Genomic DNA, 141,410 nt, shown 5'->3' with positions numbered 1-141,410 from the left:
CATTTTGCTAGGTGAAATAAGCCAGACAAAGAAGGATAAATACTCTATGATTCCACTTATATGAGGTCTCTAGAATAGTCAAATCCATGCAGGCTGAAAGTAGAATGGTGGTTGCCAGGGGCCAGGGGGTGGGGGTAGAGGGAGATGGGGAATCATTATTTAGTGGGTACAATTTTGGTTTGAGAAGATGAAGAAGTTCTGGAGAAGGATGGGGGTATAGCACTGTGAGTGTTCTTAATGCCATTGAACAGTATGCTTAAAAATGGTTAAAACGCAAATAAGTGAAACCATATGATAATAGACTCTCTCTGCTTGACTTATTTCACTCAGAAATAACACAGAGGACGTGGGGAGCTGGAGAGGAGAAGAGAGTTGGGGGAAATTGAAGGGGGAGATGAACCATGAGAGACTATGGACTCTGAAAAACAATCTGAGGGTTTTGAAGGGGCGGGGGGTGGGAGGTTGGGTGAGCTTGGTGGTGGTTGTTATGGAGGGTACGGATTGCATGTAACGCTGGGTGTGATACATAAACAATGAATTCTGGTACACCCAAAAGAAATAAAAAATAAAATAAATAAACTGTATGCAAGGGAAAAATGGTTAAAACAATAAATTTTGTGTTATGTATAACTTTACCACAACACATGCACACACACACACACGTACATGCTCATACCCACACACACTGGATACACAGCTGCAGGGGTGGAGCCCAAGTAGGAACTTGGCAGGAGAGTGAAAAGCACAGGTTCACCCTGAGGTGTCCCAGGTCAAGAGTTGCGGCTGCCTCATTAATGTTCCCTCCCTTGCATGTGGAACTGAGCTGACATCTAGGAGGTGTTCAAGGTTTGTCCAGTGAATGGGCTGCATTTGACAGGGTGAGCCCCAGCACAGGGGTCACAGGGAGACTTTGGGGCCCTTTACTACATTGCTGTCTGTCAACAAACCCTCAAACCCTTCTGCACTCAGCTGTGTAATGTGGGGGCTCTGCAAACATGCTTGGAGCTCCCTCTGAGGTTCTGCTAGCTGGAGGGGTGGGGCTCAAGAGGGAAGCTGGGGACGGTGTGGCCCTTCACCTTAGTGTAACCCATCACCCTTCCCTGCTTTGTTTCTCCACGTCACCATGGATGTACACACCTGTTTTGTCTTTCCCCACCTCCTCCCACACTGTGGACTCCACGAGGATGGGGATCAGTGCGTCTTCTTTGATGTCACATCTCTGGTACTAGGAACCTTCTATGCCACTTGCGCTCATGTCAGGTTGGCTTGGACCTTCTGGAGCATCTCCTCAGAAGCCCTGGGCTTCTACAGAGCATAGGTTAAAAAACACCAGATTCAAGCCCCTTCTGTGGTCTGTGTCTATACAACATGGCCACATCAAGTTATGAACATGAACTTGACCTACTTGACCTACTCAGGCAAAAACAAGTCATGATGCTCTATAGTGTGAGAATACTCACCCCAATTTCTACCCATGTCAGCAGGAAACGCTGGGCTCCCCATCTATCGGAGGTGTCTACGTCTTTCTAAACCAACATGGGACTTGACATCTACTTTAAAAAAAAGTTTTCTTATGGGAAACTTCAAATATAGACAAACACTGAGAAAACAGTATTGTGGATTCCCATGATGTCAGTGCTTACCTGCCACAGTTGTCGACATTCCGCAGCTCATCTTCCTTTACCCCGGCCCATTTCAGGGTCCTCGTTTGTACTTACTGCTGTGAAGTGTGTTGAAGCAAATCCCCGTATTGTGTCCCTCATTGACACTTCAATCTCTGAAGGTCATTCTTGATCCAAGAAGGGATCTTCTCTGTTTGAGAAGGTCATGCCCTTCAGTCAAGTAAATATCTTTGTAGGTAAGCATGTGGACAAGGAGGAGAAAAGGACACCATTGGGTCAGCCATTCTGGAAGCCCACTGGTGACTTTGTAGTATAGTGAGGGCTCCTCCAGCCAGGTGGCCCGGACAGCTAAGTCTGGGGTTCAAGGACACCATCACTTGGTGGGGGTGAGTAGCTGCTTTACTTGCTAATGTAGATCATACACATCTCTTGTTGCTCCTGATCCCACTACATCAAATACGAGCAAACTCAACAACACCCACAGCATCTCAGTGGCTCACTGGTTAGGAATGAGGAGAGGCTATGTGGCCAGACCATGAAGATGCATCCAGACCAATATCTCCAGACCGGACAGCACTAGAAGTGACGGCCACTTGACTATCAGATGTGGTTTTCCAAGCATTGTTACAAGAAATAGAGATCTCCACTTATAAAATGTATTCAACAGCAATAGGAAATGCACCAAATCTTTGAGGCTTAAAATTGGAAAAAAAGGGACTTTTTTTTTTCAAAAGAGTCTTTCATGAACTCAAAAGACTGCACACAAAGGAAAAATATATTTCTATAAGTGACTTGGAATTAGTGCCCTGTGGCTCTACCGTGCAGCCCACAGCTTGACCTGATGCTAAAGATCCCACTTTCGCAGATGATGGAAGGGAGATGCTCTGTTCCTCAGCTCCTCCCCCAACCCCCAACAGTGTCATCAGAACATTTTATAGAATCTGTGACAGCTCATCAGAGCTCAAGTGTGATCTACTTGTGTTGTGTCTCTTTTTCCTCCTAGGGCTTACCTGGAAGACAACTCACTACCAGGGCTGCAGATCTCTTGGGAAGTTCCATGTAGTTGTTGGCTAGCATCACGCTGACATTGGCAGGGTTGGGGGTATTATGTCTGTTCATGCTATGTTGGCTGCAATGGGCCACCAAGAAACCTTCTGCTAAATGACCAACAATTGCAATCTTCCTACCTTCCCTTCTAGACAGGCTCTGGGTCAGGTGGAGCACCTCCAGGCTGCAGGATGGAGCAGGGACAGATCGAGCGAAGGCTATAGGAGCTCAGTGGGCACCAAGAAGGCAAGTGATCCAACAGAGGAGGTGAAGGTAGGGGCTCAGGGAGGGTCGGAATCCAGGAGTTTGGAAGTAAGAGAGGAGCCCCAGAACTGAAGAGGGTTGTGGGACTAGTAGTGGAGAATGGGAGGAAGGAGGAGTGGGAGGATGGGTCCCTGAGCTCTTTGGTCCATTACCCGGGGGACACTTCAGTGATCTGAGAAAACATGACAATGAGACACCTGCAGCCTGGACCTTTTGCCCGAGTCTGTGTTCTGGCTATACTAGCACACCAGCTAGTTACTCCAAAGAAGTGTCTCACCCCCGTAACTCAGTTTCCTTACCTGTACAGCGGGGATGGTCATAATCGTGTTCACCCCATATGTGGTTGTGAGGATCATGTACTATTCTGTGGAAAACACTAAGACTGTGTTCACAGCAAGCCCTGCACAGGACCCATCGTTATGACATCTAAGCCCTCGGGGCCTCAGCTGAGGGCAAGAAGTGGTTATGGATGTTGAACTGGCTCAGACCAGCACTCATGCATTTATTAAACACCTTGGACATGCTCTCACCCATACACCATTTCACTTGCTCCCCATGGTGGGGTTGCCGGCAGCAGTCAGTACTTCAGCTCTAGACAGGAGAAGCAGAGACTCACAGAGGTTGCTCAGCTCTGAGCCAGACAGAAGGCTTGGCATTGCCCTTACTCTCTGTCCTCTGTCGGCTCCCTCTGTCCTCTTCTGCCCCCTTGGCCTTTGCGGAATCGGGACCATCCCTAAGAGCATGCCTGCTGACATAAAAAGGGGAAAGCAATGCAGGAAGCAAATGCCAGAAGCTAATTTCCGAAGCCCTGACCAGCAATATGCTATTTAGTACTTGTATGGGCCTTCTTCCATGATGCAGCTGCTCCAAGGGCACCAGAGCCACTGTGGGGCCAATGAGCAGCTGTGTTCTGACCTCAGGAAGCCGCTTACACACCTACTGGTGCCCTTGGAATCTCCCGGAGCTCTAGGAATACAGTGGAGCCCGAAAGAAATCACATGACAGAGGAAGGAAACATGCCAGAGACTCTGAACCATGTTACAGCCCCTGAGCCCCCCAGATGGGGTCCCGCCACCTACTCGTTCACTGGTGGGGAAAGCAGAGTGGGTGATTCAATAAGCTCAAAGCTTTCTTCCAAGGAGAGAGCCTCCATTTCCCCCTCTATAGAAGACCCCAAAGAGTTTATACATGTAAGGAAAAAAGAGGGCGGGGAGGGAATAGAAGCCAAACACTGTATTCTTTTTCTCTTTCTTTGACAGGTTCGTGTTTTCTATTCTGTTGTTCTTGATTGTGGGAGTGATTCGAAGTCCCAAGTATGCACAAACTGGTTGGAAATGTTTTCGAAGGGCAGCCAAATGGGCATTTCTCTTCCAAATAGCAAGTTTGATTCCGTGGTTGGATTTTTCAAACTTATGGTTATCTTCACTAATTATTTCACTTTGATTTTAAAGCTTGCTTTCTGAATACATATTCCTAAATAGGTTAACCACATAGTGAAATAAGATCATCCAGAAACATTAGTCATACAATTTGCTCTAGTGATAAGTGTGCTGGATTAAGGATGGGGAAATAGTTTTTCTTCTGGCTCTGTGTAGAGTGGTGACTTGGGAAGCCATTCACCTCTCTGGGCCTCTTTCTTCCTTTGTCAAATTAAATGGGTTGGACTCTCAGGTGGGAAAGCATTATTTTTAAGATGTTCACTTTATGCCTTCTTTTTCTTCTAGTCATGGGACCCTCGTTTTTTGTTTGTTTGTTTTTTAGGGAACCACTGTTTTTCTACCATTGTGTATTTCAGATGCGGTCTAGCACAAGTTTGGATTTCAGGGTCCCCTCTATGGCAGTGGGAGGAGGGGGAGATGCCTCTCCGAGCATGAAGGGAAATGAAATTTTTGTATTTTAAAGTTTAAGTGGCTAAAGCACAGAAGTGTATCTTACTCTGGGTATTAGGTAGCTATTGGTGCATCACAAATCATCACAAACAGCAGCTTTAAACAACTCCCATTTATAATCTCAGAGTCTCTGGGGGTTAAGAGTCTGGTCATGGCTTAGCTGGGTTTTTGGGTACAGTATCTCACCAGACTAGTGTTAGGGTGTTGGCCAAGGCTGTAGGATCATCAGAGGCTCTGTTGGAGAAGTGTCAGCCCCCACACTCCCTTAGTTGTTGGCAGAATTGATTTATTTCTTGTTACAGAGCTAAGCCTTCAGTTTCTTGTTGGAGGCTGCTCTCAGCAAATAGAAGTTACTCATGCTTCTCTGCCGCATGGGCTTGTCCACCATGGCCACTTGCTTCATGGTGCCTTCTTCAAGACCAGTGAGGAAGAGTCCAGCATGTCTGCTAGCAAGACAGAGTCTTATACATGCATATAGTAACCTAACCATGCAGTGATAGCCCATCCCCTCTGCCATATTCTCTTGGTTAAAGCAAATTACAGGTCTTGTTCCCACCTACATGCATGTGAACCCCAGGAGGAGGGTTTTCCATGGGGTTCACCAAGGGTCAGGATTAACCTGACCTGTGAGTGAATATTTAATGCTTTCCCCAACTCATTTAGAAGTACCTCAAAGTCTTGGACTAAAACTGCCCTTTTACGCACTAAGCAATCATCTCATCTTTAGCTCCTTGTGATTTTTATTGGTAATAAGTCTCTGGGATAAGGTCTAAGATAGACTTGACATTGATGGAATTCCATTTGGTAGTAAGCATTGTTGTGTTGTTTCCAGGGCTTTTGTTTTCAGTTTGACACCTATGTTTACCAGATGGCCTCCTTCCTGGGCAAAGCTGTACTCAGGTGTTAGTGGGTGACAGATCCCTGTGTTTTTGTCTTTATCCATATGTGGGATTATCCCATTAGTGGGATACTCTTCAGTGAAATGCTTTTGTCTATAGGAGACTCTGATTTCCTTGGAATGGATGTTCATATGTCCTCCATTTTTATTACACCAGTACAGTAGTGATACATGACAACAGCCTGAAGTTCTCGTCTTTGAATTCTCACACTTTCATACCTTCCACAAGTGCAGAGCATCTCTGGACTCTACTTTAAGGAGACTTTCAATATCTGTTCTTCTTATCTCTGATTAAACCAGGAAAAATGATGCAATCTGGGTTGGAAAGAAAAGGAACAGATGGAAGGCTGTTTGTACCCAGAAGGGCTGGGGAGAAACCAAAACACTCTCACGGTGTTTCATGGGGCATCTAAAGACCATTTTAGAGCTTGAAGAAATAAATAAATACCCAATCAAATAGAAGCATCTGGAAGGTTGAAGGTTAATGGTCATTTTTCAGTTGGGAAGATAATAAACAAAAAGGATGATTACTTTTTAGAACTGCAGTGTTATTTTAAGCAGTCTTAGTAAACCTTTCCTTTCTCTAACTTTTCTTTCATATGGCTACTCTGGGTTTTTAAAAATAACATTTTAATTTTAGAATAGCTTTATATTTACAATTTGTGAAGATAATACAGAGAGATTCCATACACACTATTTCCCTAACTTTTTGTTCAAACCCCCCAGTGCTTTGTTGCCAGGCTCCCATATTTATCAATACCATGCCCCTAGTGTGTAAGGGAGAGAAATCTTTTTTTCTACCCCTTTTTAGTGCTTAACTAGGTCAAAATTTTCAAAGCAGAGAGATTAGGAGTGATGGTGGAAGAGAAAAGGGGAGAGAAGGGGGTAGATACAATAAATTCTTTAGTCTCAAATTTTATTTTAATGATTAACTTCAGTTTCCCTACCTGCAAATCTACAGAAATGGCTAGCAAGTGTCCAGTTGGGTAACGCAGTGCTAGGAACAGCAACAGTCCTTGTTCCTACGGGAGAACACTTATCCCTCTCTTAGAGGTAAATTTTCTGCAGAGATTCCACCATTTATAGTGTCCACATTAGCCCAGAATATTCTCGGCTGCAACATGTGGGGTGGCTCTTCTAAGACCATTTAAGCAAAAGGTAGACTATGCTGAGCTGTGGGAAGAGAATGCAGGTTTCCACCATGTCCTGGGAAAGAAAGAGGGAGGTGCAACTCTCTAGGATGGAGTGGATCTTGGAGCCATTTTTAAAGCTTCTCATCACACCTTAAATTCTACTATTGCAATCAAAATAGTGTAGCATTGGCATAAAGATAGACAAATAGATCAGAAGAATAGAGTCCAGAAATAAGCTCACCCATATACTGACAACTGATTTTTGACAAATGTGCAAAGGTGGGTGCAAAGGCAATGCAATGGAGAAAGAAATGTCTTTTCTTTTCTTCCTTCCTTCCTTTCTTTCTTTCTTCCTTTCTTAGTGGGGGGAGGGTGACAAGGGCCAAAGGAAGAGGGAGAGAGAATCTTAAGCAAGCTCCATGCTCAGCATGGAGTCTGATATGGGACTCTTATCTCAGAACTCTAAGATCATGACTTGAGCAGAAATCAAGAGTCAGATGTTTAACTGACTGAACTACCCAGGCACCCCCAAAATTGTCTTTTCAACAAAAAATGTTGGGAAAATTATATATTCACATGAAAAAGAATGAATTTAGACCCATAACTTGAACTGTATACTGAAATTAGCTCAAATTAGATTGCTCATCTAAATGTATAAAATTTCTAGATAAAAGTATAGAAGATCTGTTGCCTTGGGTTAGGTAAAGATTTCTTGCATAGAACACCAAATTCACGAGCTATAACATAACAAATTGAAAATTATATTTCTCCAAAATTAAGAGTTCTGCTTTTCAAAAGATTCTGTTAAGATAATGAAAAGATATACATAACCAGTGAGGAAATCTATACAAAGCGTATATGTGAAAGGACTTGTATCAAGAATATACAAAGAACTCTCAAAGCTCAGCAATAAACAAACAACCAATTTAAAAATGGGCAAAAGGTTTGAATAGACACTTTGCCCACTATAAGGTTGGCCAATAAACATATGAAAAGATATTCAGCATCATTAGATATTAGGGAAATGGAAATTAAAACCGGAGTGAGATAAAAACTACATGCCTATTAAAATGGCTAAAATGGAAAGGACTAACCACACCAAGTGCTGGCGAGGATATGGAAAGAGTGGAACTCTCAGATACTGCTGGTAGAAATGTAGAATGGTGCAACTGTTTTTTGAACATAGTTTAGTAGCATTTTTAAAAGTTAGACATATACTTACCATATAATCCATCTACTCCATTCCTAAGTATTTACCCAGGAAAAAAGAAGACATACGTCCAAAGATATGTATATAATGTTCATAGCAGACAGCCCAAATGTCCATTAATAGATGAATGGATAAGCAAGCAATGTTTACAGCACAATATTACTCAGCAATAAACAGAAATGAGTTATTGATACACTGACAAACATTGATGAATCTCAAAATAATTATTCTGAGTGAAAGATTGCAGACCAAAAAGAGTACTGCTGTATAATTCCATTTATATGGAAGTCTACAAAACGCAAACTAACCTATAGTGACCCAAAACAGATCATTGGTTGCTTTGGGGGAAGAGGGAGAAAGGGGGATTACAAAGAAGAGGCACAAGGAAACTTTTGGTAAGGATGGATGTTTTCAGTCTCCAGTGTGGTGATGGTTTCACAGATGGATACATCCATGGAAACTTCTCAAGCTGCCTGCTTTAAATGGACAGTTTATGGTATCTCAGTATGTAATTTATTGTATGCCAGTGGTATCTCAATAAAGCTATTTAGATTTTAAAAATTCTTCTACTGCACAACTTCCAAGAGGTTTTCAGCAAAGCTCTCTTTATCAAAATCTGAGATAAGGCAGTGCCAGAAGCTGCACACTGAGAGGAGTCACTTGTACGGAATGAGAAGACATTCTAGAGCCTAGTCTTCTGTGGGGCCGTCAGTCAGAGGCGCTGGCAAAGGGGATGAGCAACAACCAACAGCCTGGACTTGCTCTCTGCACTGAGTGCCCTCATCTGTAAGATGGCGGCCTTGGGCAGCTTGACCTCTAACACCCAGTGCTTTGTGGCTCAGTGGAAGTACCCCGTGATTTTTCACTAAATGAATCTCGGTTTGGCTTCTGGCTCCACCTGTACTGACCTTTGCTTTTGTAGCCCTTGACCTCTGCTCCTGGCTGTGCCCCATTAACATGGAGGGGGAATTGCTAACCCTCAATGCTGTGGGAGGATCAGTGTGCCTGGGATAGAGCAGGAGGGTTTGTTTTCTTCCTTTCCCTCTGTCTACTGAGTGGGAGATGTAAGGAATGATTTTTTTTTCTTTCCTGGCACTGAGTTTAATTTCTACTTTGAGTCACAGAGAGTAGAAAGTAACCCATTTGGTTGGTTCCTCTCCTCAGAGTAACCTAAGTTTATGTCAGGCGCGGATGGGGTGAAGGTCTGGGTCTCACCCTTGCCAGGGTTACTCAGATGTCTTGATTGACATTTGGGGGATGATCCATAAAACTCACAGTTGAGTCACATGTCATGTGACCTCAGCTCCCTACAGACTCCGCCCTCCTTCACTTCCTCCCATCCTGTTCTGGGAGGCAGTGGGCACTAAAGTTGAGGCATGAGCCTGAAGACTGCTTGGACCTGAAGCCCAGCCCCACCATTCCCTAGCCAGGGCAAAAGCTTTGTTTTCACACGTGAAAATAAGGGGGATTAAAATAATTTCACTCACAGAATTCAGTGAGTCAGCACTTAAACCAGTGCCTCGACTTTGGTGACATTTGTTGTCATGCCAGAGAGTGGGGGGACCCTGTCTGTCCTTCTGCTGGGGCCCTCGGTCCCTCCAGGCTCTTCCAAGAAAGACAGCTCTTGGCCACTCTGATCTCAGCTCCTGCAACTGATCTGACATTCTGAGGGATGGAGAGGGCAGAGCTTCCAGTGTAATCTATCAGGGCTTCCCTCTCTGGAGAGGCCCCGGGGAGACCTGGCCATGGGAAATAGGGTAAGGGCAGAATGCCTTGCTACCCTTCAGCATGCATTCTCCCCCACCACCTCTCCAAAAGATCCCAAACACCATCGCCAGTCTCGAATGTCAAAGTCAAGGATTTACTCCTTTGCTGTTTGCATCCTACTTGGTACAGAGCGTTAGTGAGGAGCCTCACATGTGGGCACCCTGGATGACTGGGTGGAGGATGCTTAGAAATACAGGGGCATACAGGGGGTACTGTATCACATCATCAAATGTCAGCTTCTTTTGGTCCTCTGGGGTCCATGGAGGTGCCTGGTGCAGAAGGGAAGTTGCCAGTAGAAGCTTCCTTGGCCCCCTGACCCCCACAAGAATTGATGCTGGGATGGATGCATTAGACATGTTGGTGCAGGAGACCAGACCCTCTGAGTCAGAATCGCATGTGCTCGGGAGATGGTTACTCCTGTTATCTAATGCCTTTTGCAAAGGTCAGAGCTCAGCACGACTGGAAGTGCTCCTAGCGCACTCTCTTCTGGGAACATGTGCCATGTTCTGAGGTAGCTTAAGTGGTAGGTTAATAATGTTTTCAAAGAGAATTCAAGCTGAAAAAAAAAACCCCATATATTGAAGAGCAATGTCGTTCTGCCACCTTGTGGTAGTATCTTCCTGTGAGTTCGTCTTGTTGCTATAGCCTGTAACCCAGCAACTGCTAGGGAGCCCTGGCTTTTCCTAAAAAGGATGAGCGTTTAAGTCTGAACAATGTCTTATCAACTACCATTACCGTCTCAAAAATGGAAAACACACACACACACAAAAACAACAACAAAAAAACCCCTTGATTATTTAGATGTAAGCTATATTATTAGGATCAATTTTTGAGGCATAGGATACTTAAGATATTCATTCAATTAACATTCATTTTCCATATGCAAGGAGAAGTGCTAAGATCTGGGGGAAAATATAAATAGAGTCTCTATCCTCAATGAGCTTAAGTTGTTACAATTTCTATATTATAAGTAAAAAATATATATATGTGTTAGGAGTTCTGGATACACAGGGAAAGAAGGGGATGACAGCATGGGAAATTGAGAAAGATCTAACAAGGGAGATCATTTGAGCCTAGGGAGTCACCAAACATCTTTGAGTCAGGGATGCACACTAGAGGATTGGGAGGGCAAGAAGATCACCCTGGAGTAGGAGTGGAGAGCCATGGTCTATAAGCTTTTCATGCATCACTAAGAATCAAACAAAAACAGTGAATAAGCATTCCACTAAAGGTATTGATAAATTATAAGCATTTATGGGCATAACGTATACATTAAAAGCTGCAGGTTCAAAGCAACAGAAGAAAATAAAAAAAGAGAAAAGCCCTAGTACTCCTTGCTTTCCATTGGATTGACAGGCAGACCCCACTTGGGAGGTTAATGGTGTAGATCATGGGGGCAGGGAGACAAGCAAAGAGAATCAGACTCAGAGCCATCAGGATGGTCTGGTAAGAGGTGATAGCGACCTACGTTAAGGTGGGGGCTAGATGTGAGTACAGAGACAGAGCTTCAGAGACAAGCAGAGAACTGGCAGGAGTTTAGGGTGAATGAGCTGTTAAAGGCAGTTCTAGGTTGATATTGTTTTGTTTTAAAATCATGTGTTGTTGGAAAGGTGGTGAATCATGTACTGAGATAGAGGGTACAGAAGAAAAGACGGTTGGTGGGGAAGGTAATGAGATTATTTGGGGTACAGTAAGTGCTAAGCACCAGTGAATCCTGTCTGGCTTACATAGGGATCTGGAAGTTTATTTTTTCTGAGTCCATAGTAGAATATTGTCATTGGATCCAGAGGTGATGGCCCTGTGTGGGAGAGCATGAGGTTGCCCAGGGAAAGACTACAGAGTAAGAGGAGAACAGGACCAGGATGGACTCCCATAGTGGCCAAGTCCTAGAGATGATGGTAGCCCAGGTCTCCTGGAAAATACCTTCGGTGATGAAGAATCGCCAGCAGGTATGCTGGGGAATGTCTCGGAACCAGCACAGGTGAGGGAATGGAGACTTGGGATTGGGTAGATGAACAAGTTGAATGTAATGTGGTTTCGCCTGGTCTCAGCCCATCCAATGGCAGCTCTAAAACCCAGATGGGCCCTCTGAGTGACGAGCAGTGGTGCACCGGACTGGTTTCTACCGGCTTGTGTGAGCAACTGTGTGCCTCCCCTCCAGATCCTTGCTTGATGATGTCAGCTTAATCTCGAAATTGGCCACAATGGGAGTATTTACACCATGGAAACCACCCAACATGACAAGCCAGGGCTTTTTTCCTAGAGAACCGGTTGTGAAATATTTACTAGGATACACATGTGTGTCCCTAATGAGGTAAGAGGATGGAACCTTTATATCTTTGCCTCAACTAATCCTTGGAAGCAGGCTGCCGCTGGGGAGAGGATGTTACCTTGGGTGGGATAGCTTTCTTCAGCAGAGGACTGCACCTGGTTGTGAGACTTGAGCAGAAAATATTCCCTCCATCTGGAGATATCTTAGTGCCTCCACTGTGAGCAGGGAATGTGGAGAGCATACCATTATCCACCGCAGCCCACATTCTGGGCAACTGCTTCATTTAGTGACTTGACTTCATCTGGAAACTACTCTAAGAGTCTCATTAGTCTCTTCCTGGGGAAACTTGGAAGAGTAAGATTGGTCTTCTTTGCTGTAGGTAGGCTTGAGGCCACATGTTATCCATCATTTTCTTCCTTTTCTATCCATTCTAGTTTCCCCTCCCTCTCAGCCAGCAACTTTCCTGGTCTGGGTAGCTTATCTGGGAGCCTGACCCAGATGTTCATCCCCAGGGGTTGGAAATCCTGATCACCACACCCTGTTGAGACTGTTGTTGGTGCGTGATGCCTCCTTACCATCAGAGCTGTGCAGGGGAATGCCAAGAGATAGCCTTGTGGACTGCGAGTGTGCAAATATACTCTCCCATGACCCATTGCAGAAGGGGAGACCCTCCTGGTGATCAGGATAGGTTACCCTACTGGTAGGATGACTCCTTTTCTTGCCAGCTTATCTCTTTGCATCAGAAGGCTTGTTGACCCCTGCAGCCCTGGTGGGGGGTATGCCTCCTCTGGGAACTAGGGCTTCTCACCTCACAGATCCAGGATCCTTTTGGGGTCTATTCAACTTTCACCAAGCATTCCAGGTGCAATATTCTTCAGGCTGTAAGAGAACGAGTCTGGCTGGCTTCCTGTTTGGTGGAATTTGAACAATTAGCCTACCGTTTGGATGCAGAGCAGGGACACAGCTGGGCTTCCTCTCAAGTGTACCCAGTCAGTGTTGCCCGTGGGGAGTGGAGATTCTCTTCTCTTGGTAACAAGAAGAGGAGCAGAAAGAAATGTGATGCTTTTGCCCCAACAAGCCTGGTAAGGAGTAACTTGGCCAATTCCAGGACTAACATCATTTGCTTGTCAACATTAGGGATGTGGCTTTTTATCTTGTCTTTGTATAATACTTCTTTTCCATTAGTAAGTAAAGCATATTCTATTAAGTAAATTAAGTCTCCGATACTATAGCGTTCTCATCACAGACCTTATCTGTTCATCCTACACTGCTATCCAGTTTTGAGTTTCCAGCCCCAATTTTTAAGGTATCTCTATCTCAGGGGTATAAAATTCTCAAAGTGAAATTAATTTTAATTCCCTTAAAATGCCACACCACCTGAGAAGTGTAGAGAGGAAAGAGGAATTATTTGATTTTTTGGTTATTTGAATAAACAGGAGAAAGATGCCAATATTTTGGGAATGATAATAATATGTTGGGTTTGTTTAATTGTCTAGGGGGTGTTACTTTTTGTCTGACTAAGCTATTGATTTTTTGATGCTTTTGACTTTCCATGGTGATTACCATAGCTGAGAAAACATAGAGGATTGGAGATAATAAATGGTGGCTTGAATCTCCCAATTCTTGCCAGAGAAAAGCTCACTAACAACTTGCTGGATAGACTTCAATTTTGTAATGAATAGGCCATAACAGATCATTCTTCTGTTTGGTCCCACACTTGATGTTAGGCCATTTTACCAAACACCTAATCTAAAAGCTTCCTTCTGGCATTTATCCCTCTTTTGTCACTCTGTGCTCAGGAACAATAATCCTCAGTCACTGAAATGTTATTTTCCTGTTCATTTATTTATCAACTGTTTTATTGAATTCTTCTTAATCGGTACAGCATTGCATTAGTCTCCTAGAGGCTGCAATGATGCATGTGTTTCTGGCTTAAAGGGGCTATGACTCCAACTGGCACAATACAAGGGTCCCTTGCCTTATCCAGAACAGATATGTTAGAAAGCCTTTCTAACTCTATTCTGTAAGTGCCTGGTCTTTTTCATTATATTATTGAAGCAAGTTTATTGAGATATAATTTACGTGCCATATAATTTGCCTATTTAAAGTGTCCAATTCAATGTTTTTAAAGTGTGTTTGCAGATATACATAACCATCCCTGCAGTCAATTTTAGAACATTTCCATCACCTCAAAAAGAAACCCTTTAGCTACCAACCCCCTAAACCCCACACCATTCTCCTCTCCAGCCCTAAGCACCACTGATCTACTTTCTGTATAGATTTCCCTTTTTTGGACATTTCATAAAAATGGAGTTATATGATAGGTGGTCTTTTGTGTCTAGTTTCTTTGACTCAGTCTAATGTTTTTGAAGTTTATCCAAATTGTAGCATATATCAGTACTTCATTTGTTTTTAATGGTTAAATAATATTTTTTTGTACAGATATACCACATTTTATTTTCCCATTTGTTAGTTGGTGGACATTTGGATTGTTTCCATCATTTGGATATTATGAGTAATACTGCTATAAACACAAGTTTTGTGTGAAGAAATGTTTTCATTTCTTTTGGGTATATACCATGAGTGAAATTTCTGGGTTGTACGGTAATCATTTGCAAAACTGCCAGCCTGTTTTCCAAAGTGGTTGCACCATTAAACATTTCCACCAGGAAATGTTCTTCACATCCTTGTCAACACTTGTTGTTATCTCACTTTTGAATTTTAGCCATCCTAGTAAGTATGAAGTGATATCTGGTTGTGGTTTCGATTTGTAACTCCCTGATGACTCATGAGGTTGAGCATCATTTCATGTGCTCATTGACCATCTGTATATCTTTCTTTGAGAAATGTCTCTTCAGATCCTTTGCCCATTTTTAAATTGGGTTATTTATCATTTTATGATTGAATTGTAAGTAGGTGCCTTGTCATTGAGGGTAGCTGGTATTTAAAGCCACAGATCCCAGTTGGGGGGGTCACATGATTCTTAAGTGACTCACAGATACACATTTAAAAACATATTTCCAAAAATGTGTGCATATATCCATCATGAAGGCTCACAGGGCATTTCTCTCAGATTTCTTTCCTTCATTCAAGGACTGAGATTCCAGAGTGGTCAATGAGTTATGTCATGCTCATCTGGAGCTGATGGCCCAGGGCTTTTTGAGTGAGATTGATGGTACCAACACAGTGGACAGAGCCATGTCTCAGGCAGCCATAGTTCCTGAACTGGACATGTCCAGCATGCACCCAGCCTCAGATAAGAGTATAAAGTGACATGCCTAATCTTAGTCCTTATTTCCTGTTCCTAGTCCTACCCTCTAGCATCCTGCCTATACCTGAATCCCTTCCCTCCTCCAAACCATAGATGCTACTTGCTTTCCTAATATAGAAGAATGTGTTAAGGCCTGTAGTTAAGTGTTGTCCTCTCTTGATTTTTGTTTTTTAATGTCTTACCCACTCTCATCTCTTGACCATGGTGTTGTTTTTCTTGCCCATACTGCCATGATATGCTCCTTCCATGAAGCCTTCTCTAAATCCACTGAGCAAAATCAGTCATTTCTAGCTTTGGACTTATAGTGTACTCTCTGGAGTCCTTTCTTATGCTGCTTGGTTAATTTGATTGCTTATTTATCCACTTACTTAACAAATATTTGACAGGTGCCTACTAAATTCAGGTGGTATGCTAGGACTAGAGGTATCACCATAATCACGATAGATGAGATCCCCACCCTCACAGAGCTTGGAGTCTAGTGAAGGCAACAGATGATAAATGAATAGTGGCTCTAAAGCGTGAAGTGCTAGGAATTGAAGAAGAGAAGCGTGCTGAGATAGAGAATAAGATGTACAGAGAACAACTATTTAGATCAGTTGCAGCTGGCCTCACCAAATTTGAGAAGGTGCCAGTTTCCTCTGCTGGTGTGAGAAAGAGTGTTCCTGGCAGAAGAAACTATATACACATAAGCCTTGAGTCAGGAAAGAACTTGGCGAGTGTGCTGTTCACAAAGGAGACCAGTGGGACAAAAGTTTAGTTGGGGGTGGGGTGGAAATAGAGGAGGAAGAACAGATTCATACTCTTGTAGGCCAGAGGCCAGAGTCTGGATTAATTTACAAGTGCAACGGGAAACTATTATAGTATTTTAGCAGGAGATTGCCTGACCCCATAAAAGGCATAAGTTTCTTCATTCACAAACATGGGCATGCAGAAATGTGATTTCTCTAAAACCGAATTCAACTTTGCTGACAAGTTTTCATTTCTTCTGAAGGAGAATTTCATCTTGCCACAAGTCAGTTGCCTCTAGTTTGCAACAGTCTCCTTCGGGAAACTCTTAGGTTAACTGGGGAATCTTTCCAACCTCTCTGCTTTCCTCTTTCTCCCCAGGTGGTGTCTGGGTTCAGGGGAGGCTCCCATACTATACTGCTGTGGGGAGGTGCTTTATGGTCCTTGGTCATCTTGTTCTTGCTGGTTTCCAAGAGGGTACACTATTTTTCAAGGCCACTTACATTGGGCCCACTTGGTTGATCTCTGTCCCAATCAAGAGAGTCCTTTCAAGACCCCTAGCTCTTTTGGCCATTTCCTTGCTGCTCTGCCCCCTTGTGAAGTACAGGGGAGGAAAAATTTTCCTTCTACCCTTTTAAGTTCTTTGGCTGACCTAAAAATTAAATTGACATAAGACAGCTTACTAGGAGAAAAACTAATTTAATTTTGTATGTCTAGCAACCCCATAAAAATTGGAGCCCCAAAGGCAAGGCTAGCAGTTGAGGTTTATATGTCATGCTGAGCTAAGGAATGGATAGAGCTTGGGGCTTCAGAGGGTGGGAAGGTAATTCACACGACAGAGGAAGAGTGGATGTTGGAAATTAGATGTTTGCTTTGGCATACAGATAAGTCATTTAGATAAAAATTGTCTCTGGTAATAGCTCTGAGCAGGGCACTCTATCTAAATTCTTTTAGGTAGATAAGGGAGAAGTAAAAGTTTTTCTTGAATCTGCTGGGCCTTGATTGCCTTCACCTCAAAATAATATGCATGCTAAACTGGAATATTTTGGGGTCATGCATTCTGTTCCCTTTCAGAAGCTTCTTTTAAACCCATCAGCCTGAGCACCTTGGCATTGCTACCCAACACTCAGGTATCCTGTGAGCACATGAATTGTCTTTGAGACTGAGATCCAGGCATTCCTCAGTTTACCTGGGATTCCTCACTTTCTTACCCTTATATTCCAGTGCTGGCCCAGGAGTAGGGTGCTGGGCCCTTCCCAGGGATCCCCAGAATCTAAACTATTAATGATTCTCAATTTCCTTCTCACCAGCAGGCTCATCTCTGCCTTTTGGGTGGGAAATGGCTCTTCTGCCCTTCTGTGTGTTTTCCACTGTGAAGACAGAGTTACCCCAGTCCTGGAAAGTGGAACAGGTCAGTATATTCCACCTGGGGGGCTTGAAAACTGGTTTCTCCAAGCTCATCTTGGTTAAAAGTGAAATTTCCCTTCATCTGGACCACTCCCTGCCCTCAGGATGCTCACCTCCAAAAACACCTCTGTCCTTTATTCTAGAAGTTCTGGAGGTTGTAAGAGTGTCCTAGGCCCTCAAACAATAAATTGGGAAGTCTTGAGTACAGGCACGAGTCAAGTAAATCCAGCTAATTGGAAAGCAGTAGATTGGTGATTGTCAGCAATGCACAGCTGGAGGCTGGTGTCTCCACCTCTTTGGAATTCAAGGCTGCCGAAAGCCCTTCCCAGGCTTTGTCCAAGGGACCCTCCCTTTCTTCTCTGCTTCTGAAGCTCTTGCATATTTTCTCTCAGATCTAGGAGCTGAAAAACCAGCTCTGTAAATCTGCATTTGAATCTTCATCTGGTCCAGAGGCCAGTGGCTCTGGGGCTATGTAGCCAACTATTTACAAACTGTTCCTGGTCTCAAGTGGGTGACTCAGGACCAAGGGTAGGGAGGAGAGGCCTCGGAGTTACAGAGTCACGAGGGAAGGAAATTCAGGTGGGGATGGGGTTGGAGAGCTGAAAGGGAAATTCACTGGCTAGGGCTTTGAAATTTGATTCTAGAGTGTTCTAAACATTCTAAAATTTCCCCCTGGCTGCCTCCTAACGAGCCGAGGACAGAGAAAGGCCAGTCAGGAGGCTGGAGCGGATAGTAACCGGGCCTGGGGTGGCTGATTTGTTTTGCATCTGTAGACCCTGTGTGCACTTCTAAGTCAGGGACCTTATTTCATTATCTCATGGACCCTTGGAGAGGAGTCTTACCCATTTGTGGAATTTATAAATTCTATGTCAGTCTGGTAACCTTCTCAACCTTTCAACCTTGATTATATTATTGTTCTGCCAAGGACTATAAATTCCATATAAATTTTGATTTAATGGTAACAACTAGCCAAAGAAAGCAGATGTCTCTTGTAAACACATTCAGGATCTATTTTGTCTCCTGAATAGGCATCTCCTGAGCGGATACCTCCAGGAAGGCCCTGTTTGTAAGAGATTATACAGTTAACGAAGCCTGTGTGATTAAGGGGGAATGTGCATTTGCTGTTAGTTCTTAAGAGGCGTCTAATTTCTCCCTTAAGCCTAAAGTCAGCGAGTTCCAGAGCTCGGGAAAACCAGAGTCCGACTAGCCTTGGCAGAGCCTACGCAAGCTGTCTCCCTCATTTACCAAAAAGGAAAGATTTGCTGGAGGGATGCCAAGGTCAATGAGAGACACACCCGTGGAGGTTGTATGCCTCCCGCCAAGCTTTCCTGTCTTTTTGGTGGCAGATCTGCCCCTGCTGTGTGGACAATCATACCATCTGCATTGAGTCTGTGGGACAGGAAAACGTGAAGCAATAATCCATATATAATTAGCTCACCCCACCCAGCCTTTTCTAACTTCTGTAACCACAACCCTTATAAGCATACTCTTGGGAAACAGAAAATCATTGTAAGAACTGCTCAATGGGGCTGTTTCACAAACTCTGGAATATAATTGTTTAAAAGCAAAGCACAGCGTTCAAGGTGGAAAAGCAAATGAGAAGCAACAGGACAGTTAGGAACAGCTGGGGTGCAGGGACCATTTTCTCGGGCAGCAGCCTGTCACCCTGGACATTTTTCTTAAAATAAAAGGAGGATTGTCTCTTCCATGAGTGTCTGTAGGCCTGTAACTGCCACTGTAATGTTCAACAGAAATGCTGGCAAGATTAACTTAAACAGACCCATCAGAAAAATGTATCCTCAAATCCAAAGGCATCCTTATCACTGCTCACATGGCTTTACAACAAAGATGAAGACAGTGAATGACAGAAGAATGACAGTGTGTGAGATGACATTACCCAGAAAGGTAGCTCAGAATCATCTAGATCTGGGGTTCCTAAACTTTTGGCATTGGGTGGGATTCGCTCCTGAAGATTACCCATGGCCCCCAAATTGTTTTTTATTAAATGTGGATTATATCTATTGATACGTACCATATTCAAAATTTTAAAGATTTATTTTATTTATTTTAGAGAGAGAGAGTGAGAGAGCAGGAGCAGGTAGGGCAGAGGGAGAGGAAGAAAGAATCTCCAGCAGACTCCCCACTGAGCATGAAGCCCAATGTGGGACTCCATCTCACAACCCTGAGATCACAACTTGAGCCAAACCAAAAATTAGGTGCTTAACCTGAGCCACCCATGTGCCCCAGATATTTATCATATACAGAATCAACATGGAGAAATTTTAAAAACACAGAAATCCCAAGAGAGGCAAGATGGCGGAGGAGTATCAGAATGAAATGACATTAGGTCGCAGGAGCTCAGCTAGATAGTTATCAAACCATTTTGAACACCTACAAACTCAACAGGAGATTGAAGAGAAGAAGAGCAGCAATTCTAGGAACAGAAAATCGAGCACTTTCTGAAAGGTAGGGTGTGTGGAGAAGTGAATCTGAAGCCATGGGAAGATAGACCCTGGTGAGAGGGGCCAGCTCCTGGAAATTAGCAGAGCAACAGAGCACAAAATCTGAACTTTTAGAAGTCTGCTCCACTAAGGGACATCGCTCCAGAGGCTAAGAAGGGGATGGAGCCCTCGCAGTGACAGTGTGGTCTCAGGACCTGTGAGATCACAGAAGGATTGGGGGTGTCTGAGTGTAGCAGAGCTCGCAAGTATCAGTGTGGGGAAGCTGACTACAGAAACAGAGCTGAGGAGTGAGCTCTCAGCTCAGGGTTACCTTAAGCTGTGATCTGCAGCACAGTCAGACCACTGTTCTTTGAGCAGGGACCCCACAAGTGGCAGATCCAGGGAGATTCACCTTCCTCCTCTGGAGGCAGGAATCTGCTGGGTTTGGAGACTCCAAAAAGGACCATACATCAGAGATAGAAATACTTGGTCACAGGGTGTGTGAGCCCAGAGTGTGGCCAGAGATCAAGGAGACCCCTTTTCTCTGAGGGCGCTCTGAGGTGTGGGGCCCCGAGCTCTCAGCTCCTCCGGGTTGGAGATTGGGAGGCTGCCATTTTCATTCCCGTCCTCCAGAGTTTGACAGAAAGCATTCAGGGAACAAAATCTCCTGAGAGTGAACCTGAGCAGATTACTTAGACCGGCCCCTGGCAAGGGCGGTGCAATTCCGCTTTGGGTAAAGACATTTGAGAATCACTGTAGTAGGCCCCTCCCTAAGAAGATCAGCAAAAGCATCCAGCCAAGACCAAGCTCACGGATCAAGGAGAACAGCAGAACTCCAGAGATAGAGGAAAGCAATGCATGGAATTCATGGCTTTCTCCCCATGATCCTTTAGTCTTGCAAATTTAAATTAACTTTTTTAAATTTTATTTTTTTCTTATTCTAATTTTTTAACTTTTCCTCTTTCCTCTTGTAATGTTTTTAAACTAGTTTATCTTGACAGTACCTTTCTTAAAAAAAAACAAAACTTTTTAAACCTTCATTATTATAGTCATTTTATCCTTCATTGTATTTAACCTTATTTTTTGTATACATATATGGTTTTCCCCCTAAAATGTTTTGGGATACAATTTCTTCTAATAGATCAAAATATACCCTAAATCTAGCACAGGGCTTTGTTCTAGTCTCCAGCCTGAGCACATTTTCTCTATCCCATTTTTTTCTTCTTTCTTTTTCCAACCAATGTATCCTATCAATTCTTCTTTTAGAATTTCTAAAAATTTTTCTTCTTTACATTCATATTCTGTCCCTTCATCATGTTTGCCCTTATTTGTGTGTGTGTGTGTGTGTATATATATATATATATTTTTTTTTTTCTTTCTTTAAACTTTCTTTAAAATTTTGGAAGGTAGTTTCTTCTAAGAGACCAAAATACACCAAAAATCAAGTGGGTCGCTCTGTTCTATTAATCAGTCATATATATACATACATGTATATATGTAAAAAGAAATTTAAAAAAATTTTATATATATATATATATGGTTTCTTTTTACCCCCTTTTCCTCCCCCCAGTTTGGGGTCTCTTTTGATTTGATTAGTGTACAATTTTCTTGGGTCTTTGCCACCCTTTTAGTATTTTATTCTCTCATTCATATATTCTTATCTGGATAAAATGACAAGGCGGAAGAACTTACCTCAATAAAAAGAACAAGAGGCAGTACTGGCAGCTAGGGACCTAATCAATACAGACATTGGTAATATGTCAGATCTAGAGTTCAGAATGACGATTCTTAAGGTGCTAGCTGTGCTTGATAAAGGCACGAAGGATATTAGAGAAACCCTGTCTGGATAAATAAAATCCATTTCTGGAGAGGTAAAAGAACTAAAAATCTAACCAAGGTGAAATAAAAAAAAAGTATTAATGAGGTGCAATCAAGAATGGAGGCTCTTACTGCTAGGATAAATGAGGCAGAAGAGAGAATTAGTGATATAGAAGACCAAATGACAGGGAATAAAGAAGCTGAGCAAAAGAGAGACAAATAAATACTGGACCACGAGGGGAGAGTCCAAGAGATAAGTGATATCATAAGATGAAACAATATTAGAATAATTGGGATTCCAGAAGAAGAAGAGAGAAAGGGGAAGAAGGTATATTGGAGCAAATTATAATAGAGAATTTCCCTAATATGGCAAAGGGAACAAGCATCAATATTCAGGAGGCACAGAGATCTCCCCTCAAAAATCAATAAAAATAGGTCCACACCCCATCATCTAATAGTAAAACTTACTAGTCTAAGTGACAAAGATAAAATCCTGAAAGCAGCTCAGAACAAGAAGGCTGTAACATACAATAGTAGAAATATTAGATTGGCAGCAGACTTATCCACAGAGACCTGGCAGGTCAGAAAGAACTGGCATGATATATTCAGAGCAATAAATGAGAAAAATATGCAGCCAAGAATACTATATTCAGCTAGGCTATCATTGAAAATAGAAGGAGAGATTAAAAAAAAACAACAACTCTGTAACAAACAAAAACAAAAAGAATTTGCAAACAAACACCAAAGCAGCCCTACAGGAAGTATTGAAAGGGGTCCTCTAAGCAAAAAGAGAGCCTAAAAGTAGTAGACCAGAAAGGAACAGAGGCAATATACAGTAATAGGCACCTTACAGGCAATACAATGACACTAAATTAATATCTTTCAGTCATTACCCTGAATGTAAATGGGCTCAATGCCCCAATAAAAAGACACAGGATATCAGAATGGTTAAAAAAACAAAACCAATCAGTATGCTGTCTACAAGAAACTCATTTTAGACCCAAAGACACCTCCAGATTTAAAGTGAGGGGTGGAAAACAATTTATCATGCTAATGGACATCAGAAGAAAGCTGGAGTGGCAATCCTTATATCCGATCAATTAGATTTTAAGCCAAAGATTATAATAAAAGATGATGAAGGACACTATATCATACTCAAAGTGTCTGTCCAACAAGAAGATCTAACAATTTTAAATATCTATGCCCCCAACATGGGAGCAGCCAACTATATAAACCAATTAATAACAAAATCAAAGAAACACATCAACAATAATATAATAATAGTAGGGGACTTTAACACCCCCTCACTGAAATGGACAGATCATTCAAGCAAAAGATCAACAAGGAAATAAAGGCCTTAAATGATACACTGAAGACAGATGGACATCACAGATATATTCAGAACATTCCATCCCAAAGCAGCAGAATACACATTCTTCTCTAGCGCACATGGAACATTCTTCAGAATAGATCACATCCTGGGTCACAAATCAGGTCTCAACTGGTACCAAAAGATTGGGATCATTCCCTGTATATTTTCAGAACACAATGCGCTGAAGCTAAAACTCAATCACAAGAGAAAAGTTGGAAAGAACTCAAATACATGGATGCTAAAGAGCATCCTTCTAAAGAATGAATGGGTCAACCAGGAATTAAAGAAGAATTTAAAAAATCATGAAAACAAATGATAATGAAAACACAACTGTTCAAAATCTGTGGGACACAACAAAGGCAGTCCTGAGGGGAAAGTATATAGCCATACAAGCTTTTTCAAGAAACAAGAAAGGTCTCAAGTACACAACCTAACCCTACACCTAAAGGAGCTGGAGAAAGAACAGCAAAGAAAGCCTAAACCCAGCAGGAGAAGAGAAATCATAAAGATCAGAGCAGAAATCAATGAAATAGATACCAAAAGAACAGTAGAACAAATCAATGAAACTAGGAGCTAAATGTTATTTGAATGAATTAATAAGATTGATAACCTCCTGGTCAGACTTATCCAAAAGAAAAGAGAAAGGACCCAAATTAATAAAATCATGAATGAAAGAGGAGAGATCACAACCAACACCAAAGAAATACAAACAACTATAAGAACATATTATGAGCAACTATACGCCAACAAATTTGACAATCTGGAAGAAATGGATGCATTCCTAGAGACATATAAGCTACCAAAACTGAACCGGGAAGAAACAGAAACCATAACCCATAACCTATAACTGAACAGACCCATAACCAGTAAGGAGATTGAAGCAATCATCAAAAATCTCCCAACAAACAAAAGCCCAGGGCCCGATGGCTTCCCAGGGGGAATTCTACCAAATATTTAAAGAAGAATAATTACCTAATCCTTGAAGCTCTTCCGAAAAATAGAAATGGAAGAATAACTTCCAAACTCATTTTATGAGGCCAGCATTACCTTGATCCCAAAACCAGACAAAGACCCCATCAAAAAAGAGAATTTCAGACCAGTATCCTTGATGAACACAGATGTGAAAATTTCTACCAAAATACTAGCCAATAGGATCCAGCAGTACATTAAAAGGATTATTCACCACAATCAAGTGGTATTTATTCCAGGGCTGCAAGGTTGGTTCAACATCCACAAATCAATCAATGTGATACAATACGTTAATAAAAGAAAGAACAAGAACCATATGATCCTCTCAATAGATGCTGAAAAAGCATTTGACAAAGTACAGCACCTTTCTTGGTCAAAACTCTTCAAAGTGGGGCACCTGGGTGGCTCAGTGGGTTAAGCCCCTGCCTTTGCTTGGGTCATGATCCCAGGGTCCTGGGATTGAGCCCCGCATCAGGTTCCCTGCTTGGCAGGGGGCCTGCTTCGCCGTCCCCCACCCCCCGCCTCTCTGCCTACTTGTGGTCTCTGTGTGTCAACTAAATAAATAAAAACTTTAAAAACAAAACAAAACAAAACAAAAAACCTCTTCAAAGTGTAGGGATAGAGGGTACATTTCTCAATATCACCAAAGCCACCTATGAAAAACCCACAGCGAATATCATTCTCAGTGGGAAAAAACTGAGAGCTTTTCTGCTAAGGTCAGGAATACAGCAGGGATGTCCACTATCACCACTGCTATGCAACACAGTAGTAGAAGTCCTATCCTCAGCAATCAGACAACAAAAAGAAATTAAAGGCATCCAAATAGGCAAAGAGGAAGTCAAACTCTAATTCTTTACAGATGATATGATACTTTATGTGGAAAACCCAAAAGACTCCACTCCAAAACTGCTAGAACTTGTATAGGAATTCAGTAAAGTGTCAGGATATTAAATCAATGCACAGAAATCAGTTGCATTTCTATACACCAACAGCAAGAGAGAAGAAAGAGAAATTAAGGAGTCAATCCCATTTACAATTGCACCAAAAACAATAAGCTATCTAGGAATAAAGCTAATCAAAGAGGCAAAGAATCTGTACTCAGAAAACCATAAAGTACTCATGAAAGAAATTGAGGAAGACACAAATGGAAAAACATTCCATTCTTATGGATTGGAAAAACAAATATTGTGAAAATGCCCATGCTGTCTAAAGCAATCTACACATTTAATGCAATACCTATCAAAATACCATCCATTTTTTTTCAAAGAAATGTAACAAATAATCCTAAAATTTATATGGAGCCAGAAAAGACCCCGAATGGCCAAAGGAATATTGAAAAAGAAAGTCAAAGTTGGTGGCATCACAATTCCAGATTCAAACTCTATTACAAAACTGTAATCATCAAGACATTATGGTACTGGCACAAAAACAGAGACATAGATCAATGGAATGGAATAGAGAGCCCAGAAATAGACCCTCAACTCTATGGTCAACTAATCTTCGACAAAGCAGGAAAGAATGTCCAATGGAAAAAATATAGTTTCTTCAACAAATGGTGTTGGGAAAATTGGACAGCTATATGCAGAAAAATAAAACTGGACAATTTCCTTACACCACACAGAAAGATAGACTGAAAATGAATGAAAGACTTCAATGTGAAACAGGAATCCATCAAAATCCTTGAGGAGAACACAGGCAGCAACCTCTTCGACCTCAGCTGCAGCACATTCTTCCTAGGAACATCGCCAAAGGCAAGGGAAGCAAGGGCAAAAAGAAACTATTGGGACTTCATCAAGATCAAAAGCTTTTGCACAGCAAAGGAAACAGTCAAGAAAACCAAAAGACAACTGACAGAATGGGAGAAGATATTTGCAAATGACATATCAGAGAAAGAGCTAGTATCCAAAATCTATAAAGAATTTACCAAACTCAACACCCAAAGAACAAATAATCCAATCAAGAAATGGGCAGAAGACATGAACAGACATTTCTGCAAAGAAGACATCCAGATGGCCAACAGACACATGAAAAAATGCTCAACATCACTTGGCATCAGGGAAATACAAATCAAAACCAGATGAGATAACACCTCACACCAGTCAGAATGACTAAAATTAACAAGTCTGGAAATGACAGACATTGGCAAGGATGCAGAGAAAGGGGAACCCTCCTACACTGTTGGTGAGAATGCAAGCTGGGGCAACCTCTCTGGAAAATAGCATGGAGGTTACTCAAAAAGTTGAAAATAGAGCTACCCTATGACCCAGCAATCTCACTACTGGGTATATACCCTAAAGATACAAATGTAGTGATCCGAAGGGGCACGTGCACCTGAATGTTTATAGCAGCAATGTCCACATAGCCAACTATGGAAAGAACTTAGATGTCTATCAACATTTGAATGGATAAAGAAGATGTGGTGTATATATATACAATGGAATACTATGCAGCCATCAAGAGAAATGAAATCTTGTCATTGGCAAGGATGTGGATGGAACTAGAGGGTATTATGCTGAGTGAAAGAAGTCAATCAGAGAAAGACAATTATCGTATGCTCTCCCAAATATGAGGAATTTGAGAGGCAGAGTGGAGAGTTTGGGTGGTAGGGAAGGAAAAAAATGAAACAAGATGGGACTGGGAGGGAGACAAACCATAAGAGACTCTTACTCTCACAAAACAGAGGGTTGCTTGGGGGAGGGGGGTATGGAGAGAGTGACTGGGTTATGGACATTGGGAAGTATGTGCTATGGTGAGTGCTGTGAAGTGTGTAAGCCTGACGATTCACAGACCTGTACCCCTGGGACAAATAATGCATTATATGTTAATAAAAATAATAAATTTAAAAAAGTTTTAAAAAAGGTAAAAAAAAAAAAAAAGAAACAAGAAAAAACCCATAGACATTCCAAAACCCTCCTGCCATCAACTGCAAGAGATACAACATCATCTCATCACATGTCAGAATCACTACTCTTCACGTGTCAGAAAGCAAAAAAGCAAAGTGCATCTCATTTTCATAAAAATAGCATTGAGCTCAGGGATACCTCAAAAGGTTTCCTGGCCCACACTTTGAGAACCACTGACATAGAGAAGTGCAAACGGCTCCTGTGTTCCTGCTGGACACCACTGAAGAACTGGTTCTGCGTCCAGGGGGATACCCAATTAGTGCTGTTGAGTTTTAATCTATAGCCCGAAGAAGGGGGTGTAGCACAAGGTGGGAAAGATGATCCCCATTTTTTAGGGATTAAACATGTGTTCTGCAGAGCAGGTTTACAGCAGCTCAGCAGCAAAGCTGAATGCCAAGTTTGTTTCTACTAATTCTTAGTCTACTTTTTTATGTGTATTCAATAAGTCTTCCTGTCACTTGTCATTAAAAACTGTTGCTACACACTCAGAAAAACTCTCTGAAGTTTTGTCCAAACCAAAAGCCTGTTTTATGGCCACAATGCATGCATTGTACGTCTGCTCTGTGAGTGAGTAGTGTGAAGGAAAATCATCTAGGGATGCCTGGGTGGCTCAGTCAGTTAAGCATCTGCCTTCAGCTCAGGTCATAGGTCCTGGGATCAAGTCCCACACTGGGCTCCTTACACAGCGGGGGGTCTGCTTCTCCCTCTGCCTGCTGCTCCCTCTGCTTGTGTTCTCTGTCTTTGACAAATAAATAAATAAAATCTTTAAAAAAATAAAGGAAAACCATCTTGTCCTTGACGTAGAGATCCTGCGTCCCTGCATTCCTGTATAGTAAAGCTTGTGATTCCTGCCTGTATGCTAATCTATTATCTCTCAAGGTTTTGCAAGACGTAAAAAGTACACAACTCTGTAAAAACTGTCCCTTCTCCAGAGCACCTGCTTCCCTGTGAGGAGTGTGTTTCCTGGGCAGCTGTCCTAACCTGGGCTTGAATAAACTCTCTTTCTTTACTTTTAGAGATGCTAAAAGCTGTGTTCCATTGGCATTGACAGCCTATAGCATTTATTGAGCGCTTACTGTGTCTGGAGTGCATGGGTGCTTGTGACCAAGGGCTGTCTGTGTGTTGAGGATGGTGGTGGGCACTTGGCCGCCATTTATTATTATTCATGTTCTACAGATGAGGAAATGGAGGTTGGAGAAGTAAATCACCCAGATAGCCCAGCTAGAATGTAGAAGAGCAGGATTTCAAACCCAGGCTGCCTTTTTGAAAGTTCAGGCGTTTACCCACAGAACTGTATTGTATCTCATAAGCAGTCTGTGCACACAAGGGCCTCTGGGAAAAGGCTGGCATGTGTAAGCCCATGTCCCCAGTCCATCTCTATAGCTACGTCAGCCCAACATCGGGTGAGTGTGGTTGTGTGCTTGGCATTGTATTAGATCCTGTGAAGGGCACAAAAAATATTATGTAGTGTTAAAAAGAAGGAAAGGAAGGAAGGAAAGAAGGAAGGAAGGAAAAGAAAGAGAGAAGGAGAAAGAAAGAAAGAAAGAAAGAAAGAAAGAAAGAAAGGGAGGGAGGGAGGGAGGAAGGAAAAGAAAGAGAGAAAGAGGAAGAAAAAGAAAGAAAGAAAGGAAGGAAGAGAGAAAGAGAGAAAGAAAGGAGATAGTAGGTCCAAGGCAGAGTCTCTTGTTCCAGGACAGAAAACCAAGACCCTTGGTGGGGCATGGAAGGTTGGAGGAGCCAGGTGTTGGGTATTATGGAGGGCACATATGGCATGGAGCACTGGGTGTGGTGCATAAACAGTGAATTCCGTTACACTGAAAAGAAATTAATTAAAAAAAAAAGAAAACCAAGACTTAATTGCAGTTTCAACCAATAGATCTGGAATTTCCTGGTCAGCATTAGGGAGATAATCTGCCAGATAAGACCACCTGCCCTTCCCCCTAAGGGAAGGTGAACTTGCCTCAAATAATCCTTTCTTCTGCTGATAACCTCCTCGTCCCATACCCCCTTCCTACCTATAAAAATCCCGGGATGAGATGCTCCCTGATTCCTGAATGTTGAATAAAGCCAATGAGATCTTTAAATTTACTCAGTTGAGTTTTGTTTTCTAGCAGTGGACACACACACACACACACACACACAATCATAAGATATAGCCCCTGCCTTTGAGTTTTGCCAAAATAAGTGCACAAAAATGGAAAGTTGGCTAAAGACACAAGTTAATTAGTATATGGCAAATGCCAAAGGAGAGGGTCATCCTTGGCATTCTGAGTGGGGATTCTGCAGGGCCCAGAGGGGTTGACCAAGGCACTGTGGAGAAAAGAGGGTTCTGTACTGGGCTTAAAGGGAAGGTTTTTTTGTTGCTGTTGTTGTTTTGTTTTGAGGTTTTTATTTTGGTGGAGTTTGTTTTTTGTTTTGTTTTGTTTTGTTTTTAGCAGGAAAAAGCAGTGGGACAGGAGTCAGAAACTAGACCTTAGCTGGTGTTCTGGGTCTGCTGTGTGTGAACTTGAGCCTGCTGTTCTTGGGTTTGAGGGCCGTGGCACAGCAGGGACGGCTCCAGCCCACCAAGGCCCCCGCTGGGCAGCTTGCCTCTTTCCTCACTCGTACCCAACATTCTGGTCTCCAGAGTCCCACCACCCAAGGTGGCACGCCCACCCTTGCTGGGGTCTCTCAACCAGCAGCCATATATAACACCGCTTCTGGCAGACTCACAATTTTCATGCTTTCAGAGCTGAGCTGTTCTCCCTACACATCTCTCTGAACCAGCAGATGTGTATCCATCTCGGGGCCCCCCACTTCCTTGTTCTGCAGCTTTGGGCAATTTCTTTGCCCTCTTGGGAACCTCCATCTCCTCACATGTAAGATGCAAATAATACTGTTGTAAGGTGAATGATTCATGCTTCAGACGTCCTGGGTACTTGACAGATAAGAGCAGCTCTTTATTGTCTGCCTGTGGTATACAGTACCTGTACAGTTATGAAATGTTAGATTGGATTTATTTATTTCTTTGTTTCAAATTCTCAGATGATCACAGAACTGGGTCATCACAGAAAGATAAAAAAGAAGTAGAAGAAACATACTGCTGGTTGTGTTAAATCTCTTCAGATTGAGGGAGAGAGAATAAGACTGTGTTTTCAGGCTGTAAGGCACTCAACAATTTTTTATTTTAATAAATAACCACAATGCCTAGTTATCCATTTCTGATATGAGAAAATATTCTTTATGGGGACTAGTAACATTTTGTATGTAGCAATCTACTCAGGGATGAAGCTGGATAATCAAAGAAGGCCAATTGTTGACTCCAGTCCACATCCCTTAAACTCAAGTTTCTGCCTTGCTACTTTCCAGAAAATGAAGGGAGGGAGAGTGGTGGAGGGAGGGAGAGGGAAGGAGGGACAGAAAGAAAGACTGCTTTGTAAGCACCTTCACCAGTCTGTATGGTTGTCGTCACGATGCCGCTACTTTATCTCTTTGACAAGCTAATGATTATTGTTGGTTTCTTGCCACTAAGTTTTTTCTTATGTGGGTTGGGAATCTCAATCTAAGAGAAGTGATAGTTTGCAGGGGTTTTGGTTTTTTTGTTTTTTTGTTTTTTTTTTGTTTTTTATCACTGAAGAGACATGAGGGGTTTTTCAATGGACTATGGATGCCAAAGTTGTGTTTGTATAGTCAACATGATTGAGGCCCAGTGATGATCAGGGTGTGTGTGGGGGGAATCTTTGTGATTATTTCAATATCACCAGGATTCACATCTGTAGAGCTTTAAATTTCCATGCCACAGTTACACCCATCTGTCCCATTTAGATTTCATAAGCATCTTTGATGAGATTTCCACTTAGGATGACTTTACCTGAAATAACAGATGATCCAATCAAGATTAATAAAGAGAAGATGGAAATTTCTTTAGCTCACATAAGAAGAAGTCCAGAGAAAGGCTTTTCTCTGCCATCCACATTGTACAATTGTTCTTAAGTCTGGTAGGATGGCCACTTGTAGCAGTTTGGCATGTAGTTTCTTGTCCATTATTGGGGTACTGAGAGGCAAGCTTTGTGCAGCAGAACTTTTCTGAGAGCAAGGATGCTGATTTCCCTGAAACTTCCAGTAATCTCCTCATGTCTCACTGGCACTATAATGGCTGGGCATGCCCATTTCTGAACTAACATGGCCCAAGGGATCAACTTCTTAGATCGACTTAGACTAACCAGCTGGGGTATAATAGATATTGAGCATTCAACTATAGTGTTTTTATATGTGTTCATTTTCTAGATTGGGAATTGGCAGACTATAGTCCTTGGAATAAACCTGGCTACCTGTTTTGTAAATGAAGTTTTATTGGAACGCAACCATGCTCCAAAAGTAGAGTTGAATAGTTGTGACAGAGATCGTGTGGTCCACAAAACCTAAAATATTTACTATCTGGCCCTCAATAGGATATTTGTTGACCCTTGTTCTGGGTGAAGAAAGTGGAATTGAGGTTAAATGACCCCTCTGAAGTCAAGGAGCTAATAAGAGGCAGAAGCTAGATCCTAACCCATACACCCAAGCTCTCACTACCAACAGCAACAGGGGAGAATTTCTAGGGAAAGGCTTGCATTTTTTTGTGATGTGTGCAAATGCAGCCTTTTATACACAACAACACTGACATAGGCCTGATGAAATAAATACATTTATAATGATGAATTCGATTCTTACAGACAACAAATTCATTCACAAGTTACCGTAGATAGAGGAATAGTGTGGGGCATGAGAAAATTGAAGGGATATCTTATAATCCATCATAATAAGCTTGACAATCCACTTAAAAATACAGAAACACCAACTAGAATAGGATTAAAAATTTTCAATGACCATTGGTTAAATGAAAGATTTTCCAAAAATAACTTTCCATAGATAAAATGTTGATTCATGTTATTTTGATGAGTTTTATTTAGAGAAAGTTTTAAAATGAAGGGAAAACAGTGAAATGACTGAACATAGTATTCATAAAAAAGGCACACATATGACATCTATTTTTCCTTTATTATGCCTTCAATATCCCCTCCTCACCTTTCTCTCTCACTTTCTGTGGTAGCCAATTTCCAAGATGGCCCCTAGTCACCTTCCCCTTCTGGCATGTATGCTTTTGTGTGGTGTACTTCCATGTTATATAAGGGTTGGTTTGTATGACCAACAGAGTATGGCCGGAGTGATGGTCGGCAGCTCTAAGTCTTTGTCACCTGGGTCATTGTAACCTCTACCTTGGTTTCCTGCATTGCTCGCTCTGGGGGGGGACCTAGTCATTGCGTAGGGAGGCTGTTCAAGCAGCCCTGTGGAGAGGCCCCTGTGGAGGGTAACTGGAGCTTCCCACCAAGAGCCACGCCAACTTGCAAGCCATGTGAGTGCACATCCTGGAGGCAGACATACCTGAGCTGAATCTTCAGATGATGACAACCTCTGGAGATACCTGAGCCAGCACTGCCTTACCCACCCACAGAAAGTGTGGGAGATCACAAATGCTTATTGCTATTTTTGAGTTGTGACATTTGGGGATGAGTCGTTAAGTTGTAGGAGATAACTAATAAATGTTTCTTCCATATTAGGTCAGAAAAGTGGTGGTAGATTGGGTACGCAGGTCAGAAGGAAGGATTAGCCATGAAATAAAGGACAAAGAAGAAGGCAGTTAAGAAATCAAATGAAGTGAAAAGAGGGAAAAAAAGAGAAGATCTGTCCAGATTTACCAGAGAAGTCCAAGTTTGCTATTTGGATAAGAACAACAATAAGTAGCTTTTATGGATCACTTACTTGTGTCAAGCAACATGGCAGAATCTGTGAGCATGCCTTCTTTAGGGAACCATGGGCTCCAATTTCTTTGGTTAGAAAATTTGCACCTTAGCATAAAAGGAAAAGGGAAAGGGAGGGAATGGTAGATAGGAGGGCTAAAAAAGCTGGACAATAGAGAACAATGAAAAGAAGGCTGCACACAAAATGATTTGTATGAAACTTTAAAAACTTGGTGGGGAAATGTTGAAAATGACTGTATGTGTGTGTGTGTGTGTGTGTGTGTGTGTGTTTGTGGTACAGATATAAAACACATACCCTTTCCCTTTCCCCTATTTCATTTGGCTCCCCACTCCTTCAGTAACTATTTGTTCTAGGTACTAAGTTGTCACTCTTCTGGGCACTAGGAGTCACACTGAACAAAATACAGCCACAGAGCTTGCGTTCTGGGAGGATTTCCTCTTTTTCAGTGGGGGGCACCACCAAATACCCAGTCACCCTGTCCTAAGGAGCTGTCCTAACTCCTCTCTTCCAACCTCGCTAGGAGCTCCCAGATCTGAAGAGCACTTCCTGTCGCTCTCTGTTCTCACTGTAGCTGCTTGACCTGAACACTCTTTATCTTTTCCAGGTGGATCTGTTTCCCCAGACCACGCAATAAACTACCACAAAGAACAGGGTGGCTTAGAGCAACAGATTTTTTTCCTGAATTTCCAGAACTGAATTGACTTTCCAGAAACTAGAGTTTCTTTCCAGAAACTAGAGTTTCTGGAAGCCAGAACCAAAGTATTGGCAGGGCCATGTTCTCTCTGAAGGCTCAAGGTCTTTCTCTCAGCTCCTGGTGGTTCCTTGACCCATGGCAACAGAACTCCAACCTGCATGTGGCATTCTCCCTGTGTGCGGGTCTGCCTCCCCCTGATTTCTCCAGGTTGCGTGAGATGTTGAGGAAACTCTCTCCTTTGGTTTCCTGCAGTTAAGTACCTCCTAACTTATCACTCTGAGTAGGAAATGGTTTACTTGTCTCTCTTCTTGTATCTTCAAGTCCTTTGAGGCTGTGCCTTCTTTGCTCCCCAGAGCTGAGTATAGTTATCAATAGAAAAATATCAATATTCAGTATGTGTTTGTTGAATTAACTTTCAACTTCGTTGAATTAACTTTACAGTCTTCTCTCGGGATTATGCCTTTTGTGGAAGGTGAGAAGAGCAAAGTTGGTGGTCCAAAGAGTCATCTCGTTCCTGCTCTAGTTTTGTGAGAGATTGCAATCATATGGAGTCTTGCTAATATGAATCTAATGGTTTGTATTTATTCATAAGCTCCCAACTCTGGTTGTCTTGCTTCCTAGCAGGAGAAGCTAAAGACTGGATGTGTCTAATCTGAGGATTTGCCTTTTCCACCACCAACCTGAAAGTGATATTTTTGCCGCAGTTGCCTATGACACAGCTGCCACCATCCATTTTCATATGTGCTCCTCATAACTGAACTCCACAGCACTCTCAAGTGAACGTCACAGGAACTTTCTCTTCACTCTTGGCCCCTGTGAATCCCCTCTGTTCTCTTCCTATACCTCTGCTCCTTTTTTTTTGGTATATTCTCTCTTCCCCATGAATATAGTGGTTCTCAAGGGTGGCAATTTGCCCTTCCCACAAATGCCTGTTCCTTAATATTTCTCTCACTTGACTTGCTCCTCTTATGGTGTGACCGACACTCTCCTCCTGAGAGCTGGGGTCTAGGATTTCTCCCTTTGAAACTGGACGGGATCTGGTGACTGCCCTGATCAATTGCGCATGCCCAAACTGGGTTTATGTGACTTCCAAATTGAATCCACCTCTCTCCCTCTTCTCTCTCTCTGCTTGACTTGGAACCCAGCCACCATATTTGAAGGAGCTCGGGCCTCATGGGGAGGCCACACACAGGCATTCCAGCTAAAGTCTCAGTTGACAGCTGTGCTGACCATCGGACATGGGGGTGAATGAATGTTCACATGACTCCAGCCTGAACCCTGGAATCTTCCAACTGAGGGCCAGAAGTCATGGAGTAGAAAGGAGCCATCCTTGCTGGGCTCTGTCTGAATTCCTGACCCACAGTAACTTGTGAGAATTAATAAATAAAGATTGTTATTTTAACTCACCATATTTGAGAGTAATTTATTATATTTTCATAGGCCTCTAATATGCCAAGAATCTCTTTTTTGTTTTTTCCCTGGGTGGTTTCGTTCACTGTGTTGATGTCCAGTTCTCTCTCCCATCACCAGTTCTCCTTTGCAAGTGTGTCCCCCATAATTTCTTCCAGTTCCAGGTTGTTGTCCATGTTCAACATTGTACTGTCAGCTGCCTACTGGGCACCTTTCTCTGGGTGTTCCCCACACTCACTCTTGCACAGAAAGACACTTATTCTCTTTCTCCTCAAGTTTATGTCTCTTCTCCAGTTCCTTCCCTTTTTCTGTTCTTGGCACCACCAGCTTTCCCATCTAGAAACTTTCATCATCATTGATGCCTTCTTCTTTGCTGTCCTATCTAACCAGGTGCTAAAATGTGGGTCACTGGGTATGTTTTTAGCTACAAGTAATACAAAAGCCAGCTAAACATGGTATAGCAGTCTGGGTCCAATCAGAAGATAGAAACAGGGATGTTTGATATAGAAAATGATTAACAATGGCAAAAAAGTTATTCTAAGATATGAAGAAACTCTATGGTACAGTAGGGCTAAGGGAGAGAACCCAAGGAAAGACAGTCTTGGAAGGGGTTCAGATCTCATTGGAGAAGGTGGAGTTCATGCCATTGAATGATAGAGAAGTTCTCTGGGTTGACCAGGCTGGACTTGGTCTGCAATTGCAAAAGGTCCTCTTTTGGAAGTGTGAGGTGGGGGAAGGGGGAGAGTAGCAGATAATTAGCAACCTGTGGCACCGATGTTCTGGGAAGTACTGGAGAACCTCGTCTCCCACAGTGCCCCTCCAGAGTGCCTTCTACTCAGAAAGCTTAAGAGCATGCTCAATTTATTTTATTTTCATTTATTTATTTATTTAAAGATTTTATTTATTCATTTGTCAGAAAAAGAGAGAGTGAGAACAAGAGCGAGAGCACACAAGCAGGGGGAGAAGCTGGCTCCCCGCTGAGCAGGGAGCTGGACGTGGGACTCTAGCCCAGGACCCTGGGATCACGACCTGATCTGAAGGCGGATGCTTAACTGACTGAGCCACCCGGGTGTCCCAGAATGCTCACTTTAAAGGAGAACTACTGTAAAAAAAAAATTCATTAACACAGAACATATATTAGAGGGTGCATGTGGAGTTGAGACACAATAAGTGATTAACTAACACACATGGCTTAAGCAAATTTATTTATTGTGTCACAAAACAGATGATCAGACACTGGCCAGTTCTAAGGTTATCTTGAAGTGGTCAGCAATATCATCAAAGATCCTGATGTTTTCCATCTTTCTCCCACTGTGTGGGCCATATCTTCCCTCACAGTTGCAAGGGGCTGAATCACCTACAGGTATTTTACGTAGAGAGCACTCTGTCCACCCCGCCCCTAAAAAAAAAAGTGTGGTGAATTTCCTGTTTTGTGTCACTTTTTTTCCTTGTTTATTTATTTTATTTAAACTCAATTACTTAACATACTGTGTATCATTAGTTTTAGATATAGAGTTCAGTAATTCTCCAGTGCTCATTGTATCACGTGCTCTCCTTATACCCATCACCCTCTTATCCCATCCCCCCACCCCCCTCCAGCAACCCTCAGTTTGTTTCCTACAGTTAAGAGTCTCTTGTGGTTTGTCTCCCTCTCTGATTTCATCTTATTTTACTTGCCTCTTTGCCTCACTTTTTATGGAAGAGGAAAACATTTTGCAAAAGTCCCAGGAGACGTCCCATCCGTCTGGTTGTTAAGACCGTCTGGGATGCCGCGTGTCCAGGTTCTTCAGTGAAAGGTGGGCTTTGCCCAGAAGAGAATGTCTGCAGGAATGCAGCACCTTACCTGCCTCACATCTCTCTCCCCATTCCTCTCCCTCTGGGTAGTCACAACGAACCTCGGTGCCCCGGATAGTGACAAGCCCTGAGTTCTACTCTTGGCCAGGGTGTTAACCTGTTCTTGGGGAAGGACAAAAGGCTTTCCATGGTCTCTTTTGTCACCTGGACTTTGATACCTTTACAGAAGCCATTTCCAGTGCATCCTGCAATCAGATGGGTTTTCCTCAAGAGGTAACTGTGAGCATCTCTTTCTCACTGAGGAGGAAGTTTCTGAGTTAAAATCATGGACTTTCGTACCAGATCATACAACTCATGTCGAAGTTCTGCCTCTCACTAATTGCACGACCCTGGGCAAGGTATTTAATTTCTTTATGCCTGAATTTCTCATCTTTTAAATGAAGGTAATAAAAGTATTTATCTCCTAGGTATGCTATGAAGAATAAATTATATAATACGAAACAGTTTTTGGCCCAGAGTGAGTCTTCAATACGTATTGCTTTTTGTCAGCTATTATTATTCCTCACTTAATATCCAATTGAGTCTACATTTCTTAAGCGACAATTTAAAATCCTGTAGGAGCTGACGCCAATAATGTTTTTCCAAACTTACATTAAAATGGATGATCTTCCCTACTATGCCCTGGACTACTGGAGAGAAAGATTCTATTTTATAAGGCTAGGATTTAGCACAATCATTGGCCAAAGTAGTTTCTCTCTGTTCCTAGGTGCTTCCACTCAAGCGAAAGGCCTAGCTCATTATACAGCTTCTGTCTTTTTCTACCTGTGACTTACTTTTGCTGTTCTCCTGTCTGCAGTGTCTTTTCGCTGTATCTCCTCCCTCCCATCCTCCTTCCTTCCAGGCTCATCTCAGAAGCAATCTCTTCTCTGATAGGATCTCTTTTCCATCTCATGTTTGAAAAGTGTCAAGCTTCCAGGAAAACCAAAATAATAGTGTAGAGCACTGATATACTCTTCACCTACATGTAGCAACTGTTAATATTTTTGACATCTGCTTTTTTTGAGAGAGAGAGAGAGAGAGAGAGATGGGGAAGGGGCAGAGGGAGAGGGATAGAAAGAATCTCAAGCAGGCTCCGCATCCAGCTCAGAGTCCGACACAAGGTTTAATCTCACAGCCCTGAGATCAGGGTGTGAGCTGAAACCAAGAGTCAGGTGCTCAGCTGACTGAGCCATCTAGGGACCCTGACATCTGTTTTCTCTCTTTACATGAATCCTTTCTTTTTGGAACCACTTGAAAGTTGCTGACATCATGATACTTTATGTTCAGCAAGTATCACAGAAGAACAAGGACGTTCACCTCCAAAATAACAATATCATTATCTCCACCCCCTGAAATTTAACATTGGTTTGATAATACTATTTACTATTCACTTTTTACCCTTGGGAAAACACTACTTTGCTTATTGTTGTAGGGATCAAGAAATACCCAATAGAAATGACAGTGTGACTTGAGGGTCTTTTAGTAGAATTTTTCTCTTCCTTGGATATTCAGAAAAGTTTCTGGAATTTTGCTGCACACAGCTGCCTGAGTTTCAGAGAGATATCTGAGCACGATCAGTTTGATAGCTTCTGGTTTGTGTCCCAAAAGGGCACCCACCCATTTACCTGCAGCTACTATTATTTTAGACGCCAAGCAGGGAAATCCGCAGCAGCAACATATGTATGTCTGTGGCCTGTCACTTGAACTTGTGTTTCCAGAGCCAGATCAAGTGTCAGACGCAAGAAGATTGAGCCTTTACGTGGGTGTAGTGGTTGGAACGCCTGGATTCCAGGCTTGAATCTGTCCTATAAGCTGCGAGGTGTATTTGAGCTGTAGGACTGTGGTGACAATTTTTTAAAAAAGCAAAACTCAACTGATGAATTTTGAAAGACACCATTAGCTTTATTCAATGATTCATGAATTGGGAAGCCTCTAGTCTAGTGATAAAAAGGAGCTCTGAGTTGCTGTACAAAATGGAAGACTTACAGACAGAAGGTGGGGGGAGATGTTATAGTAGCACAGGGGGAGTTAACTAGAAGCAAGTCACACTAGAAAAACGTAGATGGGTTGTGGCAAGGTCACTTTACTTCCGGAGATGTCGGGGGGTCGGTCAAGCAGATGACCTCACTAAGGTTGACCGGCTGATTCCTGACTGACTGGTTTAAGATTCCCTTTCTGGGAGAGGTTGAAATTATAATTAAGTTATGTCTCAGTCCCATGTCATGGAGCTTAGCATAAGTGATTCCATTTTGGGCCTGCTGTCTTGTTTCTAACACACAGTACCACAAACTGAATCAACAGGAGTGTGCTGTTTCACAGTTCTGCCAGCCAGAAGTCCAAAATCAAGGTGTCAGCAGGGCCTGCTCTCTCCGAAGGTTCTAGGGGATGACTCTTTCCTTGCCTTTCTCCCAGGGTCTGATGTTGCCTCCCATTCCTGGTGTCTTTCACTTGCAGATGCTTCACTCCTCCATTCTTCTATGTCTGTCTTCCCCCGTGTGTCTCTGTGTCTCTACTCCACTTCTTATGAGGACACCAGTCTGATAAGATTGGATTGAGCCCACCCAGCTATCTATATCTACAAGGATTATATACATATTTTTAAGATTTTTATTTATTTATTCGACAGAGGCCACAAATAGGCAGAGAGGCAGACAGAGAGAGAGGGGGAAGCAGGCTCCCAGCTGAGCAAGGAGCCTGATGCGGGGCTCGATCCCAGGACCCTGAGATCACGACATGAGCCGAAGGCAGAGGCTTAACCCACTGAGCCACCCGGGCGCCCCAAGGTTATATTTTTAAATAAGGTCACATTCTGGAGTGATGGCAGTTAAGACCTCAACATATCCTTTCAGGCACATAATTCAACCCATAACATGGGGTCTTGAGCTACCATCTTGGAGTTTGTATTTTCTAAAACGTTTCTTGCAAAATTTAAGCGAAATACAGGAGTTATGCTCTATGCCATTTGACGTTAGAGTTTCCGATATACAGTTTATATTCAAGTTTTTCCAATTACCCCAAATGTCCCTCATGTCTTCCTTTTTTGGGGTCCAGTCTCCAACTAAGGGTCACACATTGCATTTTGTTGTCTTGCCTTTTTAGTCTCCTTTAATTCAGGACAGTGGTCCTCAAAACTTTGTGTATGTGAAAATCTGCTGGAGAGCTTATTAAAACAATTTTCTGGGGCCCATCACTGAAGATTTTGAGTCAGTGGGTCAGAGTGGGACCCATGGATTGGCATTTCTAACAAAGGAAAGCTGTGTCAAAGCTGCTGGCCCAAGGACCACACTTTTGTGAACCACTGATCTAGAACTGGGATTGGAAAACTTTTTCTGTAGAAGGCCAGGTGGTAGAATAGGTTTTGTGGGCTCTGTCGCACTCACTCACTGCAATTATAGGAAGAACAGCCATAGACAATACATAAACAAATGGGTATGGCTATATTCCAATAAAACTTTATTTACAATGGAGCTCTCTAGCCAGATTCGGTCCTCAGTGTGTTGTTCACATCCCCGACTTGGGAGAGTACTTCTGCTTTTTTGGAGGGGGGTGCCTTACAGACCTTTGACATCTTTTAAAAAAAAGTTTTATTTATTCATTTATTTGTTTGTTTATAGCATGAGCAGAGGGAAGGGCAGAGGGAGAGGAAGAGGGAGAATCTCAAGCACATTCCACAGGGAGAACAGAGCCCAGCTCGGCTCGATCCCATGACCTTGAGATCATGACCTGAACTGAAACCAAAAATCGGATGCTCAACTGCCTGAGGACCCAGGTGCCCTGAGCATTGACATTTTTTAAAATTGTGTATTCAGTTTTCTTGTAGAATGCTTCACAATATGGATTCAATTGTTTTATTCTGATTAGATTTAAATTAAACATCTTGATAAGAATATCATGTAAGTGATATTGTGTACTGTAGGGGAAAATTATGGGAGACTTTCAAATGGACCAAAATAATATCGAGCAACCTCAGTGGAAGGCTAGGCACCATCGAACGGCCCCTGCTGTGGTATGTGATTCTATGGGGTTTTGTGCCTTTCATTGCCTTCGAGCTATTTTAAAACTTGAGAGATTGTTGAATACTGTTGATAATATCTATGATTCCTGTCTTTAGAAATGCAAATTGTGTTCATTGAATATGCAATTGATTTTTGACTTATGGATATTGACCAATCCTTCATCTATTGGGCAACTTCGGCATTCCTGACTGCTTATAAGTGTGTTGGACTCTCTCTCTGGATTCCCCTTTGAGCCAGTTGTAACACGCTACTGGTTCTCATGTTAATTAATGAGTTAAATAATATCTTTAACACATGTTCATTTTACATCTGCATCTGAGTCATAATCATGCTCTTTTCAACATTAACTTTAGCAGTACTTTTCATTGCATCACTTTAGGAGGCAGAAAACATTATTTTTTTTCCAAATATTGGTGATAGTAATCCTAATCACTTGATTAAGGTGTTTCTAGCAGATCTTTCCCTTGTGAAGATATATTTCTCCTTTACTAGGGAAATACACTTTGAGGGTGATACTTTGAGACAAAGTGAAAATTCTCTGGCTGTAACAGCTTTTCACCTGATGGTTTTGGTATCCCTTGAAGATCTTTGCCTGTATCAATTATAATAGAGGAGTTGCAAAATATGAACCCTTTCTAGATGCCCACAGTTGGACATCTGAGCTCTTCTCCTGAGCCACTACAGTGCTTTCTCTTCTTGGGTTATATTACTCTTTCAATAGCATGGTGACTAAGCCAGAGTCTGGCACTGTCTGACTTGGCTCAAACCCACGCTTCTTACTAGCTGCATGACTGGCAAGTTATTTAATCTCTCTCGCCTCAGTTTCCTTATCTGTAAAATAGGTGCAATAAAGGTACTTTTTCTTTTTACAGGGTTGTGTTAGGATTAAATGAGCTAAATGAAAGCACCAGAATGCTACTTCGCACACCATTACCCGCTCAAGAAATGTTAGCCTCTACTGGGTCATGATTATGTGTACGTATTTGCATCCCAGCTTTGCCACATCTTAAAGTGCTTTTGGATCAGTCACTTAACGTCTCTGAGTGTGTTCCTCATTCATAACAAGGGTCCAATCTCGTGGTTTCCAGATTCATGCTTAAGTGCTAGCCAGTAGGGTTTGGCACGGAAAAACATTAAAGAAAAGATGAGCTGTCACCGCTGGGGTTAGTCTGTATCTTTTTATTTGCTCTCAGAGAAGGTAAATTTTTTTGAACTCAACACTTCAGATTTCTTTTTACTTTCACACAGTGCGTAGCTCAGAGCCGTTCACAAAGTGTGGGCTCAACGGAGTATTCGAATAGAGGACTTAACGAAGCCCTGCTGGGTGGCACTCACTTCGCAGTCACGCCTTTGCCTCCTCCATCCTCCCCGGCCCCGCATCCGTCCCGCCTCCCTAACGTGGGAAGCCCAGACTTGGGAAGGTTGTGAGAGGCTGTGCCGGGCGAACGCGGGACCCCCGTGCGGGGCTCCAGGGCTGACTCCGCAGAGCAGGGAAAGTGCGTTCCCACTACTCAAAGCTCCGAGGCGACGCGGCCGTGTGATGGCACTCACGGCTCGGCGCCAAGTCTGACCCCCTTATTTTCCCTCCCCGGCCGTGGGTCTGGGTTGAGGTACGGTAACTCGAGGTTGGGACGCTCCCACACCGCGACCCAAAGCGTGCGCAGGGAGAAAGAGAGGCCGGGGTCGGTCCCCGCCGAGGGCAGCCGCGGGGACTCAGGCCCGGGCCACGCACCTGCGCCCCGCTCCCCGCTCCCCGCTGCGCCGCTTCCTGCCCCGCGCGTGCCGCGCTCACGTGACCGGGCCTGGGCGGAGCCTGGGCGGGCGGGGATCACCTGAACAAGGGAGTCATGTGAGCGGGGCGGGGGAGGGGGCGGGGCCAAGCGCGGTCACGTGACGCTGTTCCGGGGCCGCTGCTGCTGCTGCTGCTGCCGCTGCCGCCGCCGCCGCCGCCGCCGAGCCCAGCCGAGCCGCGCGCCCCTCGGGCTCCTGCACCGCTCCCGCTCCTCTCGTGCCCCTCTCCGCTTCTCCGCCTCCAGCTCAGCCTCCGCCCTGGCTGCACGACCATGTCCCGGCCGCGGCCCCCGGCAGCCGCGCGCCGCTAGCCCCGCGCTCGCCGCGCAGTCCGGGCCGGGCGCGATGGGGGCCGCCGTCGGCCCGGGCGCCCACCTGGGGCCCGCGCCCGCCGGCCGCCCGCTGCGCTCCCTCCTGCTGCTGCAGCTCCTGCTGCTCGTCTGGGCCCCGGGAGCCGCGCTGGCCCAGGGCGCCGAGTTCCCCGAGCTGTGCAGGTGGGTGGCCCGCCGGGGCGCAGGCTTCGCTCGCGGTGCCCGGGGCGCGCAGCTGGGCTGGGTTGGGGGCGGGGGCGCTCTGGGGAGAGGCTGGGCTCCCCGAGTCGCCTTTCTTCTGGGTTTGGGTTCCCCCGGCCCCGAGGGAAAGTTGCCCGCGTAGTGGCGAGGGATGAGAGAGCGAGGGGTCGTGCGCGCGCGGGCGGGGGGCGCGGGGTACTCGCCGTCCTAGCGCTGGCCCGGGGGGCCGCTGCCTAGCCACTTGTGGCTGTCACTAAGTCCGGGGCGTCTTTGTGTGCGAGCAGCCGGCCGCCCGGACCCAGCCGGGTGTCACACTGCGGGCGCCCTCCGCCCAGCGCTTGCCCTCTCACAGCGGAGCGCCTGCGAAAGTTGGAGGACGCAGGAACTACAGCTTCGCTTTGTTCCCACTCCACGTTTTCCTCAAAGTTCACCAGCTGGTCTTTGGAGAGGGCCCTTAGTGTGGAAGGATCCCGCACGAGTGGCCTTAGAGTTGGGGGGGGGTGGTTTCATTTGCTAATTGATTTCCTCCATGTAGGTTTTTCCTTTTCTCATTAAAGTAGCTTTTCTGCAGAAGGTGACTGACCTTTTTTTTTTGATCAAGGGACTGGAGGGTGGTCATCCTGTATTGGCTTTCAAGACTTTACCCTTCACATCTCCGAGCCTAACTTCCTGTCTAGTTGCTCACATGATGTCATTGTCTCCAGGGTGGATTATTCTAGTGGAGCCTTTTGCTCTGGGAATCATGATTGTATAATCGCCAGTCCCATCGAGGGCTGTTAGTATCCTACGCGGGCGAGGATGGGAGTCCCGGGGCTGGGGAACTGCCAGTTAGGAGAATTTTCTGACCAACCTTTCGTGGACTGTTTAGGATGATGGAGAAACCAACTTTTATTTATTTATTTATTTTTAAACTTTGGTAGAAGGAAGCAGGGCGAAGAGTTTTGGAAAGACCAGTGAACTGGTGCTTCCAGGTTATATTTCAGAATGAAGTTGAGCCCGCTTTGAGCTGAACTTTGAGTTTGTGGGGGGGTTTACGGGATTCTTAGTTTTCCCTTGTATCAGACATGGTCTAATTTGTACCCCTGAGTTTAGAACTCGCAGAGAACACTATTCTAAGGAGAGTGAGACTGAGCTCACAAAAGAAATTCTTTGCAAGGTCCGTGTTCTTTATTTCTTTTCCCTTTTTGGGGAGGGGGGAGGAAGGCAGACTGGAGTGTTTACTGCACATTCGTTAATAGGTTAGGTGGCTGCTCTAAGATGCATATTACACAGTAATGAGCATGGTACACGGAAAAGGGGGTCGACTTCTGCCAGGTCAAGCTGCGGTTAACATTTAAAGGAGGAGGTTTTGGAATAATGGCTGCTGCGACCAGTCCTGTTGGGAAGAAAGTAACTGGGCTAGTGGTTTTGAAGTCTTGGCCCTGTTAACAAATTGGAATTTATTTTTTAATATTTAAGGTTAAAGTTGGTTTTGATCGCAGAAACATGTAAGTAGCTGATAGGGGGTTGGTGGGGGGGGGCTTAGTTTCACCGAAAGTGAGTCCTCCAAGCGACTTGAATTTGAATCTGCATTTGTTAACCTCCTTTTCGAGTGGAACATGGCTTCTGGGTCCAGTAGGAAATGGCCTTTGTATCTTCAACTTCGCAAATGCTAGAGAGTGCTCTAGGGTGATATGCATTGTTAGTGGGACCAATGTGTGCTCTGCAGTCTTAGGATATCTTTAAAGTTGGCGTGTTTGCTTTTTCTTCCAGATTTCCTTAGGACAGCAAATCTCCCCGTCCATTCAGGGGTGGGCTTGGACACATTTCTTTTCCGTGTCTGTTACTGCTCTGCGGTTTTGTGTTGAGACTTCTCCAGAGCTGTGCATAATCTCAACTTTAAACTTAATATTCCGCCAAATGAAATTCTTCCTATTTGTTCTTGTTTTAAGTGAATACCTTGGCTTAAATGCTTGTTAAGACATTTTTGGGGGGGGGAGTGTCAAAAATCTGTGTGTACTTTTATGAGATAACGCTGGCTGAAATTCCTAACTCTAGCTTATACTTGGAGAACAGGAATGCAAGCTGATAATTTTTTAAATCCAGTATGAAAAGTTCTACTTAGTATCACCAAAGCGGGTTGTGTTAAGCTGTCTTTCTATTCTGTCTCTGGGAGTCCATTTGTCTGAAATGTGAACGACCCACCCAGATCCTCCCCAGAAGTATGAAAAGCAGACTGTACAAGTGTTATTTCTGTGTAGCTTCATCAAATGGCAGCAGGCCCCAGGTAGACATCGCAGTAGACACAAGGATCACATCCCAAATATTTGTAAATTGCTTGTTTGTAACACAGAACATACTTTTTTCCACCGAAAATTCTCTTGTTCGTTGTGGTTTGGCATCTAGGGCAGTCACCAGAAACCCGTCATCTATGCCACAGTTTGTGGTGCCCAGACACTGTACATCTTTAACTAGCGCCCTGCTAGTAAATTGTCATTGTCTCTCAATAAAAGAGTTGGGTCCCAGGAAGCAACTTCTCTCTTACCCAGTTCTCTAGAACCAAAAAGGATACTTTTCATCTGTGATCCCTTAGAATCTCAGGGAGGGAAGAGGAGGGAAGTTGAGTAGGCTTCAGGGCTGCCAGCAAGTCACCTGGTGAGGCCCGTGGGTGAGGGCAAAGCTGAGGGCCAGTTGTGGGCCTGCTGTCTTCTGGGGTAAGGAGGTGGCAGGGGTGTGGTTCCTGCAGTTCGTTACTGGCAGGGGTGACGGAAGCAGTGGAGAACTATTGGAGCAGGACTTGTGCTCATGGAGGAGAGAACAGGTCTCTGTGGGTTGTGCACTGAAAAGCAGGGGCAGGAAAGGCTATTTTCCCAAAGGCATGGGCCTCTACCGAGTGCTTCACGTGTCACTTCTTAGAGCGCCTTAGTCGAATGTTTTCTAAGACTCGAGATGATTGCTGTGCCCGGTGAGCCCTGAGCTGGAGAAGAAGTTGGTGGATTCTTCGTCACTCAGCTGTTTTGGGAGGTGGTGTGCTAGTGGAAAGAACGCGTTTCCTGAGGCCAGCGTGACTGGCTGTGGGTCTGGCATGGACACAGGGCCCGGGGAGGGAGGAGTGTTCGTGCTGCTGAGGAATGTCTGGAGGTCAGTGGGGCTGGAACAGTGAAAGCAAGTGGTAGGAGGGCAGAAGCCAGGCCATGCAAAGTCATCAAAAGTCACCAAAAGTGACCAACATGCTCTCTGCTCGTCTTTAGCCTTACTCATCACTGTGTGACTTACACTTTGGAAACTACCATTTTACATCATATGTGGTAGATGGGTTTCCATTTTGTTTAGGTGTTAACATCCTAAGGGGTCCTAACAGTTTACACTAGTTATAAAATAATGCATTGGGCTGCTTGATTTAAGTAAAGTACTTTATAATTTATTCAGAACAAGTTTTCCCCCAATTGTTTGGGTACAAATGCTGGAAAGTTTTTATTATATTGAGAACAAGAGAATAATGAAGCCAGCTGGGAGTTGAGGTTGGTTTGGTTGCTGTCTCTAAGGAGATTTTTTTTTTTTCTGCAATTTTTCTGAAGGAACAATGCTTATATGCTTAATTTGGGCCACATGTTGAACCTGGACCACATCCATTTGTGTGTGCAATTTCTTGCAACAATAAGTGTGTGTAGAAGCCCAAGGTTGTTAATTATGGGTACATTAGATCTCATGCATTAATTCTTAGAACAGCACCCTGACGAATTCCTAGGAAACGAATTCTTGGAGGGATTTCACATCTTTTATCAGTGTTTCGTAGAAGGATTTTTGAAAGATGGAGTTGAGAAAAATAATTCATATGTTCATATTTTGATCTCAGCATGTAAAACTGGATCGTGCTGGTCAGAGGATTCATTAGGGTCTCAGAACGGGGACTTAGTGGCAGAAAGTAGCTCATTACTTTGGAGGTAACATTCTTTTTCTTTTTTTCTTGACCCCTCCCCCCCACCCCAGTTGTGGGGATCTGTCTCATGGTAGTGCCCCCATTGGTCATTGACAGTGTATGAGAAGGTGGAAGTGGCTGAGATTGGGTATACCTATGGGTCCTTTGTGTCTTCCTCATAGCTGACTCGTGACCATTGAGGGATAGAAGCCTGAAATTACACCGATAGTGTCTCCTCATCTTTAATCCTTGCAAGGTGACGTAGGATTCATTTATTCCTCAATAATTTCTTAAGCAGAGGGACAGTTGGGTGGGCCAGAACCGAAATTGGAGCCACCACGAATGGAATGGCGTGGTGGTGAAATCCCAGAGGACTGTGCTGGCCACGATTGCCCTCCCTAGGGAGGCAGCAACCATGCACACCATTCTCCAGTTATTTTTGTTAGTTTTAAATAATGTCATTTTAGTTTTGATTTTCTCTTTGATCTAAAAATAATCTAGGTGTTAAACTAGCTTTTGGCAATTATAAATAAAAAGCTGTTGAGTATTTGCACACAAGATTTTGCATAGACTTTCCTTTTTTTCTTAAGTAGATATGTGGGAGTGTCCGACTATTCGTTTTGTATTGTCCATTGTCCATTTTGCCTTCCCACCAGCGTTATATGAGAGTTTCAGTTCTCTGTCCTTGTCAACACTTGCTCTTATCAGTCTTTTTAATTTTGGCCATTCTAGTGGGTTCGTAGTGGTATCTCAGTGTGGTCTTAATTTCCATATCCCTGACTCATGATGTTGACTATCTTTTCATGTGTTTATTTGGACAGCCTTCACTAATGCCTATTAAAACCAGTCTTTTGTCACCCTCCTCCCCAATTCTTTTGGGGAGGGGTCATCTTAACAAGTTTTAAGAGCTCTGTATGTGTTCTGAGTACAAGTCCTTTCTTCTGTCTGTGTAATGTGTACTGTGAATATTTTTTCCTGGTCTTTGGCTTGCCTTTTCATTTTAAAAATATGTACTTTGATCAACAGATACTTTTAAATTTTGATAAAATTTAGTTTATCCTTTTTTTTAATGGTTTGTGTTTTTTGTAACTTAAGAAATCTTTACGTATGCTAAGGTTTCTCAGTCTCAGTCCTAATGACATCTAGGATGGGTAATTCTTTGTTGTGGGGGCTGTCTTGTGTATGGAGGATGTTAAATTGCATCCCTGTCCTCCACCCAGTAGATGTCAGGAGGTAACCCCCTGCTCCCACCCCAGTTGTGACCAGCAAAAATGTCTTCAAACGTTTTAAATGGCCCTTGGTGGGCAAAATTACCTCCAGTTGAGAACCATTGGTCGACTCGAAGGCCGAACAGATTTTCTCTTATGGTTTTCTAGAAGTTTTATAGTTTTAACTTTTATGTTTAGTCCTATGTTCAATTTTTTGGATTAATTTTTGTGTATGATAGGAGAGGCTGAAAGTTTATTTTTTCATGAATATATCTAGTTCTGTTTACTAAGATTTTATGTAGGATGATTAAAGCTGTTTTTAAGTGAGACTAGACGGTAATTTTCTTTGCCATGCTGTTCTTGGCTGAGCTTAGCATCAAGAATATATTTGCTTTGTGGAAAAAGCTAGTTAGTTTTTAGTATTTTATATGCTGTGGGAAAGTTTTGTGTAAGATGGGTGTTTTCTCTTCCTTAACTGTTGGTAGAACTCATCAGTAAAACTCTCTGGGCCTGGTGTCTTTGAGAAGGTAGAGCACCGTGGAGGACTTGGTGTGCTTATGCTTCCAGTTTTCCCTTCTTTTTGTATCTAGTCAGATTTTCTAGTTTTTTTTTTAAGCCACTTTACAAAAAGTCTATATTTCCTCGGAAATTGTCATTTTAATTTTCCATTCATATATAAATGTACAGCATGCTCTTATATTTTTGAAAATACTCTTTGTCTTTCTAGGTGAATTTTTAAAAAGTTCTGATGTCTGTGCATTTTTGTCTTCATATTTAGTAAAGATTTGTCTACCTCTTGTTTACCAGCTCTGTCACTGTGTATTTTCAATTTTATTAATTTCTGCTTTCTCTTAATAACATATTTGAAAAGCTTAGATCTTTGAAGTCCTTTTACATAATTAGATGAATTTAAAGCTATATGTTTCTTTGTTCCAAGGACTGTATCACTCAGAGCTTTGTTACATGTTTGTTAACATTTAAATTCTAAATAGTTTCTTTCAGGAATCCAGAAGTCCTAGCTGTTTCAACTTCCTGAACCCATTGGTTGTTTAGAATCATTTTTCTCAAGGCAAATGGATAATTCCACTCCCCCCCACCCCCAAACCATTGTGGCTAGTGAATGGGGTGGAATTTATTGACATTTCCCTTGTGGCTTAGCACCTAGTCAAGTCGAGAGTATTCTGTGTGTTTGGAAAAACTGTTCTTCGTTTGGGGAAAAGTTTCTGTAATTCAGCTTTTCTTTATTGTAACTAATTCTTTGTCCTGCTTGACTTGTCTTTAATACTTTGTATCTGGCTGTTACCTAGAGTTCCAGGAGAAAGTCTTGTCTCCCCTCTCCCAGCTTTAGCTATTCTGTTGCTCGTAAGCTCTAAAACTTTGCTGTTGTTTTAAAAAAATTTTTATTTCAACAACTTGATGTATAGTCACGGCTGCCTGTGAATCTGTCCTTCTGGCTGCCACAGTTTTCATCGTTCCTAGGAAGATAGGTCGTAAAGTTCTGCTCCAGTTGCTCCATTAATTCTCCTTCCTTGGGCTTGTTTTCTTTTGTTGGTAGTTTGTCCTCGTTTTCATGGCATTGGTGCCCTTTTGATGACTGGTGATTCTTGATTGTGGTCTTGGCGGTGAGTCTCCTTTTGGACATTTGTTGCCTGTCCTGGTGCAGCTGTGCAGGGTAGGGCTGGAAGCAGTTGTTGGATCTTGGCTCTAAATGGTTTCAGAGGAGTTTGGGGGATGGGCGAGGCGGGCCTCTGGCTGATGCATCTTGGTGTCTGCTCTTCAAATCTTGGGACTTTTCTGCCCTCGCAGGTATCACCCCCAGCCTGCGCCTGCCAGGAGATAGCTGATAAAGCCGTGTTGATTGCAGTTGGCCAAGCGCAGTGTGTCCTGCTTGCACTGGAGGCTCGAGGGCTGGAGTATTGAGCTGACTCTGGCAGATCTCCTCTCTCTGGGTCTCAGTTCCGTCCGCGGGAGCGGGCAGTGGCTGTCTTGGGTTTGAATTTGGACCCCTCCCTTTATTAGTTGCTAGGAGTCAGGCCAGTTATGGGTCCTTTCAGGCCTTAATTTCCTTTTGTGTCAAACCAGGGTGCTAGTCAAGTTTTTAGGGTTGGTTTGAGGGTTCAAATGCATTTCAGTGCCTTTCCCGGCCTCAGTGTTCGCACATGGCGGTGGCGGTGATGACTACTTTCTGTCTGTGAGCTGGAGTTGCTGCATTTATCTTCGTGGTATTTTTAGCCTGTTACCCTGCACCCCCGGGTTCTCTATTAGTGCCTTGGGGTTTCTGCCTCAACCAGAGAGCATTGCTTCTTTAGCCGTTTTCTGCATTGGCACCTCCCCACCCCCGAAAGACTCCTTTTGAGAAAGAAACGTTTCCATCGTCTGAAAAAGTTTAGAAACCACCGGACTGTGTGATTCTCGGGGTCCATTTTGCATCCAGAATGCTGTGGTTCGGAGGTATGCATCCTTCAGGATTCCTTCAGTTGTGAGCTGCAGAAAGCCCCACTCAAATTCCCTTAAACAAGGAGGAGCTTCATGATGGGAGGTGTAGGCTTTGGGCGGATGCCAGATGCCATATGTCAGGCCGGCCCTGGGCCCCTTCCTGCAGTTTTCTTGGCTTGTCTTCCTTCCTGGGGTGGCTGCAGCAGTTCCACCGTCCAGGGAAAGAGAGAGAGCCTCCTTGTTCATCTCCTGTCCGGGCTAAGAAGCCCCAGCTGACTTTTGTGTGGGTGTCAGTGGTCAGCAGGGGCCCCTTCTTAGCTCTCCATGGGCTTCCCTGGATGGAGGGGGATGGGTGCTGGATTCTGGCTCGGGAAGGCAGGCCAGGGGTGGGGGGTGGACGCGCAAGCACTTCCTCAGCTCTGCCGGGCTGCTCAGCTGCAACAGCTGCTGCCGGAGAGGATTTTGAGGCGCCCGAAGCCCTGTGTCATCTGCCTATTTTGGTCTCTGCGTTAGCCTGCGCGGGGGACAGGTCGGCGCGCACCCTTCCCAGCGGTGGAGGTGCGGGGGGTGCCCGTCGCTCCAGGTCCTTTGAGCATGAAACTTGCCCTTCAGAGCAGCTGGAGACCTTCGGGGGGGATCCTTCTGTGAGCTTTTGTGTGCTCTGAGATCCGCTGGGGCAACTGGCCTTAGCCTAACGTCAGGAGGGCAGCTTCCTTGGGTGGGGACAGCAGATCCTGACACCGGGCGAGTATTCCGGTGCGCGGGCGGCGAGGAGCGCTGTAGGAATTAGAGAGATCGTGAAGGTGTTACTCAGTTTTGCTTTCAGGTAGGGAGGCAAAGGTTGCCGGAAGTGGGAATGGAGGAAAGTGGCCTCTGAAATCCCGTTGCCCCTGGGCAGCCTGCAAGGGAAGTGTAGGAGCCTGTCTTTTCAGTCAGAGCCTTTGGGCTGGAGGGTGCAGATGCTCCTCAGGGCCCGCCCAGGAGGATGCACCGGTGGACTTTGTGTGTAAAATTCACTTGTTGCCCTCTGTGGGTTCTCTCCACCCTGAAGCCAGTTACACGATGTTTTGTATTGAAAACCAAAAACTCCCCCGACACTCCCTGCTCTCTGCCCCTGGTCTGAAAATAGCAAGCCAAACCACCAGAGTGGAAGTGCTCAGAAGTGGATTCCTAGAAGTGACAGGGCGCATCTCCACTGAGTCACCCTCTCCTTGTTCCTCGGAGCGCCTTGGCCTGCTGCGTGCTGTACACGTGTGCCTCACCACAAACAAAGTGATAAGCCAACGTGGCTCTCTCTTCCGTCTCCGTAGAGTTGGCCTTTGGTTGACATTTTGGTGGGAAGGGCTGCGGGCGGGTCCCTTCATAAGGAAGTGTGCGCTCCTCCGGGGCCTTTCTGTAAGATGACGACAAGCGGAGACCACGAAGGCAGTGCCTCAGCTGGGGACCGTGTGTCAGGTGCTCTGGTGGGGAGCACGCTGATGTGGCTAGGACATGGCACAGGGGCCGCTGTGGCGTCTGAGGGAAAAGGAGGAGAGGGCTGGAGGGGAGGTGGAGAAGTAGCTGGGGGCCAGGTCCCATAGGCCGCTGTAGTGACTCTGGCTTTTATTCCAAGGCCGGTGGGAGCCCTGGGAGGATTTTGAGCGGAGGAGTGCCATAGGTGGGGGTGGCCCAAGGAGAATGCTGGGACTTTTGATACACTGGGGAGGCAGTTAGAGTAGAGGGGACCAGGGTTGTAGCAAACGGTGGTGAGGAGTGGTTGGAGTTGGGTATTTTGGAAGGTGGAGGTGATGGATTTCTTGATGATTGCTTCTGGGATGTGAGGAGAGAAAGACAAGCACAGGTTTTACTTGAGTCCGTGCAATTGGAAGTTGCACTGCAGAGGGAATTGCTGTTTTCGGAGCTGGGGAGAGCCATGGCAAAGGCAGGTATGGGGGAAGACAAGGCAGTGGTTTGGCCATGTTGATGTTGAGATGCATTCTAGCATCTGATTGGGGAGGTCAAGTGGGCAGCCAGACTGTGCTTTTAGGGGTTGAGGGCAGTGCCTCGGGCTGGGAATGTCAGTTTGGGAGCTGCTGCATAGCTGGAAAACACTGGAACAAGTACTTAGGAGTCGTGGAGGCCAAGTCTGAGGGACCCCATTCCTGGAGGTCTGCCGGATGCTGGGGAGCCTGCAGGGGGAGCTGATGAAGAGCTGCCAGGGAGATGGGATGAGACCCAAGAGAGCACAGTGTTCTGGAAGCCCAGGGAAGATGGGGTTGTAGGAAGAAAAGGGGTCGGGTATGTTGAATGTGGAGCAGTTGAGTACCACGAAGACTGAGAAGTGACCAGGGGGTTTGGCAGCGCAGATGTCTTTGGTGATGATGACACAGGTTTTGGGGGAGGGGTGGGTGAAAGCCCAGTGGGCTCAGAGGGAATGTGAGAGCATAGGCTGTGCACACAGTAGGTTTGGAGTTTGCTGTAAAGGGATCAGAGCCGAGGGTGGGCGCTGCGCTGGCGTGTGGGGCCAAGGGGAGTGTTGTAAAGAGCGCAGTCTCTCACGGAAGGCCGGTGTGCGGAAGGGAGCGATCGGGCACAGAGGGAAAGGGAGGCCAAGAGAGAGGACACAAAACCCGGGTCTGTCCCCAGATAGGGAACAAGTCTGGCAGCCAGGGCGGGCCTCCGTGGAGAGAGTGTGTGAGGACGGTGCAGGTAGATTTGATGGAGATGAGGAAGTTTCTGTTTTAATTTCCATAGTGAACCAAGAGGCAGGATATCTGCCGAGGGTGGCACTTGAGCAAATGGCCGCCTTTTCTCTTCAGGTCCCGTTCGGTTGGTGATGCTTCTCCTGTGGCCCTGTGCTGGAGGCGGCATGTGCTCTGAGGCAGGACAGACCTCCTTCAAGTGTGGGCTTTGTCACTTTCTCAGCTCCTGACAGGAGGCAAGGCCCTGCGCCTCAGAGGGTCGTCATTCTGTGTCTGAAGGGGGGGGCAGCACCTGCCCGGAGAGGTTGGGTGAAGTTGAGTAACCGTGTTTGCAGATCATTCAGCAAAAGCGTGGGGCAGAGAGTTGCCCGACAGATGTTTCCTGTATTCTTCAGAAAAGCTCTTGAGGGTGAGGTGAGATAATGCTGTTCTTTTGAGAGGAACTCACGACGGTGACTCCTGGCCTGGCACCAAAGCCGTGCCCTGTGCGTATGTTTCCTTTTCCCCATTGGCAGTTGGGTTCTTCCGAGCTGCAGGGGCCAGATTGACATTTGAACCCGGCATCTGCAGAGCAGAGACGTTTCTTCAGTGTCGGCCGCGCCGGCCTGCTGAAGACCGGCCCTGGCCGCGGCCTCGTCCGTGTCGCAGCTGAGCGGCCTGCCCGTGGCTGGGGCCGCAGACCTCGCTGGTGCTTTGCTCTCGGAAGGAACGGCGCTGGGGCTGGGAGGGTTTTCTGGGACACTGGTGACAGCTTACGAGGGGACGGAGCATTATGGTTTGAATCCTGTGCCGTGGGCTGGTGGGTTGGCTTTAAAAGCAGTTGAATTCAGGCATCTGTATAATTAAGGAGGTGTAGCCTGTAATCCAACTTTTCTTTATGCATATGAGGAACACAGTCTGTGAACATCCAGGTAATTACTCTGATTTTTAAAAAATCCTCAAAGAGGGTTTAGAGTTGAAATACAGGCCCGCATCCTAATAGCGGACCTGGCCCGAGTTAAAAGGCCACGGCGTGGCGCAGAAAGGACAGAGGGTCCTTTTTCGGAGGTTGGTGTTGTGGAGGGGCCCTTGCCAGTGGACTGAGTGAGAATTCCACACCTCGTACTGTGCTGGAACCTCTTTAGGAAGGGTATGTGCCGTCCATTTTCTCCTGCTCCTCTGCCAGGGTTTCAGATTCGTCAGGCCTCTGTTCTGGTGGCAGCTGGTGGCTACGTGGCCCAGGCGTGGGTAGGCCCAAAGTGGCTGTCTTGTCCTGAGAGAGCCCAGGGGGCAGCGGGTGTTTGTGTGTGTGTGTGTGTGTGTGTCCTTAGGGCCCCCCCCAACCCCCAGTCTCTGTCTCTAGCTCTCCCAGCTCTGTGGAGATGGCCCGAGATAAGGGCCTGCCCCCTCCACTTCCTGGCCAGCGTTATGTGACATTCCTTTAGGAGGCTCTAAGCCAATGTACCTTTTTTTGTAAACTCCATATCGAAGCAGCCTGAAGCCTTCTATGGATCAGATGAAAGCCTTAAATCCTAGTCCCTCAAAAGTTCAACGTTCCTGGTCATGCTTTCCCTCACAGTGACTTTGTGCAGCAGCTGAGTTTCATAGATGAGGAAGTCGGGGCTCGGGAGATTAAGTGTGTCCCACACAGCTGGTCAGGGTGGGGCGGGAGTTGGAGCCCTGTCTGTGGGCTCCTGCCTCTTGCCATGGCACCTTTCCGAGTGAGGCTCACCTCCCTCTCTATTTCACACGACCTCTGTTAGTCACTCATGGTGCTGGTTTTAAAACGTTGCTGGGCCACCGCCTCACCCATCCCCTAGCGCCCTGGGCTCTGGTGCTGCCTTAGAGCCTTTCTTCCAGCTGGATCCCTCTCTAGCCAACTGGCTTCTTGCTCCCCGACCCGGTGTAGCCACCTGGGAAAACCAAAGACTAATGTCTGGCACTTTCTTGCCTTTTTTTTTTTTTTTTTTTTTTTTTTGTTCAGGCCCCATATCTATATCCACAGCTTTGTGGGTTTTTTAGAATAGGAAGTGAAGTACTTCCTATATAAGCTTTTGCCATGCTGTGTCAAACTCATGTGTCCCCTGGCCTTGAGACCAGGATGCCAAATCAGATTCTTCTCTTTTAGTGTGGGCCGCAGAAAGCTGTTGACAACAGTGGTTACATTAAGCTCTTGACATTCTGCTGCAAATGTCCATTCTGGAAATCCTGCCTCTTTCCGCGCTCTCCTTTCCCCCTGTGTCCCCCCTCCCCCCTTCTTAAGTTTAGGAGACTGTTCCAGATTTTTGAAGGTTAGAGAGCTCGATATACGAGCTGAGAAACTATCTGGTAATGATAAGAGGCAGAAGTGAGCCAAACGATTTCCTGAGTATTCCGCAAGAGGACTTGGATGCAGGCCAAAAATTGGAAAATCTTTTTTTGATGTTCAGGTTGGAAAGACTTTTCGCTTGTCCCTAAAATTTTAGATTTGCTGCTCACTCTGCATTCAGAAAAACATTCCTCTGGCTAGTTCCTGTGCTGTGTGAATTTAGCCGGTGTGTTACCAAGCTTTGTTTTTTTTTTTTCTTGAAGAAACCAAATTATAGATTCACACATGCTTATTAATTTTATTACTGATTCCATCATACCTCTGTACGGCTTTATAAACCAATAATTAATTGTAGGCCAGTAATAAAAAGTTTAATAGCTTCATGACCATGACCATAACCCCAAGACTCATGGAGTGTGAGGGAACTGAGGTGCATTTCGGGAGTGTGACTTGATGGCAGAAAGCGTGAAGAAGCACATCAGGTTCGTGGGGCTGTTTCATGTTGGGGGGAAAGAACTCAGTCTTCTAAGATTTTTTTTTTTTTTTTTCCTCTAAGAGGTTGGGCATATCCTACATTTTATAACGGAATTTTATGTACTCTATTTTAGATGCTAGTGGTTTTAAAAGTGAAAGAAAGCCAAATTCCATTTTGTAAGAGTTTGCAGTTTTGCAGATACACAGTGATCACAGAGAGGAAAACCCGAGACGCATCCCAGGAAGACACCAGCCTCAAAGAGTTTACACAGTCTGTCCAGTCTGGCTTTTTCTTGTGAATTTCCTTTCTTTCGGACGGACGTATCGGCCTTGTTCAGTGGGCGTGGCCCTGCATTTCTCCGTTAGGCTTTCTGGACTCTGGGCAGCTGTGTCTGGTCACCTGGCTTTGCTGCTTCGTCGTGCCCCTGGCTGGGTGTGTTCTTGCCCGGCATGGGTTGTGCATGTGGCCTTTGCTGGACCGTGTTGGAAAAGTCGAAATGCCTTCCTGTCTCGGGCTTGGTTGACAGAATGCTACTTGTGTGCCTCCTTCTCGTGGTAATCTGCCAACACCTTTCAGGATATTATGAAATTTAAACCAAATGAGGTTAAAATGGAACCTCTGTGCCACCGAACAGACACGGACTGACTGTGGTCGTCCAAGACACTTTCGGCTGAGGCTGTAGGAGTTGCAGTCCGGGCTGACAGTTTTAAGCTTCCTTTCAGGGAACGACTCAGCCTGCGTGCTCACTTTTTATGGTGAAATTAGTTGTCCACGTTTAGGGCATATTTCAGGAGCAGAATTCACTTTAAAATCAGAGATGACTTAAAGACATTTACCTTGTGTGTGACTTCTGTCCCCGTCCCTTTTCCCCAAGGGATCTGAAGGAGTGACGGTAGGATGTTTCCCAGTTACTGGTGACACTGTTGGACTCTTGGTTGGGGTATCAAAGGGCAGCTCTCTGCTGAGCTGAGTATTCCTTTAAGGGAGGGTGAGTCAGAGATGAGTGTCCCTCTTGGTGAAACCCTCTACCAGCTTGGATCCACAAGGCGGGCGAGGGCAGCTGTGGGAAGGGGCCCGAGGGATACGCTTCCTTAGAAGGCACTGGGTAAGGGAAGAGTTTGCAGAAGGTGGTGCCTTTGGTGGTTGGCAGTTCAGAAGAGCGCAGACGTGGACGGGGTAGAGAGCAGAAGTGTGAAAGTGTGGAGGAGAACTTGAGTTGGGAAAGTTGCGGTCTCTCAGGCAGTGTGGCCCGGGGCAGTCTGCATCTCGCCCAGGTTTGTGGCCTTTCCTCAAGGGCCACCCTCCGGTGCATTCGCGCATGCTGGGCGCCTGTGCAACACAGGATCTGTCATTTTAGTGGCATTTATTGTGACAAGATTTAAACTAGACTTCTGTGGACTGTTTCGTCAGTTGCAGTGTTGTAATTGAAACTATTTTCTGGGAAGTTAAAAAAAACTTTGAAGAATTGAAAGTAAATGAGGCAGTTCACCTTGGTGGTTAAACACTTGCCCTTGGAGCTCAGACGGACCTGGCACATTCCATACCTGCGTGACTTGGGGTGAGGGGCTCGATCTTCTGAGCCTGGGAATCTTTGGCTCCTGGGCCAAGGTGCTCAGGACGGTGGAAGGAAGGTGGCTTTGCTGGGAGAGCCATGCTGTGCTCCATCCTGGTCCACGTGCTGGGGGACAGGGGAGGCCAGGACTGCCCCAAGGAGCACACGTTGTGTGTGGGCCGTGTCATAGAGCTGGTGTCACAGCTGCGGGTCCAGGGCACTTCCTGGGTCTACACGCTTGTCTAGAAGTGTCAGGTGTGCATGGAAATGAATTTGGTTTTTTTGAGAGTTGGAAGGGGGCGTCAACTTCCTACACCACACGCTGGAAAATGGGGTAGAATGGCACGGACCTTGCTTGCTTTTGCTCGTTTTCAAAGCCAAGGTTCTCACACAGGTGGTGCGTCCAGAAGAGCAGTTCTACTGGGAACGGGCTGCCTCCTCTGAGGACGTCGGCCGAATTCCGCAAGGCTGGGACTGTGGGCAGGGCAGCTGGGTGCTCTTTCCCATTGACCGACTTCTTCCTTGGGCCTTTGTAGTTCTCCCTGCTCCACCTCCTTGCGTCCTGTCATGTCCCGTCATTTCCCTCGGAGCCGGTGCGGGGTAGCGTAGAGCCGCGGTGACCTGGAAGACTTGATATGGGTTTGAGTGTTAGAGATTCAAGGAAATGCCCCTGGGCTCTCATCCCTGCCTTGCTGCAGGAGGCCTTCGCCTAGCTGACACACTCGAGATGCACACGTGCACACTCTCATGAGTGTGTGTGTGTGTGTGTGTAGACCACCTTTCTACACAGCTTGCAAATAATTTCATCCAGAGGTTTAGTGTGGTATAGATTAGAGACATACTATGGTTGTTCCTTCCTGTGATGAAGGACTCTACACCCGGTATTTCGGGGTGGGGTTGTGGGGGGTGTCGAAGGTGCCAGCCTGGAGGGGCTGCCCTGTGGTAAGTGGTTATATCAAGCCCCAGGAGAAAGCCAGCACTCAAATACTTGCATAGCCTCATCACTCCTCACTCCCGAGCCCACTTACCAGTTTGATGAATCTTGACAAAGCAGTTACGAAATGCAAAATCAGAAAGAAAGAAAATCAGAGGAACATTTTTCTTTCTAGGGACACTGATTTCTAGATAATCAAGACAGTATTCCCCATTTTCCTTTTTTTATCTCTCTTTCTGCTCCCTAAACACACACTCTTTACAACTACCTTGTTTAAATATCAGCTTTGCAAAATCAGCAGTGGATTTCTGTTTTTAAGAACAGTATAGCATTTTAGGTACCGTGCGGATTTCTATAGATTTGATTCCTAGCAGTCGATTCATTCTAAAATGATACCTTTATGTATCGCTCTCATATACTTAGGATTGCGAAACACTTTCATGATGTCACTCTTCAGGTTTTAGATTTGATGTCTAGTATCCCAGAAAAACGTAGTCATTGCTCTTGAATAAGAGGTTAGCATTTTTCTTTAATTAACTGTAATTAATAGAAAAGTTTTACTAATACTTTGCAAATAAAAGCACTGGCTTAAAAATTTAAGGAAAGCTCGACAGTGTGTTTGTGCGGTCTTCCTTCAAGAATAAAATCGAACGGTGTGGTTCAGTCTGCAAACCCCCCCGCCGACCCTCCCCGTGTAGTGGGCCTTGCCCATCTCCTGGACCTCACCCCCGCTGCTGCTGCTCTCCTCCTCCACCTTGCCCCAGCCACACTTCCCTCTTCTCCATCAGGGTGCTAATAAGTTCATTCCTTCTGCGGGGCCTAGCAGTGGCTAGTGCAGCTGCTGGAATTTTCTCTCCACCATATCTTCCCCTGAGTTGCTCCTTTTTGTTGTTTGAGTCTCAGGGCAAATACAGTCTCAGAAGACTTTTCAGTCTAAATTGGTCCTTGCCCATTTCCCAGCACTCATGATTTCGTTTTTGCCAGAGCACTTAACTCAGCATACTAGTATGTGAATTTGTTTACCTGTTTTCTGTCCCCCCCCACCCAAGTATCTACTGGAGTTGGGGGACAGGGATTTACTGGTCTGCTTTGATCACTGCTGCACCCTTGAGTGCCTTTGCAGGAAGTCCTTAAATATTTGTGAAGCAAATGAATAAAGGTTAGTGAAGGTCAAAGGAAACAGGCCTTTATTGATGACTTTCTCATGCCTGGTGGTACTTGGGGTATTTTCTTTTGCCTTTAGCCTTCCTGCCTTTAGGAGATAACTATAAGGGGTTACTGATAAAGAAGCTGAGTTCAAAATGGGTGATTGCTGGAGGGAAGACGGGTAGGGGGATGGGCAAAATGGGTGAAGGGGAGTGGGAGGGTACAGGCTTCCCCGTTTCATCCCCTTTCATGGGGATGAAAGGCACAGCCTAGGGAACAGGGTCCGTGGTATTGTAATAGCCTTGCCTGGAGGCAGATGGTAGCTGCACTCGTGGTGACCATAGCATAAGGAATAGAGATTCTGAATCACTGTGTTGCACACTTGAAGCTAAGGTAACATTGTGTATCAACTACACTTGAAGAAAAGCGACATTCAGTGGTAACCGCTTACTAGCGTTACCTCCAGGCCTGCGCCGTGGGAGCACACCGGAGCACACCGGCCTGTTTTTCAGGTTCCCAACCACGGCTGTCAGAACCAGGGGAGCGTTGGGCCACCCTGCCTGAGTGCTTCCGTGTGCTTGTGTCCCTCTGCTTCTCGGCAGGTAAATTTGATCAGCCCTAGGTTCAGGAGAGTGCTTGGCTCCTTGCCTGTCAGCAGCCCCACTTTTGGGGCTCCTTCCTTACTGGACAGGGCTGTCGGGGGGAGGGGAGGGCTGCCTCTAGGCAGGGAAAGCCACGTTGCCTTGTGTTTTGTGCCGGTCTTTGTCCCGAGGCCTGGGGCAGGCGGGCTCTGGGAAAAGCACGGCTGCTTCTGTGAGCTGGTGCTTTCTACCATCAGGGCGGTCCTGCTCTGGGGAGATTCACTCCCACACCTGAGTGGTCTCAGGACTTAGCCATCTCTCCCCCAACCAACTCCCCAGTAGGCTGAACCAGAGCAATTCATATGTAACTTCTCCTCAGCAATGCAGTTGAATTAATACAGTATCTTCCATTTTGCCAGGAGCTTTTTAGTTCCTTTCCTCATTTCCTGTCTTTAGCCTGGCTGAGGAAATGACCCCTATTTTACAAACGGACAAAACATTCTCACCAGGAAGAGTGGAGAATTGAGAATAATTGTTTTGACAGAACTGACAAACCATTATTTTGTCCCAAGTATGCAGATTGACTCCTGAACAATTAACTCAGTATTTACTTTGCCAGAGGCTTGAATGGAGAGTGAGTTTTAATGCATGTTAAATGCTTGATGGAGTGGATCAAGCTAAAGTAAATTTTGTCTGATTTTGAGTCAGATAGTTGATTTATTGCACAACTTCTTGTTAGTTTGGATCTGAACTGTAGCCATAAAAGGTAAAACCAGAAGAGAATTGTCTTTCATGCCATAACTAGTTTTTATATAACATTAAGTAAAAAGTCCTTTGGCTTTTCAGCATTCCGGTGTGATTGGAAGGGTTACGATCGTATATTCAACATAATTCTTGAGCAGTTACTTGTGAGAGTTGATATTCTTAAATTGTAGAATATTTAAGTATTTTGATCATGGTCAGTCTTGTGGCAGCTTCAGGGCGGATTGAACCAGAACGAGGTGGTATTTAGTGGTTTGTGCCCTGGCTTCTATTCAACTTAACATAGTTTGACTTTAGTATTTTTGGCTGATGAAAGTATGTCTTCTAGATTGTGGTAGTCTTGAGTAAAAGTGGCTTTAATCTGAAACTAGGGAGAAGTTTAATTATTGGCAGATCAGTGACAGTGACATATTGTTTTTCTTCCTTTCTAGTTATACATGGGAAGCTGTTGATACCAAAAATAACATGATTTATAAGATCAGCATCTGTGGAAACGTGGATGTTGCCCACTGTGGGTCATTAAGTGCCATTTGTATGTACGACTTGAAGACAAGCACCTATCATTCTGTGGGTAAGTAGAACTACCCTTAAATTACTGGATGTATAGGATCCCAATTTTGCAAAAATGACTATAGCTATCGACTCATAAGCTTATATACGCTTATATTATGTAATATACCTTTTCTGTTTTATCGTGTGTTAAAAGTAAGAATTTATATGTGTCCAGCGTGAGATCAGATTAGGTTATTTCCATCTAGCGCAGTAACAATCATGATGAATCATGAAGAGTCATGCACATTTGTATTTATTGATACAGAAGGCTGTTTCCTAGATGGCTCTGCCTTCTCTTGTGTTTCTCAAACCCGGTCTTTACTTTTCTCCCTCCTTTAGGCTCATTTCTTCTAGTGCCCGGCCCCTTCACCCCTTCTGTGTCTGCTTTCCTCTGCACTTCTCAGAGTCTCAGGCTCTTACTGTTTATGTGCCATCAAAGATGGTCATTGGTTTTAGGCTTATAGTAAAAATTTACAGTCCTAAGGACGGCCAGTCTAGGAGACAAAAGTGCAAACTTTCCTTTTAGGGCTCATTTTATTTCCCCAAATGCCCTTCTTTTGGGTTAGGATCCCTTTCTTCAGGTGAGGAGGATGGGTTCAGGTTGGCGGACAGTGGCAGCCCTGCTGAATCACATGGAGCAGGAGAGGGGGCGATGACTAACGGAAGAGGCGGAGGGCTGACCTACAGGTGTTTCCCTGGGTTTGGTGGCATGAATGTCCGCGGTGACCTTGGACCAGGGCAGTTAGAACAGTGAGATGTGATGGTGAAGGACAGTCATGAGGTGAAGACCGTGTGTGACTGGGGCCAATGTGGTAGTGGGGAGAGGCTACTTGCCAGGTTTTTGGAGTTTGGGAGGGTCAGCTTGCTGTGGTAGCTCTGTTGTTTTGAATGAAAATTCCTGAACAAGGCTAAAAAGGGTTTTTAGAAAGCAATGTTTGGATGGACAGGAGTAAGTCTGTGTGGCCTGCTGGTGGAGGCAGCTTCTGTTGATTCCTCTCTCTGCCAGCAAGGGCACTGTCTGGACTAGAAACACTGGTAAGAGGGAAGCGAGGCTCGGGGCAGAGATCTGAGAAAGCACCAGGTTCTGAACTCTTGGGCTGGACAAATTTTATTTTGTGACCTACTTAAAGTCGTGCAACGAGGCGGCCAACTTCCTGCTGTTCTATTTTGAGGATTCGTGCAGGGAGGCCACAGGTAGGCCTGTTGGTCACTGTGACTGAGTTTTTCAGAAAGAGGAAAGGGAATCTTCGTCATGACTTTATGATAATATTTGACGATAGTATTTCTGACTGATGAGAAGTGCAGGGGAAGGGATGGATACTGGATGCGGATAAGCAGGTGTCACTGGCAGGGTGATCTGTGAAGTTGGAGAGGCTGGACAGAATTTTAGAATGACCCACGGTGGGTTGGCTTTGAAAGCCCGCAGGAGAGTTGATTTTTTCTGAGATGTAAGTAGTGGGTCCATTATAGATTCTTCGTGCCAGGAATGGGGGAGGTGATCTGCTAAAATGGGTTTATAGAAAGCTGGGCCCAACGGAGTAGGAGGTTGGCTAAAGGGGAGAGGCCAGAAATAACTAGCTGAATTAAAAGTTAAGGTACAGGTTGACTGTGAGGTGAACGAGCACTTTCCCAACTCCTTTGACTTGCAGACATGTGTGACGCAGATACTTTCACTCCTGAAGGGAGAAAATGGCCTGCCGGATGGTGGGCCCTTTCTGCATTGTCCCTGCTCTTCACCTCAAGAAAGCAGACTAATTTGATTGAATGCAAGTGCCCTTAAATTAGTAGATAATCTGGAATCAGATCTGATTTTGCCAGTTTGTGTTGCATAATAGAAATAACGGAATTTGTTATTATGAATTTGGTTTCATAACTAATTAATAACTAAAGTTGTGCATTTATGTGCCAAGCCTTATGTTTTTTAAGTAAAATATCTTGTTTAGTTCATTCAAAACTTTCTGAAGTAGGTGACTTCATTTTCCCTTTTTATAAATGGAGAAATGGAAGCCCAAAATGGATACAGGAGCTTGTCAGAGGTTCCATGATTATGGATTCAGATGTTGACAGGTGGACTCCAGAGCCTGCAAACTTATTCTGGGCCATGTTGCTTTGTGAGTCATGGGGACACACTGGACAGTGGCAGAGCTAAAATGGGAACCGTGATGGGAAATCCAAACTCTCTGGCTCTGAGAGGACAACCGAGAAACTAACTTCTTAGGAACTTGCTAGAAAGGAGAGAAAGTAAATTTTTGAAAACAGCGACAAAAACTGGAGCTCCCAGTAGATCAGAGGAACAGAAAAGCTAGTATAGCAGTAGATTGAAAATAAATGAGAACTTCAGTATAACCACAGGTTGGGGTGTAGTTTAGCTATTTGTCCGTTAGGAAACCGCTTTAGACCTTTCCTTCATATCCTATAACAGAATTTTCAGATCAGTTAAAATTAAAATGACAATAGAACATTGGGAAGAAACCTAGCAAAATAGAAATATAATCTAGGGGAGGTAGGAGCTTCTCTTAATACATGGTAAGACAGACAGACAACCCAAGGAAAAATGGCAACGTCTAAAGACAAGGCGGCTCACAAAAGAAGAATCCCAGATGGTCAGTCCGACTTCATTAGTAGCCAGGTATAAATGCAAATCAAAGCGATAATGAAATCTCATTTTTCTTGTATCAAATTGGCAGAAGTTTAAATGGTTGAATCACAGAGCATTGGCAGGGAGCCTAGAAACAGGCACATGCCTGTATTGCTACGGGGAAGATGGTTGTAACTCTTTTGGGAGGATAATTGTTGATGTGTGTTTTATGGTACCCACAAAGGCTGCTTTTGTACTTAGAAATGAATATTAAGACCTCAACTTTGGTTTAAACAATATTACATTATTTTTGATTAAAAAATCATATATTAGTTCTTCCTTAGGCAAATGATATTGTTCCATATATAAATCTGGCAGAGTTTAGCAGTCATTTTTATGGGACCTGTGAACAGCATTTGCAACCTTGTTGAATTGTCTGCCCCAATTTAAAATTTCTATGTTTTTACATTTTACCTATTTGATTTCCTTTTAAAGTACTTAATGTGTCTGATCTGACAATTAGAACTTTAGTACTAATAATGATAAATTCAGTAGTTTAAATTTGTAAACACAATTAGTCTGAAATTCTCTTAGATGTTCTAATACTGCGTCACAAGTCTTAGTCAGCTGGTCAGTTACAAGCTGTGGATCGACTGGAGTCATGACACTGAACTTTGCCAGTATGAAAAAATACAGAATACAGTCACATTTCTCGTGCCATCCCAAATGGTAATTCTTTGGTCTTAATTTAATTAATCTTTCTGAGGGTTAGAAGCTATACATCTACTTCAGGAAGCCTGTTACCAGCCCACAGAACTGAGGTGTAACATACCCAGCAGGAAAGAATGTTAATTGTGGTTACTTACCGCCAAAGCCTGTGATTCTGACCGGCTTCTTATTGATGACCTGGACAGGACACAAGGAATCCCGTTGTGGTTGCTGCATCAGGTGCCTTCATTTACTCTAAGGAGGCTGGCCCCTTACTTCAGATGACATTTGTATTGTTGATATTTTGTGTGCACTCAGAGAACTCTGGAACAGCCATCCAGGTTGATTGCTGGATTGAATTCTGCATCTCTGACTCTTAAGATGTAAAAATCTCTTTTCCTGTTAAGCCCTGTATTCTTTCATTTTCTTAAAACTGTATAATTCTTTTGGCTATTGAAGATGATAATCTGGTTCAGTTTTAGATATAACTCATGCTTTTGTCTTATTTATGGCCTCTCCTGATAGTCCGACAATAGCTGTTAAATTTTAAAGCCTATATTCCCATTACCTACTTTTGTAAATCCTACCAGTAGAGAAATTAGCACTGTACATAGATTTTGGTACAAGAATTTTTTTTTTGGTATCATTGGTAACTGTGGCAGATATGCTGGCACAACCTAGCTGTATGGGGCTGGTTTGGTAAATTGTAACATATTTTATTCTGATTTACTTGATTAAGTCATATCTTAAAAGAGATATGTATAAATTATATTTTGAAACAGCCAACACTGAATGTCCATTTATTTATTTATAACAAATACTTGAATGAATCAGTCACTAGAACAGACAAAAATCCCTTTTCTTGTGGAGCTTACATACCAATAGAGTGGGGGCTAGACAAACACAAACAGTGGCTAGGTAGTGCGCTAGAACGTGATGAGTGCTGTAAAAAAGAAAAGGAAGAGTCAGGGGTGCTGGAGGTCTCAGGAGTGTGTGTTCAAGAATATTAAATGGGGGTAAGTATCGCTGAGAAAGTGACATTTAAGCAAAGACTTAGAGCTGAAGGAGTGAGTCAGGTGGCTCGGGGAACAGCCAGTGCAGGGGACAAGGGGGAGTATCTGAGCGGGGAGGGTAATTGGTGGTAGCAAGAATAGAAATCTCTTTTGAAGAGTTTTGATATAAAGAGGAGCAGAAAAACGAGGCAGCAGCTGTGGGGGGCGGGAAATTGGGTAGAGAGGATTCTGTCTTCATTTGGTGAAAGAACCTGTGAATAGTACACGTTGAAGGACACGACACAATAAAGAAGGGAAAGGAAAGTGGGTAACTGGGGAAGCCTTGCCGGAGCACATTGGTGACTAGCACGGGGAGGGCTGTCTGCCTGCCTGACAGGCTCTAAGCGGTGTGTTCGGGAGGCCTGGTGGCCGCGCGGTGGGCCCAGCGGCCGCCTGCGATGTCGGGATCGCCAGCGCTTGGGGCCTCAGCGAGGCCGAGTTGCGAGCTCGGCTGGGCTCGGCCGGGGACGGCGAGGGTTGCAGGCGAGGCCTGGTAGGCCTGGAGCGCGGCCTGGTCTGGCGGACTCGGGTGAGCGCGGCCTCACGCGTAGGGTCTGCAGGACCCGGCGCGGCCTGGCTTGTAGAGCGTGGCCTGGTCTGGCGGGTACGGGCGAGCGCGGCCTGGCGGGCCTGGCGCGCAGGGTCTGCAGGACCCGGCGCGGCCTGGCCTGTGGAGCGTGGCCTGGTCTGGCGGGTACGGGCGAGCACGGCCTGGCGGGCCCCCTGGTTCGCAGGGTCGGGAGGACTGGGCGCGGCCTGGCCTGTAGAGCGTGGCCTGGTCTGGCGGGTCCGGGTGAGTGCGGCCTGGTCTGGCGGGCCCGGGCGAGCGCGACCTGGAGGGCCCGGCCTGGAGAGCGCTGTCTGGCGGACCCAGCGCGTAGTCTGGCGGACCCGGCGCGGTCTGGCGGACCTGGCCTGGAGACCGAGGTCTGGCAGAGTCGCCATGACCTGGCGGGCCCGGCAAGCGCGGTTTGGTCTGGCGGGCCCAGGCGAGCGCGGCCTGGTCTGGCGGGCCCGGCCTGGAGACCGCGGTCTGGAGGGCCTGGCGGGCCCGGCGGGCCTGGCGCGCGCAGCCTGGTCTGGAGGACCCGGCCGGGAGAGCGCGGCCTGGAGGACCCGGCGCGGTCTAGTCTGGTGGGGCCTCGCCAGCGCTGTCTGGTCTGGTGGGCCCGGGCGAGCTCGGCCTGGTCTGGCGGACCTGGCCTGGAGAGCGCGGTCTGGAGGACCCGGCGCGGTCTGGCGGGCCCTGGTGAGCGTGGCCTGGCGGGCCTGGTACGCAGGGTCTGTAGGACCCGGCGCGGCCTGGCCTGGAGAGCGCGGCCTGGTCTGGCGGACCCGGCCTGGAGAGCGCCGTCTGGTGGGCCTGGCGCGCGTGGCCTGGTTTGGAGGACCCGGCCTGGAGACCGTGGTCTGGAGGACCTGGCGCGCTCGGCCCGGCGCGGTCCGGAGGACCCGGCGCGATCTGGCGGGCCCGGCGAGCGCGGCCTGGTCTGGCGGGCCCAGCGAGCGCGGCCTGGTCTGGCGGACCCGGCTTGGAGAGCGCGGTCTGGAGGACCTGGCGCGTGCGGTCTGGCGGGCCTGGCGCGGTCCGGCGGGCCCAGCGCGCGGTCTGGAGGACCCAGCGCGCGGTCTGGTGGGCCCAGCGCGCGGTCTGGCGGACCCAGCGCGGTCTGGCGGACCCGGCCTGGAGAGCGCGGTCTGGAGGACCCGGCGCGGCCTGGCGGGCCTGGGCGAGCGCGGCCTGGTCTGGCGGGCCCGGCCTGGAGACCGCGGTCTGGTGGGCCTGGCGCGCGCAGCCTGGTCTGGAGGACCCGGCCTGGAGAGCGCGGCCTGGAGGACCCTGCGCGGTCTGGTCTGGTGGGGCCCCGCCAGTGCGGTCTGGTCTGGCGGACCCGGCCTGGAGAGCGTGGTCTGGCGGGCCCGGCGCGCGGTCTGGAGGACCCGGCGCGGTCTGGCGGGCCCGGCGAGCGCGGCCCAGCCCATTTGGCGCCGTCCTCGGGAGCTGGCCGTGGGCCTGGCGTGCTGGCCGCGGCCCCTTAGTCCTCACCCGGCTCTCGTCCGGGGAGGACGGCCAGGCTGGCCGGTTGCCGCGGTTGTCTGCCGCGGTTCGCTGCGGCCTCTCCCCGAGTGCCCGGGTTGGCAGCCGGTCCCGGCCACCGGGCGGAGCGGGCAGAGGAAGAAGGCGAGATGGACAGGCGGGTGCGATGCTGATGGGGGCCTGGCGCTTAGGGATGCCGGTGCCCCGTGCCGCGGCGGCAAAGGTTGGCTGGATCCCTCCCAGCCCGAGGCCAGGACCCTCTGCGTTTCCTTTTCAGGGCGGGCCCAGCTGTTACGAGGAGCCCCCAGGAGCTCTGGGCACAGGGCCGGAAGGGGCTGCTGTGTGGGGGGACGGGAGGCGTGGGGGAGGGTCTTCAAGGTGGGGGGGGGGCCGTGGCCTGTGAGCGCCCCCTTGTGGCCGCGGCTTGTGCAGCTTGCTGCGGTCCTTGCCCGCCCTCCGTGTCTCCTGGAGCGCAGCACTGCAGGGGCGCGTAAAAGCCCCGCCCAGTCTCGCGGCGCTAGACACGCCTACCATGGGCGGGGCTACGGGTGCTGTCCACGGGGCGCTGTCCTTGGTCCCGGAGACTGCAGGGATTCTGTGCTCTCGGCTGAGAAGAAGGATTTTCGGAAAGATCTCGGGAGTTTTAGGGGAGAGAGCGATTCAGGCAGACCTTTGCACAAAAGGCAGGCGGGCAGCCGGGAGAAGGAACCAATGGACTGTGAGACTGGTGCTGTGGGGCAGCTCTGGAACCCATTACCCCCTCTCCACTGGCATCTTAATTTTGATCCTTCCCCTTTTCTTCCTCCTTTATTTCTTTTTTAAAAGAAGATCTCAGGTATTTATATCGGATTGGACCAGTTATAATCCCGAGTTCATGATACACAGTCATAACTGATCTGTGGACTAACCTTCTGTTTTTTGTTTTTTTAAATTAAGATTATTTATTTATTTGAGAGAGAAAAAGAACACGAACACGAGGAGGAGAGGGCAGGAGGGTCAGAGGGAGAAGCAGACTCCCTGCTGAGCAGGGAGCCTGGTGTAGGACTGGATCTTGTGACTCAAAGATCATGACCGGAGCCGAAGGCAGTTGCTTAATCAACTGAGCCACCCAGGCACCCTTTTCTTGTTCTTTAATTAGCTGTTTTGGATAATGTGACTACTAACTAATAATGTAATTAGTTGTTTTGGATAATGTGACTACTAACTAATAATGTGATTACTAACAGAATCTAGTAACCCGAGAAGAATAATCACTATCTATGTGTTTTCTCCATCTTCCTATCTCCCTTCAGTGGGAGTAATAATTAACCTGTATTTAAAATTTTCTTCCCTTTCTTTGTTTCTTTCTCTTGCTGTGTCTTATCTCTTTCTCAAGAGTCTGTGTGTGTGTGTGTGTGTGTGAGAGAGAGAGAGAGAGAGAGAGAGAGGTATTTTTATCTTTCTAGAAAGTGTATATCATACTATGTGTAATTTTCTGGGACTTAAAGTGGTAACAACAATATTATGTTGCTAAGGATCAACCAACTCGTTATCTTTCACTGTAGTTTGTTCCAGCCAACTTTTACATAAATATTGTGTGGCTCTTCCAAAGGTAAGTTATCCAGTGTTCTACTGATGAGCATTTCGGTTGTTTCCAGGTTTTTGCTCACGTTTCACGTGTTTCATGTGCATTGTTTTCTTTTGTGTAGATACCTAAGAATTCAATACGTAGCTCATGGGGTACATGAATGTTCAATTTTAGGACCTAATACCATGCTGAAGCAACAAAGGAGAGCTAGACCACTCTCCTCTAACACTTGGTATTTAACTTTTGTCAGTGGAATGGTTGTAATTGGTATGCCATGTGGTTTCAGTATGTAATTCCTTGGTTACCAGTGGTGTTGAACATTTCTCTTCGTATGCTTGCTGACATATTTTTCTTCCTTTTGATTGATCCCATCCATTTTATATTGGGTTATCTAGTGCATGTGACGTGTTCTTTCTCTAGAAGCCTTAAAATTTTCTCTTTGCCTTTAATATTAAAATTTACCAAGACATGACTAGGTGTGGGTTTTCCCTTATCTCCTTTTTGTGTGTTCTTTCAGTTAGAGGTTATTTTGTTTCACTTTCTAGGATTATAAAAGGAAAGTTTTTTATTCTTTTCCTGTGTGTGAGAGAATATATATTCTTGATGCCAGTTCTTTGCTAGCTTTGTCTATCTTCCAGTTTATAAGTAGTTTGTTTTCATTAAGCTATATTTTGATGAAAGTAAACTTTTAAACTTAAGAAGTCAAATATATTAATATTTTGGAGTTAATGCTTTGACTCTTAAATACTTCTCTACATTAAGATCTAAAAGATAACTATATTTTGTACTAAAAGTTCTTAAGTTTGATGTTTATGTCTTTATTTTAGAGTTGATTTTTGTGTACAGTGGTAGGCAGGGATCCAGTTTTTATCTTTTTTCACATGTGGATTCTCATTTTCTTTAGTTCCCTTTATTGAATAGTCTCTTCTTTGCTCATTGATCTGTTATTCTGTCTTATATCAAGGTTTGATTTGTATGTATCTCTCTGCACTCTCCTAATCTGCTTGTGAGTTTATCTGTTCCTATACCAATTTATCACCATATTGGTATGGTATAGACATTTTATTCCAGATTATTGCAGTGACAGTCTGGCAAACTGAGATGTAATCACCCTACTTGTGAGCCATTCCAAAGAATTTTTATTTTATAACAGGTGATTGGGAAATTATTTATTTTATAACAGGTAATGGGAAATCATTGAAGAACTTGAGCAGTTGAGTTATATATTCTGATTTACGTTTTCTAAGATCACACTGGTTGAGGTAGATGGGGAAAGGGGGAATGGTGAGGGACAAGAGTGGAGACAAGGGGACCAATCTTACACTATTGCCAGAGTGTAGGTGAGAGATGGTAGTGGTTTTAGTAGCAGCAGTAGTAGAGGTGGTGAGATGTGCGTGGATTTGAGATGGAGGCAAAACCATTAGAACTTTCTGATTTATTGAATGTGGTAGATAAGAGAAAGATAAGACTGTAATGTGTTTGGGGCTTGACCAGTGGCTTGGCGGATGGAAATGCCATTCTTCAGATGGAGAATTCTGGGGAAGGGACAGTTTGTAAGTTTATGAGCCTTCAGATGAATTATAGTGCCACTTTTAATTTGCTTATGCTTGGAAATAGCTTTATGGTTATAAATGTTTTATAGTTTGTTCATGTCTTTTCCTTTCCAAATAGGTGATTCTTCTTCAAGAACTGTAACCAGATCTCTTCTGGAATTCAACACCACAGAGAGCTGTAAGCAAAGCCCAAATCACAGAATCCAGAGTAGCATTACCTTCTTATGTGGGAAAACCTTGGTGAGTCCACACAGAGTCACTTGATAATGTTCCATTTGTTAAAAATGTTTGCCCGTTAGGCATTCTTGCTATAGTGTTTTTCTGGGAAGAATAAGTGAGCAAAATTAAAAACACAAGCAGAGCCATCAAACCACCAACCAAAACACCATCACCATTAAGAACCAATATGTAAACAAACCGTAGCCCGTAGTTACAACTTTTAAGTGAAACTTGACCTACATCCTGTATAAAACTACAATTCAAGGTGATTAGTGTGTTTAAACTCAAAACACTGTTGAGTGTTTACACTGTAGGCATAAATTTTTCTCTTTCTAAGACTTCTTTACCTAGCATTTTATCTTGGTAGTTTTAGGGCAGTGCCTTTATTATTTTTTTTTAAACTGTTTTTGTTTCCTCATTTATGTTAAATTGGGAAGACCAGCCTCTGTCTAGGAGAAGTCTTGGCCAGTAGGTAATGGCCATCAGTCACACCTTTTTTGAGTGTTACTGGCATTGCAAGGGGACATCATTATTTAAAGTGTGATGTTTGTTCTTACTCTTGCATATTGCATATGAGTGGTTGGTTTTAATCTCTGGTATATAGAAAGGACCTTCCAGTAAATAATTGCTAGCTTTTAGGAGAAGCAATTTATATAGAGATCCTATGACTGTTCTCTAATCAGAGTAAGAACCCAAGTGTTTAGAAAAATAAGGTTGAGGAAACTCATGTGGGCTACCAGATTACCTTAAAGTATTATTTTAGAATTTGGTGCCGTGATTGTTGTATCTTTAGGCCCATAATGTCTCCTCTGAAGAATTTTAAAATAGAACTTAACATTGTTAATTTGGGACCAGCCTGTCAGATGCACTCTTGTCTATGTTGGAACCTTAGAAAAAAGATCTCTTTACAGTGGTATGAAATACGGAGGTCTGTGTTACAGCATAGGCTAGCTGCTGCTTTAATTTTAACTGATTTCCTTCAGGAGTTCTGTGTTCGTCACGCGAGAACCAGAATTGCGAAGAACTCCCTAGATTTGCGCATGGGCGTGTAGAGGTGAATTTGGGTCATGTCTCACGCAGCGGTGCTGTGGTTGACCATTTTGGAGTCGACCCTGGTCGCTGTCTGTGTGGAGGGGCTGCCCTTGAGTGTGGGGGTGTCTAAAGTGAGGCTGGTGTGTGAACTTGGTCGGGTCCAGATGGGCCTCTGTCCTCAGCTTACAGGAAGTATGAGGTCACATTTTCTGGCTTTGATTTTGTTGGCATTTGGTTAAGAGAACATTTGGAGTCAGAGCGTGGAAGGGCTCTGAGGACTACATCCCAGGAGTTACTGCGCTTGCATAGTTGGGGCAGTAGAACAGTTTTGGACCAGTTATACCAAAATTCCAGCATGATTTCACGAAGCTTTTGTCTCATAATTTCTGGGTTTGGGAACTTCTTGATGACCTTGATTAACTAAAACAGTTGTGTCCTCCCTCCTCCCCCTCCTTGCTGCTTTAAAAATTTTCATTAGCCTTTACTGTTTCTAACTTGAAGGGGGGAGGAAAAAAACCCCTTGCAATATGCAGTATGGTAACTTATTTTTACTTTTTTTTAAAAATAGGGAACTCCTGAATTTGTAACTGCAACAGATTGTGTGCATTACTTCGAGTGGAGGACTACTGCTGCCTGCAAGAAAGAGACATTTAAAGCTAATAAAGAGGTAACAAGGGGACTCAAGGTCAGGTGCTTACTACTAAGGACATTCTGGGACCTTTAAGATTTGAAACACTGGCATAAACCTTTTGGGGTAAAAATCTTTTTTAGTTTTGAAATTCCATTTGAGTAGAGGTACCACGTGATTTAATTGTTAAAATGATGCTGGGTGGTTTTTATTTTTAGGACAGGGCATTTAAAATATCCTAGGATATGATTAGAAGTAGACTGGCTCACCGTCTACCATCTCCGTTTAGTTAGTTAGTTAGTTAGTTCTTGGTTTCTGGTGCCGTGCAGCTCAGTGACTGCCAGGGATGAGCTTGTGTTTAGATTAGACACTCTCTCTCCCAGCGCCCATCTCCTCAGCCTTGGGATGCCTCCTGGACGCCGTGAGCTCAGGCCAGTCAGTTCTTTGCTGGTGTCCGTCAGAGACTGGATGGCTGCTGTCGTTCCTTCCACTCTTTCTCTGGTGTTCGGTCAAGTCGTCCTTGGGGATTCCTGCAGGTTCCTCTCCCCGAGCCCAGAGCCTAAAGCCGGCGCGCTGTGTGGCCCTCCTCCTGCCACGTCTCCCCTCCTCCCCCTGCAGGTCTGGAGGTGGTTTTCTGTGCTTCCTGAGGAGACAGGCTTCACGGGTTGATTATTCTCATGTCTCCCCATTAAGTTTTATGTTCTGAAGGATTGAGTTCAAAGACTCTCTTAGGATCTAGGATCTGAAGATGAGAGCAATCAGTTATTTTCACTGATGGCCCAATACAGTGTCATTCAAGAAGGGCAGAAAGAGAGGAGTTTGTTTTTAAAGAAATAAAGCCACATGAAGCTGTAAATAATAAATGATCAGATACAGAACTGCAAGAGGCAGAATGTGCCTCCTGGAAGAGAGCATGAGGGACACCAAGTGAGAAAGAAGTCTCAAGTGTGGAACGAGTGAAGGCCTAATACAACGACACTGACCTTGACATGACAGTGTTAGATTTAAACCTTGAATTTTAATGCTTTGGTTACCCTGTGTGCCAGTGTGCAATTAGTGGCAGGAAAAGCATGTGAGAGCCACAGAGAGACGCTGCCTCCTGCTCTCCTGTGGGGCCTCAGACTTCTCCCGGTCCCACAGATGTCCTCCTGGACTCTGGCTCTCCGGCTCAGGAGCAAGACCCGTTTTTTCCTGTTTTGACTGTTGTCTTGCCTGGCTTTTTTGAACTGTTACACCTGGTGAAAAATTACTTCGCAAAAAATACATAAATGCTACTTGTTTTCTATTTTCTTTGCGTTGGAGGTCAGAAGTCATAGACTACAGCCCCTGGGCCAAAGCCTGGCCCTGGCCCGTGTTTGCACAGCCCCAGAACGAAGAACAGTTTTTACATTTGTACAGGATTGTGAAAAAAGCAAAGAAGAACAAGAGAGACCTGTGTGACTCAGAGCCTAAACTATTTACTTTGTTGCCCTTTATAGGAAAGTAATGGGGGTGGGGTGGGGAGGGCTTGCTCGAAATCAGTTTTTGATGTATGAGGGGAGGAGTATAGTCTGTGTTTTTTCTCCAAACAGTGACATTTAATTTCTCTTAGAAGCCGATCCACAGATGGAGGAGAAGTGTGCAGTGTGTCCTCAGTGAGCCTGTCTTTAGGTCTGGTTGGCAGCCCGGGCCTTATTCATTCAGTTTTCATTTGTGGAGGGCCTGAAGTGGGCCAGGAAGCAGGAATTTCACTAAATTTTGAAAGGCTTCTTGCTCTTAGAGAGCCCATAGAGGGAGGGTATGGAGGGCAGGTCCTTGCTCATGGCTTGGATTTGCTGTGCCTCAGGTATAGGTCAATGGAGGCGGAATGGGCAGAGGCCCGTGGTGGCCGCTGAGAGGCCGGGCCTCGCTGTAGCAAATCCTGGTGGAGCAGGTTTCCTCTTCTCTGTCTTCGGTGAGGTTTGATTATAGCTTTATACCTTACAGGAGATGGCATTGCTTCAAAAACTGTAGTAAATATTTTATGCAAAAAAACAAAAACAAAAACAAAAAAAACCCCGCCAAAAACCCAAAACCAGTCCAGATGTGGTTCGTGTCACTGGAGTCTTGATTTCTGTATCTCGTTTTGGTTGTTAGTGGCTTTGTCGGAGTTAAAACAATTGTGGGGCAAAGCTCATGGTAGTTGCAGACAGTCTAATGCTTGTTGAGTGAATTCTGGTAGGGCTTTTTTAAGAGGTCATTTCTTTAAAATAGTTCGGATGTACATCCCCTTCCCATCGCACTCTGAGGAGGGCAGAGGACTCGGGCCTGGGGTGCTTGTGTTCTTAGCAGAGCTCCACGAGTGCAGTTCATAGGCGTCTGGCGCTAACAAGGTTGATTCACTGTGTGGTGTGAGAGGCTGGCCAACGACCTCCTTCCCCCGCGGCTACATTCCTGCTCTTATGAATGTCTCCATTGCTTTGCTCCGTGGAGCAGGAAGTGGGGAGGACTTTCCCCAGGAGCCTTGACTGTTTTTCCGATGCACGCTCCAATTCTGTGGGGTGCTGTGTTAGGCGTGTCTTCTAGTCCTTCCTGGAGGAGAGAGCTGGCCAGAAGTTGCTGAAACTGCCCTGAGCCAGGCGTCTGCAGACCTCGCTTACTGGAATCTCTCAAGTCCTTGGGTGAAGCTGAGCTGCCGGAGAACTACAGGCTCTTTCAGACGTGGCCGCGGCTCCCCTCCGCGCCGGCTGCCGGCTTGCTCCCTGCTCTCAGACGCCTTCCGCTTGTAGCTGGGGAGTCCCTCCTGGTCTGCTGGTTCCCACCCCTGCCACAGGCCAGGTCGCTCCCTGCTGGAGTTACTGTCTCCGTGTTACGACAGGCTTTCCATCTGCAGGGTGCTGGATGCCCTGGTTCCTCTCACTGGAGCCTTGTCACAGTCCGCAGGAATACCTTTGGTTTTGGTGGCTTTTCTGCAGGGTCCAGTGTGAGGCTTGGCGTCTGGCCTTCTGACCTTGCTGGCTTCGTGTGCCGGCACAGCCCTCCCACCCCACCGCTCCAGCCCCCTCAGTCGACAGCGGGACCACTGATCCCCCCGTGGGCATGGGGAGAGTTTGCTTTAGGGGTCCCGTTGAAAGGAGTTCATGTGTGAGGAGCTGCCCTTGACTCATTCCATACGAGCCCTGAAATCTCTGAGGACTGCACTGGGGGAAATGGTTAGTGGGTCAGAGCAGTCCTGCAAGTTGGATCATCTTTCCTAGAGAAACTTGTTAGCTGAATAGGAAGCGGTTAACTTTTGTTATACAGATCTACGTGCCTGAGACTGGGGTGGGCAGGGAGGTGGGGCGGGGGGTGGCGCTCCGTCTACGAGACTGAACGCGGATCACTTTTGCACTAAAGCTCAGGTCAGGGACCGCGTGTTGATCAGGGCTTCAGTTTGAAGGCAGAACTGATAGGACTTGCTGATGGTTTTGGATGTGGAATGTTCGGGGTCTGGGATGATCTTAAGGTTTCGGCTTGAGCAGCTGGCTGAATGCTGAGATCGAGAACACTGGAGTAGGAGCAGGTTTGGGGGAGAAAAAGAATCATTTCTTCCTTTTTTTTTTTTTACTTTATTTTTTATTTTTTAAATTTTTTATTTTTTATTCAACTTAGTTAACATATAGTATATTCTTAGTTTAAGGGATAGAATTTTTTATTTTTTATTCAATTTAGTTAACATAAGGTATTATTAGTTTCAGGGGTAGAATTTTTTTTTTTTTTTTATTTAACTTGGTTAACATAAAATGTATTAGTAGTTTCAGGGGTACAATTTAATGATCCATAAGTGGCATAGTAACACCTAGTGCTCATTTTTAAATGTTAAATTTGAGATGCTTTTGGGTATCTAAGTGATAATGGGAGGTAACAGTAACAAGTTTAACACTTAATATGGGCTTGACAGGAACTGTACCAAGAACTTTACATACCTGAGCTCATTCTGTCCTTACAGCAGCCCTCCGAGCTAATGACTGCTGTTATTTCCAGTTGACATAGTGGTAAACGGAGGCACAGAGGTTAGACTGGCTCATGGTTGTCCTAAGTGTCAGCAGCCAGAGCTTGGACTTAAGCATTCAGTCTCCAGAGTCCACTGATGAACAAGGTCTACTGTGTGTTGCTAGGAAGTCTGGACTTGGGCAGGAGGTGACCAGGGGAAAGAGTGTAGACAGGGAAGTGACCAGAGAAGTCAGGTGTGGGGTACCTCTGCATTAAGAGATAGAAGGAAGATGAAGAATGTTCCCAGGAGGCTGAGAAGGAGCATCCAGCAGGTGGAGGGAAAGCAGGAGCCTCTGGGGGGCTAGGGAGCAAAGGGAGGAATGGCTGTCAGGCAGTAGGGGAGGGCCAGTGACACTCAAGGCTGAGAACGCACATCATGTCTACAGCAGGCGGTCAGTGGTGACTGGTTGGGAGCGGTTTTGGCAGGGTGGCGACAGCAACCTCCCAGACCCATGTTCAGGCAGAGTGGAAGGGGAGGAAGGGGAGCGGATGAGGATGGACCAATCAGGTAATTTCATTATGAATTGCAGAGCTCCGGGATGAGGGCTGAGGGCAGGGTAGAGGCAGAGAGATCATCTGTAGGCTGGCAGATACCATAGTGTGCTGATGGAGATGGGGCAGTCAGGAGGGAAAAACGTGGTGCTAAATGCAGAGCATCTGAAGCACTTGTTGACCTCTGCTTTGTTTCTTTTGTCTCTGGGGGACCGGACGGCATGATAGACCGTAAGCGGTAGGACCAGTGTCCTGTGACACATTGGTCAGATGCTCGCTGAGCTGCTACCACAAGAAGGTGGGTGTCCAGGATTCACCTTTTCTCTTCTTCTCTTTAGGTGCCGTGCTATGCATTTGATGGAGAGCTCAAGAAGCATGACTTAAATCCTCTGATCAAGACGAGTGGGGCTTACTTGGTGGACGACTCTGACCCAGACACTTCGCTGTTCATCAACGTTTGTAGAGACATAGGTGGGTTTGGGGGTGGTGGTGGTGAGGGAGGTCTTAGAAGACTTCTCTGTCTTTGCCCTTCCACCGGTATTCCTAGTTGGGTGTCCATGTCACGGAGTCAGCCCTCTAAGGAGGCAGGAAGATGTTCTCTGTGCATAAGTCCCCCTGGGCCCCCAGTCAGCTTTGGTTCCAATATAGGTTTTATCCAGACTGTATAGGTTTATCCATCTCAGTGGATGCTCTCTGCCAGACATTTTGATTCCAGGATTCTCGGGTAACTGACTTCCAGCGAGATGGTGGGAGAATGAACGGGGTGGGTGTGCCGGGGGCCCCAGACCAGCTGCAGCAGGGTGAGTCAGCCTTCCTGTGGGGGGCCAGGGGAGGACAGCCTCTGGCCAGCTGGGCGTACCTACGTCTGTGGGCTTTGAGTTGCAGGCTGGGCGGCAGGGAGAGAGGGATGGTCAAGTGACCTTGGGAACTGGGTTGTGATGCATATTTTATCCTAAGCCAGCTTTGGCTTGGCTTTCTTCTTAGCTGCCAGAAGTGGTGTGGGAAGCTTGGGTGTCTTGGCTAAATTAACTGAAGGCTGTACATGGTCTTTATCTAAATAGGACGTTAAGTTTGACTAAGGCTTTGTTTTGTCCGCACTTTCTAGAACCTAGGTTGTGTGTTTTTCAGGGAGTTGTTAGTCTCCGAGACCAAGACTTGTCTGTCTGCTATGCCAGCAGCAGTTCTGTCACAAGTGAATTAGCAAATGAAAAGACCAGTTCTAGTGTTATCTTTATGTTCCTGTTTCTCACACTGTCTGTGGGACTTTGGCCTTAGAAAGGTTTGGAAAAAAAATATTAAGAATAAACTCAGTATGGGATGGTGTGGCTGAGTGGTAGGTAGTTGAGTTTACGGTGAGTTGTGCAAATACATATTATGTACCATTTTGATTCTTTCTTTGTTTAGGAAAAAAAAAAAACAACTGTTGTTTTAAATGTGAGTATACCACATACGTGTTTCAGTAAAAGTGACCAGTGATAATTATAGATTTTTTGTGTGTCAGGGTTTTTACATCATTCTTTTGTTCTCCAAGGACAGCTTTTAATGTTCTTTTGGAAAAAGGCAGACGAACAAAGCCTGTGTCTTAAATGGGTCTGTAACTCAAATTTGATTATAAAGCTGAAGAGTCTTGCAGATTATTGAATTCATTTCAGTTTAGAAAACATTTAGATTTCTGGTTTTTTTCCATTTCGAGGATTTTCTGAATTCGGTGGCGATTTTCTTATAAAAGTTTTTTTCTTCCTGATTATTGGCAGTTTGGGTTGAACTTCAGTGACTTTGACTCACAGTAATTTTGTAAATTTATGATTTAAAAGTTAAGAAAAGTGGATTTACCAGTTTCTGTCCAGACTTTCTCCCTCCCCAGGAAGTTGCCTGGGGTCACAAGCCATGTTGATAGTGACCCTGAGACCCTCATGAGCAGTTGTGGGTTCTGCACACTTGGGGATCTTGCCTCCTCTTTGGCCTTCAGTAAACCAAGGGATCTGCTAATGCCACGGGGAGAAGAGGCACAACTGGCACTTGATGTGGACTCAGAGCAGCCCCTGGTAGAGTTGTGCTGTATGTCCTTGACGCCCTTTCCTTTTCATCAGCTGGTATGGCCTCCTGCCAGACTGGAGAAGATAGGGCATCCCCCTCCCCCACCCTGCGCCCCGACTGAGAAGACTGGGCCATAGTTACTCCTTTATGAGGGACATATTTTTTGAGGCCATCATGTGTGAGGCCCTGAGTCGCAGCCCTGGATGGAGCTGCGGTCAGGTACGGTACCCGTCACAGGCCAGGGATGCAAGTGAGCCTGTGACTGTGCAGCAGAGTCGCGGGTCCTCTGACTGGCTGTTGCTCTGGGCACATCCAGATGTTCTTCAGTCTCCCCCAGACCTTCGGGAAATGCACCTGGCGTTGGATAGTTGTGCCATTAGAGCAAAGTCGCAGGGACGGCAAGGGATGTTTTTAAGGCCTGGTCCCAGAGCTGCGTGCAGGTTCCTTCCATGAACCTTCCCATCTTCCCAGCGGTCCACGGAGTGCCTGCGTTTTCTAGTTTGCTTATAGCTTGGACAAGGGGATAATGCTCCAGTTCGTGTGTCTTTAGGAAAGGTGGGGGACTGTGTACGTTCCTTGAGTACAAAGTATGTGACGCTCAAGTTAGTGTGTCTTTAGGAAAGGTGGGGGGACTGTGTACGTTCCTTGAGTACAAAGTATGTGACAGTCCCTGTTTCTCGTCACCTCTTCCGGCCAGGAGCAGACTGAGTCTCTTGCCTCTGCTTCCCAGCGGCCCCACAGGCCAGGACGCATGCACTTCCTGCGTCTGGAGAGGTCACCTGCGCCCAGAATCTCTCTCAAGTCTGACTTGTTTCTGGGTTCCAAACTTCTACTAACTTGTGTTACTTTGAGGACTTTCAGAACTTTTAGACTGAGGTGCAGTCTGACAGCGTCACATGGGATGTCTTACAGACTCGCTGCGGGACCCCAGTCCGCAGCTGCGTGGCTGTCCCGCCGGCACAGCGGCCTGCCTGGTGAGAGGGGACCAGGCCTTCGACGTTGGCCAGCCCAAGGAGGGACTGAAGCTGGTGAACAAGGACAGGTGGGTCAGTGCTGGGGCGTGAGTTCCTGCAGGTGCTTGTCTGGCCTGTCCGATGCCACCGCGTCCTGGATCATGCCGTAGATCCTGGGGCCTTGGTGGACTCCTTGCTGTGGCTTGTTCTGGCACGGAACTGGTGGTGTATCAGGCCACTGCTTTGGTCCACAGAAGACTCTGGAGCATAACCTAAATTTAAAAACGTCTGGGAGGTTTCTGTATGTGTATCTGTGTTAGTTGGCCAGGGCTGCTGTAACGAGAGGCCGTAGGCTGGCTTCCGCAGTAGAAACTTACTTCCTCTCCGTTCTGGAGGCTAGGAGTCCAAGGTGATGGAAGGCTTGGCTTCTTCGGAGGCCTCTCTCCTTGCCTCGTAGATGGCTGCCTTCGCCCTGTGTCCTCACGGGCTCTCTTGGTCTGTGTGTCTGTGTCCTGGTCTCTTCTGATAAGGACGCCAGTCCTATCTGGTTAGCTCCACGGCCCCAGTCCCCACGGCCGCCACACTCCCATGGCCACATTTTTACTTCCTCTCCTCTGTTTAAACCTTGTCTTCGAACCCAGTCCCATGCTGAGGTCCTGGAGATTAGGGCTGCAAAGTACGAATTGTAGGGGGAAACGACTCCGCCCATTACGCTGTCCTGAGTGACAAGTGGGTGACTCCTCACAGGGGAGAGGGGACTTTGCAAAGCGTGGACGCTGAGTGAGAGCTCTTGCTAGTCTGCAGAGAAGAGGAAGGCCATCTGTTTTCGGCCGGTCTGTGGCTGGCGCACCAGGAGCGGCAGGCGCGTCCCGCCGGGAGACTCCCGCGCGCTGGGGCGGCTCGGGCTCTTCCTGGCTGTGGGAGGTCACGGCGGCTGGGGCGCTTGGCTGGCTTCAGGTTAGACAGAGAAAGATCTTGGCTTCCACTTACAAAGTTATTGTTTAGAGAAGAAGCGGCCGTGCAGCCTCGTGGACAGAAACGCGCTCGGCCTGCTCCGCTGTGTTTATTTTGTTTTCTTCGATTGTTTATAGTGTTTTCTCGTTTGTCTTACTCGAGTAGCTTTTCTTAGTATTTAAATTTACACATTGGTCACTTTATTTATTTTTAAAAAGAAAATAGCACTCATTGAAGTTTACTTGAAATCGGCTTTTTAAAAATGGAAATTGAAGGTATTTCGTACTGTGGCTTCCTTTATAGTTTAGTGTCCTTTCTGCTACCCCGGCCCCCAAACGAGGGAGCGGGATGAGCACTCAGGGCAACACGTCGATGTGAATGCAATTCATACTTCCGTAACACTCTTTTCTCACCGGGTATCATCCAGGCTTGTCCTGAGTTATGTGAAAGAAGGGGCCGGGGAGCCGGACTTCTGCGACGGTCACAGCCCGGCGGTGACCATCACGTTTGTCTGCCCATCGGAGCGCAGAGAGGTGAGTGGCTCGTCCACAGAGGACTTCCTGGCAGCGTGCTCGTGTGGGCTGTCTAGGTGAGCGCGTCTGGGGCTGGTGCGGGATGCTGGGTCTAGGGCCGGAGAGGGGGAGCCAGAGTCAGCCAGGGCAGTGGAATTCCAGGAAGACATGCTTCTGGGGGTCGGGGGGAGGCACTCCTGCCTGCCTGAGGGTCTCAGGGGAACAGCAGGCTGGGGCTTGTTTCTCCTTCCCAACCCGGAGGGCCCCCGTGTGTGTTGATGCCTGTGGTATTGCATGTCTATGGAGGATGGCCTTTTTAAAAAAATTTATTTGACAGACAGAGATCACAAGCAGGCAGAGAGGGAGGGGGAAGCAGGCACCCCACTGAGCAGAGAGCCCAATGCGGGGCTCGACCCCAGGACCCTGAGATCATGACCTGAGCCAAAGGCAGAGGCTTAACCCACTGAGCCACCCAGGTGCTCCGAGGATGGCCTTTTGTTCTGGTTTGTGTGAGATGATTTTAAGTGATTCATGGAAAGATTTTGAAAATTTATATAGTAATGCTGATCTGAATGAACATTTGAAAAACCACATATATAATCTCAAACCTGTGATTTCCTAGCTAGTATTTGTTAGAATGAGTAAGGTGAAAATAGCTAATTGGTTTATAGAAACATAGTAAGAAGTGAGCGGAGCACGCGGTGTGCAGGCCTGGCCGAGCTTCTGCAGGCCAGTGGCCGGAGTTCGGGGGCTTCTCAGGTGGGAGAGTCCTGGCCGGAAGGAAGGTGGTTGTTTGAGGGTCTTGCCGTGAAGTGTTTCATCCCCTCCTCCCACACTCGCGGGCGGGTCCCTGACCCTGTTCCCTGGCTGTCCGCTCAGTTACAGCACACTTGTAAACTCCTTGAGGGTAGGGCTAGGGTCTGGCTGTCCTTGGGCCCGTGCCCGGCCGCGTTGCACGTGTCCGTTGCTGTTCGAGTGTTCTAGCAGGTGTGGGGTGCTGATGGAAGGGAGATAGCCCCCGGGAGGAAGGGCAGGGCTTTCCTCTCATTTATTTCTGTCTCCTCTTAATAGAACGAAGGAGGAGGAGTTGAATTCTTTGGCGAGGGAAGCGAGCTCCCCCTCCCCACAAACAAACATGGAATTTGGTCTGGTTTCGTGCTGGCAGCTGGCCCGTTTTGTGTGTGGGGGATGTGGAGACAAAAGTGTAGGGCAGGCCAGTTTTCCACTTCGTGTCCGCAGACTTGCAGGGCCACGTGGCGTCCGCTCAGCAAAGACCTGACTGGCCAGCAGAGACATGCGTTCTGAAGGTGAATGTTAGGGACGTTGGCGGACACGGTCCGTCTGCACCTGCGGATGCGGGGTGAAGTTCTTCATGCCCGATGAGACAGACGTTCTCAGCTGGCTGGGCTTTTTGTGCGGCCCCTTCCTGCTCGTCCAGGGAGAAGCGGTTCATTCCACCACAGTCAGGGGAATCGGGAGTCTGGGAGTCTCTCCCCTTTCTTCTCTGTGGGATACAGGGCTGTTGGTGGTGTTAGGAAAGGAGGCTGCTTTGTTATTCATGGAGCGAGAGGTTCCATTTCCAGCTTAACCATTTGCCGGACAGATCTGGGTGACATATGACACCTGAACACTCGAGGGTTTCTTTAAGTGTTTACCAGGCTCATGGAATGCCCTTAGGAGCTGCAATTTTAGTAAATGTTCACCTTGTCGTATAGATCTTCTTAAGAAAGCTTTATTGAATTTACATGCTGTAGCATTCTCCTGTTTCGAAGTACAACAAAGTGGTTATTAGCATAGTGACCGGATTGTGCGACCGGTGGTGTGATCCTAACACGAGAGTGTTTCCATCGCCCCGAGGAAACCCTCTGCTTTGGCGTCGTCTCCCTCCGCACCCCCTGCTCTGGCAGCTGCTAGTTGACTTTCTGTCTCCACAGAGTTGCCTTTTCCTCCCTGATGAGCACATCTTGCACTGGGGGGCCTTTTGTGCCTGGCTTCACCACTCGGCGCTTAGCACCCCATCCCCAGATGTCTGGTATCCCCAAACCAAGTAGTTAAAGCCTTGATTTTGAGTCGGACAGAACTGGACTTGAAGCTCTGTGTCTTACTAAGTTGTAGCCCGTGTGTGTAGTCCTGACGCCTTGTCTTGTGCCTGGTACGCGGCTGGCGCGGGCAGCATTGGCCCTGGGGTGTTTCCGGAGGTGCGAGGCTATTCCTGGTACTAAGAACGGTCTCGCTCGTTCTCCCGAGGATGGTTCATAGGGCGACACTGCACTCTCTGGTCAGCAGTGATCATGTCCTTCCCTGTTCACACCAAACACGAGCATCTGAGCTCATGTTTGTAAAAGCTGGTCTCTGGCAGAGTTAGGGTTTGTGGCGGGTCACGCCCTGACTTCCCCTAGCGCCGGAGCAGATTCAAGGACCAGTGAGGTGTGCCTGAGGCCCCTTTGACAACTGGAGCAAAGGAGTTACGGACCATCTCCCCAGACACACCTACGGCGACTTCCGCTCAACTTGTGGGTTCATCTGGCCTGTTCCCTACTGCTCCAGTAGAAAGGAGGGAACAGGCCGCGTGCCTTCATGAGTCACGGCTGCGTGCGGAGGCTGTGGTGGCTGTCAGGGGACGTCGAGTCCAGGCTGGGCTCCGTGGGTGGACCTCGAGTGTGACTCCTTTAAAAGAGACAGAAATGGTTGCAAGTAAACAGGGTGTTTATATGCCCGTGATGGAACTGTGTTGAGGCGGTTCTCGGTCTGAAACAGGAATGGAAGAACATAAAAACCCAACAACGTACCTTTGAGCTTTTCAGAAGCATGGAAAATCTGCATTTAAAAACATTAGTTTTGGGGCGCCTGGGTGGCTCAGTGGGTTAAGCCACTGCCTTCGGCTCAGGTCATGATCTCGGGGTCCTGGGATCGAGTCCCGTATCGAGCTCTCTGCTCATTGGGGAGCCTGCTTCCCTTCCTCTCTCTCTGCCTGCAGTTCTGCCTACTTGGGATCTCTCTCTGTCAAATAAATAAATAAAATCTCTAAAAAAAAAAACAACACATTAATTTTTCTCCTTTCAAACCGTTCTTGATAGGGCACCATTCCTAAGCTCACAGCAAAATCTAATTGTCGCTACGAAATCGAGTGGATCACGGAGTATGCGTGCCACAGAGATTATCTGGAGAGTAAAACCTGCTCTCTGAGCAGCGAGCAGCATGACATCACCGTTGACCTCCAGCCACTGCGACAGAACAGAGGTGAGGGGAGCTTCGAAAGGAAGCGGGAAGGCGAACGTGTGTGAAGGGACCCACTTCGCCTCTGTCCAAGAGGGATTCGGGTGTGCCCGAGGTGATGCCCTGACCCTCTAGCACCTGGGGACGTAACAGAGCCTCTCCTCATCGGTTCCTCTTTCTTTAGGTCCGTCCTCCTCTTACTACACTTCAGACGGGAAGGAATATATGTTTTATTTGAATGTCTGTGGAGAAGTGGAAGTACCATTCTGTAGTAAGAAAGATGCCGCCGTTTGCCAAGTGAAGAAGGCTGAACCCTCTCAAATCAAAGTAGCCGGAAAATACCAGAATCAAACCCTCCGGTGTGTAAACAGTAATTTCAAGTGCATTGTGTCTGTTTTTGTGAAATGTAGCTGACTCCCCTTGTCGCCTTCCTCCTTCCATTTTCCATAAAGGAGCCGGCCGGTCCGCTCATCCGGTATTCCTTCCTGTCTGACATAGGCGAGTTGCTCTTTGTCACCGATCCTGGCTTTCCAGTAAGACCGTTTCTGTGAAAACGGTTCGCTTTATCCTCTGTTTTGTGTAGGAAAGGCATTTCATTAGGTTAAGAGTTGATTCGGCCTTTGTATTTTAAAATATGCTTTTCTGAGGCGTTCTGATTTTTCTCTGGCCGTTTGAGAATCTGAAATGCCATTAGCGTTACATCAAAGTTTGAAACAATTAAGGAAACGCACTGAGTACAATTCCTGTGACCCGTAATTTGGTAGTCATCTTCACGAAAGTGTTAGGAAAGCGTAGCTCTCTGCAAATGAGCGCTGTCCAGGGTCGCTCAGGTGAGAGCCTGTTTACGGCAGTTGCTAGACACACTGTGTGTTTCTCTGGCCTTATTTATTTTGTACAAAATCCAAAACGAGTGGAAGAGTTTTCATGCTCACAGCAAAACCTTCAGTGCTTTCTTCCCGCCAGCTATTACTTTGAAGCAGGAGGACGACAAGCCCATACATTTGGAACTCATTTCCTTTAGACGTTTTCCCCCAGCTGGCCAGAGAGCTTGCTGTTTTATGTCAGTGCTGATGGCGGATGGTATGCAAAAGGCTTCATGTGGAGACGGGTGACGATTCGAGCTTCTTTCTCGGTTCCCCCAACCCTGTGTCTGTGTCGCAAACATCCAGGTACTCCGATGGGGACCTCACCCTGATCTATTCTGGAGGGGAAAAGTGCAGCTCCGGCTTCCAGCGGATGAGTGTCATAGACTTCGAGTGCAACAAGACAGCAGGTGAGCGCCGGCGACACGCCCTCGCCCGTTGCCGTGACGGGAGCATGTGTGTCCTCGGGAGCCGCGTGCGGACGCACCAGGCAGACGTTCTGCTGCGGACGTGGCCCCCTCTGGTCCCCAGACGAGGTTGCTCTGTTGGAGTGGGTAGGAGTGCCCCTTCTACCCCATCCCACCCGTGACACACACATCCTGTTTCCATTTTCCTCTGCTTTCTGTTTGTTTTGGGAAGGGGCCCAGCCCTGGGCTTGCTGGGAAAGCATTTCTTTCTCGAATTCTGGCTCGCACCAGAGCGTGTGCCGGTCAGCGGGGTGGGTTTGCTCCCCACCCTTGAGGGGCGGTCACTGAAGAGCCCTTCTTTTCTGAAGGAAGTCTCAAGACGACCCTTTCTGCAAATGAGTGACCCTGTGGTAGAGGCGGCGTATGGGGGATCACAAGAGGTCACAGGGCAAGTTTGAATGGAGCATTTGGTTTTTCTGAGCAATGAGGATAGGCTCTCTTGAGGTCACAGTGGTGCTAACGTTTCAGAAAGCTGTGCTGCAGTCCGTATCGTGATGCTCCTGGGCACAGTCTGCATCTGCAGGGAGGTGACGGGGTCCCTTAGTTACCAGAGGACTGTCACACTCGTCGGCCTCTAGGCTGGGACCCCAGACGCGCACAGGCAGGCTGGGCCTCTGCTCGGAGCTTGTACTGGAGCCGGCCTGCTTGCGGTGGGCTGCACCGCCACAGAGGCTCCAGAGACGCCGCGACCCCGCCGAGGGCCAGTCGTGATGAGGCCGGTTTCTGTGCGGTTCAGCAGGAGCTCGGGAGGGTAGCTGCACACGACGTAAGCTGTGCTGGAGGCTCGTGTCGGTGACGGTGAAGGGGGTCAGGGAGGTTGTGATTCGCACCAGGCTCTAGTACATTGCCTCAGCGACAGGCAGGAGGGAGGAGGGAGCTTGGAGTAGAGCGGATGGGAGGCTTTAAATCAAAGTGCCCTTCATTCCTGCGCCCCCCGCCCCGCCTCTGCTTGTGTTCCCGGAGCGCGCACTCTCGTCTCACCCTGGACATCTGCTTTGGTAACATCCACGTTCAAGTGGATTTGTTCAATATACGTTTTGTCCTCATCCATCTGCTTAGACCCTGTGAGGCCCCAGGATACCGTTAAGGCTGCGCACTTTCTGGGTGCTCAGACCCGAAGCGTGGAGGGGGAGACGGCACGGAGCCTGGAGTGCGGGTCGTGCCGACTGGACCAGGGCTGCGGGCGAGTATGGCAGCCACGACCCGGTCGGGAGGGAGTCCTCGGTTTGGGGTGTGGGCCGCGAAGCTGGTTGGGGCTGTCAGGGAAAGAGGAGGAGCTGCTCGGTGAACGCTGTGGGCTGAGTCACAGTAGGCCAGGCGTGGAGGTCGGGTGGCCATGGGGCCTGCTCTCTGTGGCAAAGGGAGCGGCTCACGCAAAGGCCTGAATGTGGGCAGGTGTGACTGGGTCAGAGCTTCGGATTCTGGTCGCGGCTAAAGATGACCCTCAAATGGAGGGTGAGAAGCATGTAAGTCCTGCGGAGAAGTTGGGTTTTCTGTAGAAATCAGTGTGGAGTCCCCAGGGCTTGCGGTGGAGGGTGAATGGCTGGTTTGGGCGCTTCTCCCGTGTGGTTTGAATGCCCCGCTGCCCTCCCCAGACGCCCCGTCCTTCTTCCGTCCTCCTCACCTCTTCAGGCTTTGAGGGGACTGCCTCTGAAGTACCTCCCTTCCACCGTGTCCCCAGGCCTGGGAAGTGCGCCCTGCTCCTCATGCTGTGTCCCCAGGCCACCAGGCCCCTTGGCGCCCGCCCTCCCCTGCTGGCCGAGCTGCTTCGCTGTTGGCCGACTCCTGTGGTTCAAGTCTCCCTCCGACCTTGTCTTTACCCCTTTTGGCCCCGTTCTTTTCTGGGCTTTTTATAAATGACTTGGCTGAGGTCTTTGCGCGCGCACTGATCTCATTTGAGCATGCTGGGCTGAGAGAATAATGATCTAAATAGATCCCAGCAGGTGAGGAGGATATTGAGACGGGTACATAGTCTGGGGCGGCTGGGATGAGGCGCCGGCACTCAGAACTTGTGTGGAACTTGCTGAGGCTGAAGGAAGCGCCGATGGCCACCTTTCCCTCCTTTATCTTTACCACTAACGGTTTTCAAACATACACGTAGAACGTTACAGTGAAAGTCTGTATGCTCACCACTCTCTATTCAACAGTTGCTAGTATTTTGGCACATTGGCTTCATATAAACTTTACGTCAGCACCGATGGGTCAGAACGTCCCATCGGCCTCTCGCCGGCCTGACAGGGTTCACAGAGATGTCCTCATGCAGAAACTTAGTGTCTTCCTAGACTGTTTGAGTTGGGATGGTGGCAAGAAGACCGGACAGGGAGATGTTAGAGGTTTTGTGAGAGGTTTTGAGCCTGCTCTCATGCTGGAGGTGGTCATAAAATATTTACGACTCCTTCCAGCTCTGTGATTCAATTTCGGACTTTGGAGCAAACTATGTACTGTAAAAGTTACTGCATTATTATTTTGTCCAAACTTAAATTTAGAGTTCTTAGAGAAAAATCCCTTGGTGGATTTTGTTTATTTGGATAAATGTAATAATGTAATTTTTTTATGTGAATGGGTGTTAATTGGTTACGTAATATGATGTGGTTTATAGTTTTAACTTGTATGTTCTAGAATTATATATGTTCACGATTCTAGGGCTTAAGTGTTTTTAAGGCCCAGAGGTGCGTGCATTCATTCTTCAAGCCCGTGTGTGTGCACATACACACAGCCCTTTGTTCGGCAGCCAACATCTAGTTCGCTGTAATGTGATACTTACTATTGGGGATCTTGTCAGAGAAGGATATGAAATCGGGTTTGTTCTTTTTTTTTTTTTTTTTTGGATGAGTGATATATTGGAATAGGCCGGTACGAAGCTACCCACAAATTTAACTGGCTCACTGTGTTAAAGGTTTATTTTCTTCAGTTCAGGGCAGGTCATTGGAGGTGCTGCCAGCAGGACTCCGGCCCGTGGGCCTGTCTCATGCTTCCCATCCCACGGTGTTGCTGTCTGTAGACTTGGCCTCCGAGGATTCTGCAGAATGGGAACAGCATTTAAAAAAAAAAATGGGCTAGAGCTAAGTGGCATAGCCCAACCTCGGAGGCCGGGAGGCTGGGAAATGCAGTCTAGCTGTGCAGCGGGAGGGAGAATTAAACTGGTTGGGTGAGTGGGTAGCTCTGTCTTTGCTGAAGCGTGAGGGCACGTGGGCCTCGGCACTTCGATGGGGTGGCTGTCCCCAGTGACCCATTTGTTTCAGCTTAGAGATGAATATCAGGGATGCGCCCTGCTCGTCATTGCATCAGAACCCCGCCGACGATTGTGTCGGCGGGGAGTGACCGGGTTCCATGGTAGGAACTCATTTCCCCCTGAGCCGGGTGGTTCCAGCTTTATCTCCTACAGTTCACTGGGCGGTGAGAAAGGAAGGCGAGTCGAGATGCACACCAGTGACGAAAACGGGTGACCCCTCCTCAGTAAGTGTCAGATACAGAATCAGCTCCAGAGTGGGGCTGGATACTCGGGCCAGGCCTAGTATCATTTAATGGTTTGTAAACTTCACCTGCTCAAAGAGAAATGCGGCGAATGCTCCAGGTTTGTGGGAAACACAGATCTGTTCCAGATCGTGAGATGCAAACCCAGACAGACCCAGCGGGAGGAAGCCGTCCGCAGGCACGTGGGCTGGGTGACCTGCCGAAGAGTTGCGCTGCGGGTGGAGGGAGGGGCCGACGGTCGGGGGGACGGGGGGGACGCTGGGTCGCAGCCGGGTCGCAGCCGGAGAGGGAGGGAAGCTGGGAGTGCTGCATCTTAAGAATGGCTTCAAGTCCATCATTTAAGAGGAAAAAAAAAAAAAAAGGAAAGAAAAAAAGCTCCACAGTAGTGTAGGGAAGTATTGCCTTGTGGTTATGGTTATGAGCCAGACTGTCTGGGTTTGAGTCCTGGCTCCTCAGCTCTCTAGCTAGGAAACCATACGCAAATTGTTTAACCTCCCCTCCCCCCCTTAATCTATAAAAGTGGGGCTGTGCCATGGAATTAATATGCCAAGATCTGTCAAGTCCTCAACCCTGAGCCCGCTTTATGCAGGCCGCCCCCCTGTAGCCCTTCGATGCCCTTCGATGCTCAGGTGCCTGGTTCAGGTTGTGCTCCAAACACACCGGCTCCAAACACACCGGCTCCAAACACACCGGCTGCTCTTGCTGGTATTGTAATTATCGTGTTTATAATATTAAAGATTTAAGAGAAGTTGCAATCAAAACATCATTTGCCCTTGGTACAAAATATTATTTCCCTTTCCTTTAGAACATTGTGCACTTCAGGGCACCAGACCTCAAGAAAGGCAAATCATGCAGGAGGTCCAGAGGAGAGTTGTTAAACCATTAAGGGGTGGAAAACAGAGCTCTGTGCCAGCGGTCCACCAGCTTGGAAAGACGAGGGGATATTTCTAGTAAGGGAAAAATGACCAAAGTTTGCCGAATCCCAGGCTGTGTGGATCAGGGCAATGGCCCAGGAAGCGCTGGCTCTCAGGCCGGAGCTGAGCCATCCGGGCCCCCGGACCTGTGGTGTCACGGCCCCCCGAACATGTGGCGAGCGGAGCATGGGACCCCGATGAAGGCCTGAGGGTCGAGGATGCTGGGATGTCTGGAGGCGTGCCTCGGGCTTTGGGAGGGCACGTGGGCCTCGGCACTTCGATGGGGTGGCTATCCCCAGTGACCCTTTTGTTTCGGCTTAGAGATGAATATCAGGGAATGCGCCCGCTCGTCATTGCATCAGAACCCGCGGCGCCTAGAGCTGGAGCTCTGGTCTCCGTCCGCCTGTGGGTGATTCCCTTGTTGTCTGACGCGGGGTCCGCTCACGAGTCCGTTCGGGGCTGACCACGGCCCGGGCGTGGCAAGCCCTGCCGGGGGGCTTACATGTTCCTCAGCAGGCCCCCGTTCCATGCCCACGGCGAACGTGTTGCGAGCGGCCTGATGGCTTACTGAGACCCTCCTAAAGGTGGAAGGGACAGAGGCCTGCTACTGAGGGGTTGAGGATTGTCCGAGACTGCGGAGAAGGTGTCCAGTCTCTGACACCTCTGATGTCTGGGGCTTGGCACTGCCCTGCTGGCAGCGTGGCCATTGGGCTGACGGGTTTTGGTCACATAATGGAGTGCTTGTTTCTTCCCTTCTCCAATTGCACAGTTAATGATGGGAAAGGAGTGCCTGTCTTCACCGGGGAGGTAGACTGCACCTACTTCTTCACGTGGGACACCAAGTACGCCTGTGTGAAGGAGAAGGAGGATCTCCTCTGCAGTGTGACTGATGGCAAGAAACGATACGACCTGTCGGCGCTGGCCCGGCACTCAGGTAGGACCCGCGCACCCCGTGGGCCTCCATCCGCCTCCATCCGCCTGGTCACGGGAACCTTCTCTTGCCTCTTTCCCTATGAAAACCTTTGGAAATGTTCTTACCTTTCTTGAACTGTCAGCTAATTGTTTCCTGGCCTCTCCCCCCTTGCCTTTTCATGTAGCAGTTATACAAATTATTAGGAATGACGCTGAATTAGGAGGTAAAATACCTGAGTGTGAGGTTGCCAGGACTGTTCTAATTGGGACGCCCTGGCGAATCTTATCCTAGTTTAGTAAAAAGTGCCACGTCCCAGGCCTTGGACTTTGTGATTAGAAAGTTTTTTTTTTTTTTAGATACACATTCTTGTTGCTAAGGAAGGAGATCTTGAAAGTTCTCCTCACACACACACACGTACACATTTGTGTCTGTGTGTGGTATGGATGGTAACTAAACATGGGGCACACACATCAAGTCACAACGTCGTCCGCTTGAAACGACTCCCGTGTTCCATGTCACTTACATCTCAGTTAAAAACCGTCAACGGCGGAAGCTTAGAGTCCTACAGCAGCCTGCTTCAAGTGGGCTGTGTTTCCACCTCGCCCCTGGCCTGTCGGGCTTCAAGGGTTGGACAGTCGGTGTGAAGGCCAGTGTGGCTGGGTTCACTCTTATTTTGACCCCCATGCTTTCCCCCTTTGTCTTACTGTCTCTAAAGTGGGGTCTGCATTTCCTGTGCAACCTCTGATGCTTGTGGGGCTGAAAGGCGAATGGGCTGGGAGCCCTTGGATGCCGTGTTCCTCGCTGTATCCGAGGGAAGAGGTCTGTCCCTGAGACCCAGCTTCACGGTAGAGACCGGCCGAGCTGGAGGTAGTCTGCTCTGCAGGTGTCGTGGGGCATAGGCTATGTGACAGGTACCAGACCGGGTCCTGGCGAACGCGACCCCTGCCCCAGGCCTTTGAACTTCCTGGGGGTTGGGGAGGGGGCGTGTGTCGAGAGACCGAGTGCCAAGAATCGGGGCTCCCCACGGGGAAGCTGAATCTAGTTGGGACATTTTTAGTTTTGCCCTTTCGGCAGCCCTGGGATTAGGTGTAAGTGGAAGCAAATTGCATCTGTGGAGATAACATCTGAGGTAGAATGCTTGCCTAGAGTCACGGAGTTACCCGTGCCGTGGGAGTGATGACTCATGCGCTCCGAGTCCTCATCTGGTTTGGACAGTATGATAGTAGGAGGGATTCCTCGCTTGGAAGGAGTGTCGGAGGGCTGCTTTTTGACACGAGACCTCTCTAAATGTTCAGGTTTGGTGAACTACTACCTTGGCAGCAAATGTACTTTGCACGTTAGTCCCTCAGCACCTGGTCAGCTGGCAGTGGTGCCGTGGTTCAGTGCTGGTCCACAGTGTTTGCCAAGAGCTCGGCTTGGTGCGGTGGACAGAGAACACGGTGTTGTGCTTGGTCCTGAGTGAGATGTCTGCCTCCTGTGGGCCTCAGCTTTGTCTCACTAAGCTGGCTGGTACCGTGAGAGCCCTTTGCCCGGCACTGTTGTTGAAATGCCACCGCGTACAGACACACACAGGGGCCGGTGAGCGATACAGAGCCACATGCGCTCACGCAGCCGACGCGTGCCCCGCCTTGGGCTCTCCAGGACCTGAGCGTTTCCTCAGGATCCACACAGACTGCTGAGGTTGCCTCAGAACTCCTTCCTTGCTAGCTTTAAATAGTCCTCCTGCCTTATAGCTTGTCAGCTCACCCCACTCCCCCTGGCCTTGTCCCTGTTTGTCTTTGCAAGGCCTCCTATGGGCTCTTCTCGGTTGTTGACATTGGCACATAGCTCTTCAGAGTAACTGTTACCTGACGAGTGGGGGCCTTTCCTTCTGAACCCCAGCATCCTGTCTGTAAAAGGAGTGCCTCAGTCTCTGTATGCCCTTCACACACATTTCTAATTCATCTCTTTGGCCACTGCTTGTGGGACACCTCCGATTCAGGGTCCTGCTCTTTCCACGTGCACGCACGCCCTCGATCTTCTGTGAAGTTCTGATTCTGTTCGTACATGACTGGATCACAAGATGTTTGAGCTCAGGGACCAGTGTGTTTTGTTATTTTCCTGAAACAAAGCATGGCCTGCACTAGGTCTGCTGGTGGGGAAGCGGGGGCAGGTGTCTTTGACCTTCCTGGTGGTTGGAGGAGGGCGTGGGACCGAAAGCGTGGTGCTAGGCCAGGTGCAAGGCACAGGTTGCCATCTGGATGTGCTTTTCCATTTCTGATTTCACACTTCCGTGCTTGGGAGAGTTTCGCTGATTGATTCCCTGTCCCTACCTCGTGGTAAGGCTACTCTTCTGAGGAGGTATTGGGGCGTGCTTTGTTTCTGTTCCATGAAGAGAAGCCTGAGGAGCTCTGAATTTCTGTGCCTTTGGTCTGCCGCATCCAGAAACGTGAGTACTGGGGTTTAGGGACTACATGCTTGGTGAGCTTTGGGTCTTTTCCTTTGGCTTAATCACCATTTATGGTGTGACTCACAGAGAAATAATCATTGCCTCTGGCTAAAAGAATTTTTTTTTCTTTTAAAATTACAGAAGTGGAACAGAATTGGGAAGCTGTGGATGGCAGCGAGGGGGAAACAGAAAAGAAGCACTTCTTCGTTAATATCTGCCACAGAGTGCTGCAGGAAGGCCAGGCCAGAGGCTGCCCTGAAGATGCGGCCGCGTGCTCTGTCGGTGAGTTGTGGTCAGATTGGGCCCACGGTGCTGGTTTTCCCAAAGGCACACAGAACTCGGCTGCATCCGGTTTGGAGCAAGTTGGAGAATCCTCCTGTGGTTTCTGCCGTCTCCTCTCTCTGGGTTCCGTGTATCCGGGACGGGGAGGAAAGTGACATGTAGGTAACTGCTCAGTGTGCTCTAGAAACTAAGTGCTCCGCTGCCAGGGAGTGGCCAGAGCCGTCTGAGGTGAGCTGCCCCTGTAACTGGGGACAGAAGGAGCCAGGCTGGGAGTTACTTGGTCATCTTTTCCGTTTGTAACTTGGAGAATAACATTGCCAGTACTTGTGTGAAACTGATTTTGAGTTTTTAACAGCTTTAGTGCCCGTGACTGTTAAGTTACAGCTTTGGACGAGTGGCATCTCATCGTATTCTCCATAGAAGAGTACTTGTGCCCCTTGGGTTCCTCCTGCTGTAATTCTGTTGGTCCCGTGGTTTTCCTGCAGAGGCTTTGATGCAGACGTTTTGCACGAGAGTTGTCTGCCACTTAAGACTCACCTGGAAAATGAGAGGCGGGGGAAGTAATCAGAATCTGTTACAAACATTAGATAAAGAGTTGTGAACCCAGGTTGGGTTTTGGGAATTACCCTGGTATTCCAAATTGCTGATGTGTCTCCCGAAGCTGGTCGGGGCGCGCCCATGCCTCTGTGTAAGCTGGACTGGGGACGGAGTTTCAGGGCTTCATAGTAAAAGTCAACTGACTCAAGAATGAAGTAGTCACCCGCCTGGCTTGCTGGACAGGTTCAGTTAGTTTCTGCTCTGGTCCCGGGACAAACTCTAGCCTCTTGGCTGTGCTTTCAAAAGACCTGTGTTTTCAGGGGAGCAAGGCCCTGGAAGTCGGGGAAGGGTGTTACTTTCTGGGATGGTGTGACATGCGTGCTTGCTGTCTGTCTCTCGTGCCCACGGAGCAAGATGTTATTTATTGTTACTGCTCTGTCCCAGTGGGCCTAGAGGTGGCCTTGGTGTCCTCAGTGTGGCTGCCACGGCCTGGCCAAACCTGTCCCTCGAGAAAAACCCACTGACCACGGCGCCAGACTGGGAGGGCTGGGAAGAGGTCACAGCACCCTGCTGGGTCCTGGCTGACGCGTTTGTACCTCTTTTTTTTTACATCGTCATCATTTATAATTATGTGTTCTGTTTTCCCTTTTTTCCAGATAAGGATGGATTTAAAAGTCTAGGCAAGTTCGTTTCTTCTCCCACGAAAGAGAAAGGGAACCTTCAGCTCTCCTATACCGATGGTAGCGACTGTGGCCACAAGAAGATAACAACTAACATAACACTCATCTGTAAGCCAGGTGAGCCCTTTTGAGAAAGGGGAGAGGCGACATGTTGGTGGCTTCTGTCCCGGGTGAGGCTGCACCCTTCATTTCTGTTTCTCACGGGCCGCTGCCGAGAGGCGGAGGTAGAAAGGGTTCGTACCACACATTTCCAGTTCTAGGACCTACAGAGGCGGTCTGTGGACTTGAGCCCCCAGCCCCCACCCAAGACCAGTCCAGAAATGGAGAAACCATATGGTGTCGAGAGCGTCATGTTGCAATTTTCCAAATGAGTTATGGGTCTCAGCGCGGCTTCCTCTTCCTCGGGACTGATCCCGCGCGGCTGTGCGGCTGCTTTACTTCCTCCAAAGGGGGAAGATCGTAAGCGCTTGAAAAATGTTGTCCGTGATCTCACCCTTTAGAGACAATGCTCTTCTTCACTTATCTATATTTACAGGTTTACATTGTTTAACAGGGTCAAAATCCGTGTATGTGCGGGATTTTTTTTTTTTTAATGTTCCTCAAAACATGGCATTTCGTGAATACTCTTCTGTGTTTTGCAGTCATAGTTATAATTTTTAGGGACTTCCTCGTTGATAATGGTTTAGTCTTACTATTTTTAACCATTTTCCCTATTGTTGGATTAATAGCGTGTTTCCAGGGCTGGCGATTGTGCTATTGCAGGTCCCCTGTCCGGCTCCTGTTGAAATATTTCCTTTGGATAAGTGCCCAGCTGTGGGAGATGGTCAAGGGCTAGGACTATTTTTTTTTGTTTTTAGTGTTTTTTGAGTTGTGGGTAATATATATGTAAAACAACATTTACGGTTTTTAAGAAACCGTAGTAAAATGCACATAACATGAAATTCAGCATGTGGCCTTCCTCGGGTGTCCGGTTCAGTGGCACGAAGCACGTTCCCGGCGTTGTGCTGCCATCGCCACCGTCTGCCTCCGGAACTTTCTCGTCTTCCCGCTCTGTCCTCACTGAACACGAGCTCCCCACCCCCGTCCCTGGCAACTGCCCTTCTTTCTTGCCTCCACAGGTTTGACTGCTCTAGGAACCTCATGTCAGCGGAATCCCAGTGTTTGTGGGACTATTTTTAGTTGAGGAACCGATTAGTGATCCATTTGTCTTCCTCCCTGACAGGTGATCTGGAAAGTGCCCCAGTGCTGAGAAGCTCCGAGGACGACGGCTGCTTCTACGAGCTCGAGTGGCATACGGCCGCCGCCTGCGTGCTGTCCAAGGCGCAGGGCGAGAACTGCACGGTCTTTGACTCGCAGGCAGGTGTGTGCGCGCACAGCGCCTTGCTGGGGTGCCCTCTCCGATGCCTTAGGTTTTTTTTTTCTTTTCTTAAATGTTTCCTGTGAGAGTTTAAGAACTACCCCACCTGAGAACTAGACTGCTACTGTTTCACCAGAGTCCCGGTGTCTGTGGAGATAATGAGGAAGCTGCTGCGTCTTAGATGCATGGTAGAGGGCCGTGTGCGCGGAGTACAGAATGTGAGGACCACAAGGAGATGAATGGTGTTTGGACAGGCTCTTTGCATAAGTTAATGGCCTAGTAACCTGCCTTTGACTTTTCAAGAAGGTCACTGCGTTGTGGTCATCTAGCTTCACACGGACTGGTCGGTTGTTGATCGGCAGTTTTGGGTCTTCAGTCCGATTTTAGGTTAACGCAGTAAAGTGGGCATTGGTGGTGGCAAACCCGTCTCCAGGGGAGATGTCCGCCGGCTCAGTTCCTGCGGCCTGAGGGGAGAGCATCTCTTTGGCCCTTTTGCGGTCCCTGCCAGCGGCCGGTTCCTGGGAAGACGGTCTTTGAAGCTGTGAGCCTGGGGCCACCCTTCTCGACTGTGTCTGACTGACCGTACATATGGCGTCATTTTCACTCTTCCTTAGGGTTTTCTTTTGATCTGTCACCTCTCACAAAGAAAAATGGTGCATATAGAGTCGACACAGACAAGTATGAGTTCTACATAAATGTTTGCGGTGCGGTGTCCCTGAGTTCCTGTCCGCCGGGCTCCGGAGCCTGTCAAGTAGCAAAAATGCAAGTAACTTCCTTTTTAGTTATGGACCTTCCTTAGATATCTCATACTGACACATGTTTTATTCAGGAGTAGGTGTGTTCTCCACAGACATCATTGCTTCTCAGGGAGCGTGCAACTCTAAGAAGCCCTGGCCTCAAAAGCAGAGGATGCCAGGCGCTCCATTTCCCGGAAAGGGAGCAGGCCACACACACACTCGGAGTTTATAATACCTTACTTCAGCAAAGCTTGCATGGCTCAGTTGTTAGATACGCACATGTTTCTCTGTTCGGTGTGGTAATAGCTCAGTGGGGGTGGTTGTACCTTAATCCAGCTATGCTGAGTGTGGCCTTGGGTCCTGGTGTGGGGTGAGGCTGCCCTTTGGCCCCACCACAGACCCCAGTGATCTGTAGCCCTGGGTCACGGACATTACCCCCGCGCCCCCCACCCCTGCACTGCGGTGGCCTTGCTCCGGGTCACAGCATGACAGCCCTTCTGGCCCTGTTGTCCTTCCTAAGAGATGCTTGTTTGCTTGTTTTAGTGGTAATAAGGCTTGGAACTTGGGACTGAGCAATGCTAAACTGTCCTATTACGATGGCATGATCCAGTTGAACTACAAAGATGGCACGCCCTATAATAATGAAAAGCACACACCAAGAGCCACACTGATCACCTTCCTCTGTGACCGAGAGGCCGGAGTCGGTGTACCTGAGTATCAGGTAGGAGCTGTGCGGCGTGAGCGTGCATGGGCTTCCGTCACCCAGGCGAGCCGAGAGGGAGAGGACCCTGGTCTCGTAAAAGCAGGGGGCAAGACAACAGTGGGTGGAACAGGGCTGGTGACTTCTCTGGAGTGAAATGAGGTTCTAACCACAGGTGAGGCATGAGCTGTGGTCTTTTCTGGGGAGAATCCATCAAAGTGTCTGGCTCCCTGAGATACAGGACCCTGTCATGGGCCCTTTATTACGAAGCAGAGCTATTATTTGTCTGGTTTCTTGGCCAATCAACATCTCCTATGATTTTAATTAATCTTTTTAGAGTTGCCAGGATACGTAGGCACCATTCATCCAAGCTGGTTATTCTTCGGGCCGTGCACCTCGGTGGTTACCCACGACCCTGTTGACTTTGTGTACGAAACTTGCATCAGAAATCATGCTGATGCTACTCAGCTGAGTCTTAATCTATCACTGGGATGTCGTCATTTGTAATAAGACAGGTGTAGACGGGCAAAGTAGACTTTCTTTCCTGTGGTTCTTACTTACGGAAAGTGCCAGCCGTTTCTTAAATGCTGACTTTGTGTTAACGTTCTGCTTTTTCTTTGCCATATGTCCCGTTTCTCTCCTTATCACGTGATCAGGAGGAAGATAACTCTACCTACAACTTCCGGTGGTACACCAGTTACGCCTGCCCAGTGGAGCCCCTGGAGTGCGTGGTGACCGACCCCTCCACAATGGAGCAGTACGATCTCTCCAGGTGAGGCCAGGGCTATCCCACCCATGGCCTTGGCCCTGGCCTGGGTCCAGGTTGGCTTAGGCTTGGCTGGTGAGCTCGTACCTGGGTGGATAATGGGGAGTCAAGTAAGTTCTGGGATGCAGGACCAAGATGGGGAGTTTTAAGCAGAAGGAATTCTAACAACGCTCTGGTTGCCTTTGTGACGTTCACTGCTCTTCATCATAGCAAAATCTGTCTTCAGCTGCATCATTTACAACACGGACTATCAGTACAGAGGTGTAGGGGAGGGGGCCAGTGCAGGGTCTGCTGCGTGCAAGGTCAGTGAAGGTCAAGCTAGTCGTGTGAGTCACGGTGAGCTGCATCCCGTGGTTTGACGGGAAGGGCAGTTTCGTCCTGTCTGTCCGTAACTTCTTAGAAACGAATTGTCGGACTGGCATCTGTTCGCGTCACAAGCATGCATTTTGCCTTCACATTTTAGTCTCGCGAAATCTGAGGGCGGTCGTGGAGGAAACTGGTACGCCATGGACAACGCGGGCGAGCACAGCTCGTGGAGGAAATACTACATAAACGTGTGTCGCCCTCTGAACCCGGTGCCGGGCTGCGATCGGTACGCGTCGGTGTGCCAGATGAGGTACAAGAATGAGCAGGTGGGTCTCGCCCTCCCTGCAGAGCACGTGACTCGGCAGGTGGAGGCGGGTATTTTAGAGTGGACCCGGCTGCTGGGACAAAACCCCCTGAGCAGGAGGAGCGCCCCCCACACGTGATCGCGCTCAAGTCATCGTTCAGATTTAGAACTTCACGAAATGCCTTGGAGCTGGCGGCCTCCGATCACGGCACAGGGTGGAGGACGCTCCGATGCCTGGTCCTGATGGAGCTCACGAGTGTCCTTCAGTCCGTAGCCTTCTGTGAAGAATGGTTTTGGGCTCCAGAGGCTCTTGCTTCCGCTCACGCAGGGGAGCGTGGCTCTGGACCGTAGCTGTGGCTGTGGGGGGCTGTGCGTGCTCCCTTGCTTGGGGCGCCTCCTCCCCGATCCAGTGCGGTGACCGCCACAGCTCTGGGCCCTTTGCCTGTGTTCTTCGTGCTCAGGGAATTTTAAAATAAAGATGTATGTGTGCTGCTTTGAAAATAGGGCGTGGTACGTCGGGAACGTACTTTTCCTGGCGCCTGTCATGTGGCAGCTTGGAGCGCGCCCTGGTGGGTAGGAGTGACGTTCCCCGCTGGGTGTGTGCGCGGGCACACCTGTGTGTGCGCTCTCTGTGCAGCCGTGGCCTCAGAGTACAGTCAGTCCTCGCTGGCCACGGTTCTGTGTGTGTGAAGCACTGCCTGCAAAGCTCTTCCTTCTTGAGGCCTGTCCGATCGATGACCGTGGAAGGGGACGTGAGGGGCTGTGTGGGGTCTAGGGGCAGGGCTTGAGGCCTACCTTAGATGCCTGTTGAGATGGCCTCAGACCCATCACACACCACATTTATTTTCATAAAATAAAATAGAATGTGCTAGCAGGAGTTCTTAGGATTTAAGATCTCATCTCTGTGGGATGGTGTCTGTATAGGTATGTGTTTCCCCGGGCGTGACGGGGCAACTTCACAAGTCATACATGCTGTGAATAACAAGAATCAAATGTAGCAGTCAGGAAGAAGCCTTGTTTCCTCTGCGGAGGGAAAACCTAATAGATCCGTTTGTTTGCAGGGCTCCTTTTCTGAGGTAGCATCCATCAGTAACTTGGGGGTCGCAAAGGGAGGCCCTACGGTGGAGGACAGCGGCAGCCTCCTCATAGAGTATGTGAACGGCTCGGCGTGCACCACCAGCGATGGGAGGCTGACCACCTATACCACCAGGATCCATCTCGTCTGTTCCAGGGGCAGCCTGGTAAGGCGCGCATGGCCCGTGACCTTGCTTCCTTCAGGGTCTTCTGTGGCAGAGGGCCAGTCGATGTGTGTCTTCTGGAGGTGAAGGGGTCTGGCGTGGTGGTTCCTCTCAGGGTTTTGTGTGGACGCTCTCCTGTCCCTTAGTTCTTGTCAGCTGGTGATGGGGGATCCTGACAGCAGAACAGGTCTTAGGGACATTCACACACAAGGAAGCTGGGGTCAGTGCCGCTCAGGGCTACAGATGAGCAGTGAGGGTTATGTGTGTAGTCTGTGGGCAAATCAAGGAAAAAATGAAGGCCAGGAAATAGAGAAAGTTACAGAGATTGCTTCTGGCCCTGAGTTCCTCAGCCAGGGAGGAACAGAAGAAAAAATTCCACAAATAAATCTGCTCTGGAGGTCGTTGAATGGTCCCAATCGTTTTCCTCAAAAAAAAAAAAAAAAAAAAAAGTCAGTGAAATGTATATATAACATAAAATGTACCATTTAAGCCTTTTTTAGGTGTTCAATTCAGTGGCATAAAATACCTTCATGGTGTTAGTTCCCATCCCTGGCTCTCATGCTCAGAACCTGGCTGTCACAAACCCAGTTGCTTTTTAACCTGGAGTTTCACATTTATATCTGGGTCATGTATTTTTTGAATAATTGCCAGACTCTTAGATGAATGCAGAGTGGAGATAGCGGAATTCACATTAATTATTAAATAAGTTATTTAAAAGGGTCAGGTACACGTGCCGAGTCCTCTGGCTTCATCGAAGGAAGAGCACAGGGTATCCGGTGCCGGCGGCCCCGTGGACTTTGTCTCCCACATTCCAGGTGCCCTGCAGATCCTGAGGTCTCTGTGTCATTTGCAAACACACGATTTTTTCCAGGAGATGATTTCTTTAGAGGTCAAGAAGGGGTCTCTGATAAGGGGATGAAGTTCTTAGCTGGGTGAGTGTGGGCCGGTGTTGTGCAAGAGACGCGTTCCGTGAGCGAACAGTAAACACGAGCCGTGATTAGCCTGGGGTTGGCTTGGCCGCTTTCTTCCTCAGTCTCAGGAAGGGTTCCCAGCTGCCCAGCCCAGTCCTTGCCATCTCCGGCCCTGTCTGTGACCCCTCCTTGGAGCCTCGCCTGCCTCCCTCTTCCCACTGTGGTTGCCGTGGACATACTGGACTGTTTCAGGCGGTTTTCTGGGGTCCTCAGTTTTCCAGCCTTCCTGTGACACCTTATGTGGACTGTGTTGTGTTTTCAGAGTGGCCTCCCATAGTCACTGTATCTGCGAGGGCCTGTGTGGGGCTGGCCATGCCCCGTGCAGCCAGAGACCGTGAGCAGGGGTCACGTCTCCAGGGTTCCGCAAGCCACGGGACTTTGAGAACTTTCACAGCTAACGCAGTTCCTTTTCACAAACGCACCGTGGGGCAGTAGGGACTGATGTGCTTCTGTTTTACTGGGACGGGTGTCGAGGCCAAGAGGGTGGGGGACTTCCAGGTCCGAGGGTGCTCGGTGGGCGAGGTGTGGGCTCCCCATCAGGCGGCCGCCATTTCCTTCTGCGAGCTTGGGCAGGTGTCCTGACTCCCTGGGCCCCTGTGTTCTCGTTTGTGTACACATGGTGGGTGATGACAGAACCGGGTTCCCGGGGTCATGGGGAGGCTCTGTTGAGAAATGCTAACAGAACTCCCGGTGGCGTGATAAACTGTCGGCGTGAGCTGCTGTTGCTGCAGAATGTGGTCCCGCACATGTTTGGGGAACTTCTCTCTCAAACACACCCAGAAAAGTGCACAGAGTGTCCGTGACATGGACAGCCCGGAGCGCTCACTGAGCCGGAGCAGCTGCACGGAGCACGGGCGCCCCTTCCAGTCACTTCTCGGCCCCTGCACTGGCCTCTGACCCCCCAGGTCACTTCTCCCCAGTTTTCGGCTTACGTAGGTGAACTCCGTGCCTGGCTTCTCACGTTGCGTGTTCTTAGTGTAGAGCGTTTCTCAGAAGCACAGGCTGAAACGCAAGACTTGGACCTTGGTTGTGCCGTTTACTGCCCCATGACCTCAGGTGAATTTCGTGACATCCAAGCCTGAGGGGTACCATCTTTTTAGTAGGAACAGTGAGGACATTCCGTCATAACTAGCCAGTGCACACAGGCGGCTGGCCGATCACGGACACACCGTGAAACGTTCAGTAGGGTCTGGCCGGTTTCATGTACGAGGCTGTCTTGGCGAGATTGAGCTCGTCCTGTTGTGCTGACTGTCCCCTGGGTTTACTCTTTCAGAATCCTCACCCCATATTTTCCCTCAGTTGGGAGTGTGTGGTCAGCTTCCTGTGGAACACAGAGGCCGCCTGTCCTATCCAAATAACGACGGACACAGACCAGGTACGGGTGCGGTCGTGGGGTGTCTCGGTGAGCCGGCTCTGAACCTTCCCACCCGGGTGTCCCGGCTCTGCACTCGCCCCTTCCCTCGTGCTTCCAGATCTGTTGGTGGCGCCCCCGTTTCCTGCGTGTTGACAGCAGGCCTCTGGGAGTCCTGTTCGTGGCGCTCCCCCAGCCTGGCTCGCAGATGCTGGGCTAAGAACCAGACCCTCAGCCTTACTCCCCGCTGACTGCAGACTTCTGCCCTTTGCTCCACTCCCTTGTCCCATTAGTGTTGCGGTGGCGTCCCCGCCCCGGGGGGCTCTGAGGGTTCGCCACCGCCGCTGCGGAGAAGTGAGTGGTGAGCACGTCGCTTTAAGATCTCCCACACACCAGTGCCCCGTCGTCTACGGGGCCTGGCCCGTCTGTTTCGGTGTGATGCTCGAGGTTCTAAAACTCCGACCCCAGCCCCGTTACTGCCATTTCTTCTGTGTGTCTGTCGCCCTCCTGGCGTATCCTGCTCTTGGCCGTGGCCTCAGGTGAGCCGAGCGGGGCCTGGCAGCGGGCTGCGCGTGATGTGCGCCCTGACTCCGAAGGGAGACTCGCGGTTCCCACAGCCCTGGCTGTTTTCTCCGCGGTGGGACTTCTTTCTCTCCCTCCACCTTTAAAATCTCCGCTTTAGCAACAGAACCCAGGCTCACCTGAACGGCCATTCCAGCCAGGGTAGTGGGCTGGTGGAGCCTGCGGAGGGCGGGGAGGGCAGGGTGCCGCGCTCTGTCCTGGGCCATGCGTACCGCGGCTGGGGCTGCTGCTCCTTTCCCCGCGTCTGGTGGGCTGCGCAGAAACAGACGGGGGAGGGGAAGGCCTACAACCTTCCTTCGAAGAGAAGGGACGTGAGGTACCTTGTCGTGCCTCCCATCACCATTGCCTTTAAGTGAGTAAGTGAGGTGGAAAACAGAACACTTAAACCAACTTTACGTTTTTTTTTACTTGTTTTTTGTTCTTAATCAATCATGCCCGCTGTCTGCTGGGGGTTTGAGGTCAGTGAGAAGCATGTGTTCTGTGAGGTCCGTGCGCGCAGGCTTTGGAGGTACGCTGTGTCATCTGAGTTCCCGTGTCTCTTTCCCCCATTGCTCCTGCAGGCCTGTTCCATAAGGGACCCGAACAGTGGCTTTGTGTTCGACCTTAACCCGCTGAACACTTCCCAAGGATACGTGGTCCCGGGAATCGGGAAGACTTTTGTGGTAAGAGTTATGTGATGAATTTCCAGTTTGCTTTGAAACAAGGTAGTATGCACTGAAGTCACCCGCAGCTGCGGTGGCTGGTGGCCGGTGTCTTTAGGAATGGCACAGCGATGGCAGTTCTCACCCAGGAAGAGACGAAAAATCCAAATTCAGGGGGAAAGGGAGGAAAAACTCAGTCCCATCCTGCCGTAGTGCTGATGTGAGGGTGCCATTTCCCAAAAATAAATTGTTCCTGATCTGTTGCTGTGTGTCTGGAGCCGTGGTTTTGGACCAGCAGCGTCAGAGTCACCTGGAATTTGTTAGAAATACAGATTTTTGTGCAGTGGGTCCGTCAGTTTGTTTTAACCATCCGCCGGGTGATTCCGATGCCCCTGGAGTCTGAGAACCACCAGTCAAGGGGAAGTGGTAGTTACCTGATCCTGAAAAGAGAGATGACCCAGGTGGCCATGTTCTAGAATGTTCTCACAGCACTTGTTTCATTGATAGGCCTGGCGGAATGAGAGAATAACCTTTGAAAACACGAAGTTGGGATAAGAACGTTTTTGTAGATTTGATACCGAGGTGCGGGTACACCTCACACAGGAGAGCATACAGCTTGTTTCGCTGCCTGGCAGAGCACTGAACAGCGTTTGCCCCTCAGCAGCTCTTCGGCAGGTCCTCTGCCTACCCCCAACTCCCAGATTGTTCAGGCAGTTTGGTTTATAGTAGGCGAGAGTGTATGTGCCCACACGTGAGACTGAGAGGCAGGCAGGCAGACGAGAACGTTGTTGACCTCCGTAGAGGACATGCTGGAAGGTGCTCTGCCTCATAAAGAATGTGCTAGAGGCAGCCAGCCAGGCTCTGCGTGTGGCTGCCGGCAGGGGCGTCAGGAGGTGGCAGGTGTGTTGAGGGTCCTGGGTGACATCATGGCCTGTTGTCATCCACTTAGGGCAACACGGCCTTCCAGCCGACTCCCTGGCTTTGTGCCCTCGTCCCCTGGGCCTGCTGGGCTCCGCTGCCCCCAGGTCCCCCTGGGGCCCTCCCTTGCTGCTGAAGCTGCTGAGGGAGGCATCTCCCCGGGGCCTGCGCCCTCAGTCGGAGGGGCCGCAGGTACAGGCAGCCAGAAGCCAGTGCCCACGGCTCAGCAGGGCAGGCCTGGGCTTCTCTCAGCCATGATGCTCATTCACAGACGAGACCTTGAAAGAAGGGAAGGGAACCCGCCCCAGCATTTTGTCCCCGAGGTCTCCTGCGCACAGCCCACCCGGTGGCTGAGCCCTTAACTGGCCATTTCTGGAGTAGAGGGCTTCAGTTTTTAAGAAAAGTGCTTTCAGCGTGTGACCTCGATGGCGGGCATGCCGTCCGCGAGCGCTTAGTGGAAGCAGAGGAGCTGCCCTGTGTCTTCCTGCTACAGAGCGTGTCCTGCCTTGCTGACAACGCGCTGTCCGCATTCTGTCCCCTGCGGCGAGCCTCTTGCCTTCACGGACGTGGCACTGTGTCAGGAAGCGCGCTGCGCGTTCCTCTGAAGCAGCTCACGGGCGTTGTCATTGGGCTTCAGATGTTGCCTTTCGTGCGAACTTCAGGGCTGAACGGCCTGAGCGTGTGCTTGGTGACTCGAACGCTGTCTGGGTCACGGGGCAGCGTTTGAGTTGCTGGGGCTCTTGTTGGTGGCGAGTTACGTGGCCCGAGTTAACGTGCGTGGTTCTCGCTGTCTGGTCCCCAGTTTAACGTGTGTGGTGCGATGCCCGTGTGCGGGACCATCGATGGAAAACCAGCCTCTGGCTGCGAGGCAGAGATTGAGACAGAGGATCTCAAGAATCTGAAGCCAGAAAGGCCGGTTGGATTCGAGAAAAGCCTGCAGCTGTCCACGGAGGGCTTTATAACCCTGACCTACAAAGGGCCGCTTTCCCCTGCCACAGGTGAGCTCTGGACCATTTGTGGTGCAGCTCTTGGGTGTCCCGGGTTCTTCGTGACTGGGAACCTTCTGGGCATGTACCGAGAGCCATCTGCTGTCCTGTCCCCCACCTCCCGCTTCTAGGCCGTGGCCCCACACTCCCGAATCGTCCTGTGTGCTCTGCCCGGCCCCGGCGTGCGGCCCTGTCACGAGTGGGGCTGTGCTGTTGGCTCTCCCTCCTCCTGCCCCGGCCCCAGCCTCCCCACAGTCAGCCCCTCAGCTGGTTCTTGGACGTAAAGCTCTGTGATCTCTGGTTTGCTACTAAACCTCTTTGCTTCACGTCCCCCCTGGACCGAATGGGGATGATGGCATTACCTGCCGCCCCGTGGACTGCTGCGGGTCCGTCCGTGGCTTGCTGCCACCCCTGGCTGCAGGAGCCCTTCAGTGGCCCCCGCCCACAACCTCCCCAGTACTCTGTGTTCGGAAACATGTCTTTCGTTCACTCCTGTGTACTAGGAACTCAGTATTGTCCGGGAATCAATGACATTAGCTCATGTTTGGGTTGATGAGCGGATGCTGCGGTTCCCTGTTTTCTGGAATATCAGGACAGAGGACGTTATGTTCACCCCATGAGCCCGTGGTTGTGTGGATCACTATTGCAGTGGGAGTGGCTACTCAGCAGTTCGTGTCAGGCCTCGGGAAGCAGACCAGCATGGCGGTGTCGTCATTTTAAAGGGGGGCCGTGAGGTTTGTTCCCAGTGGCCGCTGCTGCTCTGGGATGAATTGTGATGACTGCTGTTTCTTAAAGTCTGGCCTCTTCGTTCCCCAGGGACCGCTGATACCTTTATCATCCGCTTCGTTTGCAACGATGATGTTTACCCAGGAAACCCCACATTCCTGCATCAGGACATTGACTCTGGCCGGGGGATCCGAAACACTTTCTTTGAGTTTGAGACTGCACTGGCCTGCGTCCCTTCTCCTGTGGATTGCCAGGTCACAGGTAAGACTGGGAGGACCCGGCTTAGGAAGGCCGGTCAAGGGCATGCGTGTGTGTGTGAGTCTGTCTACACGCACGTGTAAGCGTGTGGTAGTGTCTGGCTTGTTTGTGTTCTGTGCCTCTTTGATCCTTACGCTTGAGATGTTTCTCTTGAAGAGAATCTGGACTAAGGGTTTTAACCTATATTTTGGGATCAGAAGCTGCTTAAGAACAGAAGAAAACTCAGGGGAAAGAAATATTATCAGATCTGATTTGAGGACCTAAAAGAAAGGCTGTGAAGCTGTGTAAGGCGCACCCCGGATGCCGAACAGTGTCCCGAGGAGGCCTCAGGCTCTGTACCTCCTGTCAGTGGTCCCCCTTGCGAAGGGCAGCTTAGAGGGGCAGAGTGAGTGTACGTGTCTGGAGGAAGACTCTGGGCTTCCGGTGGCTCGCCCGAGTCCTTAGCAACCGGCCTCAGTTTCGTGCATGAGGGGTCTGCAGTCAGCGAGAAAGCAGGGCTAGCCTGTGTTTCCGTGTATTTCAGACGATGCTGGGAATGAGTATGACCTGAGTGGCTTAAGCAGAGTCAGGAAGCCCTGGACTGCTGTGGACACCTCAGCTGATGGAAGAAAGAGAACTTTCTATTTGAGTGTTTGCAACCCCCTCCCTTATATTCCTGGATGCCACGGTGAGTTGAGAGCATTTGGCTTCAGTTCCGCCTCCCTTCCTCCCGCCCCTGGCCCCAGTCGAGCTCCCGGCTCTTGCAGGCAGCGCAGTGGGGTCCTGCCTGGTGTCAGAAGACAACAGCTGGAACCTGGGCGTGGTGCAGATCAGCCCCCAGGCTGCGGCGAATGGGTCCCTGAGTATCGTCTACGTCAACGGCGACAAGTGCGGGAACCAGCGCTTCTCCACGAGGATCACGCTCGAGTGCGCTCAGACCTCGGTGCGTGAGCGGATGAACGCGAGCGCCTGCCCGTTGGTGCCTCCCTTCTCTCCGTCTTCTCTCTGCGTCCAGAGCTGCCCCTGCTTTCCTGGGCTTTAGGCCTTCAGTAGCATTTGGCTAGATTCTTCTCCACGTCCTGCATGTATTTAACAAGTGCTCTGTGTTTTGCCTCGTGGAGATTGAAAGTTGGGAGGCTAATTGCGGCTATCTTTCTGACTTTAAAACATAAAAACGTAAGTTGTCGGTTTCTGTTATAGGGATCCCCAACATTTCAGCTTCTGGATGATTGTGAGTATGTGTTTGTCTGGAGAACGGTGGAAGCCTGTCCCGTCATCAGAGTGGAAGGTAAGACCTGGGGCCCAGCCCCCCGATAGTTGTAAACGGCTGAAGTAGCAGAGACTCCAGACAGCATCCTAGGTGCAAAGCCCCGTCGTGTTGGCCACGTGCATGGTCCTGAGATGCTACGTAGCGGAGGGATCGTTTCCTACCCGTGGGTTTTGACTCTGGTGCTTGGCTGGCTTTGCCTGTGAAATCCTCCTCTCCTGCCTGGAGTGATGGAGGGTTATTGCCTTCCTGCATTTAGGAATCTTAACTTGGCGTTTTGATTGGTTAAGTGGATCTTTACCCTGTGACCTTGACTTTTCTGGAAGGCTGTCTGATAGGTAGTTTATACTGTGTGTTCAAGCACGATGAGAAAACGTGGAAATGGCATTTAATGCTTATTTTAAGACAGTAATCACCTGATTAAACATTGGAAGACGTTTTTTGCTCGACAGTGTGAGTGTCGGTGGGATCACCGTTGCCCTTCATTTGTGTGTGTTCTTGAAGGAGACAACTGTGAGGTGAAGGACCCGAGGCACGGCAACCTGTACGACCTGAAGCCGCTGGCTGTCAACGACACCGTCGTGACCGCGGGCGAGTACACCTATTACTTCCGCGTCTGTGGCACGCTGTCCTCAAAGGTCTGCTCCACTAGTGACAAGTCCAAGGTGATCTCTTCGTGTCAGGAGAAGCGGGGACCCGAGGGATTTCAGAAAGTGGCAGGTACTGTGTGGTTTCTTCTGCTCTTGTGCAAGAGAGGACTTACGTATTAAGGTGTTACGCTGAAGGGGGGCCTCTTTCTAGAGTCCGAAGAAAGCTGTGTTCATGGTGCTTCTGATGTCATTTGATTTTCTTAAGCAGAATCTGTACTGGCAGATGTTGTTAGAGCATCTTATCTATTTGTTCTTAGTAATTCCAGTTGTTGCTGCTTTATTTTAACTCGGGGCAGGCTGAAGTAGCCAGTGGTGGGTATTCTGAGGTAGTACTTTCTAGAGTTGAGTCAGAGGGGAGGCATCTAGGACGGGGTTTGGCTCGGAACTTACAGCGCAGGCTGTTGTTCACAGTGCTGTCTCAGCAGCTGGGCCAGTGAAGCTGTGTTTAAGGACATTTAAAGATTGTATCGTAGAAAGAGCGAGAGCGCTCGTGAGCGCAAGGTGGGGGGAGGGGCAGAGGCTGAGGGAGAGGAGCTCAGGCAGACGCCTCCTTGAGCACGGGTTCGATCCGCGGCCCTGAGATCACGACCTGAGCCGAAACCAGGACTCGGACGCTTAACTGAGCCACCCGGGTGCCCCTACGTTTAAGACCTTTGAAAAAGAAGTAGCTGATGGGACACGTGTGTGGGGGAACTCGTAGGGGCCACTTCTCAGGTGATGAGGCTGGGGCGTGGCTGCCGCTCGGCGTTCCCACCGTGAGGCTCGAACGTGGTAACCTGGGGCCGGAGGAGGCCTGCGCTGCAGCGCGGCCGGGAGCAGGTCCCAGCACCCAGGGCCGGGCGTGCCCGCTCTTCTAGCCCGTGGCTCAGGGGATGGGACGGGTCTGCTGGGGCAGGCATGGTGGCGCCAGCCCTTGTTTCGGTCCGGTTCTCTCGGAGCAGGTCTCCTCACTCGGAAGGTGACGTACGAGAACGGCTTGTTGAAGATGAACTACACCGGGGGGGACACGTGCCATAAGGTGTACCAGCGCTCCACCACCATCTTCTTCCACTGTGACCGGAGCACCCAGAGGGTGAGTGGGCTCCCAGCTGCGGGGCGGCCGCCCGGCGGGGGGCGGCTTCCCCACGCTCCCGGCCCTCCGTCCGCTCTGGAGTTTCGGACTCCCCCGGGCAGCTGCGTTTAGACGCCTCAGTTACAGAAGGGGCGTCGGAACCCCGGTCAGCTCGCGTGGCCCTTCGTGACCACCTTTCCCGTGTTCGCTCCCGACATCCCAAGTGTGAGGAGGGAGCCGGAGCGCCCCCTCTGACGCGTCTGTCCCCTTCCAGCCCGTGTTTCTCAGGGAGACTTCAGACTGCTCCTACCTGTTCGAGTGGCGGACGCAGTACGCCTGTGCGCCTTTTGACGTGACCGAGTGCTCCTTCAAGTGAGTGGACGCTCTGTTGACTCCTCCTCACGTCGGAGGAACTTGGCCAGCTTCGGGGTTCGGGGCACGGGCGGTTAGCTTAGGTGGTTTCTCTAAGCCTTCGTCCCTTCCTAGTCAGATGAGCACTGGGACCAGGTGAACTTCCAAATCCTTCACAGCTTCGGGTCAGGGATTATTTTGGGTTAAGATGCACGCCGGGAGGTGATTGCAGTTGGGACGGAAAACCTCGCGGGATTCCCAGGAGTAAGTGCAGCGGGGTGACCAGGACATCACCTGGCCTCCCCTCCACCGTCGCACGCTGCTTGTGTCTGAGGGCACAGCAGCGAAGAAGGCGTGGAGAGGATGAGGGGCTGGGTGATGTGGGAGGTGCGGCCCCCAGACGTAGGTTTTCGGGGGCGGTCGTGGCCCTTTTGGTCTCGGTCACCTGTGGTTCCTGGAATTGGGTTGGTTTGGGTGCCCTTGAGGTAAGAGAGTGGGCTTTACGGTTATGACTCCCAACAGGAGTGTCCTTGGAACTGCACAAAATAGGCACGTTGTGTCCCATCCCTGGAGGTTTTGTCTGTGGTTCCGAGCGGTCAAGGGACATGCTGCCTCCTCTGTGTGAAGACCTGAAAGGGATCTCAGGGGTGTCGCATTCAGTCCTGGGGAAAAGTAGAGTCATATCCATGTTTTTCTTCCTTCCTGTTCTGGTTGGTTGCGTTCTCTCCTTTTATTTAGGTGAAGTAGTTATTTGAGTTTCAGTAATGTATGGTAAAGCGTACATTCAGGAATCTGCATCTAGTGATGTTGAATCGTCATTTGTTTTGAAATGTTTCTTTTTCCAACAAAATGCCTCGTGAGCGTTTCCTTGTGAAACAAATTCATTTCTCATTTCTAGCAGGTGTGAACTACCTCTGAGTAGATAGCCCTGTTGGCTTAGCCATTTTTGCTGCCCTTTGAGGCTGTCTTTTGTTTTCTGAGGTTTGTGTTCAAGGTCTTTTTTTATATTTTTGTACGTAAAGCTTTTCCTATCATGTTTTTTATGCTCCATTTTTAAAAGAATTAATGAAGTAAAAAATGGAGTAATCAGTTAGAACGGAAGCTTACACTTGCACATTGTAATAAATTCATGGAAGTGTAAACATGTATACAGTGAGGTCACCTGGTTGGTAAGTTTTCTCTGACCACACCATCCCCCGCACCCACCCAGCCCCAGACTTCTTTCCTCTTCAGCTTTAATTGCCCTCTGACATACTCTATACTTGAAAAAATTTGTATCCTGTTTCTCCTGGTAATTTCTATGAATTTCATAAGTTGGGTGATTTGTATCCTTTTGGGTCGATATAACACCCTCCGCTTAGCCCATATTTTTTGAACCAGTGGATGCTTTCCGGTCTCCTCTTCCTGCTGGGACCTCGTGGGGTGGCATCTGTGATTGCGCCTCTGCTCCAGCTGGACCTGGAGCCCTCGGGGACAGACGCTTGTCTTGCTCCCTGTTAACACTGCGCCTGCTGTGGGGTTGGCTCTGAGCCACGGTTGTGTGTGGGGTGTGTAGAGTAGTGAACTTCAGCCCGAGTAGACAGTCCGCACCAGTGCACATGCCCTCCCACGGCCGCGGTTGCCTTGGGGCTGGATGGCAGGCGGCTGCCGCTGAGAGTGCTCCAAGCTGGGCGTGCTCCGTGGGGCGCGCTGTCTGCCCTGAGCACGGGGAGTGCTCCGTGGGGTGCGCTGTCTGCCCTGAGCACGGGGCGTGCTTCCTTTGCAGGCTTTGTCTTTGCCCTTCTTTGGATTAATACACGACTTTGCTGACCCGAGTCATGAGGTTTCCTGAGCTCAGGTTCACTCTGACGGGAGGTGGTGGGCGAGGTCCAGTCTGAAGTTCTGTTCCTGGGCGGGACCTGAGGCCCAGGATGTCAGGCCCAGCTTGCACCTCAAATGTTGAGCCTTTCCAGTGCTCGGTGTCCACCTGGAGTACCCGGTGAGCCTAACTGCAGTGTTCTCTTCCCTCCAGAGATGGGGCTGGCAACACCTTCGACCTCTCGTCCCTAGCAAGGTACAGTGACAACTGGGAAGCCGTCACAAGGACAGGAGCCACCGAGCACTACCTCATCAACGTTTGCAAGTCTCTGTCTCCCCAGGCTGGCTCCGGTGAGAGAGGAATCCCGGTGGGCAGATGGCTTGTGGTCAGACTGGGGGCAGATGGAGCAAGAACAGGGTTCTGTGAAGGCGCTTTGGCCACGAGGTGGCAGGAAGAAGTAATTATTTAAGGGTCTCAGAACTGATCACTGGGATGGTCTAGCAGAAGTCCTTGTTGGGAAAAAGAAAAAAAAAGTCCTTGTTGAAGGCTCTGCTGGGAACATAGTAATGCTGTTTGAGCAGGAGTTGGAGGGGGTGGTGGGAATCATGGTGGCAGGTGACTCTTAGCAGGGCAGCAGGAGACACAGGCAGTGAAAGCGATTGCGCGTGCACCTGTGTTTCCTGAGAGTGTTGTGGGCGGGTGAGCCTGTTCACTTGAGGTCGTGGCCCGCTTCCCCTCCCTTTCTGTGCCAGGCAGATCAGTGACAGCTTGGTTCCTAATCCATGAGGTGGGACTGGTTTTTTATGCAGGGCAGATAGCACAGAGTTTTAGGGACTGGGAAATCAGAGTTCTCAGGAACTCTTAAAGATGGTCCTTGAATGTGGGCCATTTAAAATGTCCAGTTGGCTTATCTAGGTATTTTAGCTTCAACACAGTGGGGGATTCAGAAATAAGTCAGGCTGTGGGATCTTAGATTCTCCCCACTACCCCACTGCTCCCTTCCATCTGAAGTAAAACAGCATTTAACTGAGAAGTCCTGTGGTATCTTTGTCATCTCACGTGGAAGAAACAACAGATACCAAGTGATCACGCGCCTGACGTTACTTACCAGATAAATCGCAGGCTGGAAAATCAGCCAAGGTAACGACCGTGTCTCTTCTCACAGAGCCGTGCCCTCCGGAAGCGGCCGCGTGTCTCCTGAGCGGCTCCAAGCCCGTGAACCTCGGCAGGGTGAGCGAGGGGCCACAGTGGAGAGATGGTGCCACGGTCCTGAAATACGTCGATGGTGACCTGTGTCCAGACCAGATTCGGAAGAAGTCAACCACCATCCGCTTCACCTGTAGCGAGAGTCAAGTGGTAAGTGACCCAGTTTCCCGAGCCCCCAGTGCGGCAGCTCTGGGCCCGTACGGATCCTAGGGCCCCTGAGATGGCCTGGCTTCCCCTGGGGTGTGAGTGGTGGGTGCAGTGCTTGGGACGCCCTGTTGGACAGCGGGTGACGGCCGTGTCGCCTCAGCCCTGTGGCTCGTGGGCACCTACCTCTCTTTGCTGACTCCTGGGGTGTCTGACTTGGAGTTCTAGTCTCAGAATTAGTGGATTCTCCTTGAAGTTTGGTCCCCGGAAGGTCCCCCCAAGGCTGTAGAGCAAACTGCTATTTGACAGTGCCCTTTGCCTTTACGGATGCCGCTTGGCAGAAGCCGAAGGTGAGACAGACCAGGTTCAGGGCTGCTCTGTACTCCCTAGCTTGCTTACTTAGCTATGCTGAGCTGTTCACACGTGAGTAACATGAGCTGTTCCCGTCTCGCCAAATCGTTGTGAGTTTAGGGAGAAGACGGAGGGCCTGGGCATCACTGCTGGTGCACGGTTGGGGTGCGGTAAATGGGGGCTCATTTCCGTGGTCCATGCCTCTCTCAGGGGTTGCTGTGTGTGAAGTTAAGCAGGTGTGGGACTGAATTAGTGGTTTCTCGAGACTGTTATTCCCCACAGGAATATCTCCACGTGTGAGATGAAGGTGAAGCCCCATGTGCTACTCAAAATTAGGGTCGTAGCTAATTTTTGGAATAAGGTCAAGCCGGACCAGTCCTTCAGTGTTCTAGGATGGAGGGCCCGCTGGCTCTGGCGGTGTTTGGCCAGTGGTGGCAGGAGGAGCTCTGGGGTCTGCCCCCTGACAGCAGCAGCAGCTGGGGCATCCCCCTCGGGAAGCTGAACAGTCCTCCAGCCACTGGGGACTGGACTTCTGGGCCCCGATAGACCTTCTCAGCTCCGTAACTGGCAGAGGCTCGTGGCAGAGGAAGAAGGAGCTGATGGACATGTGGGAGGAGACGTGAGGGGGTGTGTGAGGGCTCTGCCGGGGGGGCGCCCAGGAGGCTGGGCTGCAGGGCGGGCTGCGGCCTCGTGGCTAAGCTGCTGCAGGTTTATCTGGAAAGGAGTGTACTCTCTGCATCGGTCTTAGCAGCTCTGTCGTGCACAGGAGGCTTGGGGAAGTACAGAGGGGCCTTTGCCAGAGCAAGCGGAGGATGAGAGAGGAAAGGACGAGTTCTCTGGCGGGGGCTCTTGGTTTAGTCGGTAGTAACGGGTTCGATTTCCTTTGCATTTAGTGTTATCCGCTATATGCTCCCTCCTGACTCACCAGAGCCTTCGCGCCTGCTTCCTCGCCCTGTCCCCTGCCTGCCTTTCCCCAGCTGTAGCTGTAGGAGAATCTCCGTGTCCCCCCAAGTGGATTTCTGGCTCTGAGTCTGTCTCACCTTGCGTGTGTGAAGGCCCCAGCACAGTTCCGGGAAGATCTTGACCCTTTGCTTTTCTCAGCCTGCCCTCGGTCCACAAAGACCCTGACCAAAATTCAACGTGGTGCTGCAGCGAAGCTCTTAACGTGACGTAAGCTGACGTGTCGTAGAAATTGGGTCACGTTGGCAGTGCTCTGTCCTTCGCTTGTAGAACTCCAGGCCCATGTTCATCAGCGCGGTGGAAGACTGCGAGTACACGTTCTCCTGGCCCACACCGGCGGCCTGTCCTGTGAGGAGCAACGTGCACGACAACTGCCAAGTCACCAACCCCGCCACAGGTGAGGGGCACTGCCAGTCACCAGCCCCCACAGTGAGGGGCACTATTAGTCACCCCCCCCCACAGTGAGCAACACTGCCAGTCACCCACCCCAATAGTGAGGGACATGTTGGTCACCAGTGCCTGATAGCGAGTCATCAGTGCCCAGACTGAGGGACCTAACATGAAGCTGGGGAGCAGGGCACCCTTGGGCAGCAGCATTCTGGGCGCGTGTGTGCATGTTGGCTGCTTGTCTTGGCTCTACCCAGTTGTGTTTACTTGGACTTCTTCGTTGGGAAGCAGCTGAGGCTTGCGGAGTTGCCTCACTCGGAGTCAGTGTCTGTGTTAACCTTCCAGTGGTCGTGTGGGGGCAGCTGGGAGACTGCGACTGCGTGGCTGTGCTGGGGACCCAGCAGGCTGCAGCTGGCATCCCTTGGCCACGGGAGGGATGCCGTCAGGCCCTCCTGAATCCCACAATCCTAGTGGCTGCTGTGGCCCAGCCCCAAGGACACTCGGAGGCGCTGTCGCCTGAGGAGAGATGAGCTGTCCCATAAACTTGGAGACCGCAGCCTCATGGTATAGACTGGCGGGCCAGGAGCCTCTTTAGGGCCCAGTCAGTGGACGAGGCAAGTGGGGGACTCCCAGCAGGAAGTCACAAGTCCCGAGAACCAGCGTGGTCCACGTGTGAGCATGCTGGCGTCACCGTGCGTCCCCCTGCCTCCCTCGCAGGACATCTGTTTGACCTGAGCTCTTTAAGTGGCAGAGCGGGACACACGGCCGCTTACAGTGAGAAGGGGCTCGTGTTCATCAGCGTCTGTGACGACAATGAAAACTGCTCCCCTGGTGTGGGTAAGTGCTGCGGCTTCCTGCCTGTCGCCTGGCTCTCCCATCCCCAGGGCTGTCCCCAGCCCCCACGTTCCTGTGGCAAAAGAGAGGAGTAGATCTGAAGACCCATCACCTTCCCTGCTGTACCACGCCGCGCACGCGGGGGCGGCACGGGACCACGCGATGGAGTAGTAGATGCAGGACACTTGCCAGCACCACGCTGGGCGCTCAGACTGGCGAGTGTTAGCTCTGGGTTTGCAGAGAGCTGGTTATCAGAGTCCGTGACTCTGTTTCCCCTCCCTCCATGTTCGCGCAGGGGCCTGCTTCGGGCAGACGAGGATCAGTGTGGGCAAGGCGAACAAGAGGCTGACCTACGTGGATCAGGTCCTACAGCTGGTGTATGAGGGCGGGTCCCCCTGTCCCTCCAAGTCCGGTCTGACCTACAAGAGCGTGATCAGCTTCGTGTGCAGGCCCGAGGTGGGGCCCACCAACAGGCCCATGCTCATCTCTCTCGACAAGCAGACGTGCACGCTCTTCTTTTCCTGGCACACGCCTCTGGCCTGCGAGCAGGTGGTGAGTCTGGGGCCCGTGTGACCTCTGAGAAGTGCCTTCCTGACGCCTGGGTACCCACAGCCCACGTGGGCCCTGCTCCCCCCACGGCTTTCCTACAGCTCACTGTCCCCCGCCGCGCCCCTCCGGAGGGCAGGCCACACGGCCCAGCCGCCCGCCGTGGTCCCGGCAAGGAGTAGGTGTGCCTGCCCACGCGTGGGGGAATGTTGCTCTGTTTCTTGTGCTGCTTTTGTGCTACTGTTAAATTCCTGGGGTGACTTCGAGGTGGGGAGGAGAGTGTTCTTGTGAGCGCCAGTGAGGTCCTCCCTGTCTGACAGACGGAGTGCTCTGTGAGGAACGGGAGCTCCATTATCGACCTGTCCCCGCTCATCCACCGCACGGGGGGCTACGAGGCATATGACGAGAGTGAGGATGAAACCTCCGACACCGGCCCCGACTTCTACATCAACATCTGCCAGCCGCTGAACCCGATGCACGGGGTGCCTTGTCCCGCCGGCGCGGCTGTGTGCAAGGTTCCCGTCGACGGTCCCCCCATAGTAAGTATGGGAAACGCGAGGCGGAAACGAGTTTGGCAGGATTTTCAACAATTGTCATGTTGTGTTTCTTGTTTTCAGTGGAGGGTTGCTTAAGCAGAAAGGAGGGTGCAGGGGTCTGGGACTGTTGGGGAAGATGAACGTAGGGATTTGTGCCGCGAGCCGTCAGCTGACGATGGCAGCCCGAGGGTCCCCTCGCAGTGGAAGGAACCGTGAACACGTGGGAGTAGCTCGGCTTCCGGTGTCGTGTTAGGATTCTCAAGGTTGATCCTGATCAGGAAACGTTTCTGTAAAGTGGCAAGAAAGACCACCGATAACTTGATTTCTTTCTTTGAAATGTATGTCTTGGGTACGGAAAGGTTGCCCATCCCGAGCACATTGGTAAATGGGTCCTCCTAGGGTGTGAGCAGATCTGCTGAGTGCCGGAGGCTCTGCCTTGAAAGCTGGGGGCTCCTAGCACTTTGTACTACAGCTTTGGCTCTTTGAAACTTGTCTTCATGAGTCGTTTTCATGTTTTATCACATCCCTGCTGTGCGTTATTATTTGAGCTGCATCTCAAAAGGGTCTGTTTTTTTCTTTTTAAGATTTTATTTATTTATTTGACACAGAGAGAGATCACAAGTAGTCAGAGAGGCAGACAGAGAGGAGGGGGGAAGCAGGCTCCCCGCTGAGTAGAGAACCTGATGCGAGGCTCGATCCCAGGACCCTGGGATCATGACCTGAGCCGAAGGCAGAGGCTTAACCCACTGAGCCACCCAGGTGTCCCAAAGGATCTATCTGTAGGCTTTACACAGTCCTGTCATAAAATCTGGAAATGCCCTTTTTTTTTCTTTAAAAATTTTATTAGAAAGTGTGTGCGTGTGTGTGTGTGTGTGTGTGTATACGGGAGTGGGGGGAGGGACAGTGGGAGAGGGAGAAGCAGGCTGCCTGCTGAGCACAGAGTCCGACTTGGGGCCCAGTCCGGGGAACCGAACCCGGGATCTTGACCTGAGCCAAAGGCAGACACATAATTGACTGAGCCGACTAGGCGTCCCCGGAGATGTCCTTTTAAAGATGGGCATTATCTGCAGCGTCAGCGCGGAGAGATGTTGGGAGTGGGTGGGGAAATTGATGGTGATAGGAGTCTCACAGAGTCCTACCTCCATGAGGAGCCCAGGGCCTGGGTGTACCCACATCTTTGTAGGAAGCATTTCAGTGCTGTCCTCTCTGACCACACGGGTTGGGACCTGGATGTGAGTCTTTTCTGAGAGGTAGGATCTGCTCTATTTTCCTGCCTGCCTGTCCTTTTTCATATCTTAGAAATGATAGCCAGTTCCCTGCTTGGAGCCGGCATCATGTCATTGTGGCCTGAACACGCCCCACGGTGATGGACGAGAGCCCCACGGCTCACTCTCCCACTCATCACCGACACACACACCACTTCTGGCCATTCCTCTTTCCTTCATTCTTGGGTTTATTTGCTCAGAAATATTTACTGAGCAGCCGGAAGATGCTGTGCTGAGCAGTAAAATGTCATGGGAAGCAAGACTTTGCCCTCCCAAGGAGGTACCGAGGGGCAGTGCCAAGGAAACTGAGGAATCCCGGGGCAGTGCTGGGCATGAGGACGTGAGCCGGCGTGGGGGCAGATCCGTGGGCCCCTGTGGCGCACCATCGGGTAATAAGAGACCACGCAGCATTCTTGAGACCCCTGGAGAGAGAAGATCCTCCTGCCTGGTGTCTTCGAAAACTGACCATGGTTGAAAATAGAATCCTGTTGCTAGAAATTGTGATCGAAACTGATGACCACTGACGAACTGAACTTTCTGAGTAGTGGCTTTATTGTCAAGACTTGTCAAGTCAGTTGCTGTTAACCTAGTTTGTTCAGATGCTGCTCGTTTTCCAAACACGTGAGGTTCTCTGTTTGCAGTTCCGCATTAGCCTGTGCTCGCCGTGCCAAGGAGCAATTTCCTGAAATGCTGTCTCCTTTTTCTTTGTTTAGGATATTGGCCGAGTCACGGGACCCCCAATACTCAACCCCATAGCTAATGAAGTTTACTTGAATTTTGAAAGTAGTACTCCTTGCTTGGCGGACAAGCATTTCAACTACACCTCACTGATCGCATTCCACTGTAGGAGAGGCGTGAGCATGGTAAGTGTGCGCCGCTCACAGTCCGGGGGCCGAGACCTGGGTTAGCGAGCCACAGCTGCAGGCCCAGAAAGCTTCAGAATTAAGGATGCCCGTATCGAACACGGAGGCAGTCGCGTGGTACGTCAGCGGGGTGCGGAGTAATTTAAAACCATTAATTTTTTTAAAAAGATTTTATGTGAGAGAGACCATGAGAGAGAGTCAGCATGCACACAAGTTGGGGAGGCACAAGTGGGGACAGGGAGGAGCAGGCACGCCGCTGAGCGGGGAGCCCATGAGGGATTTGATCCCTGGACCCTGAGATCATGACTGAATGATTGAGTCATTGAAACAATGGCAGACACTTAACCGACCCAGTCACCTGGGTGCCCCAGAACCATTAGTTTAACAATGAGTGAGCCCACACTGAATTAATGGAGCAGACTGCACAGCGAGGCTCGCTGGGATTTGAAAACGTGAAACACTTGAGCATCGGAGTGGTGCTCAAGGTCTGCCAGCATACAGAAGTGCCGCTTTCTTTCTCCTTTTTAAAAACGATAGCATTAGTGAAATATTCCTACTGGGAACTCAGACTTTTGGCAGCTCTCGTTGTTCAGCATACGACCCAAGATTTAGAATTTAGCCAACAAAAGAAGGCCTCTCGGGAATCAAAATAGCTCTAACAAAATTGTGTGTGTTCCTTCTAAGGAGGTTATCAACTTCTGTTTTACATGCATTTAAAAATAACACAGTTTCCATCACGAGTACCATTCTGTTACACAGAGTTTCTGCATAGGTTTTCTCTTGCTTTCTCTCTGTGAACAGGAGATAAATGGTTGGTTGTGGTCCCCATGTCACAGGGACTCAGCCTCTGGGTGTCACCGCTCACTCACACGGCCCCGCAGTGGCCCCCGGGACCCCACTGTCTCTGGTGGTGAGCTCTTCGCCCTGGGCAGCCCAGCTTCCCAGCGCGGAGTTGGTGCTTCTGGAATTCAGAACACGCTGAAACTTAGTCCCCTGATGCGAGTGCATGGAGGCTGCTTAGGGTGTACGTTCCACCTGATTAGAATATTCCTGCCTTCTGCTGCAGAAACGTGAAGTGCATGATGAAAGGACTGTGTGTGTGTGAGGGTGTGTTAGAGAGAGAGAGGAGGGACAGGGATATGGAGCTCGAATTGCTTCTTGAAATCCTGGAGACGATGAGCTGTAAGGCTCATCGGGCCCTAGAAGCTCTGGTGACAGATTTTGGTTCTGGAACGTGTCCTGTGAATTCCCTAAGCGGACTTTCTGGTTTCTTGGCCTGTAGCGGGTTTGTCAGGCAAAGGGAGCTCTGGCTGTGACCGGGGTGCGAAGTGGGGGGAGGATGCAGACCATCGCTGCCTGGGGCCTCCCCATCTGCTGCCTCACCCCACAGCAGGGCCCTCGGACGTGTCCCTGTTCACAGACTGTCCGCTGGTCGTCCGCATAATCCCGAGTTACCGGGGTGCAGAGCTGTGATCAGTGAACCCCTTTTATCTCTGTCCGTGTGTCTGCATGTGTTCCAGGCAGCTGTGGCACACACACCATAAGCCACGGGCTTCCTCTGTAGAAAGGCTGCCCCGCTCTGCAGGATTTCGTTCTTCAGACAGGATTCTTCTGAGGATCCCGTCCCAAGGGGCGCTGGCTGGCTCGCCCTCCCACATGGAGGATGCCTAACGACTTAGCTCGAATCCTGCTAACCGCGCGTGGTTGGTGGTGTCGGGGGCGGGCGCCGGTTCTCAGAATGAGCAGTGTTCACGGGCTGTCAGATACGAGGCATCTTACACGAAATTTGTGCTCAAGTTTGGAAAGACCTTGAAGAGATTCGTTCCCCTTTCAGTTTTATTTTGAGCGGGAGTATTTTTCCACTGAAGTTTATAGAAAAACCGATTCTCAACAGCAGCTAAAAATGAAATTCCTGACCAGCCGCCCTGTCGGTTTTTGTGGCTATGGCCGGGTGAGGGAGGGCACAAACACAGTGACGCAGACGCCATGGCCTGGGTGCAGTCTGGCCGTGTGCTGCCCGCCATGAAGGTCCTTGGTTTGTAGCAGTGGGGGAGGCGCTGCCGGCGAGCAGGGCAGAGCGTTCGCCCCCCACTCTGTGGTGGCCGGGTCTCGCTGTCACATCCTGCTGGGTCAGGACGGTTAAGGAGCCGGCAGTGTGGAGGACACAGAGACACTTTCTCTAAGTCGAGGGCCCCTGGAGGTCGTGGGGGGGCTCCAGCTGTGCGGGCAGGATACCTGACTGTGCCGGGAGGGCCAACCTGGTTCCTTGCAGTGGGTGGTGACCACGGGCCCTCTTGGAGGGGGGCCGCTGCGGGTCATCAGAGCACCTGGCTGTCTCCCAGCCGCAGCCACAGCCCTGGAGGAAGGGGTCTGTGTGAGGACGCTGGCCTTGACTCACGTGGGTTTTCTTTCAAACAGGGCACTCCCATGCTGCTGAGGACCAGTGACTGTGACTTTGTGTTTGGGTGGGAGACCCCGCTGGTCTGTCCCGACGAAGTGAAGGTGGACGGCTGCTCCCTGACGGACGAGCAGCTCCGTTACAGCTTTAACCTGTCCAGCCTCTCCAAAAGCACGTTCAAGGTAACCCTGCTCAGCTAGAGCTCACTGGTCTCGGGACACGGCGGCCCGATTCTTTGTGTTGTAGTGGGTGGGCGCCTGTGACCACTGAAGCACGGTGCATGGAGGGGCAGTGGGCTTCGGCCCGCCCTGGACACCCAGGAGCAGCTTGTGATCAGCTTGCGATCTAGAATCTACAGATCCTAGACCGTGCAGCAGACAAGGCCCAGCTAGTGCTGGAGTCATGTCCCACGGCTCAGAGGTTCACTTCGTAGGGCTTTGTAAGGGTTAAATGACTCAGTGGAGGTCAGGAGGCTCCTTGGGGGCGTGCATGTGACCATGTACCCCATGGGGGCAGGGCCAGGTCTGGTACACCCAGCAGAGGCTGTGGGTCACACCCCTGTCTCCTGCCAACTCCTGTCTGCTGGAAGACGCAGACGCAGCTCTTTGCTGAGCTCAGAGGGAATGGTGGGTGGAGGGAGCTCGGCCGTCCCCTCACCTGAGATGCCGCTGGCGGGGCTTATCTATCTGGCTTGTGTGGTATCGGTGAGGCCATGGGCATCTTGAGTTCCTGGTGTTGGAGGCTCCTTCGCCTTGGGGCCTGTGATCGAGATGTTACTGGGTTATGCACCTTGGACCATGCCCACCAGACGCCGGCACCTCCCGGGGCACGGTAGCTCGTGAGCAGTGAGCCCCGATGCTCTTGCCCTGGCTCCTGTGATGGGGAGCTCGCACAGGTGTGCAGGTGTGAGCAGAGGGCGGGGCCAGCGTGGAAGGCTCGCCGCGTGCTCACCTGTGCTGTGTGTGCTCTCTGGTCATCAGCTCGGTCCTCAGCACCCCGTGTTAACAGGTGGGGAGCCCGGGCTGAGGCCTGGCTGTCAAGCCCAGCCGGCAGTGTGTGCTGCGGCTCCTAGGGGCTGGGAGGGCGAAGAAGGCTGGGCTTGTGGGCGGACGGAGGTGCAGATCCTTCCAGTGGCCGGAGGGAAATGCCCTGATGGTGCATAAGGCAGTGCCCTCTGGAGGAAGGTCAGGATTGGAGAGCAGGAAGGGCCCACCGAGACACCCGTGCGCGGCCCCGAGGCGGCCCCTGCTTTCTGGCAGGGACATACCTTCCTGCAGTGACGGCTCTTCTCCATGGCGAGACCCACTGACAACTGCGCTTTGTTGTCTGTCCAGGTGACTCGAGACTCACGCACCTACAGCATCGGGGTGTGCACCGCGGCGGCAGGCCTGGATGAAGGAGGCTGTAAGGACGGAGGTGTCTGCCTGCTTTCTGGAAGCAAGGGGGCATCTTTTGGACGGCTGGCATCCATGAGGCTGGACTACAGGCACCAGGATGAAGCTGTCATCTTAAGTTATGCCAATGGAGACAATTGTCCTCCAGGTAAATCTTGGGAACAAGATGCGTTTTATGTTCCCGGTGAGTGTGGTGTTAGACCCGGCCACAGGAGGAAACGGAGGCACGGAGCTGTGGGTGCCGTGAATGCGGACGCCGGGCTTGGACCCCGCAGCGTTCCGTCCACGCAGCCCTGAGTGTGTGTTCGGGCCTCGACACGTCCTGGCTTGGGAGCTGCTAGTCACGTTGTGACACGGGCCGGCACCTGGATGTTGGCTTAGGCTGGTGGCTTCCCGATGGGATCCTTTTGAGCCTTCCTAGGTGACGTGCCCAGCAGGGCAAGCACGGCCGGGGTTGTGCTGGTAATCAGGGTTACATAGGCGTTCTTCTTTCTTCCAGAAACTGAGGAAGGCGACCCCTGTGTGTTCCCCTTCATATTCAATGGAAAGAGCTACGAGGAGTGTGTTCTGGAGGGCAGGGCGAGGCTTTGGTGCTCCACCACCGCTAACTACGACAGAGACCACGAGTGGGGCTTCTGCAGACACTGTACGTAGCGGGGCGCGCGTCTGGGCTCGGGCTGCCGCTTGGCCGGTGTCCTCCGCACGCTGGCTCCGCGCTCGGACCTCCGTGGATGTCTGGGTTAACTCTGCCGCGTGTCGTTTTTCCATGTCAGGCTGGTTTTCCATAGAGAAAGGACATCTCGGATGGCTCGATGGGATGTGTTATGTGACTGTGTTCGTAGACTGAACTAGGGCAGGGCTGAGAGGCCGAGGCCAGGGGGCCACCAGGGCCCGTCCTGTAACTCAGGCGTGTATGTCCTCATGGCGCCGCCGAGTCCCGGTCATGGGGCTGCGGGGCGGCACGGGCGTCGCAGGACGGGCGGTAGGCTCGTGGGCCGACTCCCTGCCGTGTGCTGGGCCCGGGCCAGGGTTCTGGGCTGCGCCGGGCTGCGTGCCGTTCGGAGACACGTGGAGACCAGGGCTGTGAGCCAGTCCTGCTCGCGTGTGGCACACATGGACGTGAGTGCTCAAGGAACATGAGGAGGAAATACACAAAAGACTGTTTAATTCCTGTGAACAATCAGGGAGCAAGAGGAGTTAAAGAAATTCTAAGTGTTAAACGTCCGGGGGCTATTGTAGTTCTGCTTTGAGGCTGATGGTGGCCATGCTCCTGGGCTGTTGGACGCTCGGCGTTTTAGTAACTACAGGGCCTTACTGTGGCTCTGTTTCCTGTCCTCGTTCACGTGTGACCAGATGGTGAATACCCGTCCACGAGGGACTGAGCCATTGCCGTGGGGCCATTCAGAAACCCAGGAGGAGACAGACACAGGGCCCTGCGGGGCCTTGGTCTGTTTCGGGTCGGGGTGGGGATGAGACAGCCGAGCTCGGGTGGGGGAGCGGGCGGGGGACCGGGCTACGACCTGACCCTTCCCTGCGCTGCTCCCCAGCAAACAGCCACCGGATGTCCGCGATCATCTTCAGGTGTGACGAGGACGCGGATATCGGCAGGCCGCAGGTCTTCAGTGAAGTTCGTGGCTGTGAGGTGACATTTGAGTGGAAAACAAAAGTCGTCTGTCCTCCAAAGAAGATGGAGTGCAAATTCATCCAGAAGCACAAAACCTACGACCTGCGGCTGCTGTCCTCGCTCACCGGCTCTTGGTTCTTTGTCCACGAAGGAGTCTCGTGAGTACCCGCCACCACGGCCTGACTGTGGCGGGCTCTTGGTGGCCCGCTTCTGTGTCCCTGCAGAGCTGGGCTGCCACGTAAACCCGGTGCCCGCGGTGGCTTGAGCGCCCCGGTCCAGTGCCGGCCGGGCCTGGTGCCCGAGCTGGGTGTGAAGGCGGGGGTGGCCGGAGAGGGACCATTGGAACCGGAAGCTGGCGGTCTGTGTGTGACAGAGTCCGTCCTGAGGAGCGTCGAGCTCGTGAGGGGCTCCTGTCTGTTGCTGGGTGTTGGGGGGGACGTTGACTTTTTCAGCTCTTGGGCACGGACCACATAGGCCGTGCGGGTCTGAGGCTCGTGGGGCCGTGGCGGCCTCTCCGTGACTCCGCCAGGGGCCCTCGGATCGGGAGGCTTCAGAGTGGGGCGGGGCCGTGGGCTTGGAGGACTTCGGTCCTAAGGTCAGCAGCTCGCTCGCACTGGAGCGCTGCGGGTCCCAGCTCAAGCCCTTCTAAACCACACGGCCTCCGGGTTCACCCCACCCGCCTGGGTGACACGCTGCCTTCTCCACTAACCAACTACGCCGGGAACTTCCTTGGAAGTCTGTTTCGGTGCTGCGTGCGGAGGGGGCGTGGAATGCTTGGTTATCAGAACAGTTCCTGTTCGGGAAAGTGATGGCCAGAGCTGCACCCCCGTGCGCAGGGCGGACTGACCTTGCAGCCCCTCCCCCATCTCCGTGTTCTTCCACAGGTACTACATAAACCTCTGTCAGAAAATCTATAAAGGGCCTCTCGACTGCTCTGACAGAGCCAGCATTTGCAAAAAGAGTGCATCTGGTGTTGTCCAGGTCTTGGGGCTCGTTCACACCCAGAAGCTGGACGTCTTAGGTAAGTCCCTGGGTGCTTTGCGGTGCATGACTATAGGTGTTGCTTCGGAGTTGGGAAGCTGAGAGCATCCTCCTATGGCCAGGAGGGTCAGCACTGGCTTCAGTTTAAACCGCCACATACCATTCCCAACGACTGTTTCTCAAGCATTTTGTTAATTCCTGAACATTAGAGTAAGTACACTTTGTATTGCTAGAGATGGCAGGTCCTAGCAGGTGTGTGCAGAGGGGTCACCTGTCCGGGGAACTACCCCGAGAGGGTCACAGTGGCTGAGGTTCCTCCGGCTCCTGGCTCTAGCTCGGGCTCGAGCGCTGGACTCTGCATAACCCGCTCCGGCATTGAGTCGGAAAGGCTGAACCGTTACGCAAGAACTTGGTAAACATAACTCAGAGGTACATTTTTGTAGCGTCTTAACAATTTAGAAAATACTGAAGCTCTTTTTAACAGTGTTAGTAAAAACTCATTTTGCCGTTGGTTGTTGAGTGAAAGATTCTTTCGTTATTTAATTGAGAGAGAGTGAGTGAGCACACACGTGAGAGTGAGTGTGGCGGGGATGGGGAGAGGGAGAAGGAGAGAGAACATCTCTAGCAGGCTTCATGCCCAGTGCAGCGCCCAACACAGGGCTTGATCTCACGCCCCTGAGAGCATGACCTGAACTGAAACTGAGAGTCAGACAACCGGACCGAGTCACCGAGGCACCCCTGTCTCTCATTATTTAAAAGGCAGATCTTTCTTAGGAACATCTGGGTTGTGTTCGGGGACCAATAAAGAAAAACGCTCTTACCTTGTTGGAGTGGAAGGGGGTCCCGCACTGTGGAGACTGGGTCGGCTCGAACCGCGGAGGGGACCGGGAATTCTGACGCAGGCGCCGTCCCCGTGGCGGAGCAGCTCGTCGGTCCCGTTGCCCGGAGCGGCCCTCCCAGCGCGCCGCTCACTGCTGTTGCCCACACGGCTCACGACGAGGGTCGAGCGCGGCCCCCCGTTGCTCTCGTGGTTGTGTATGGACACTGGATCAGCCCTTCCCCGACTTCCCATAGCCAGCTGGAAAAGGTTTGCAGAGTGAAGGCCTCAAGGGAGGTTTGGCCTGCAGGGATCGCCTCGTCCCCATCATACCAGGGGCCTTACTCCGTGGCTCTCACAGGACGGCTGTGCAAGGACAGAGCCCAGGGGCCCGATGCCTGGGAGGGGCTGGCTGCAGCCATGTGGGTTGGAGAGAGGGACTCTTTGTTCCAGGAAGTCACCCTTATCTGCAGCTCTGCTCTCTGCCTAGCAGTCCTCACAGCACTGTGGGGGTGGGCTCGGGGTTAGAGTCCATGCCCCAGGTTGGGCAATGAGCTGGGGAAGGTCGAGCTGATGGCTGGGGAGTGTAGGGTGTCCGCGGTAAGAGCTGCGTTGCTCTGGTTCCTGTGCTCCAGCAGTTTAAGGATTTCTCTTTAAAGCAGTAGAACTTTCAAAATGTTGCACAGGAGACTGGTATTTAATTCATCCAGTGCAGCTTTGAATTTGGGCAAGGCTAAGGGCCTGGGCCTTTGGCTGAGCAGTGCCCTGTGTCTTGGCCTGTGTCCCAGGCAGAATAGGTAGGAAGCCGGTACCAAGGCCTGTGTTTCCCCTACCACCCGTGTCTCAGAGGTGTGAGAGTTGGGGGCTGCGGGGTATGCGCTGCTTCCCAGGCCCCCGCCCTGTGCCCCTGAGCCAGGCTGGCCTCACACACCCCCAGACGGCTCCTGGTAGCCCCCCACAGTAGCTGGAAGCAGCAGCACCATTGACCTGGCAGCCACGCAGGGTCTTGTGCCTTGTGGACCCCGCACGTCAGGTGTCCGCGGTCTCTCGTCTGTGGTGTTTTCAGAAGTGGGAGAGTTGGACGCGGAGCCGGGATGCCCGAGAAAACCAGAGCTGTTCTGTTTCTGGATTTTCTCTTTGTAGTTGGGAGATCTAGCCCCTGGCCTGTGACTCTCAGGGTTCCCCGGGGTGGGGGTGTGTTGGAAAAGCATCTGCAACGACCCTAGAATCCTACAGAACTGGAGCAGCTGTGACAGCTGCCGCCGAGCGAGGCTCTTCTCTGTGCCCACCATGCTGGGCACATGGCAGACACTTAGGGCCGTGTCCCTCTCAGGCAGGCGAGGAGACATGCTCAACAGCCCAGAGTCGGGCTGCGAGTGCACGGGAGAGGATGGGGTGTGAACCCAGGTCTTCCCAGCCCTGCCAGGTGTGGTGCAGACCCAGAGCGGTCACCCAGCTGGGCCGTGCTCCGAACCCAAGAGTGCAGACTTAGAAGTTGTGAGAGAGCCAGACATTTGTGCTGTCTTGGCCTTTAACATAGATGCTGATTTCTGACACCGAAGCTTTTTATAACCAGAAATAACGTCACTTCTATTCTTTGTATGTTTCAGATGAGAAAGTCATTGTAACTTACTCGAAAGGTTATCAGTGTGGGGAGAATAAGACGGCATCTGCCGTCATAGAGCTGACCTGTGCGAAGACCGTGGGCAGACCCTCGTTCATGAGGTGAGAGGGTCCGGCCTGCAGGGGGAGCTGAGGAGAGAGTGGCCTGAGAGCTCACCCCATCTCTGCCCTGGTTTTCACTTGCGGGCGTGCGGGCATGTGGGGGTGCAGTCGTGTGCGCAGGGAGAGGGTGTTTGTGCAGCCACTGAGACTTGGGGCCTGGCGAGGGGGCTGGGGCTGTTAATTGTCCTGTGGGGTATGGGGCTGCTCTGCACAGAGAGGGGTTTCCTGGAAAAGGGGTGGGGACACAGGGTCACTTGACCAAAGCGACTTGTAAAGTGATGTTTCGCTGGCCTCTGCCTTCAGTATCGTTGTAGAACCAAAGGAGCAGCAGTTGGTGCTGCCCAGGCCAGCTGTTCAAGCGGCCTGAGACCCCCACGCAGGTGGGGCTGGTACCTGGGGTGCTCTTGGATCACCCTAGAATTTTCCAGGCAACTGTGCATCCAGTGCTAGGAACAGTTTGGCCAACAGAGGGAGCATACGAGCTGCTGTTTCCCAAGGATTCTTTGAGAAGCTGGGCTGGGATTTCGGGGGAGACCTGGGAATTGTCCTCGTATTTCAATCAATGTAGGAGTCAGAAAAGCTTGTAAAATAAAGTTCAAAACTTTGAGAGCAAGTTTTTCCAACTTTCATATGTTGCAGTTTCTTTTCCTTTCTTTCTTTTTTTTAAAAAAAATATTTATTTATCTGAGAGAGAATGGGATGGGGGTAGGGAGAAGCAGGCTCCCCCTGAGCAGAGAGCCTGACAGGGGGCTTGATCCCAGGACCCCAACTGAGCGAAGGCTGATGCTTAACCAACTGAGCCACCCAGGCACGATGCCATGCTGTTTCTTAATAAAACAAAACGAAACTGTTAAACAGTTGCCTACTTTTTCACATTGCCGATGTGCTGGGTCATCATCTTCCCGATTACGCTCTCGAGAAAAGTCGGTAATAGCCATTCCAGCCCAGAGCTGCCGGTGCCTACTATGGGGACGGGGGAGGGGTGGGGGGCTTCCGTGGGGACCCGGGGCTCAGGACTGCTTGGAGCCCTGGAAGCCAGTCTTGCAGGCGCGAGCAGCTGCGTGTGGCCGCGGCTGCCCGAAGTGTGGCTGGGCGTGACCGCCGTCCTCGCTCGCTCCCCAGGTTCGACATCGACAGCTGCACTTACTACTTCAGCTGGGACTCTCGGGCCGCCTGCGCCGTGAAGCCCCAGGAGGTGCAGATGGTGAACGGCACCATCACCAACCCTGTAAACGGCAAGAGCTTCAGCCTTGGAGATATTTATTTTAAGTAAGTGGAACATTTTCCTTTTGCGCACTGGAGTGTATTCAGAATTAAACCAGCAATTTAGATCTTTCCCCCATGGCGGGGGGAGCTGCAGGGTAAATAGGCAGTGTGTGTTGGTTACTGTTTCTAGGTAGCTGTCGTATTTTGCTTCGGCCAAGGAAAAGCATTACTCAACTATTAAGTTTTAACACCAAAGATGGTGAACTCTAGCAAGAATAAAAATAAAGTCGCTCCTCCTTCTCCTTCCCTCCTGATAATCCCAGGGGTTGGCCCCTGACCTCAGGGACAGGCCACAGCTGCTGGCCGTGCCCGGGCGGGCTGAGGTGGGCACAGTGCGGGCTGCTGCTCAGAGCCCAGGCTGGAAGGCAGGAAGAAGATGGGGTGGAAGTTGGTGCCCTCGGCTGTCTTCACAGGCTCCTAGGCCAGCTGACCTAGGGAAGGGCCGTGGCCTCCGGCCCTACACTTGGGCCCGGCTGTTTGGGTCTATCAGAAGTGGGTTTCTGGAGGGACCGGAGTCACTGCCACCCTTTTTTCTCTTCAGGCTATTCAGTGCCTCTGGGGACATGAGAACAAATGGGGACAAGTACCTGTATGAAATCCAGCTTTCCTCCATCACAAGCTCCAGAAATCCCGCGTGCTCGGGCGCCAACATATGCCAGGTTAAACCGAACGACCAGCACTTCAGCAGGAAAGTTGGAACTTCTGACAAAACCAAATACTACATTCAAGGTAATTGCTTTCCATCAATGTTCCATGTTCAGCTTCTTCAGAGGGACTTTAAGAATTTCATGAAGACACTCCTTTCCATTGAAATCCCCAGTTTGAAAGCAGCAGCCTGGTCTGAGTCTGTGTCCTGCTACGCAGTCGTCAGAACGATTCAAAAGTACATGTGAGATGAGCATTTCGCTCTAGGAAAAAGTCACCCCAGTTCACAGATAAGCGCCTGAAAACCAAAAACTTAGTCTCAAGCCAAGGTTGTGAGTGGGGTGAAGGCGGAAGATAAAGTGTGTGTGTCCAAGAATTGCCTTCAGTTTGGCTTTGCCGTGTTGCTTCTTTACCGGGCAACTTCACATGTTACTACGGAAGAGTGGGACGTGTTACGTCTGTCAAAGGGTGAAGAGAAAGGGGAGACACTCTTTACAAAGTTAAGTGTGTTTAAAACCCAGCTGGCTCTGTTGTAAAAAAAAGCTCCGAAGAGATTCCCCCAGAGGAGAAGCAGCTGCTCCCCGAGTGGTAGGAGCCCAGACATCCGTGTGTCCACGCACAGACGCTGAGTGCCACTGTCCCTGCACGTGGCCTTGCCCTGCAGGCCCAGCAGACGGACCCGCTAGGTCAGACTGATGCGCCGTCTGGATTTCGCCTCATGGAGTAAACTCCCGTGGTTCTCTGTTCCTTTCCAGTAATTCTGAGTTTGATTAACTCGGGTCATGTCTGCACGGCCATTTATTTATTCGTCGTTCCTAAAACCCCCTTCAGACCTTTGCACTTCCCGTGTTTACCAACGCTGGAAAGTCCGTTTAGTTTTCAGACCACCTTTCGCGTTTCATGAAGAAATGTAGTTTCAGTCTCTTCCCGGGTCTCCTCTCGTTCCAGAGGGCCAGAGTAGGAACCCGGAGCCCCATCTTGCTGTGATTCGGAGCTGCCATCGGCCGCCCGTCAGCGTGGGGACGTGCGCCCACGTGCCGGCCGGGGGGGGGCGGTCCGTTCAGGTCATGCCGCAGCCGGTTATGAGCGCGAACTCGTGGGGCCTGCCCGAGCCCGGCCTGCCGAGCCTGGCGCTCCGGGCTCCTTGCCAGTCACAGACGTGGCTGCCTCACACACTCAGCGCCCTGGCCCCATAGCAGTGGCGGACTCTGCACGTCGAGCCACCAGCAGACTTCGGAGAGGGCAGCGTCCGCCCGTGGCTCGCTCCCTTCTGACACCAGCTGTGGGTTTTGGGGCGCTTCCGTCACTGCCCTGAGGTTTGATCATCTGCAGGACTCAGGACTCATTTGACCTGTTACGGTCACGGTTAAGGATGGAAACTGGCCACAGGAGGAGGCATCTAGGGTAGCGTCCGGAAGGGAGCCGGATGCTTCCATCGTCCTCCCGCTGTGGCGAGAGGATGGGTTCTGTTCCCGGCACTGGGGTGTGGCAGTGTGCGTGGACTCTCCCCAACCAGGGATGCTCACCGGTCCCCCAGTGTCCCAGGCTCCGTGTGGAGGCTTGTTTGGTGGGTTGGCTGGCTGGTTGTCCCCTGGGTCCATTTCCATCTCCAGAAGTGCTGATCCCTCGTGGCCAGCCCCTGTTCTGAATCCCGCTGTTAGCTGAGGACAGAGCCTGACCTCTTCTGGAGCAAGGTTCAAGTCTTTCCTGCTCCCTGACGAGAGGCAGGGGCTCCGTATCGCGTGTCAGGAAGCCTGTGAGAAAGCGCACATGTGGGACTCTTGAAGAAGGACCTTTATCTCGGATTTTAAGTCCATACACACTTTTTACAGACCGTGGAAAGGTGAAGTCGGGCCTTTATTGAAATATTGGTGATAACGTTGCCTGTGTTTTGTCTTCCTTTTTGACAGATGGTGATCTAGATGTGGTGTTTGCCTCGTCCTCTAAGTGTGGGAAGGATAAGACGAAGTCTGTGTCTTCCACCATCTTCTTCCACTGTGACCCTTTGGTGAAGGATGGGATCCCCGAGTTCAGCCACGAGACCGCCGACTGCCAGTACCTCTTCTCCTGGTACACCTCTGCTGTGTGTCCTCTCGGGTGAGTACGCTGTCCTGGCATGGCGGGAGCCTCCTTGGTCACTTTGCCCGTGGGACATGCACGTCCTCGCTGTACCCCAGCTGGCTCACTCAGAATGCAGCTCGAGCATCTGTTGGTGTGAGTTCTCCGCCCCAGCGCTATCCTGTGGGAATATTCTGGCATGTCTGAGAACCAGAGAGGCAGACCCACGTAGCCAGGACCCCGCTTCAGTGGCTCCCCAGGTCTTGTCCTTCCTGGTCCCCCCACACCCCCAGAGCCACCGTCTGCCCCTCCCAGTGCGCCGGCATCCGCCTACAAGCACACACGAGGCCGCAGCCCCCTCGTTCTTTCCGGCCTGCCCCGGCCAACAGTTCTCCTCACTGGCTCGCGGGAGGCGGCCGCTGTGGCTCCTCTGTGTTCCCGGCACGTTTTTCCGTCTGCTCTAGTGCAGATTGTCATGGGGTAAATGTTCCTTTAGCTTGAACAAAGTATTGTCTATGTTTGAAGGAATGAGAACTTGTTCCACAGATTTTGAAAATCGGCCGAATGCCGAGTTTTCGTGGGAGTGTGCGTTTGGGTGCTGAGGACTCCCAGTGGGGGAGGGGCGGTCGGGGCTTCTCTGCGGCCTCGGGGAACCCCCCTCTTCTCGGCCCCATGGCCTTTGTTCCTCCGCCCGGTCCACGGCCACGTTGAGAGGCCCGCATGTAGACCTGCTGTTACATGGTGCTTTCCTCTTGGATTTGTTTTCTCCCTGTTGCGTCTGTGTCGGCTTCTCCCAGGAGCTGCGCTCTCTGTGCTGAGACTAAGATCAGGCAGGAAGGCTCTTGCCTAGTAGCTGTCTGCTCTGTGTCCGGGAGGAGGTTTTCTCTGCAGCCGGAGCTAGGGACAGTCGGGTGGGGGGGTCCCGGATCCCCTCTCTCCGACCTCCAGTCAGCTTTTGCTTTTGAAGAGTCCGCTTTGTCCCGCGTTTTCCAGGAACGTGGATGCAAGGCCAGTGTTAGCAAATTTCTAGATGTCGGTGTCGTGTAAACAACACGGGACAGTTAAGACCCAGTAACGAGAAATTAACTGAAAAATAGAGACACACTGGACACTAAAGCACACTTCCGAGTAATTCCTGGCTCCCAGGAGCGCCCAGAAGTGGAAACGAGGGCACACTTGGAAGCGAGGGAGGCCGAGCACCTCTCCCGCCAGAGCACCGCTGCGGCCGTGGGGCTCTCCCCGCCCAAGCAGATGGTGAAGGGAACACGGGGCTCCTCCTCCTCATGGATGGGCATCAGCTGACTTGGCTCCGGCTGAATCCTGATCGGCTTGGTTATCCGTACATAGTCGGGCTGTCGGCTGCCCTCTGACCCAGCTCGAACGAGTGGTTTTCTGAGTCTGAGGCATCTGTAGCCACCAGTTCACTGCACGCGTGGCCTGTCGCGGTGCCCTCATTCCTCCTGAGCAGCCCAGAGGGTCCTGTCACATTCCTCTCTGCCTTCTTGGCAGGGGCGGGGGGGTAGATGGGGGCCAGAATTGCCACCAGGGGTTCTGTCGCCGCCACGAGTGCCCGCGGGACCCGGAGTGTCGAGTCCGTCCACAGACGCCTGGTTCTCTGAACAGAAAGGGAAGTCCGTCCTGGTGCTTCTGGTTTTCTGTTAGTGAATTTTTACGACTTTCCTTGGTTAAGGTCCTGGACCTATCTTAGCTGGTGGAGTAGCAGGCGTGTTCGTCCCTAGCCCTGTCTCCCGGGACGAGCAGCCTGGGTAGATGGTGCCGCGCCCCGCGCTGTCCTGGGGGGGACCCTCCACCCCCGCGGTGCAGACACTGCATCCCCAGACGAGATGCAGGGAGGGAGAGGCCTTCGGACGGGAGGCGGCCACTGTTTGTCCCCAGAGAGGAGGGTCGCGGGTCCTGGGAGACCGCTGGGGCCCCTCGTCCCTCTCGTCCCCCTCACAGGTGCCTCTGTGCCCTGACAGTTGTCCGTTGGGATGAGTCAGGACTGCGGCCGCGGTCCTCTGTTGCCACCGCGCCGAGTGCCAGGCAGCGCCGTCCACCCGTGTGCTGGACTCCCGTCCAACGTCCCTGTCCCGGGACTCTGTCACTGCCGCTGTCTGTGTCCTGGCTTGGGGACTGCGAGGGTTGCCGCTGGGGTGGCGCGCCCCCAAGTGACGCGGCTTCCTTTCAGGGTGGGCCTCGATGGTGACGGTACCGGCGAGGACGTGCCGGAGCACAAGGGGCTGTCGGAGCGAAGCCAGGCCGTCGGGGCGGTCCTCAGCCTGCTGCTGGTGGCGCTCACGGGCTGCCTGCTGACGCTGCTGCTTTACAAGAAGGAAAGGAGGTGAGGAGAGGGAGGCGGTGCAGGGTGAGGGGCCGTCCTGGGATCTGGGCCTGTGTGTGTGTGTGTGTGTGTGTGTGTGGACACCGTGGATGCTGTCGTGTGTATGTGTGTGGACACCGTGGATGCCGTCTCTGAAGTTTTATTTCGTAAATGGCTCCATTCCTGTGACAAGGCGTTCGGTGTGACCGGCGCCGTGAAGCCCGACTCCACGGAGCCGGTCCCAGGCGTCTGCATCGGGCTCTGGTGCTCCCGTCACGGAGCAGGTGCTCGGGGCGCTCAGCCGGGCCGCCGGTTTCTAGGACGTTGGTCTCTGGTTGTGTCCAGAGATAGACGGAAGATGTCCACCTTTGACGCGCGCACTGTGTCCTGCCCCGCTGAGCCCGCCACCGTCTTCCTCCTCCTCCTCCCCTTGCCAGAGTGAGCATTTGTGAGATGCGCGCCATGTGCGATGCCATCCTCTTGCCTCACCTTCCCCGGGTAACAGGGCTCATCCCACGTGTGGCTGTCCACCCGGGAGATGGCCGTGGCGTGCACGGGTGAAGCCCAGAGCCCAGGAGCCCTGTGGCGTGACCATCCCCTGCGAGGGAGGGCTGGCGTCCGGAGTCCTGCGTGCAGCCGTCCCGCCCCGGAGAGGCTGGCAGGGGAGCACAGAGTCAGGGCAGAGGGCTGGATATGAGCTGGTCTTGGGTTCGTCGTTTGGCACACAGAATCTCAGTGCGGCCCGGGGTGGCCTTTTCAGTCAACACGGATCAGTGGAAAAGCACAAATATTAGGTAACTTGCCCTTGCTAGACCACTAGGAGGTAGAGCAGGGTTCAGATCTACTTCTGTCCGATTCCAGAGTATTCTTTTCACCGAACTGGGTTATGGCCCCACTGCTGTGGGCTAAGTGGGCCAGTGCCGTGGAGGGCTGTGTCGCCGGGCTGCCGGCTTCTCTGTAGGGCGCGCGAGGGGCCGGGGCCGGGGCAGTGGGGCTCTGGCCTTGCTGCTTCCGCCCTGCAGCGACTGTGCTTGCCCTGCAGGGAGCTGGTGGTGAGCAGGCTGACCGGCTGCTGCCGGAGGAGCGCCAACGTGTCCTACAAGTACTCGAAGGTAACGTCCCGCCTTCCCCCCCGTGTGCAGCCGGCCGCCGGTGCTGACCTCAGTCCGTGACAAGGAAAATGCCTTCATCGTCGGTTGTCCTACGAGAGGGAAAACATCATCTATTGTTTTTTACCCAAACCCCCTATTTGTTTTTTTTTCCTTCATTTTTTTCTCATTGTGGTTACAGCTTCAGTTGCTTCTGCTTTGTTGGTTATTTTAAAAAAATAAAAAAACAGTGAAAATTTCTGTGCCATCTGCCATTTGGATGGATGCTTTCAGATGACTCCCCAGACGGGCGTTATTTGGCTGAAGGCTCGTGGCTCATGATACACCTGCCAGTCCGCTTCCTACAAGGCTGATCTCAGACACAGTCGTGTCCCTCCTGTGGCTTCTCTTGGGGCTCGGCCCCGCCCGCCCATTCCCCCCCACCCCCGCCGACACCTGCCTTGCGTAGAGGCCGCTTTCCTGCCCTTGGCGACACTGTCTGCCTCGGTGGGGTCTCAGCAGGAGCCGACAGTCACCAGCCCTCCCTTCCTCTCCTCGTGGGGAGCCTGGGAATGTGGGGACTGCAGTGGGCAGAGGAGGGGGTCCCCGACTCCGGGGTAGGTTGTGGAAGGGAGGGCCACAGAGGAACCGAACGCAGCGGGGCCTCAGCTGGGCTCCAGGGTCCTGCTTTGTCTCTGGCAGGTGAACAAGGAGGAGGAGGCGGATGAGAATGAAACGGAGTGGTTGATGGAAGAGATCCAGGTGCCGACCCCGAGGCCCGGGAAGGAAGGACAGGAAAACGGCCACATTACCACGAAGTCTGTGAAGGCCGAAGCCCTTACCTCCCTGCATGGGGACGAGCAGGACAGTGAGGATGAGGTTCTGACCATCCCAGAGGTGAAGGTGCACTCGGGCAGAGGGACTGGGGCCGCGGGTGTGCCGCAGGGGAGAGTCCCGCAGAGGAGTGGGCTTCGGGAGAGCGCAGAGGGTGCTGGGGTGCCGGCGAGAGGGGACCGGGCCCGCAGAGGGAAGCCCAGGCCCGCGCCGCCCAAGACCGTGAATTCCGGCAGCCTGGCGTCCTTCCATGACGACAGTGACGAGGACCTCTTACACATCTAGTCTCCTGGGGCCTCCGGGAGGCGTGGGTCCGACGTCGCCAGGCACCTCCAACCAAATAAGACTTCAGCTCGATGATGCTTCTATCATTTTTGCCTTTAACAAAAACTGTTTCAAAAGGGAAGAGTTTTTGTGATGGGGGAGAGAGTGAGGAGGTCAGGTTTACAGTCCTTGGAACAAGGCTCTGCTCCTGTCACTGGGGGCAGAGCCGGGGCCCTGGGTTTTGTCCCCAGCCCTCACGTAAAAGCGTGGCAACCGGGCACGTCATACTATGTGCCCGGGCCACACGCGTCTTGGAACCGAGGGCTGTGTATTTGAGAAAAACCCTTGCTGCTTTAGGCCCTGTAGGGTTTTGACCATTATATTTTAGCATTTAATTCTCTCCTCCTATTTATTGACTTTGACAATTACTCAGGTTTGCGAAAAAGAAAAAAAAAAAAGAAAAAAAAAAAAAAGAAAAAAAAAACCAAAAGAAAAAAAACCAACCCAACAGCCTTTTTCCTGCCGGCTGGGTACCGTCGTGGTTCATCCGCTGCCCGGAGGAGGAGCTGTCGGTGTGCTAGGAAGGTTCTGTAGGAGATTTTGAGCTGGTCAATAATGTAGCCTCTAAGTTAGAACGCTCCATCCTGTCCTTCCTTTTTGCTTCCTGATTCTGAGGGGAACGCGCACGTGCGGGCACACACGCGCGCGGGGCTCCCCGAGTGCCTAGGCTTGGGAGGGTTCGCCTGTTCTCTGCCTTTCGTCAGTAACGGCTGCAGCTTTTTGCATGACATCCTCGATCCTAGGTGCACAGGGCACATGTATCAGTATTTCTTTCGCCGGCTGGCGAATTCAAACAACCCACCCAAAGATTGATTATTTGTGTGTGTGTGTGAGGATGGAGTTGTCAGAGAAAATAACTTTTTTCCAGATTTGGGATATAGGTCTCACCTCTTCAGGTTCTCATGATACCACCTTTACTGTGCTTATTTTTTTAAGAAAAAAAAAAAAGTGTTTATCAACCATTCGACCTATAAGAAGCCTTAATTTGCACAGTGCGTGACTTCATGGAAATTGCATGAAAGCTGATGGGCTAGCATCTCGCCCTAGCATTGCACTTGGGATTCCTGCTCTGGGGGTGCTGGGTCGGCCTCTCAGTGCTGCAGGACGGGAGGGCAGGAGCGCTGTCCTTCCTGGCTGTTGGCACCTTTCTTGAAGTGTTTAATGAATGACTTTTCTCGAATTATAGAATTGTATATAGACTCTGGTATTCATGTACTGAAAAGCAAGCTACCCTTGGTTTGTACTCGGTTTGGCTGGCTAATTTGATTTCAACATGAGTGTATTTTTTAAAATTGATTTCTTTCCTCATTTTTTTTCAATCAAATTTACTGTAATATAAAGTATTCAACAATTTCAATAAAAGATAAATTATTAGTCGGGTGTTACTGCTTTGTCCCCCTCGATGGCGAAATGTTGCCGAGCCCGCTGCCACGTCTGCCCTTGTGTTCCGTGAAGTTCCCGAAGAGGTCTGGGTTTGGGTTTCGGTGGCGTGATGCTCCGCTGTCTTAGGACCTCGACCATCACCGTCCTGGGCTCTCAAGACCTCACCGTCCTCGCCAGCTGTTGGTACAGGTAGTTTTAGGAAAATGGGCCCGGACAGCAGATGTTTACAGAGAAATGGTTTTTTTTGGTAAGAGCACAGCCCTCATGCTTCATTTCCTGGAGCCAACTTTCTGACGCCCTTTTGTTGGAGACTGTCCAAGAGCAGCGGAGAGGTAGAGTTGGGGGGAGGTAAACACAGTGTAGGCAAGTGCGTGTCAAGGAAATCCGTGGTACAGTGGGAATCTGCTCTCTCTAGAACACTTAAAACCATTTGAAACCAGTTGTATGCCAGCCGCTAAAATCGCACAGTGCACATGAGGGCCCTTTAGAAGGGCTGACTGCCGCCCGGGCATTTAAAACAATCTTGCCGAATAATGCAGTCCTTCGTGTGAGTGCACAGATGGGCCTGCAGGACTTAACTAAGTCTCTTTTTGGGGCTCAGGTCACGAGGGAATACTGAGCGTTTTGGGGGCAGGTGGTGTGCACGAGGTGAGGTTTAAAGAAACCCCCTTCACCAGCTTCTGAAGAACACTCATGACTTAAGTGCGCTCACATGACTGACTTCTCCCGGTGGACTTAACTGACTGGGGGTTAGCCTTCCCCTTGAGCTAGCCTGGCCGTGTGGCCGGGGAGCATGGGGTGAGCGAGGGATGCTGGCAGAGAGCCACAAGTTGGGTGCTGTGGGCGCGGGGCTGGCCGCCCGGCCGGACTATCCGTGCACCTGTCCAGGCTCAGGCGGGGACCGTGATCCAGGCAGGTGAGGAGGTAAGGCTGGAGTGGGCCGGGACTCGAGACGTCTCCTGAAAGTCCCAGTGAGCCGTGTGCACCTGGGCCAAAGACCTGCGAGAGTGTGGAAGGGCAGGGTTGTAGCAGAAAGGACCGGATGTGCGCTAACCCCCGGTGGGCCGTGCAAGCCGCCCTGGGGCCCTGCACACCCTGGAGAGCCTCTCCGCTTGGAAGGAAATAAATGAAGACTTTTCTTAAAGATGGAGAGAAACGGGGTGCCTGGGGGGCTCAGTCCATTAAACATCTGCCTTTGGCTGAGGTCATGATCCCAGAGTCGTGGGATCCGGCCCCCCCTCAGGCTCCCTGCTCAGCGGGGAGCCTGCTTCCCCCTCACCCTCTGCCTCAGCTCCCCCTGCTTGTGCTGTCTCTTTCCGTGTCAAATAAATACAAAAAAATCAGGAAGATGGAGTGAGAGAACAAAGTAAAGCTTGTGGCTTGTTTCTCCTGTTGCTTCACCTCTTAGTCTCTGTTGTGTGCTGACCAGTTTACAAACCAAATTCAGTGAAGAATTACTTCTGATATTGTATTTTGATGCTGCGTCAGAGGGAAACCAGACTCAACACATTGTACAGTTAGTTGGTTGTCGCCCCTGGACAGGGCAAAACCGGGGGCCCCCGTGTGCGCACCCCACTGTGTGGGGTGACCTGATGGCTGCCCTCAGCACCATCCTGGAGGAAACCGTTTTGGGGAGCTGGCCGTGTGGGGTGCGTAGCTGGACACACCATGGGGTGCGGTGCCTCAGAAAGCCCTGGTAGAAACCAAGGGCCACGTCCCAGCAAACCTTGGGACCTTTGGCTGCAGACTTTTTTTTTCTTTAATTTTGAGATAATCAGGACATACAGAAATTTTGATCAAATAGGACAGTTGCTCTTTTAGTTTATTCCAGCCCAGAGAGTTCCTCTGTCTTCTTTGAACTTCCATGGCCTTGACACGGGAGGTTGCCCTCCTCACCCTGCTTGGGGTCTGACACCCTGACAGGCCGCTGTCCCCATGGCTGCCCCTCCCCCGCCCGGCCCCTGGAGGATCCCTGCTGTGCTCTGCCCCCCCACCCCCCGCTCGTGGCCTTAGCACTCTCGTTCAGGAAGCGTGGGACAGAGACCTCACGTGGGACAAAATCATACTTCAATGAGGAAGTTTTGTCATCATAGAGTGGTGTTTCCCAAAGTGTGCCCCAGGGAACCCTTGTTCCGTATGATTTTAGTCAGTGTTCTACAAAACCTGGAGAGGGCCCGTGCCCAAGTCAGTTTGGAGGGTCCTAATTAGAGAGCCTTTCTTGCCATGAGACCTCTGGAGTCTTTAAAAGGAGGGATGGCTGAAATTACAATAAAGGATGTGGCCAGTGAATCTCCACGAAAGGGTATGGGATGCAGGGCTTTCTGAGTGTTTGTCAGTGTCCCCTGGGGGGGAGCCTGGTGGCCTGAGGCCAGACCCCCGAGAAAGGCTGTCACTGTGGGCCCTAGTTCTGTTGTTTGCAGGGGGGGTCACAGGGAACGGGCTGGGGGGTGCCGTCTGATAGACACGGAGGGCCCAAGAGCTGCGCCCTGTCTCGGAACCTGCTCTCCCTGAAGAAGCCCCTGCCGTTTGTGCCCCCGCAACACCTCTCCCCCATCCGGGCCCAGTTCTCAAGCCGCCGACCGTGGCACTGATGGTGGTGGGGGCTCTGTGGGTACTGGCATGCCCTTCTCTTCTCCGCGCATTCGAGCAGCGAGTCGATGTTGTTAGGGGTTGAATCGTGTCCCCCCAAGTTCACGTGTGGAATGCTAAGCCCTCACACCTCAGGATGTGACCTTAGATGGTCTTTGCAGAGGTCCTCAAGTTGAAGTGAGGTCAGTGGACCCTGATCCACTAGGACTGGGGGAAAAAAGGGAAAACTTGGGGAGAGACAGATGTGCACAGAAAGAGGATGTGAAGACACAGGGAGGAGATGGCCTTCC

General features: G+C 49.6%; 1 protein-coding gene across 1 annotated transcript; it reads left to right on the top strand.

Moving 5' to 3' along the window:
* The first annotated feature begins 42,677 nt into the window (after positions 1-42,677).
* Positions 42,678-138,522, top strand: IGF2R (insulin like growth factor 2 receptor). The gene is made up of 48 exons (XM_044242810.1): positions 42,678-43,028; positions 61,438-61,577; positions 71,173-71,294; positions 72,874-72,972; positions 77,754-77,886; positions 80,365-80,494; positions 81,787-81,892; positions 84,949-85,111; positions 85,272-85,446; positions 86,257-86,360; positions 91,575-91,739; positions 94,288-94,428; positions 95,622-95,762; positions 96,868-97,005; positions 97,617-97,764; positions 98,283-98,460; positions 99,096-99,211; positions 99,669-99,837; positions 100,877-101,056; positions 103,298-103,399; positions 104,518-104,619; positions 106,319-106,514; positions 107,319-107,489; positions 108,010-108,153; positions 108,233-108,408; positions 108,666-108,753; positions 109,237-109,452; positions 110,324-110,454; positions 110,708-110,805; positions 112,796-112,932; positions 113,748-113,938; positions 115,514-115,640; positions 116,348-116,467; positions 116,760-117,016; positions 117,331-117,549; positions 119,525-119,674; positions 122,093-122,254; positions 123,407-123,614; positions 123,966-124,112; positions 125,014-125,248; positions 125,975-126,111; positions 128,499-128,613; positions 129,736-129,882; positions 130,421-130,608; positions 132,435-132,621; positions 134,771-134,923; positions 135,945-136,014; positions 136,693-138,522. Exons 1-48 carry the CDS (start codon positions 42,880-42,882, stop codon positions 137,107-137,109), a joined length of 7,488 nt encoding a protein of 2,495 aa, XP_044098745.1. The 5' UTR covers positions 42,678-42,879; the 3' UTR covers positions 137,110-138,522.
* The last annotated feature ends 2,888 nt before the right edge of the window (positions 138,523-141,410 follow it).

The sequence above is a fragment of the Neovison vison genome, chromosome 1 (assembly GCF_020171115.1).
Source record: "Neovison vison isolate M4711 chromosome 1, ASM_NN_V1, whole genome shotgun sequence".
Taxonomy (NCBI): Eukaryota; Metazoa; Chordata; class Mammalia; order Carnivora; family Mustelidae; genus Neogale; species Neogale vison.
The sequence above is the reverse complement of the archived record's forward strand: the minus strand, read 5'-3'. Positions and strand labels throughout refer to the sequence as shown.

What these genes read in the sequence shown, in the direction of transcription:
- IGF2R (XM_044242810.1), top strand. Translation starts at nt 42,880, where the DNA reads ATGGGGGCCGCCGTCGGCCCGGGCGCCCACCTGGGGCCCGCGCCCGCC. An exon ending in GTAGGAGAGGCGTGAGCATG is followed by an intron (nt 119,675 to 122,092) that starts GTAAGTGTGCGC and finishes TCTTTCAAACAG; the next exon opens with GGCACTCCCATGCTGCTGAG. An exon ending in GTGGGGCTTCTGCAGACACT is followed by an intron (nt 124,113 to 125,013) that starts GTACGTAGCGGG and finishes GCTGCTCCCCAG; the next exon opens with CAAACAGCCACCGGATGTCC.